Raw genomic sequence first — 144179 nt, forward strand, 5'->3', positions numbered from 1 at the left:
TCAAATGCAACCTCTGAAGCACTAACGGGATTATTAATGGATGTAGATTCTATACGACATGCTACTTTGCAAAATAGAGCAGCGATAGATTTTTTGCTTTTAGCGCAAGGCCATGGGTGTGAAGAGTTGGAGGGAATGTGTTGTATGAACCTATCTGATCATTCGGAATCAATTCACCGCAGCATTCAGATGTTGAAGGAAGGAGTACAGAAGCTAAGAGTGGAAGACCCCTGGGACTGGTTGGATAAATTATTCGGGAAATGGGGTCTAAGCGGCTGGTTAAAAGGACTAGCCAAGCTAGGAGGGCTATGCTTAGTAATGTTCCTTTGCATCCTGGTTTGTGTGCCGCGTCTGTTACAAGGTATGCGAAAAATGATTGAAAGATCTGTTTCAGCAGTGTTTTTAGTAAAACAAAAAGGGGGAGATGTGGGGATGGGAATCTCACTAACGGACATTCCTGAGTTTGATTTTAATGAGCAAACACTGTACCACCTGGCATGACAAGGCACTTAAGCAGAAAACAACGGAGAAAGGAATGTGCAGCTGGAAGGAGAAAAACAAGATAAAGACCATGAAGGCATTTCGCATGATCAGGAAGAACGGGCCGATCTGCTAGAGTATAGATGCGCGTGAACACAAGGCTATAACCTATCTGCAAGCTGCAGGTAGCGCGTGTACACTTCTGCTTGCTATAAAAGATGCTAACAAAAACCAATAAAGGTCTTTGGTTGCCGTGTCTGCCGGAGTCCGTGCCGCTTTTCACCCCCACAGTGGATAATGTCCTGGTTTCGGCAGGGATAGAGTTAATTTTCTTCCTAATAGCTGGTACAGTGCTGTGTTTTGGATTTAGGATGAGAATAATGGTGATAACACACCGATGTTTTAGTTGTTGCTAAGTAGTGCTTACACTAGTCAAGGACTTTTCAGCTTCTCACGCCCTGCCAGCGAGAAGCCAGGAGGGGGCACAGCCAGGGCAGCTGACCCAAACTGGCCAAAGGGGTATTCCATACCATATGACATCATGCTGAACAAAAAACTGGGGAGGTTGGCCGGGGAGGCACGGCCGCTGCTCGGGAACTGGCTGGGCATCGATCAGCAGGTGGTGAGCAATTGCATTGTGCATCACTTGTTTTGTATATTCTTTTACCATTATTATTTTCCCTTCCTTTTCTGTCCTATTAAATTGTCTTTATCTCAACCCATGAGTTTTATCTTTTTTCTGATTCTCTCCCCCCTCCCACTGGGGGTGGGGAGGAGTGAGTGAACTGCTGTGTGGTGTTTAGCTGCCTGCTGGGTTACACCATGACAAGGACTCTGCCAGTTCCTTGGTGTGACTGAGATTTTTGTACCAATAAATTTATGGCTAAAAAATTTGTACTATTACATAAGCTGAATTATATTTTTTAATCCTTAAAATCACATGCTTATGTCTAGATGATATAGACAAGAAAGAATGAGTTAATAATTGTTTTTCAGTCATAAGTTGGAATGGCTGAGTCCTGGTGGTTTATGTCACATCTTTAATTTCACCTAAAGACATTTTTAATGACATTTTAATGTTGTGTTTTCCACAACAGGAAAAATCAAATATCTTAAATGCATGACTGCTGTCATAACAGGCAGTAGCCCATCCTACGGAAGCCAGGATATTGCATGCAGATCTGCATTCCTGAGAAGCCCAGTGATTAGAGCTAGACAACTCTTAGGCTGATGTCTTAGCAAACCCAAGAGAAGTAGTAGGCTGCTATTAACAGCCGTCTGCTGCAGGGCACTTCATGACATCAGGTTTGGTAGGCTATCTCAGCCAACGTGCTTTGGAGTGAATAGATGTATATTGTATAAATATTTTTAAATTATTTTTGTCTGTCTGACATATCTTTGTATTTTTAAATTTACTTCAGGATTTTTTTTTAAAGTAGCTAATATAATCTTATAGACTATAAAACTATATCTGAAGAATTTCTGATGCATGTATTATGGGAAGTTCTGCAGCCTAGAAACCAAGGACCATTGTGTGTTAGGTGAACATTAAAGATTTCATTTGGCTTTTCTTGTATAAAAAATAGTGGATCACTGCGCTAATTGTGCAGTGTGTCATCTGCTTGTAGTCTTTCAGCTCTGCAAAGAGATATTTCCTTGTTTGTGCCTGTGACTGATTGTGTTTAAATCTGGTTAATACTACATATATATATTTGAAATAATAAAGAAAATTCAGTGAAAATTAATTGGCTACAATGAATTTGAAATTTCAAATTTCCTAAATATGATGAATGTAAATGATAGTACCATTTTGACTTAATAGGAAGTAAAAGGATTTTTATACGCACCCCCCCACTAAAACTTTTTTTAGCACACCTTTCATTTTATTGCAAACGTTTTCTGTAGTTATCACGGAAAGTATTAAAAAAAGGATTGTACTGGGTCTGGCTGGGATGAAGTTAATTTTCTTCATAGCAGCCCTTAGGGTGCTGTGTTTTAGATTGGTGACCAAAACAGTGTTGATAACGCACCAGCATTTTAACTGTTGCTGAACAGTGCTTGCACAGCATCAAGGCCTTCTCTTTCTTACTCTGTCCCTCCAGGGAGTAGGCTGGGGGTGGGCAAGAAGTTGGGAGGGGACACAGCTGGGACAGCTGACCCCAACTTACCAAAGGGATATTCCATACCATATGACATCATGCTCAGCAATAAAACTGTGTGGGGGGAGCATTTTTCCAAGGTAGCTGTTGCTTGGGGACTGGCTGGGCTTGTTTTTTTTCTTTTTTTCCCCCTTCACTTATTAAATTGCCTTTATCTTGATCCATGAGTTTTCTTGATTTTCCCCTTCCGATTCTCTCCCTCATCCTGCTGTGGGGGAGTGAGCGAGCAGCTGGTTGGGGGCTTACCTGCCAGCCAGGGTCAACCCACCACCAGGATATTTTCTCAGTTATGCATTCTGCACTGTTGAATTTGCTCCATTTTAAAAAGAGGGTAAAAATCCTTATTTCTTATGCCTTTTTAAAAAGTAACTAACTACAGGGGAAAAAAATAGACTAGACAGTCAACAATAATCCTGAGTTAGCAGAGAGATGACCTCACTATTTAAGTCTTTCCTACAGTTCACTGACTTTTCTGCATATGATACCTAAAGTAGGAACCTGTATGGGACTCTGAAGGAAGAATGTAGGTGGAAAAGAAACAAATTTTGAAAGAGAGACGAATTCACTTCTTGCACCTGCCTTGGTTTCTAGCTTCAGGTGAAACATTCTTGACTCTTTATGAGAATAAGTTTTTACAGTTTTATTTTAGAAACATTGCCTCCTGATTTTATTTTGCCCACCCTGCAGTACAAGGAACATACAGACCCTCAGAATTGTTTGGGGTTTTTTTCTTGAATAAGAAATACTCAGTCAAGAGCAATATTCAAACAATTGAGTTGTTAATACATTAGACTGTGGTTTGATCTACCTTCTTTAGATAATCTGAGAAAAAGAATCAACCAATTAATATGTTAAGCCTACAAAAGCAGAACCTAATTTCAAATGCATAATATACGTACTCTTGTAAACATCTTATTACAATACTATCAAGGTCTGCTTTAAATAGTTGAAGACTCCAACTCAGGAAAACAACCCTGTTTCAGGAAAAGTACTTGCCTAACTTGAAAAAAGTGCTTAAGCACCTGGAGAGTCAGTGGGATTAAGCAGATACTTCATAGAATCATAGAATCATAGAATATCTCAAGTTGGAAGGGACCCATAAGGATCATCAAGTCTAACTCCCTGCTCCTTGCAGGACTACCTAAAACTAAATCATATGACTAAGAGGGTCATCCAGACGCTCCTTGAATTGTGACAGGGTTGGTGCCGTGAACACTTCCCTGGGAGCCTGTTCCAGTGACCGACCACCCTCTCAGTGAAGAAAAGTTACTTCAAGTAATGCATGTGGGCAAGATCTCTAGGTCTTGGCTGTGCTCCGCTCAGGCACTGCCTCCAAGACATTCAGAGCTGAGGGCTCTCAGTGAATTTGGTGGGAGCTGGAGGGAGATGGACCTGAGCTGCTAGGCAGATACCCAAAGAGGCTTGGCTATCACCATGACAAGATTTGTCATTCTCAACTCCAATACAGTTGGCCCCACTGCCCTGATTTTGGGGACAATGTGGGGCACTTCAGAACTGGATTCTCAGAAGCCAGCACATTTTGTGGGGAATGTGTTTAAGCTATCAGTTAAAAATAGCACTAATTGGTGGGGTTGTCCCTCTCTCACAACCTTGAGATGAGAGATACATATAATATGAGACACGTTTAGTATAATATGTGATACATTTTTATGTATTTAATATAATGAGATATATTTAATGCGTGGTGGGTTAACCTTGGCTGGACACCAGGTGCCCACCAAACCGCTCTATCACTCCCCCTCCTCAACAGGACAGGGGAGAGAAAGTATAACGAAAGGCTCATGGGTCGAGATAAGGACAGGGAGATCACTCAGCAATCACCGTCATGGGCAAAACAGACTCAACTTGGGGAAATTAATTTAATTTATTACCAATCAAATCAGAGTAGGATAATGAGAAATAAGAACAAATCTAAAAACACCTTCCCCCCACCCCTCCCTTCTTCCCGGGCTCAACTTCACTCCTGAATTCTCTAACTCTTCGCCCCATGCAGCGCAGGGGGACGGGGAATGGGCATTGTGGTCAGTTCATCACACGCTGTCTCTGCCGCTCCTTCCTCCTCACACTCTCTTCCCCTGCTCCAGCATGGGGTCCCACCCACAGGAGACAGTCCTCCACAAATTTCTCCAATGTGGGTCCTTCCCACGGGCTACAGTTCTTCAAGAACTGTTCCAGTGTGGGTCCTTTCCATGGGGTGCAGTCCTTCAGGAACAGACTGCTCCAGCGTGGGTCCCCCACAGGGCCACAGGTCCTGCCAGGAGCCTGCTCCAGCGTGGGGTCTCCACAGGGTCACAGTCTCCTTCAGGCGCATCCACCTGCTCCGGCCTGGGGTCCTCTATGGGCTGCATTGTGGATATCTGCTCCACCATTAACCTCCATGGGCTGCAGGGGGACAGCCTGCCTCACCATGGTCTTCACCACGGGCTGCAGGGGAATCTCTGCTCTGGCGCCTGGAGCACCTCCTCCCCCTCCTTCTTCACTGACCTTAGTGTCTGCAGAGTTGTTTCTCTCACATATGCTCACTCATCTCTCTTCCGGCTGCTGTGGTCTCCGCAAGTTTTTTTTCCCCTTCTTAAATATGTTATCACAGAGGTGCTACCACCATCGCTGATTGGCTCAGCTTTGGCCAGCAGTGGGTCTGTTTTGGAGCCAGGTGGCATTAGCTCTCTCGGACATATGGGAAGCTTCTAGCAGCTTCTCACAGAAGCCACCCCTGTAGCCCCCCCCGCTACCAAAACCTTGCCACACAAACCCAATACATAATGAAATACAGGAGTTAACAGATAAACAGATAAAATATATAAACAATCCTGAAGCAACAATTTAACGCGTCCCTTTGATCATCTAACCTTCCTGCTACCTATTGATCCATCTCCTTGAGGTTTTGTTAAAAAAAATAAAACTCCCACCATTTAAATCAAATACCATAAAATGATTCCCTTTCCCCCAGATGTGAATAGCATCTAGATATTTCAACTGAATATGCCCCAAAACCAGAGAAGAAATTTCATCTGTGGCTTGTAAATTTTCTATATACCCAAATATATAATGATTTTAGTATCTGCCACCTTAATGCTGAGAGGCTGAAAAAAGGAGTTTTATGTCTGTTTAAAAAGGAGTTCCCTAAATGGATCCATCACATGCTTCTAGCTCTGAAAAAGCCTATGTTAAGACTTCCCAGGCATCAAATATTTGTATCCAGAGAAGTTATATTTGGTACTTTTTGAGGTTTTCATTGCTTTTTCTAACCCTGCGGCTTCCATGGCAGCCCTGCACTATCCATCTCATCTGCTGGAGGGCTGGATATGACCTTGCTAGTAAAAGGGCTTCATAACATGCCTGAGGGATGCTCTGTCTTATTCTCCAGAAACAGACTGTCCTCTTTGGGAAAGTGTTTGTACAGCATAAAAAAGTGAGAATAACAATCCCTGCCAGTGCTGTGATTCCTATAAATGAAAATTAGTATAATGTTTTGTGTGACTCTGTGGGTAGATGTATGTTTCTTATTGTGAATAAGTGTGTTTCAATATAGATATATAATGGTTGTCTATCTGCCTATCACTGTTTCAGTGGCTCTATTTCTCTCTTTCTCTGCTGGAGTGTAATTTCACTTCTCTGCTTATACTATTACAGTCTCAATTTTATGTCTGTTTTCTAAAAGTGCTTGAATTAGACTATTTGACATTTCCTTGTGCTAATGTGCTCTCATCCAGAGAGAATCCTGTTTGGAAAGAACATTAATATTTTATGAAGTAGAAGAACAGAACAGGTGTGACAGGCAAATACAGTAAATAGCAAGCAGCATTCTGCAGGATAAGCTTTAATCTGGCTATGACACTAGTCTTCCATGATGTGTGAATAAACAGGGTATTCATGATTAATGGTAATTAATTGTACTGTTGTTATTGCTTATGTTTTATGTTGCCCTAGGCTCTGTGAAAGATGTCACGTGAAGATGTTACACCTATCCAAGAAGCTTACAGGCTACAATGGACTTACTTTGGATTTACAGCATTTGGCCTAATGCAGATACATCCAGGAAGTACAGTTTCAGCCATGTCTGCCATCCTCCTCAGAAATAAAATAGACCTTTGAGATGACTCTAGAATAATCCAAAAAGGAGATGCAGCAACACACTGTAAGCATAGCAGAAAAACCCCATGGTGTAGAGGTGTGATATTGGTAAATGAAACTACAGTATTTTAAGACTGTTACCTGCACACCTTCCTTCCCCTTTGCCTGGTGTTATCACATCATGTGGTACATACTGGTTTAAATTAACTTGTAAACCCTGCAGAGACAGGGGATCTCTCTGCCTTTGTGCTTGTGCTGCATGTAGCATCAGGGAGACCCAGTCCTTCTAAGACTCTCAAAGCATCAAGTGTAATATAATGAGGGCTTCCTGCATGTAACTGAGAGTGGGATTGTGTTCAACTGTGACTCTATTGTTCACAAATTTAGAGTTCCTAGAAAGGGAATTGTATTGATTTAAAAAGGCAAATTCTAGTAATGGATCACACTTATGGAATACACAATATGTACAGAAATCAGAGCTACTGTCATACAGTGTTGTGGTTTAACCCTGGCCAGCACATAAGCCCCACACATCCTCTCGCTCACTCCCCCGCAGTGGGATGGGGGAGAGAATCGGAAGGGTAAAAGTGAGAAAACTCATGGGTTGAGATAAAGACAGTTTAATAGGTAAAGCAGAAGCCGTGCACGCAAGCAAAGCAAAACAAGGAATTCCTTCACTACTTCCCATCGGCAGGCAGGTGTTCAGCCATCTCCAGGAAAGCAGGGCTCCATCACACGTAATGGTTACTTGGGAAGACAAACGCCATAACTCCGAATGTCCCCCCTTCCTCCTTCTTCCCCCAGCTTTTATTGCTGAGCGTGACATCATATGGTATGGAATATCCCTTTGGTCAGTTGGGGTCACCTGTCCCGGCTGTGTTCCCTCCCAACTTCTTGCGCACTCCCAGCCTAGTCACTGGCGGGGCAGTGTGAGAAGCAGAAAAGGCCTTGACTCTGTTTAAACACTGCTCAGCAATAACGAAAAACATCCCTGCATTATCAACACTGTTTTAATCACAAATCCAAAACATAGCACCATATGAGCTACTATGAAGAAAATATTAACTCAATCCCAGCCAAAACCAGTACATACAGGAAACAAGGATGGTATGTTCTTGCACAGTTTTAATTAATGTTGGATTTTTTTTTTTTTTTTAAATTATAGTTGGGATAATTTCTTTTGAGCTCCTTCTCATGTTTGTGGAGCACAATAGAAAGGTGACTAGATGAAACCTTTGAGGAATGTTTACCATTTGAGATCTAGGTTAAGTTAAAAAAATGGAAATGACATGACTTAGAGCAGTTTTGATTTATTTTATAGCAGGTCTGAAATTGGTTTGAACTTGTCATTGCTTTGGTAGGGAAAGTAAACATTAAGTAGAAGCAAAGCCAGTCACATTTCAGCATTTGCATTTTTTATCATTGAATGTGTTTACCTGAATTATCATCTTGTAGCAGACATCTCTGTTTTGCTTTGATCTTGCACTACCAAAGGTATTTTACAAGAAGCCATCATTAAAAAATCCCCACACAATTATGACAATTTCTGTAAAGCTCACCAAGAAATATAAAGTGCAAGGCTTTTCATTTTAATTTTAATGTGCTGTAGTATAGGCTTAAAAAGTAATGAAGCATTTTAAAGAATCCTTAGATGTTACTTCCCTATAGTAGAGCAGCAGATGGGTGCTTAATGTGAAAAATGATGGCAAAATGTACTAGATTTCCTATCTAGCAGGAAGATTTATAGGATGGGTAAGATACCAACTGACAAAACAATTATGCAGTTGAGTTAATAGGAATAAAATATTCTGTGAAGCTTGTGAGCTATTATTACAAATGCTTGTGTAAATATGGTTTAGTTCATTGTTACCTCTTCAAATTATGTTTATGTACAGCTCCAAAGTACAGACTCTGCTTGCTTGTTTGAAATGCCATTGACTGAACCAGCTTTTTCATTTATATAAACGGATTTCCTGTGTTGTAAGAGAACAGGGGAAAACGAGTCTCTCATGTGAAACACATGGGCCAGAGAAAGGAGTTCCATTAGCAAAACAAAACAAAAGTCTACAATCATGAACAAAACAAAGTTTGCAATTAATTAATTAATTGCCCAGTTTTGAATACTTAGCTGTTTTTTCAGAATTATTATAAAACTGAAGAGCAGTGTATGAATATTTATGAATTAAGAGGTAACCCACACACATTATCCTTTCCCATTATGAAATATTATAGTGTAGTATAAAAGCAAGAGATACATGAAATTGTTAGTTACATGCTCATAGTAACAAGTGTATATATAAAAAGTATTTAATGTGCATTAGTAACAAAGATACTCCCATTCTTCATTATAAATGCCATGAGAGTATTTGCCTAACGCTATTGTGAAAGTTGCTCTCTCTAGCATTTTTAAACGCATTCAAGCACTGGATTTCTTTAGGGAAGAAGAGCCCAGTTTGCAATGCAATAGCTCCACTGGAATCTATGGATAAATTACCAAGATCAGAGCCTGAACCATAAGTTGCATGTAACTTATAATCCTTAAAGTATAAAACATTTAATCATATTGGAAAATGTGGGACTTCATACATGACTTTTAAATTTACAACCCATCAGGTGTTACCTTGACCAAAGGGAAATCAGAGGTGGGGATCTGTTGTGGTTTAACCCGGCAGGCAGCTAAACACCACACAGCCATTCGCTCACTCCTCCCCCCCGGTGGGATGGGGGAGAGAATCGGGGGAAAAAAAAGAGTAAAATTCGTGGCTTGAGGTAAAGACAGTTTAATAGGACAGAAAAGGAAGGGAAAATAATAATAATAATAATGATAAAAGAATATACAAAACAAGTGATGCACAATGCAATTGCTCACCACTCGCCGACCGATGCCCAGCCAGTTCCCGAGCAGCGGTCATCCCTCCCCCATCTAACTCCCCCCAGTTTATGTACTGAGCATGACATCACATGGTATGGAATGTCCCTTTGGCCAGTTTGGGTCAGCTGTTCTGGCTGTGCCCCCCTCCCAGCTTCTTGTGCACCTGCAGCCTTTTCAGTCGGTAGAGCATGGGAAGCTGAAAAGCCCTTGACTAGTGTAAGCACTACCTAGCAACAACTAAAACATCAGTGTGTTATCAACATTTTTCTCATACTAAATCCAAAACACAGCACTATACCAGCTACTAGGAATAAAATTAACTCTATCCCAGCCGAAACCAGGACACCAAACATAGACATAATTTTAGGCAATAATTCTTCTCATGCTAAGGTAGGCATCTGAAAAAGGCTGTTTGAATCATGCTCTGAAAGTGCCTGTTAATGATGAGGACAGCCTGGGGTGACTAGCTCCACCTACTTTGCAGATGTCTGGCTCTGCCAGAGGAAGCTTGTCTTGAATGAGACGGTAACTGACCTTGTAGCACAGTCACAAATGGGTCCAAAGTGGGATTCATCTCCCTAAACTCCAGCTATCTGGAGCAGAGGACTTCTAATAGTCCATGGAAGGAAAGAAGAACTGCCAGACTGCAATTCGCTGTCTCCAAAACTGTTTCAGACAGGATCTGGATGTGCCTCTCTCCCACTGTTGTAAATAGTTGTAAGATAAAATGCTGAACTAATCAAGCGTGCGTCAAACATACAAGGCCAAAGCTAACGAGTACATCACATACAAGGCCACAGCTAACGAGCACATCATGAGAGACAGATAAGCACTAGCAGAAACTGGACGAGGACAACCAAAACTGTGGCAAATGGCAGTGATGAGCCAATTTGTGACCATATAAGGAGAAGGGCCCAAAGGTTCAAGAAAAGTTCACCTCCTGCAAAGACCACAAGAGACCACGAGAGACCTCCAGAGACCACCTAAGACACCTGAAGATGCTCCTAAGGACTCATAACGCATGCGTGAAGGACTATGCAGATATTATAATTAGTTCCTAGAAATATAATGAATATGCATGATTTTTCCAAGAAATTATTATGAATATGTATATCGCAGAACCATATAAGGGACAGTTGATGCAACATACAGTGTGCATGCTAGGAGGAGAGATCCCCCATGCACCCGGCCGAATAAAGTAATGCCTGCTCTTTAATACATCCAGTGTTAAGGAGTTTCATTCCTGATTTTTGGTGACAATTTGGCGACCCAGATGGGACACCGCATCTGACGCTCGACGGATTCTCGGGATCGAAAGGACTCCGGCGCCACCAAAGTTTTTTTTCGGGGAGATCCTCCGATCCCCTGATCTGGTGAGTTCAATGCAAAATCCCCTGGGATTATAAGGCATTACTTCTAAGGGAACCAGTCCGTAAGGGACTAAAAGGGAAACCGGATAAAGGGGAGGTTTGTTTGCACGTAAGTGCCAGCCGTGTAAGGGGAGGCTTGCTTGCACGTAAGTGCCAGCCGTGGAAAAGTGTGAGTGTTGTGAGTATATCCGCGGAAGCGTGTGTTGTTGTGAGTGTGTGAACGTGTCTGATATTGTTAATTGTCGGTAATTGTTGACTGTAATCGTTGTATCATGGGTTCTGGACAATCCTTAGAAGGGGGAATTTTGAAAAAGTCACCTCTGGGATGTTTATTAAAACACTGGAAGGATGTTGAGAGTGACACCCTCACAAGAAAGCAATTGATTGAATATTGTAATCATTGGTGGCCACTGTATATTTTGGAAGATCAAGAAAAATGGCCAAAGGATGGGACTTTGTGGTGAATGGAGTTACATCCAGTTGGCGGCCGGTCACGAGCGGTGTTCCCCAGGGCTCAGTACTGGGGCCGGTCTTGTTTAATATCTTTATTGATGATCTGGATGAGGGGATTGAGTGCACCCTCAGTAAGTTTGCAGATGACACCAAGTTGGGCGGGAGTGTTGATCTGCTCGAGGGTAGGAAGGCTCTGCAGAGGGACCTGGACAGGCTGGATCGATGGGCCGAGGCCAACTGTATGAGGTTCAACAAGGACAAGTGCCGGGTCCTGCACTTGGGCCACAACAACCCCATGCAGCGCTACAGGCTTGGGGAAGAGTGGCTGGAAAGCTGCCCAGCAGAGAAGGACCTGGGGTGCTGGTTGACAGCCGGCTGAACATGAGCCGGCAGTGTGCCCAGGCGGCCAAGAAGGCCAATGGCATCCTGGCCTGTATCAGAAATAGTGTGGCCAGCAGGAGTAGGGAAGTGATCGTGCCCCTGTACTCGGCACTGGTGAGGCCGCACCTCGAATACTGTGTTCAGTTTTGGGCCCCTCACTACAAGAAGGACGTTGAGGTGCTGGAGCGTGTCCAGAGAAGGGCAACGAGGCTGGTGAGGGGTCTGGAGAACAAGTCTTATGAGGAGCGGCTGAGGGAACTGGGACTGTTTAGCCTGGAGAAAAGGAGGCTCAGGGGAGACCTCATCGCTCTCTACAACTACCTGAAAGGAGGTTGTAGCGAGGTGGGTGTCGGTCTCTTCTCCGAAGTAACAAGTGATAGGACGAGAGGAAATGGCCTCAAGTTGTGCCAGGGGAGGTTTAGATTGGATGTAAGGAAAAATTTCTTTACTGAAAGAGTGGTGAAACATTGGAACAGGCTGCCCAGGGAAGTGGTTGAGTCCCCATCCCTGGAGGTATTTAAAAGACGTGTAGATGAGGCACTTAGGGACATGGTTTAGTGGGCATGGTGGTGTTGGGTTGACGGTTGGACTCGATGATCTTAGAGGTCTTTTCCAACCTCAATGATTCTATGATTCTATGATTCTATGACTTTGAAGTATAATACTATATTACAATTAATGTTGTTTTGCCGCCGTGAAGGGAAATGGAATGAAGTGCCCTATGTTGATTTGTTCTTTACATTGCGAAATCGATCGGAATGGCAGAAAGATTGTTGTTTAGTGCCAAACGACCCTATGGTTCTGACTTTAGGGAAGGATCAAGGAAAGAAACCAAAGAGATGTTGTTCTGCTTGTAGTATTGGAAAGCATTGTGTTAAGTATGGAAAATCGGAGGAAGAGGATGTAGATTTACTGGTGGCCCCAGGGCAAAGGAGGCAGGAGTCGCAAAGGCAGGAGAGATCAGGGATGAGGCAGGGAGATGAGTCGAGTACAGACAAAGAAAGGGTTTTTAGCCCCATAGCCGGGAGAACTAGGAGGGGAATGGAACATCGTGATGTGGAAAGGGGGGAGGCACTTCAAGCACCTCTCGGGCAAGCAGTTGGAACTAACGGGCCGGTTACTGTTAAAGTTCCATTTTCAGTAATTGATTTAAGGTCCTGGAAGGAATTGGCAGGGACATACAGAGAAGATCCAGAGAAGGTGACAAAAATATTTGAGACCATAGTTCGAACCCAGGATCCAGATTGGACTGATATACAGGTGGTGTTGGATACTCTGTTAACTCTAGATGAGAGAATTATGGTATTAGCTAAAGCTAAAGAAGAGGCAGAAAGGATACACGCTCAGAGTGCCCAACCAGGAACTATGAATGACCATTTTCCACCCGCGGATCCCGGGTGGGATCCTAATAACCCGGCTCAACGTGAACTATTGACTAGATACCAGAGATTGATAGTGCTTGGTATGAGGCACACTATTCCGAAAGCTATTAATCTGTCCAAATTGTACCAGGTAATACAAAGGAGGGAAGAATCTCCCTCTGACTTTCACGAACGATTAATGTCTGCAGCTCGGAAGTACACAAACTTAGATCCTGAAAAGGAAGGGGATGCTTTGCAATTGGTATCTTTGTTTGTAGGACAGTCTGCACCAGATATCAGGAAGAAGCTTCAGAAATTAGAGGGAGAAGATTCCAGGAATCTTAACAAATTGTTAGAGGCTGCTTGGAAGGTGTATAACAACAGGGAGGTCGTTGAGAGGAATTGGGAAAGGAAGCTGATTGCTGCACTAGCAGAACAAGGATTGCGAGAAGTAAGGTATCAGGGAGGCGATGGAGGAAACGGACTTCAGAGCCATCCTCTGGATAGGGATCAATGTGCTATTTGCAGGGAAAAGGGACATTGGAAACGAAATTGTCCGCGAAGGAGGAGAGTTAATGGGATTACCCCTGATCAGGCTGTAAAACTGTTGACTCTAGATGAGGCATGAGAAGGACTGGGGGAGTCATCCCCAGATGAGCCCCTGGTTACCCTGACGCTGGGGAATGAGAGGACGGATTTTTTAGTAGACACTGGAGCAGCATACTCTGTTTTAAATACTTGTAAAGGGAGTTTTAGTCAAGATACCGTAAATGTAGTTGGTGCCACAGGAAAAGGGGAAAACAGGCCATTTTTCCAGCCATTAAAATTTAAAATAGGCAAGCGATGGTTGATGTATCAATTCTTATACATGCCTGAATGCCCAATGCCATTGTTAGGAAGGGATATCCTGAGTAAACTGAATGCACAAATAACTTTTGAAAATGGGCGAGTACAAGTCCATATTCCAGAAAGTAAAGCCCTGGAAGCCCAGGTTTTTATGTTACAGCAACCCAAGGCGGAAGAAGGGATTCCGGAGGAGGTAGAGAATGCCGTTACTCCACTGGTTTGGGCCACTGAAATCCCAGGGAAATCACGAGCAGCAGAACCAGTAAGAATACAACTAAAACCTAACGCCAGACCGGTAAGACAAAAACAATATCCTTTAAAATTGGAAGTAAGAAGGGGATTGGAAAAATTGATTAATAACTTTATACAATATGGATTACTAGTAGAATGTCAATCAGCCTATAATACCCCTATTTTGCCAGTAAAGAAACCTCATTCAGACGAATATAGGCTGGTACAAGATCTTAGGGCTATCAGTCGAATAGTGCAGGATATACACCCTGTTGTAGCCAACCCATATACATTCCTGAATACGATCAAGGAGAATGATAAGTGGTTCACAGTCTTAGATTTAAAGGATGCTTTCTTCTGCATACCTCTAGAGGCAGGAAATCAAGCGTTGTTTGCATTTGAATGGGAAAGTCCGAGTACAGGCTGAAAAACACAACTTACTTGGACTGTGTTGCCCCAAGGTTTTAAAAATAGTCCTACATTGTTCGGAAATCAATTAGCGAAAGAATTAGAAGCATGGAAGAAGGAAAATGAAGATCTAACTCTCCTCTCTTATGTGGACGATATTCTGATCGCCGCATCCACACGGGAGGAATGTATCCGTTTGACAATCAGTTTATTAAATTTCCTAGGGCAAGCTGGCTACCGAGCGTCAAGGAAGAAGGCGCAAATAGCAAAAGCTCAAGTCTTATACTTGGGATTCACCATATCGCAAGGAGAACGGAGCTTAGGAACAGAAAGAAAAGAAGCAATCTGTCAGACACCAGAGCCAAGATCTGTGCGAGAACTGCGTGCCTTCCTAGGAATGGCTGGATGGTGTCAGTTGTGGATCCCTAATTACAGGCTGCTTGTGAGGCCCCTATATGAAACTTTAAATGAATCTAAGGAAGTATTGTATTGGACTCCTGAATGTAGAACAGCCTTCCAGTCTCTTAAGAAGGCTTTGATGACAGCCCCTGCTTTAGGTTTACCAGACCTGACTAAACCTTTTGAACTTTTTGTATATGAACGCCTTCATTTGGCATTGGGAGTATTAACTCAAAGATTAGGCTCTTGGAAAAGAGCTGTAGGGTATTTCTCCAAACAGCTGGACAACGTAAGTAAGGGATGGCCGGCCTGTCTCAGAGCAGTAGCGGCCACGGTATTACTAATCCAAGAAGCCCGAAAACTAACTATGGGACAAAGAATGACTGTTTACGTACCCCACATGGTTATAGCTGTTCTAGAACAAAAAGGAAGTCACTGGCTGTCTCCAAGTAGGATGCTGAAATACCAGGTGGTGCTCTTGGAGCAAGAAGACGTTGAATTGAAAACGACAACTGCTCTCAACCCTGCTATGTTTCTTGAGCCATCAGTAGAAGGAGAAATATTACACGACTGTCTCCAAACCATTGAGCAAGTTTATTCAAGCAGGGAAGATTTGAATGGCACCCCAATAGAGAATCCCGACTGGGAACTGTTCACAGATGGAAGCAGTTTCATGTGCAAAGGGAAAAGAGTGGCTGGTTATGCAGTCGTAACTCAGACTGAAGTTGTGGAAGCTCGTCCACTACCTGGGAACACATCTGCTCAAAAGGCAGAATTAGTGGCACTCCAAAGAGCCTTAGAACTATCTAAGGATAAAAGAGTCAACATATGGACTGATTCCAAATATGCATTTGGGGTAGTACACGCTCATGGAGCTATATGGAAAGAGAGAGGACTGCTATCTGCACAGGGATCTCCTGTCCTGGTTTCGGCAGGGATAGAGTTAATTTCCTTCCTAGTAGCTGGTACAGTGCTGTTTTGGATTTAGGGTGAGAACAATGTTGATAACACACCGATGTTTTAGTTGTTGCTAGACAGTGTTTACACTAGTCAAGGACTTTTCAGCTTCCCATGCTCTACCAACTGAGAAGGCTGCAGGTGCACAAGAAGCTGGGAGGGGGCACAGCCAGGACAGCTGACCCAAACTGGCCAAAGGGACATTCCATACCATGTGACGTCATGCTCAGTATATAAAGCTGGGGGAAGAAGAAGGAAGGGGGAGACATTTGGAGTGATGGCGTTTGTCTTCCCAAGTAACCGTTACGTGTGATGGAGCCCTGCTTTCCTGGAGATGGCTGAACACCTGCCTGCCGATGGGAAGTAGTGAATGAATGCCTTGTTTTGCTTTGCTTGCGTGCACGGCTTTTGCTTTACCTATTAAACTGTCTTTATCTCAACCCATGAGTTTTCTCACTTTTACCCTTCCGATTCTCTCCCCCATCCCACTGTGGGGGGAGTGAGCGAGCGGCTGTGTGGTGCTTAGTTGCCGGCTGAGGTTAAACCACGACAGGGATATAATTAAACAACTGTTAGACAGTGTTCAACTACCAATAGAAGTAGCCATAATGCATTGCAAAGCTCATCAATCTGGACAAACATCAACCAATATAGGGAATCGATTAGCAGATAAAATAGCAAAAGAGATAGCAGAGGAAAGCATCCTGATTGTTGCTCCACTGAGGTATGTGAACCTCCCAAATGTAACCCCGGAATATCAGAACCAAGATAACCAATTGGCCGAACTATTAAAAGCCCACCTAAACCCTGAAGGGTGGTGGATAACACCAGATAGACAAGTAATAGTACCCCAGGCAGTAATGAGGCAGTTGGCAGAAGACAAACATAAAGCAACACATTGGGGTGCAGAAGCCATTGTAAATGCCTTGAAAGATCAGGTACTTAGCGTAAGGATGACAGGAATCATTGAGAGTGTAGTGGGTAAGTGTGAAATCTGCTTACAAAATAATCCACATTCCTATAAAAGACCCCCCCTAGGAGTTATCAAAAAGGGAAATAGTCCTGGAGACTACTGGCAGATAGATTTTGCTGAGCTACCTCGACAAGAAGGATACCGGTATTTGCTGGTCCTAATTGATACATTTTCTGGATGGCCTGAAGCATTTCCCTGTCGCACCAACAAAGCTAGGGAAGTTACTAAGGTATTATTAAAAGAAATAATACCCCGATTTGGGGTTCCCTTTGGAATGTCATCAGATAGAGGACCACATTTTATAGCAGAAATTGTACAGAACTTGTCTAAAATGTTGGGAATCAGATGGGATTTACATACTCCATGGAGGCCACAATCCAGTGGGAAAGTTGAGAGAATGAATCAGTCTAAAAAGACAGATGAGTAAAATTTGTCAGGAAGCATCACCTAAATGGCCGCAGGCTCTTCCCCTAGCTTTATTGAGAGTCAGAATTCAGCCAAATTCCAAGGAAAAGGTGAGCCCGTACGAGATCCTCTATGGGAGACCTTATCAAGTTACCATCATTCCAGGGGAAAGCCAAATAAAAGGAAATCATGATTTAAAGGAGTATGTAATATCTCTGGGGAGAATACTTTCATCTTTACATCGATTTATTGTTTTAGCTTCTCCAATAACTTTGGATGTCCAGGTACATCCCTATCATCCAGGAGATTGGGTATACGTCCGAACCTGGGGAGATGAACCACTTAAAGAGAAATGGAAAGGACCTTTGCAAGTTCTTCTGACTACCCACACAGCAGTAAAGGTAGACCAAATAAATTCATGGGTGCATTTCACTCGGATAAAACCGGCTCCAGAACCTAGTGAACCTCAGTGGAAAATAAAATCGACAGAAGGTTTGCGGGTAAAACTGACAAAGGGACAATGATACTTTTTCTGTTGTACATTCTAGAGTTGAGTGTATTAAAAGGGGACGCTATTATCGATGGGGTTGGACATGAAAATACTTATGAGAATTTAAAGATAAGCTTTGCAAAAGCGGTGAATATGACTGATTTGTTGGATTTGTTCACAAATCATGACAGGAGGGACAGGATTTCCTTGGAAAGTTATCCCTTTAAGTTGGCTTGAGATGTGTTCTTTTTGGTTAACAAAACAGAACATGTATTACTATGAACATGAGTTGTGAGACTCCCAAGAAAAGAATCTTGGAAGTCTCAAAGGGGGGAATTGTTGTAAATAGTTGTAAGATAAAATGCTGAACTAATCAAGTGTACGTCAAACATACAAGGCCAAAGCTAACGAGTACATCGCATACAAGGCCACAGCTAACGAGCACATCATGAGAGACAGATAAGCACTAGCAGAAACTGGACGAGGACAACCAAAACTGTGGCAAATGGCAGTGATGAGCCAATTTGTGACCATATAAGGAGAAGGGCCCAAAGGTTCAAGAAAAGTTCACCTCCTGCAAAGACCACAAGAGACCACGAGAGACCTCCAGAGACCACCTAAGACACCTGAAGATGCTCCTAAGGACTCATAACGCATGCGTGAAGGACTATGCAGATATTATAATTAGTTCCTAGAAATATAATGAATATGCATGATTTTTCCAAGAAATTATTATGAATATGTATATCGCAGAACCATATAAGGGACAGTTGATGCAACATACAGTGTGCATGCTAGGAGGAGAGATCCCCCATGCACCCGGCCGAATAAAGTAATGCCTGCTCTTTAATACATCCAGTGTTAAGGAGTTTTATTCCCGATTTTCGGTGACACCACCACTGTGCCTGGACAAGCAGCCCTGGAAAGACATCTGTCCTTGAATGTTTGCAACAACACAGTGTGTTGAGAGGGGTTTTTTGTTTTTTTTGAAGTTGAACATTTTAATTATTTCTATATCTGATGCATGTTTTTAATATATTAAGGCGTGTTAGCAATACTGCTTGTTTAAAATAAGAATATTTCAATATTTTGTAAATAAAGTACTTCTTGGTGGAGGAAAATATTCTACAATGTTTTAACAGCTCCACACTTTTTCTAGTTCCTCCATAAACTCTAGCAGTTTATAGATGCCAAACAGCAATGGGCACATTTTAACAATTCCAGTGATTTGTGCTGGTTAGTGTTTTAATGTTTACTCTGTTTATTTTGTCCTGGCTCTGAAGAAGTCAAGCAAAGTCCAAGCTTGCAGAGCAATAGAGTTCATCTCAAGCAATTACCTTCTATTGTACCTTTGGCCCAAACCACTGTTTATAGCCATGATTAATCATATTGACTGGATTTATTTGACCCACCCCTCATGGGAAGGATCTGCCATATATTTTGTGTTAATAAGGTTGAAAGAACTTTGTAGTCAACTATTGCCATCACACAGGTTTGAGCACTGTGTTTTCCAAAAAAGTTATGGTACACAAATACGTTCAGAGTTCTCAAAGTCATTTATATGAATGCAACAATGAAAATGTTTAGGTTATATACTGTATAGTCTTGAATGTTTAAAAAATATTTACAACTATGCAGTGCTGTTCTATTTTTAATTCTTTTTCAATTCTTTCATCACTACGGGATTGTGCTGCACAGAGCCTTAGTCTATGCTCATCACCATAATACCCAGATTAAAATAGAACAAGATCAAAAGAGGAACCTTTTCATCAACTGAACTTCTTGAGAAGCCTAGAAATAGGAATTTAAAAGACTTTAAAGATTTTAAATAGGTGTGGTGGGTTGACCTTGGCTGGATGCCAGGTGCCCACCAAGCCACTCTATCACTCCCCCTCCTCAACAGGACAGGGGAGAGAAAATATAATGAAAGGCTTGTGGGTCGAGATAAGGACAGGGAGATTACTCAACAATTACCATCATGGGCAAAACAGACTTGACTCGGGGAAATTAATTTAATTTATTGCCAATCAAATCAGAGTAGGATAATGAGAAATAAGAACAAATCTAAAAACACCTTCCCCCCACCCCTCCCTTCTTCCCAGGCTCAGCTTCACTCCCAATTTTCTCTACCTCCCCCCCTCTAGTGGCGCAGGGGGATGGGGAATGGGGATTGCAGTCAGTTCATCACACATTGTCTATGCTGCTCCTTCCTCCTCACGCTCTTCATCTGCTCCAGCGTGGGGTCCCTCCCATGGGAGACAGTCCTCCATGAACTTCTCCAATGTGGATCCTTCCCATGGGCTGCAGTTCTTCATGAACTGCTCTAGCATGGGTCCTTTCCGCAGGGTGCAGTCCTTCAGGAACAGACTGCTCCAGTGCGGGCTCTCCACAGGGTTACAGCCTCCTTCGGGCACATCCACCTGCTCCAGCATGGGGTCCTCCATGGGCTGCAGGTGGACATCTGCTCCACCATTAACCTCCATGGGCTGCAGGGGCACAACCTGCCTCACCATGGTCTTCACCACGGGCTGCAGGGGAATCTCTGCTCTGGCGCCTGGAGCACCTCCTCCCCCTCCTTCTTCACTGACCTTGGTGTCTGCAGAGTTGTTTCTCTCACATATTCTCACTCATCTCTCTTCCGGCTGCAGTTGCGCAGCAGTTTTTTCCCCCCTTCTTAAATATGTTGTCACAGAGGCGCTACCACCGTCGCTGATTGGCTCAGCTTTGGCCAGCGGTGGGTCCATCTTGGAGCGGGTTGGCATTGGCTCTATCGGACGTAGGGGAAGCTTCTAGCAGCTTCTCACAGAAGCCACCCCTGTAGCCCCCCCGCTACCAAAACCTTGCCACGCAGACATTAGGAATCCAAACAAAGACATGCATTTTATCAATATTAGGTGTTTATTTTATTATAAAATTGGGAAAGACACATACATTAATTATATCACAAGTTAAATTGTATTGGTGGAAAAAGTATTCTGAATAGCCAGCAGGGCACGATATGAAAGATGGTATAGGGCTCTGTTACATACACACATACACACACAGAGCTAATCTCACAGCTCAGTTTTATTATCATTGTTTTAGCAATTTTGACAAACATTTTATCTGCAAATATTGCTAAACTCCATTTTTATAAAATTAAGCTAAAGTAGTGATGAAAATTACAGTTCTGCTGAAAATGCTTTAAATTATTTTTTCCATTTAATTTTATTTTTTCTTTAAAGTACAGCTATAATGTTATTGCTGAGCATAAGAAACAAGAGCATAAAATAAAAAAAAAATTAAAAACAGTACTTCCACAGAAAGGGCAAATATAGGTAATTCTCTAAGAAACCTTTAAAGAATGAAATATACATTACCATACTTCATAGAAGCATACTGTTTTTTAATTTAAAATATGATTTATAAATATTATAAAATAGAAAAAGCATTGTTTCAGTACTGATCTGTTAAATTTCATATCTTTTCCCTGTTGATTTCCATCTCAAAATTATGACTGGCTGTAAATCAATCTGCTTCTGAAGTTTATATATGTTTAGGATGAAACAACATCCTTATATATTTGCCCATGTTGTGGGTTGAACCCAGCCAGCAGCTAAGTACCCACACAGCTGCTTGCTCACACTGCGAACAATGGGACAGGGGAAAAGAGAACAGGAAGAGCAAAAGGGAGAAAACTCGTGGATCAAGATAAAGGCAGTTTAATACGTAAAGGAAAGCTGTAAAGCAAAATAAGGAATTCATTCACTACTTTCCATCGGCAGGCAGATGTTTAACTACTTCCTGGAAAGTAGGGCCTCAGTATGCATAATGGTTACTTGGGAAGACAAATGCCATAGCCACAAATGTCCCCCCTTCCTCCTTTCCCTGAGCTTTTATTGCTGAGCATGATGTCATATGGTATGGAATATCCCTTTGGTCAGTTTGGATCAGCTGTCCTGGCTGTGTCCCCTCCCAGCCTTTTGCCCACCCCCAGCCTACTCCCTGGGGGGCAGAGTGGGAAAAAGAGACAGCCTTGATGCTGTGCAAGCACTGATCAGTAGTAGCCAAAACATTGGTGTGTTATCAACACTGTTTTATCCACAAATGCAAAGCACAGCACCATACAGGCTGCTATGAAGAAAATATTAACTCCATCCCAGCCAGACCCAGTATAGTCCATTAGGCCTATGGTGTTGAAAGCAAGTGAGCAGGTAAACAAACAAGAATTTAATAGAAGAGCTGCATTTTCAATCCACAGTACAATAGGTAAACAATGAAAGGGTCCTGTTCTGCAGCAGGGCGGGGGGGGTGCACAGTGCTGGGCGGTGTGAGAGAGAGAGAGAGTGCAGAGTTCTTTCTAGAGCTCAATAAGAAAGGCCCAACAACAAACGGCTTAATAAAATAGCTCATTTAATAAGATAGACTAAAAAGAGGAATACATGCAGAATAGCATGGGAAAATCCATTTGGGGTCCATCTGATGCTGCATGAACACGGGGTTCTGAGCATCTGAAGGGATGTCAGATTTACTTGCTATCTATACTCCTCTTTTTATTCTATCTTATTAAAAGAGCTATTTTATTAAGCCATTTGTTGTCAGGTCTTTCTTACTGAAAGTAGTCAATAGGATGGAGGGGGAGTGATAGAGCGGCTTGGTGGGCTCCTGTTGGCCAGTCAAGGTCAACCCACCTCACCATGGTCTTCTCCACGGGCTGCAGGGGAATCTCTGCTCCAGCACTTGGAGCACCTCCTCCCCCTCTTTCTTCACTGGCCTTGGTGTCTGCAGAGTTGTTTCTCTCACATTATTCTCATTCCTCTCTCTCACAGCTGCTGTGCAGTGCTTTTTTATCCTTTCTTAAATATGTTATCACAGAGGCACTACCAATGTTGCTGGCTCAGCTTTGGCCAGCAGCGGGTCTGACTTGGAGCCTGCTGGCATTGGCTCTATCGGACATAGGGGAAGCTTCTAGCAGCTTCTCACAGAAGCCACCACTGCAGCCCCGCTGCTACCAAAACCTTGCCATGTAATCTGAATACATTCTACCCCTCACCTCTGTGAATCACATATTTAAGAATTGTCATTAAAATACACATTCATCACACAATCTACAATCTTCACAAACTTCACTTACATCAACAAAAGAATTCCTCACACCAAAATCAAAATCACATCATCACAACACCGACAAAGGTAAACAATTTACACACACTCCACCCCTCATCCCTTTGGTCAGTTTGGGTCAGCTGTCATGGCTATGTCCCCTCCCAACCTCTTGCCCACCCCTAGTCTACCGGCCTTTGGGGCTGGGGTGGGGGGGGGTTGGAGAGACAGCCTTGATGCTGTGCCAGCACTGCCCAGCAGTAGCCAACACATTGGTGTGTTGTCAACAACGTTCTAGCTAGAAATACAGAGCACAGCACTATGAGAGCTGTTATGGGGAAAGTTAACTCCATCCCAACCAGACCCAACACACATGGTGAAGCAGGTTGTCCCCCTGCAGCCCATGGAGGACCACATTGGAGAAGATATATGCAGTACAGCCCGTGGAGGACCCCCCGCTGGAGCAGGCTCCTGGCAGGACCTGTGGCCCTGTGGGGGACCCACCCTGGAGCAGTCTGTTCCTGAAGGACTGCACCCCATGAAAAGGACCCATGCTGGAGCAGTTCGTGAAGAACTGCAGCCCATGGGAAGGACCCATGTTGGAGAAGTTCATGGAGGACTGTCTCCCGTGGGTGGGACCCCACACTGGAGCAGGGGAAGAGTGTGAGGAGGAAGGAACGGCATAGACAATGTGTGATGAACTGACCGCAATGCCCATTCCCCTTCCCCCTGTGCCACTCGGGGTGGGGGAAGGTGGTAGAAGAGTCAGGAGTGAAGCTGAGCCTGGGAAGAAGGGAGGGGTGGGGGGAAGGTGTTTTTAGTTTTGTTTTTGTTTCTCACTATCCTACTCTATTTTTAATTGGCAATAAATTAAATTAATTTCCCCAAGCTGTGTCTGTTTTCCCCGTGACAGTAATTGTTGAGTAATCTCCCTGTCCTTATCTCGACCCATGAGCTTTTTGTCATATTTTCTGTCCTGTTGAGGATGGGGAGCGATAGAGTGGCTTGGTGGGCACCTGGTGGCCAGCCAATGTCAACCCATCACAGAAGCTTTTTATTTTAAAAAAAGAAAGGAGCAGAATTCAGAATGCTAAACTTTGACCCTGATGTCACATATTAAAATCTCCAATTATTTTTTTATTCAGAAATTCATTTAATTCAAATATATTTCAGCAATGGGAAATGTTTAAGTGAAATGATATAATAGCTTTTGTAGAACTAATGGCCTCTTTTACAGTGATGCTGGAACATCATTCAATTTTCAGCATAGATCAAGTGCTAATTCTATTTGAGTTTTCTTAGTACCTATTTAGCAGAATGTAGCCAGTGGCCAGGAGTACAGCCAGCCAACAGATGCCTCAAAGCTTTGTGTGGGTACTTTGTTTTGAAAGCTGCTCCATTTAGCTAATACTTCAGTATTATTGGTACCTTCCTAATGATATTTCTGACACTGTCCAGTGAAGATTCAAGGGGACAATCAGTTCCTTTCAAGTCTAGTTAAAATTTGGTTCTTCTGGGAACTGCACTGAGCATATTCAGACTTCTTAATATGGGGACTGGTCTTTCCTAGCTGCCTAACATTTTACAACATACCCATCAATCAGACATAAAAAGATGAAGTGAGATGAGCATTCCTCTAATCCAGATAGCGAAACTAAAATAAGGACTTGTTTTCTCTCAGAATTTCATCTACTAATAACATTGGATAGTCCCATAATTTACTGGTTTTTGTAACTCCCTACCCCAGTAGGCAGCTAAGCCCCACACAGCCGCTCACTCACTTCCCCCACAGTGGGATGGGGGAGAGAATCGGAAGGGCAAACAAGCAAGAGCTTTTATTGCTGAACATGACATCATATGGTGTGGAATATCCCTTTGGTCAGTTAGGGTCAGCTGTCCCGGCTGTGTCCCCTCCCAACTTCTTGTGCACCCCCAGCCTACTCACTGGTGGGGCAGTGTGAGAAGCAGAAAAGGCCTTGACTCTGTGTAAGCCCTGCTCAGCAATAATGAAAACATCCCTGTGTTATCAACACTGTTTTCAGCACAAATCCAAAACATAGCCCCATACTAGCTACTATGAAGAAAATTAACTCTATCCCAGCCGAAACCAGCACACACATCTATAGCCTGTTGGGCTTTCTCACCTTTGCCCATCTGTCCAGATCTTCAAGAAAACACCTGTTGGACTGGACATGACAAAAAACAGTGTTGGAGTCCGTGATACCTCCTACCTTTTATTACTTTTATTCCTTTATTATTTTATTTATTTATTATGTATATATATTTATTTATTTATGCTTTTATTTTTTATGCTTGCTTTGATAACTCATAAAGAGTATAGGAAACACATGCTTACATCCCACCTTCACTTCATTGAATTTAATCCATATCTTTAACCTCTCAAGAGATGGCCTGTCAGAGTACTCCAGGGCAGGAGATCCTCTCATTCCATTGTGTCTGAGCTGTTGTATTCTGCATAAAATAATTAGATTCACAGGGGCAGGGAGGAAAAGGCAGGCAGTGGGTAGGGCAGTTGATGAGGAACAGGGGCTCAGGCAATATATATGTTGGATGTGAGGTCAAGCCTCAGCTTCTGTGATTCCTTAATATGAAATACCTAAACATAATGAGAGAAGAAGAGGGAAGAGGAGAGGGTAGTGCAGGGTCTGGCTTTCTGTGGCTCCATGCATGGTATAGGAAGACTATTTGTATAGCTCAGTGTTATGGATTCTTCCAGACATGACTGAAGGTAAAGCTATGTACTTTGGGACCCAAAAGCACTTTTCAGGTCTATATTCATATGATGACTACATCACAGATCATGTTAGAATGAGAGCTGCTATCTATTGCTTTCTTTTTCCCCACTGCCCTCACTGCCCTGGAAGGAACCTACATTGAAGAGAAATGTGGCACGATCTAGGGGCTGCAACTCTAATGCCATTGCAGCACACAGCTGCCTAAGTCTAGACAGGTCCTGAGAGAGTCATGAAAATGCTACATACATCTGACTCCTTTTATATCCAGTTTGAACATTTTCTGCAGTTCTCAGTCTTCCGTTAGATGATTTTCTTTTCCATAGGTTTGGATAAATATGGTTTTACTCCAATTCATGAACCTAAAGATGAATCATGGCATGAATCAATCATTGTCTATCCATTGCGTGAATGAAAAAAAAAACAAAACAACAAAACACCACAAAGGAAATAGTAGAAAAATGCAGAGATGGGCTCTTGAACTAGTGACAGTAGAGAGTGTATACTTTTATTACACTGTGTCTTCTGCCACTAGTCTTGCTCAAGATTTTGGCTGCCATGATGTGGACAAAAATTAGCATTTCCATCCAAGCTGTGATGGATAGTCCTAGTTGGAGGGAGCTACCGTTGCTATAATGTATTATAAAATAATTTTTAATTTATTAGAAGAGGAAAAGATCAAGGATTGTTTCCACTAACCTTAACCACTTTATTGGTATTAAATCATATTAAGTTGCTGTTATTTTCTCATATTTGGCTTTTTCTTTTGGTTGTTTATTCTGATTTGCCTTGGCCTCCTGCCAAATGTGCATCAAGTATCAAGAGTCAGTTCTAAACTCCATTTTTCCTATAAAAAATGGAGACAAATAATTGCATTTAAGAGCACTGTATAAAAAAAAAGTGGTGGTAATTTGCTTCTATGGCTAGGTATAGAGCAAAACAATAGTTTTAAATAGATATATTGTGTGATCTGCTTGGATAGACCATATATACATATCACTTTCATACAGCTTAAAAAAAAAGCCACTGAATGCGTGGATTACTGAAGCATGCAGTGTCTTACAATAAAGCATTTTGAATCTGATGCTGCAAAAGACAATGTGCCCAATGTGAGAAGTGAATTTCCTTCTACCCTCCTGTGAAGACAGTCCAGGGAACTCAGTACCCTGTAGGCTTTGAATCTGAGACGAATTTTTATACATTTGTTTAGTATAATATCTATATTCAGATTAGTGCAAATAACATTTTCATGTCACATAACTATGAAACCTAGTGTCACATGGGGGTAAATCAAGAATAACTCCACTAAACTTAGACTGTGTGATAAGTGTAAGAACAGGAGTGTGTGTATGTATTTATATAGCCCAATATCATTAATTACTTAATTGAGCTTATTCTAGGGATGAAGTTGGTGCTTACAGTTCCCATGTGATGTATTGACTCTTCAGAAGTTAATCAGTGAATGGAATATATTCTGCAAGCTTTATACTTCAGTGTCTTCAGACCTACTATTGTAAAATATGTAAGATTTGGGCTAATATACAGAATACTTTCAGAATACATGCAGATAAAGCAATTAGCCACTTCAGAGTTTTCTTATTGGTGATAGTATCCATACTAATTAAACTGATTAAGAACACATGCGATCTCATAAGAGGGCCAGGTCAGGACTAAATTTTTCTTATGAAAATACAGTAAATATGTTATACAGTTAAACAACACCAATACTAATTGATTAATATATTCTAAATATCCAGTGGAAATTAGGGGAATTTACTGATTTTAAAATTAGACTGGTTATAAATGGTCTGATATGGTTTTAGTGCCTAATTTTAGTGGTTTATGGTGCCTAATTTTAGGCAACTAAGTATGAACACTTTGGACTATTGTTTTTAAGTAATATAGTTAATGGGTGCAAATTAGCTAAAATAACCTATACCCTAGTTGTCTGAGGCATGTCCTTATCCTCTTGCAATCAATTCATCTATAAATATCATGAAGTCAAATTAAAAATATAACAAAGCACCTAGAAATTTTTCCTACAATCATAAGTCTCTATGAAATGTAACTTTGCTATAATAGACCTATACATGGAAAAAGGAAAAAATTGCTTATGAAATTAAAAATTACTTTTCTTACAGAAATTCTGTGTATTCCACAATCAAAAAGATAGAATGAACACTGGAAATTTTGGGAAAAAATATGTAAGAAAGAAAAAAGTTTTAATGTAAAGCAAAATTGCACATGGCTTACTATTTAAGCATTTGAAAGTTAAAAGATAGCATTTTACCAGCAGCAATCTGAACTTAAATACAGGTATATTGAGTCCTTATGAAACTTCTTGAAAGACTGAAAACTGGCTTTTGGTTTCTTTTTGTATCAAAGTTACTTGAATATCCTGTATTATCAAAATTTGTAGGATGCTATTTTATTTACAGTAAAACTGAGTTTGGCTATGCATACTTTGGAATACTAAGACCATTAGAAGATATTTGAAATGTGTCTCTAGCATGTACTATCATCTCCTAAACAAGATATATTAACGGTATAATGTCACTAAATGTAAGAATGTAAGATTGTAACTTCTATTAAATTAAGTGGTAGTGGAGGATTTGTAGTGTCTTTCAGAATTGGACCACTGAAAAAAAAACCCCAGCAACCTAATGAACACATTTTTGAAGAAGATATTCTGTCTTGATCTATTTTGAGTAAGGATAGGCTGAAATATTGTTTGCAGCTGTGATTTGTTTTTTTCTTTTCTAATGCACGTTGAGTCAATAGGGACAACCCACATTTGTTGCTTTACAGTTTTGCCTATGTGCATCCTCTGAAATAATTAAACATGTATCACATTAACACTGTGAAAAGCACATATAATGACACTATATTATCAGTACCTTTACATCATGGATATACTTTGGCCAAGAATATTAGAAGCCTTAATAGTGAAAACAACTGCTTCAATCAACCTTTTGTTGTTTTTATATGCCCTGGAAACCTCTGTCAACCTCTACAGGTCCACACATCAGCTAAAATACATTTGCCTCTTTTAATGAGTTCATCCCAATGTCCCTAGATGTCCCCAGTCCCTAAATATTTTTGGATGCTTATATAAATCAAATAGAATCTATAATTCTTTTTACAATTTACCTATTGCTAGCTGTCTAGTTTGTGCCCAGAGCTAATAATGGCAACTCAGTTTATGGTAGCATCTTGTGACTTATATGTTTCTAATCAATGATGTCAACAGAAGAACCATGTTCAAACAAAGCTTCTTCAGTCTGCTTCCAGTTTTGCAATGGGATCACTGACTGTCTAGCAGATTCAGCAACATCATTCCACAAAGAAAACCACAGAATTGCAGAACGGTTGAGGTTGGAAGGGACCTCTGGAGCTCATCTGGTCCAACACCCCTGCTCAAGCAGGACCACCTAGAGCCAGTTGCCCAGGACCATGTCCAGACAGCTTTTGAGTATCTCCAAGGAGGGAGACTCCACAACCGCTCTGGGCAACCTGTGCCAGTGCTCAGTCACCCTCACAGTAAAAAAGTGTTTCCTGATGTTCAGAGGGAACCTCCTGTGTTTCACTTTGTGCCCGTTGCTTCTTGTCCTGTCACTGGGCATCAATGAAAAGAGCCTGGCTCCATCTTCTTTGCACCTTCCCTTCAGGTATTTGTATACATTAATGAGATCCCCCTGAGCCTTCTCTCCTCTTGGCTAAACAGTCCCAGCTCTCTCAGCCTTTCCTCATAGGAGAGATGCTCCAGTCCCTTCATCATCTTCGTGGCCCTTTGCTGGACTCTCTCCAGTATGTCCAGGCCTCTCTTGTACTGGGGAGCCCAGAACTGGATACAGGACTCCAGGTGTGGCCTCACCAGTGCTGAGCAGAGGGGAAGGATCACCTCCCTTGACCTGCTGGCAATACTTTATTTAATGCAGCCCAGGATACCATTAGCCTTCTTTGCGGCAAGGGCACATTGCTGGTTCATGTTCAACTTGTGTACTGGTTTTGGCTGGGATAGAGTTAAATTTCTTCAGAGTAGCTTGAGTGGGGCTATGTTTTGGATTTGTGCTGAAAACAGTGTTGATAACACACTGATATTTTAGCTATTGCTGAACAGTGCTTACACAGCATCAATGCCTTTTCTGTTTCTCACACTGCCCCACGAGCCAGTAGGCTGGGGGTGAGCAAGAAGCTGGGAGGGGACACAGCTGGAACAGCTAACCCCCAACTGACCAAAGGGATATTCCACACCATATGACATCATGCTCAGCAATAAAATCTGGGGGGGAGAAGGAGGAAAGGGGGACGTTCGGAGTTATGGCATTTGTCTTCCCAAGTAACCATTATGCATGATGGAGCCCTGCTTTCCTGGAAATGGTTAAACACCTGCCTGCCGATGGGAAGTGGTGAATGAATTCCTTATTTTGCTTTGCTTGTGTGCACGGCTTTTGCTTTACCTATTAAACTGTCTTTATCTCAGCCCACGAGTTTTCTCACTTGTACCCTTCCGATTCTCTCCCCTATTCCACTGTGGGGGGGAATGAGTGAGCAGCTGTGTGGGGTTTAGCTGCCTACTGAGGTTAAACTACAACAACTTGGTGTCCACCTGGACCCCCAGGTCCTTTTCTGCCAAGCTGCTTTCCAGCTGGGCGGCCCCCCAGCATATACTGATGCATGGGGTTGTTCCTCCCCTGGTGCAGGACTTAGTGTCTGCCCTTGTTGAACTGCATGAGGTTCCTGTCAGCCCATTTCTCCAGCCTGTTGAGGCCCCTCTGGATGGCAGCATGACCCTCTGGCATATCAGCCACTCCTCCCAGTTTGGTGTCATCTGCAAATGGCTGGGGGTACACTGTGCCCCGTCATCCAGATCATTAATGAAGATGTTGAACAGGACTGGATCCAGTATTGACCCCTGGGGTACGCCACTAGTTACTGCCTGTACTGGGAGACTTGTGGAAGACATTGTATTCAAGGAGTTCATGATCTTGAATAGGCCATGTCTGCTCTATTGGGCCTTGTACTTAGGGCTTGAGAAGCCCATATTTTATTAATATAATCTCTAATTTATAATATCTTTGAGAAAGGTAAACTGTACATGGATCAAGGGGTGGAATGTAGTGGTCCTGACTGGGTGACCATTGTACATGGAGGAGTCAGTGATCAACATAACAGTTAACCTGAGTAGGCCCAGGTCTGTGCTGCGCTGCACGTACAACTTGGCCTTCAGGCCTTTGTTGTGCTGCACAAATTCCTTGGCAGCAGGATAACCTCATGCAGCTCACTGTAACAGAGGAGCCTGCAGGCAGCTCCCACTTTATTCTGGTGATTACACCACCTGCATGGCATCACCTTTATCTAAAAGTACATCAAGAAGTTCTCATGTGAACATCCTTTAGGAATAGAGTTGTTTTCTTGTAAGAAAATTATATAATAGTTCAAACAACCAAAAAGGAGGTGCTTCTCTCTATAGACAGAATCTGATCAGCATGCCGTGGGAAAATCCATCCGGGCTCCATCTGACACTGCATGAATGCAGGTTGCCCAGCATCTGAAGGGATGTAAGATTTACTCGCTATCTATATTCTTCTTATTACTATTAAAACAGTTATCTTATTAAGCCATTTGTTGTCATGCCTTTCTTATTGAGATCCAGAAAGAACCCTGTACTGTCTCTCTCTCTCTCTCACCACCCTCTCCCCTGCTGGTACCGAAAACTGGTCTCCAACTAGACTTCATGCCACTGATCACCACCCTCTAGGCCTGGCCATTCAGTCAGTTTTCAGTCCACCTCACTGTCTACTCATCCAGCCCATACTTCATCGTCTTCTCTATGAGGCTCTTATGGGAGACGGTGTCGAAAGCCTTACTCAAGTCAAGGTAGCCAGACTGTATTGGGGTTTGCGTGGCAAGGTTTGGGGGAGGGGTGCAGGGGTGGCTTCTGTGAGAAGATGCCAGAAGCTGTCCCCATGTCGGGGACAGCCAGTTCCAGCTAGCTCCAAGACAGACAGCATCAAGGCCACCTCTGTTTCTCACTCTGCCCCCCCAGTGAATAGAGTAGGGGGTGGGCAATAGGCTGGGAGGGGACACAACCGAGCAGATGACCCGAACTAACCAAAGAGGTATTCCATACCATATAACGTCATGCTCAGCAATAAAAGGGAAAAGAGGGGGTTTTAGGGAGGTTAGCCATCTTTTGCTCGGGAACTGGCTGAGCATCAGTCTACCCACAGGAGGTGGTGAGTGATTGCCTTTGCGTCACTTGTTTTGTTTTGTTCCGTTCCATTTATCTTTTGCTTATTAAACAATTGTTTGTTTGTTTGTTTGTTTGTTTTATCTTGACCCCCAAGTTTTCTTGTTTTCATTCTTCCTTTTCCCCCATCCCACTGGGGGTGGGAGGGAAGTGAGCGAGCGACTGTGTGGTGCTTATCTGCCAACTGGGGTTAACCCACAACAAATCCCTAAAACTGCTCAGTATTTATTTGTGCCTATATGTAGCAATATGTTGCAAGTAAGGGTGTCATTTATTCTTTAAGGTATTTGTTTTTAATGTAATGCCATTATATTATTTCAATAAAATATTTTCCTTTTTATTGATAATAAAATTCAATTTACAGTAGAATGTCTGCTGGACAGTTGATCATTATAACTGCTCTGAGGCCAGCAGCTCTGTACTGTTTGACTGTTGTAGCACCCTGAAAAATAAAGTTGTCCAACTCAGGCAAGGTATGCCCAGTTGCCAAGCATTTCAATCTACTATAATTTACAAATGTTCACAGACTATTGTTTACTATTGTTGTGCAAACACATTAAAGGATATTTGATTTCAGGATGAATAAATATAACTGATAAGATTAACTCTGCAGTTAAACTTGCTAAGCAATTAAGTATTGTTTGATAAACATTGCTGAAAATAAAATAATATATATCTATACAGTGCACAAAAGAATTCTGGGCAATTTATCCATTCCATAAAAGCTTTAAAAATATCCCAGCTCAGCTATAGAAAAGAAACAATACTCCAAAATGCTAATCCATTGGAATTCCACACTGTACTGAATAACAAAATCTACATGTGCCTGTTAAAGTGAAAACAAAACTAAGCAAGCAGATTCCATCATAGCCACTTGCTAGAAAGTTGCTGCCAGTTTAGTTAGCAACCTCTGCCTATTTCAGCTGTCTTTTCTCAAACCTGATGGCATTCTAAAATGTGTGAGCTTCATATTCTTGTTTAACCAGAATCGCTCCCAAATCCATCAGAGCCCAAAGATATATTTTCTTAGACTAGATCAAAAGAACCGGGAAGCAAACCCTCCAAGGGTTGATGATCACCCTGGTTAATCTACTTCTGACCATTTCTGAATGTTTAAATAATATCTACATTCAGAGCCAGCAAATCCAAAATGACACTTGTACTCAGAGGAACAATCTGCATTTTACACAGACTGAACAAATTCTAATAAGGGACCTTACTGAAGTGGCAAGTAAAACGAATTATTATTGTCTCTAGTTAGAACACTCACAGGTTGTAATATTCCTTATCTGCCTCTAAGTGGCAACAGGTGTAGCGTTCTTCTCTGTAGTCCCCCAAAAAAGAAACACTGTAAAAATCAAACACTAACTGTAAAAATCAAAGAAATTGCTCTCAGTCTCTTTCATGTAACTAAATTCTGGTCAATCAGCATAAATGAGGGAAATATCACAACAGTATTATCAGGTTGGTCTTATGGCAAATAAGATTTGATCATCAGAGATAAATGGTGAAAATACTAGTCTGTGAAACCAATGCTTTTGTATGAAATATTTACATTCTGATGTATGTCAGCTAGACCAATGGGACCAAAACTGTCATAAGTAGGTAAATCCCATTCTTATGTTCTTGTGTTATGGGGAAGATAGAGAGCTCTGCTTTGACTGGGTTTTTATTTTCGGTTTATTTTAGGAGTTTTCTCTGACATTTCTGTACAACAGCTTTATAGAAATATTTTGAGGAAAGCAGAACAGTGATGGCCTATGAAGCCTGACCTAAAAAAGGAGAAAGATTGCTCAAAGTAGAATTCTTGCACCATCATTTGGATGGACGTTAGACACCAGTATCAAGGCTGGAATCCTGAAAAATATTGTTCATCTAACACCTGTACTCCATAGATGCCACACAGTTAAGTTAGCCTTACATTCTGTTTAAGTGCCTCAGTCCTGTCAGATCTGGGAAGATCACCATGTATCTCACATGTGCCTGCCTGACATCCATGGACTTGGCACTTCTCTGCCTAAGGAAGTTGGTCTGCTACGTATTCCCAAAGCATCGCCAACTTAACCCAACAGTCTTGCATCCTACAAAATGAAGTGAAAGCTGCCACTTTCTTTTAAACCAATAATTGTTGGACTAGAGTCCCCTTCTTTTTAGTGAACTATTTGAAAATAACATTTATCCAGACTGAGAGACTCATCTTACATTCCTTTCTCTGCTGAAAGTGCAAATTATCATCACTTAGATGAATGCCTTTAGCACAACCCTCCACCTGACTTCACAAACTAAACAAATGTTAACCAAGAAAGCAATGAGAACAATTATATTTCACCCCCCCAAATTCCCAGCTCTCTTTATGTGTATACGTAGACACACACCTGAACAAAATGCATGTAAACAATCCTTTTCCACTCTAAAGTATGATGATCAAAATAAGTCAACAACAGGACACCCAAACCTGTGTTTCTATTCAAACTGAAAAACGCATATCTGCAGAAGCAGCTGATCAACATACAACTGTTGTTTTGTTTGTGTAGAGGTGACCAATTTATAGTGTGTTGAGAAAGGGATAGAAAATGAGAGAAAATCCACAGAGATCATTTATTTATTCTTATTATCCCTATTTTTGCATTTTATTTTGCTGTTATTCTGAAACCAAATAAGAAAGTACTCCAAGGCTGTTATCTGTATAATTTCCATAGCTGCCACATCCTGATACTCATTTTGTAAGGTACAATGAAGGGTTGGTCTCAGCTAAGGCTTACTGATTGTTTCAGGACCTCTTCATCTCTAATTTTAGTGAATCAACTGACAGTTTCCAGTAAGAGACTTCATGTTAAAATAGAAAACTAACTTTATCCTATATTAACTTCGTACTTCAGACATTAGCTTAAATACTAACATATCTGGAAAATACAGTACACTTGGAAGAAATGTGATGTATTAAATCAAAATCTTTCCTCATTTAAATCTATGAATGCTAAGAAACCTATGCTAGAATTTGGCCGTGTTATTTATTAAAATGTTAGAGGAAGATAAATATTGTTCTTGAGCCTATCTCTAGCTAAGAATCTCTTCCTTTATTGCATTGATTTGCTTCTGCAGAATTAATTTGCTTTAATTTTTCAAGGTGCTTTTCTAAATCTTAAAACCCCACAACCTTTGTCAAAGCAATGGTAATGTAATGTCTAGATTCCACCACATACATATAATTTGCATCTCAAGCATATCAATCTAACATATCAATAGCATAGCAAACAAATGTGCTGAGAGAATGCATGGATTTATAAATATAAATAGCAATTACATTGCTAATCCGTTGGATCATATAACATTTTTAATCAAAGTATTTGGCATGAGAATGAAAAATACTGAAGAACCTGAAGCATCTTTTAAGAAAAGATAAAAATTACAGTATGATCCAACTTAATACTCTTTAAAACTGATATTCCTAACAATTCAGGCTTGACACTGTTGAATCCCTTTCCTGTATTATGAAGAACTCCAGGAGGAAATGCAAAGTTTTATGTTTCCTGGTAAGTTCACCATTCAGTACTATTTACAATCAATGGATGAACCTAACTAAAGCACTGAAATAGCACAAATGTATTACCATGAACAACTATTGTATGCTCCCATAAACTTCATGTTTTATCTTTTGAAAAGCTGCTGCTATTTAATAAGATTCAGCCTCTTTTAATCTCATTGCAGTTGCAAGAAAAGACCTGGTCCTGCTCTGACATGTTACAGTGTTGTCATGGATACACAGGTATCATACATTACTTCCATCAGTAAATAAACAAGATTCTTAAAGAGTGCTTGGTAGGATTTACTAGCCCTGTAGTATTGTTAGCTGCATAGAGCTTTAAATAAGCAAATGGTTTGTAGTTTTAGAATAATATCCAGAGTTGCACTGGAGCACATTATATATCTATCTTTAAAAAATGAAAAGGTAAATGTTATACCATGTAACTTTACTGTCCTTACTTTTTAATTCAATTTATCTTTACCTCTTATTTTTTAGAAAATATTTGTACATTATATGAAGGATCATTTTCTAATATGGTAGACAATTTGAGGTAGTCACCTACTAATTGCTTAAACAAATGTTTTATATCTTTACACATATGAATAATAAAATATAGATTGTTCATTTTTATGGGAAAAAAAGTAATTTTAACTCGACAACACAGCGTTCAATGGTATTTTAGTTGTCTTTTCTAAAACAAAGTCCTCTCCATTCACAGACTATAAAGATGAAATTCAAGCAGTCTTGCTAGCATATATGTCAACAGCTACAACAGGCTTGACTTGAATCTAAGAAATCAGCATCTTATGTTGATGAAGGGATATAAATACCCTAAGCTTAAGTTTCAAGAAGGAAAAGCACAGATTGTTAAGTGCTATGTTTAGTTCAGTATATTAAGCTTAGCAATAGTAAAAGTTTTACTCTTGGCTAGAGACTCCAATTTATCAGAGAAATGAAAACAGAAATATCAAATTAAATTGGGTAAAAATCTCAGGTTTAAAAGCTTTAAAACTATAAACCTTTTATGTTTTTGAAACAAAACACTGAAAAATAACATAATTGTGTTTTATACAGAATTTATGAAAGTATATACATCTTTCTTTTCTTGTTCAAAAAGCCTGTATTGTATGATGATGTATTCAGGCACACATACAGTATGTATATGACTGGGATGTTCTGTTGGGTTTAATTGTTGGCATATCTTTGTTGATTAGCCTGAGTAAACCTAATTTAAGCAAATAATTCATGATTAATAACTTATTTGATAAATTTAGTCATTTTTTTCATCTCTTGTCATATCTATGAGCAGATTGCAGGGTAGCTTTTTTCCCTACTGTATGACTTTATTACTGATATTCAAAATCTGCATTGTACTCATCAGTTGTGATTGGCTGGAGAAGTCATATGTTGTTGTACCTGTTCTTTTATTTTTGGAGCTAAGGCTGCAAAGTTTTGAGTGATCATTCTGGTTTCTGTCCAACATAGCATCTGTCTTCAAAGGTGACTGATGGGGACCAACCCTTGAGGATCTGAGCTAAAGCACCTTACTTTCAAGCATGCATATGTTCCTGCTGAGCTCAAGAGTGTCCAGCATCTCCAAAGAATTAACCAAGAGCACTAAAAGTTTCTAGCAAACAGACTTCTTTCCAGGATATAAAATTTGCTTTCCACAAATATTTTGCCATTGACAATCAACTGCTAAAATATTTACCAAAAGCGAGTACAGGAAGGGCATGAACTCAGCAAAAGCAGATTAATTTAGTGAATGAATGTTTGTGATTTTGGGTGTTTTTTTTCATTGTTTGCCCCTTGCCACTTAAGATACTGCATAATAAAGTCATATGGATTGCTTTTAAAATATATTCGCACAGCTGTGTGAGCTCCTTGGGGCAAAAACATCTTTTCTCTGTTTAGAAAGTGCATAGCACACTGGGGTGCTCAAGGAAACAAATAATAAATAATAATAATTAGTGCAATCCAGACATCATTTATCTCAGTAATTCTTGAACGTAAAAGAAGTCACATTGCAGTTATATCTATAAGGATTATCAGTGCAAATAAAAGCTACAGGATCAAACCTAACAGTTGTAGGTCATGTGGGGCTGAAAAATATAAATATCTTATGAGTCTCTAATTTGTATGTAACCTCATAAAACTAAAATATTTGGTGAAAGCAGCTGTGGCGTGCTTGCAGAAAAACAGCAGCAAATATTGATTTATTAATTTATTTCCAAATTAAAGCTGAAATTGTGATTTCTTTTTTAAAGGGAAAGGAAAGAACGGGAGAAGAAAAAGAACACTGTGGTTCCTAAGAGAGAACAAGGCATCAAGATATCCTTCAGAAATTAATCTTTCTAGATTATTGCTCTACAGGCCTAAATATGGGTAAGATTTCTGTCTTTTGTGAAATAATGTTGTTGTCAGTTAGCAGGCACAATTTTTCCTTCCTTAGACAGTAAGTACTGTTTGAAAAGCTGTGCTTTAAACTGTGAGTTCAGTGCTGAGAGAGTTAATTTAAATTTGATAACAAATGGCTCTGCTTTTGAAATGAATGTAGCCTGGCAACTTCAACTGAGACCCCTTCATAGGGCCTCAATTATGTATGCAGCTTCTTTGAGAAATAGTTTCACACATCTGACCCAAGGCCCACTATGTTGTTGCCATGAAATAAAACTGTATGTAGGCAATGTTTCATTTCTGTATAATCTTCACATTGGCAAACTTCGCCCCCTCCCCCCACCTTGGGCACACACGCAAATACATTCAAAATCTCTTATTCTGAACCTGTTTCTTATATTGTCTCTATTGCTACTGGCTGAATAAAAATATAATACATATAATCTTTGTTCCAGTATTTAACCTGTGTGCTTATTTTTAAAGAATTTCAAGTCACACTCCCAGGCTACCCTAATCAAAGCAGTAGTGTGAAAACAGAGAGACAGACAATGGGTTAAACACCCACACCATTTCTTTTTTTCTTTTTTTCAAAATGGCTGCTTTGTCTGTGTGCATACACCAATAGCAAATGTCCTTCTGTTATCGTACAGCCAATTTGATGTGTGAAGTATTCATATGCTGTGGTACAGTTTCTTACTTTTTCACAGATAAATTGTAAAATTGTTACAGACAGTGAATCACAAGAATAAACAGCTTTTATTTCATAAGCGATAAATTACTTTCCATTCAAATAACATGCAACACATGCTACTGACCATCATTGTTTCTATTCATTGTGAGTTTGCCTTCTGTTTTTCTTTTTTAGAACAGTTAGAAAATATTTAGCAGATATAGCCAGAGTTGATACAAATGATTGAATTTCCTTAATTTGCTTTGCAGTTTCATGATGTGAAGTTATTTTTTACTCAGTTTTCACAGGCAATGAAAGCTTTGTAATGGGTACAGACATTGTTCTCCTATATGGAGTGGTCATATTTTTTAAAGCGTGATTTGAGGACTGGGATATTTCCTCTTTCATGTTAACAAAATATGACATAGTATACTATGCCCAGAATCACATTACTTAAGAATGTTACTGGCAAAGGATTCCTTAAATATAACATAAAGCAGAAGCAAAACAAAATAATAGCCAACATCTTTTTTTTGTTGTTGAAAAATCAACATTTATTCAAAATCTGAAAAGACTAGAAATTATAAATGATCGTTTGTATTTTTTATCTGAAGTAAAATAGGAGTGTTTTCATAGTCCATATTTTATAAATTAAAAAAGACAAAGGTACTTAAATAATCAGTATGACCAGATATTTGGCACTGATAAAATAAACTTGCTTATTAACCAAAGACAGTTTTTTTTACAACATAAAAATGGGTATGCTTTTCCACTGATTAAAAATGTGTGGGGTTATATAATGTAGTCAAGTATTATATTTGTGTCCTCCATTCAGACACAAAAATGCATGTATATAACTGTATTGTTCCAAATTCAATCCATAAATGTAAAGAAATCTAGAGATAAACCTATAATTCCAGATACACACTGTTAATTTAAATAACCACTGGCAACTATCTCTGCCACTCCACTGAAGTCAGTTGGGCCTCCACTTAAAGTCACTGCATCATGCCCTAGTCTAGGGAGGAGGGTGAGGTCAGTTACAAATAAATATCATACCTGGGAATTGTGTATGTTAAAACTTTTCCTTGCCTTTGTAGAGGTAGAATTTAAAACTTGAATACTAGCTAAATGAAAGCAACATCAGGTCATTGCAGACATACAGTAGCAAGAAGTTAGGCAGTGCAAAATGTAAGGCCCTCACTGTAACATTAGCTGATCTATAATGTGCTGCCCTGTATATTTATGATGTATATTTAACAAAAAGAGCAACTCTACATTGAATGATTTCTTTGAATTACAAAACAGCGTAAAATCCTACTGATACATAACACATTCAAGCAACTGTTTGCTGGAGGTTGGGGCAGCAAAGCTTGATGTAAAAACAATGTGAGCTTTCTTATTATAACTGTGCCTCATTAAGGTTGCATTAATCTTGGGGATCTGTTATTTAATGAGGGAATTTACAGGTTAGGGAAGGAGTTGATTCAGGTGATGTTTGAAGAGGGATGTTCATTTCATACTTTAAGTAAAAGTGTTAAATTGAAGGTCATGAAAACTGCAAAAGCAACAAGAGAAGTGGGGACCAAAGCCTTTGCTGACCAGCTGGCACACCAGCCACCACTGTTCTACTCCATAACAAAATAAAACATCATCCTCACAGAACATCAGCACCCAGTAACTATCCTTGACAAAAAATATGTGCTTCTGGAAAGATACTCCCACACACACATTCAACTCTCCTAAAGTGCAAGCTCTTAGAGTTAGCTTTCCTGCTGTATGTGCCTACACTGTGCATTTTTGAAATGCTACTAGTGTTGCTGATGTCCTCCCAGTTTTGCCTGGGAGAAGAGTCATTTTTTGCAAGTTTCTTTTACAAAGTGATTGTGCCATTGCACTAGGATCTCTAACAGAAAAATGAACTAACCAGACTTCCCAGAATCTCCTCTGAGAATTTCTACAGGTATTTGAAACAACTATGCTTGGAATATGAAAGAAATGCCACAATGTGAGGGGCCTATTTTTTCTGAGAGAAAGAGGAGGAACCTCCCTCCATTACTTCTCAGGGGATATTCACATAGTTTGACATTAGGCATTTAATTGACATGCTTTAAATCAACCCCAGAGACATGTAGCTCTTTCCATTGACTACAGATCCAAAATATTCTGGTAGTTGTTGCATTGATTGACACCTGAGTCAGATGCCTCATGCAACCTTTTCTCCAGCATCCACCAAGAATCAGCCCCAAAACCTCTGCCTCTTTTTCTCATGACACCTGAATTCCTCTTAAAGTCCCATTAGTGTGTGTGCGCGCATGTGCGCACACGCACACTGCTTGGTCTGAGTCTATATGACTCATTTGTTATTATCAGCTCCTGATTTTATTGTAATTGCTGCACTTTTGGGGGGAGGGGGAGATGAGGAGATCTTCATGTTCAGGAAAAAAAAATAGGTTCTAGTCAGAAACTAGAATAAACTCATTGAGTTCACCCCCTAGGGCTCAGAAATCAGAAGAAAAAGAACCCATTTATAATTTTTTTTTAATTTAAATCTGTTGCTGTTATTATAATGCTGGGGGAATGAGGCTGTTCATACAGCTACTGTATGAGCACTGAATCAATCTATAGTAGTAACTGAATTCTTCCTGTGTCATTTGTTTTCAGATGGGCAGTCTAGAGCATGGCACCAAGGCCGTGTGGCACCTTTCTGAAGTATGGACCTCATGGCTGTGATGTCTCTGGCTTTAGTTATGAAGGTGACCAGTCTCAGCAGACAGTGCCTCACATCACAAGCGTTGTCCAGCTCAAAGTAAAAGCTGGCTCCTGACTGGATGGGGAGACTTAGCCTAAGGAGTAGATCTAGCCCACCAGAACAATTGAGGTCAATTAATTGCTGACTTCGGGACTGATCCCATGTCCCTACAATAGCCTGTAGTGGCTTCTGATGATTCTCTGTATTGGGTTTACATGGTAAGGTTTTGGTAGCGGGGGGGGGCTACAGGGGTGGTGTCTGTGAGAAGATGCCAGAAGCTGTCCCCATGTTGGACACAGCCAGTTCCAGCTGGCTCCAAGATGGACCTGCCGCTGGCCAAAGCGACGGTGGTAGCGCCTCTGTGATAACATATTTAAGAAGGGGAAAAAAACTTGCGGAGACCACAGCAGCCAGAGAGATGAGTGAGAATATGTGAGAGAAACAACTCTGCAGACACCAAGGTCAGTGAAGAAGGATAGGGAGGAGGTGCTCCAGGCGCCGGAGCAGAGATTCCCCTGCAGCCCGTGGTGAAGACCATGGTGACGCAGGCTGTCCCCCTGCAGCCCATGGAGGTTAATGGTGGAGCAGATGTCCATCTGCAGCCCGTGGAGGACCCCACGTCAGAGCAGGTGGATGTGCCCTGAAGGAAGCTGTGACCCTGTGGAGAGCCCGCGCTGGAGCAGGCTCCTGGCAGGAACTGCGGCCCCATGGAGAGGATCCCACACAGGAGCAGGTTTTCTGGCAGGATCTGTGACCCTGTGGGGGACCCAACCTGGAGCAGTCCGTTCCTGAAGGATTGTACCCCATGGAAAGGACCCATGCTGCAGCAATTCGTGAAGAACTGCAGCCCATGGGAAGTACCCATGTTGGAGAAGTTCATGAAGGACTGTCCACTGTGGGTGGGACCCCACGCTGGAGCAGGGGAAGAGAGTGAGGAGGAAGGAGCGGCAGAGACAACATGTGATGAACTGACCGCATCCCCCATTCCCTGTCCCCCTGTGCCGCTCGGGGGGAGGAGGTAGAGAATTCGGGAGTGAAGCTGAGTCCGGGAAGAAGGAAGGGGTGGGGGGAAGGTGTTTTAAGATGTGTTCTTATTTCTCATTATCATACTCTGTTTAATTGGCAATAAATTCAATTAATTTCCCTAAGTCGAGTCTGTTTTGCCCGTGATGGTAATTGCTGAGTGATCTCCCTGTCCTTACTCGACCCATGAGCCGTTCATTGTGTTTTTCTCCCCCTGTCCTGTTGAGGAGGGGGAGTGAGAGAGTGGCTTGGTGGGCACCTGGCGGCTAGCCAAGATCAACCCACCACATTCTCCCAGCTTCAATGTCACATAGCTGTGGGTCTCACCCTGGGAGGAAGCAGACAGACTCTGCAATGTGTAATTAATAGTTTTGACATGAAAAAGGCCATAATTAAGCATCAAAGTTAGCATTCCATTACAGTTATTGTAGAACTTCACACCTTTTATGGTGTGATAATCTCAGTATAGCAAATAGATTCAACATAATATCAGTATTTCAGTTTACATTATGAAGACTAATTTTGAGAAAAAAACCCAAAACATTTTCCCCCCAGTTTTCTCTTTCTGGAGCTCAAGTTTATGATATTTCCTGCATTCTCTTCATATCTTAATTTCATTATTTCTGTTTAATAAATAATATAGATGCAATCCTCTGTCCTTGTTCGTGGGTGGTGATGGAAAGGCAGAAGAGTGGATTATACACCATTAACCTATTAATATAGCCATCTCTTTTCCCATTGCTTGCATGTGGAGACTTTAACAAGCTGTAATGCAAACTAAACTTCATGAGCCCAATTGTCCCAGTTAAAGAGCACACAGAGGTGGTTTAAATCTAATCTAATGTAAGATAAACCAGTCTACATAGTTTTATTCAGTCTCTATTGGCATAAAGTCTGGGTGCACACAAGCAGAGCCAATCTATAACAAACTGTAAAAACATGCTGTAAGAATAATTAGTATAATGAAATCTGTAAGTGTGATACAGTACCTATAGATATTCAAATATTTATGAACTGGAGGTCATTGCTTATCTTCCTATAATTTTCTTATTCAAATTACTTCTAGATATTGGAGTGCTGTGGAACAAAGGGGAGAAGGGAAAGAAGGGAAAATAATGTAATTTTGTTCTGTTTGTCTTGATCTGCTCTTATTTTTCCCATATGTACAGTGTGTATACTTTTCTCATCATAGAATATACAAATCAATTTCAAATTCTGTATATAAAAATGATTTCTTATTCATATTTAACTGCATTTCTTAGTCCCTATATAATGGCACCTCAAAGGAATTTGAGGTGGAAAAAATAAATGAATATGAAAAATGGTGGAAGACTTCAGAAATCTACAACTTGATTAACTTTATCAGGTTTCATTAGAGATTTCAGCTTTTCAACAGTGGTGTCAAAAATATCTGCCACAGATTGTGAACCTTTTAGGATACTGTGGTGGGTTGACCTTGGCTGGCTGGCTGGCTGCCAGGCGCCTACCAAGCCGCTCTCTCTATATATGAAGAATAGGAGCAATGCAGGGAAATCACATCAAACTCATGCAGAAAAATCAAGAGGAGCTTCCCATCTCCTTCACCCTTTTTATTATCCACCTCAGTGATAATGGAATCAAGAGAAGCTAGCAAGAAAAATGACCAAAGGAAAAAAGGGAATTAAGATATTTCAATGAGACTATGTGTATCTTTTCAGTCTTACTTCTTACGAAGCCACCGAGGCGAAGAGCTCCGGAGCGGAGGATCGCGCCGGCGGACTCTTCCTAAAGCGGCAAAACCACGAACAAAAACCGCGAAGGCAAAAGTGCAGGGAGTGAGAGGGTGCCCCAGCCCCCCCCACTCCCTGAGCCAGAGGAGGGAGCTCCTGACGAGCGGCAGCTCTGACTCAGCGTGGGCAGGGACAGGTGGGACGGCGGCCAAACCCCCTCACATACAAGAGCAGCCCCCAAAGAACCCGAGCGACCCGGAGCGCAGCAAACAGGGCGGGCAAACGGGACGTGGCGCGTCAGAAGGGCGCGGCAGTTCGCGCAGCAGTTCACGCGTGCAGGGAAGGCGAGCAGGCAGGGCGCAGACCCCTCCTGGCTCTAGAGGCCAACTCAACTAGTAGTCATCGCCCTCCCAGAAGAGGACCCAGCTATGGTTTCCACTCGGCCGAAAGCCATCGCCAGAAGGAATGTGGCGACCCAGACGGAGCCCTCACGCAAGCATACAGCTGTCCAGGTCTCTGGCTGCAGGGAGTGCCTGAGCCTGTCACTTGTACTGGAGGGCAGCAGAGACAACACCTGTGTGCGGTGTGACCAGGTGGATGACCTGCTCAGCCTGGTGGCAGAGCTGAAGGAGGAAGTGGAAAGGTTAAGGAGTATCAGGGAGTGTGAGAGGGAGATAGATTGGTGGAGCTGCACCCTACCATCCCTGAGGCAAAGGCAGCAGATGGAGGCTCCACAAGAAGCAGAGGATCCCCTGCCCTCCTGCCACCAGGCAGAAGGAGGGGACCTAAGTGACAGGGGGGGAATGGAAACAGGTCCCTGCTCGGGGTGCCAGGCGATGCCCCACCCGGCCTCCCTCACCTTCCCAGTTGCCCTTACAGAACAGATATGGGGCCCTGGAACTTGAGGGCCAGGCAAATGAGGATGTAGATGAAGGTCCATCCAGGGGGTTGCCTAGGGTGAGGCAGTCAGCCCCATGCATTATGACTGCCGCTGCTAAGAAAAAAAGGAAGGTAATTGTCGTACGCAATTCCCTTCTGAGGGGAACAGAGGGCCCTATAGGCCGACCGTACCCGTCCCACAGGGAAGTCTGCTGCCTCCCTGAGGCCCGGGTCAGAGACATCACTAGGAAGCTCCCTGGTCTGGTACGGCCTTCTGATTACTACCCGCTGTTGGTTATACAGGCTGGCAGTGATGAGGTTGCAGAGAGAAGTCCTGAAGCGATCAAAAGGGACTTCAGGGCACTGGGGCGACTGGTTGAAGGATCGGGAGCACAGGTAGTGTTTTCCTCAATCCCTACAGTGGCAGGGAAGAATACTGAAAGGAACAGGAAAACACACCTGATCAACACGTGGCTCAGGGGCTGGTGCCATCAGAGGAATTTTGGCTTTTTTGACCATGGGGAGGTTTACACGGCACCGGGCCTGCTGGCGACAGATGGAGTCCAGCTGTCTCACAGGGGGAAAAGGATCATTGCTCATGAATTGGTGGGGCTCATTGAGAGGGCTTTAAACTAGGTTTGAAGGGGGAAGGGGATAAAACCAGGCTCACTAGAGATGAGCCTAGGGGTGGCATGCCAATGCTGGGGGCAAAATCGATAGCCCAGCTCAAGTGCATCTACACCAATGCACGCAGCATGGGTGGCAAACAGGAGGAGCTGGAAGCCATTGTGCAGCGGGATAGCTATGACTTAGTCGCCATCACAGAAACATGGTGGGGTGACTCCCACGATTGGGGTGCTGCAATGGATGGCTATAAACTCTTCAGAAGGGACAGGCGAGGAAGGAGAGGTGGTGGGGTGGCCCTGTATGTTAGGGAGTGTTTCGATTGTCTAGAGCTCAACGATTGTGATGATGATACGGTCGAGTGTTTATGGGTAAGGATGAGGGGGAAGGCCAACGAGGCAGATATCGTGCTGGGAGTCTGTTATAGACCACCCAACCAGGATGAAGGGGCGGATGAAGCGTTCTACAAGCGGCTGGCAGAAGTCTCTCAATCGCTAGCCCTTGTTCTCGTGGGAGACTTCAACTTCCCGGACGTCTGCTGGAAATACAACACGGCAGAGAGGAAGCAGTCTAGGAGGTTCCTGGAGTGTGTGGAAGACAACTTCCTGACGCAGCTGGTAAGTGAGCCTACCAGGGGAGGTGCCTCGCTCGACCTGCTGTTTACAAACAGAGAAGGACTGGTGGGAGATGTGGTGGTCGGAGGCCGTCTTGGGCTTAGCGACCATGAAATGGTAGAATTCTCGATTCTTGGTGAAGTAAGGAGGGGGGCCAGCAAAACCGCAACCATGGACTTCCGGAGGGCGGACTTTGGCCTGTTCAGGACGCTGGTTGAGAGAGTCCCCTGGGAGACAGTCCTGAAGGGCAAAGGGGTCCAGGAAGGCTGGACGTTCTTCAAGAAGGAAGTCTTAAAGGCGCAGGAGCAGGCTGTCCCCATGTACCGTAAGAAGAACGGGCGGGGAAGACGACCGGCCTGGCTGAACAGGGAGCTCTTGCTGGGACTCAGGAAAAAAAGGAGAGTTTACCGCTTGTGGAAGAAGGGGCAGGCAACTCAAGAAGATGTCCTGGTTTCGACAGGGATAGAATTAATTTCCTTCCTAGTAGCTGGTACAATGCTTTGTTTTGGATTTAGGATGAGAACAAAGTTGATAACACACCCATGTTTTAGTTGTTGCTAGGTAATGCTTACACTAGCCAAGGACTTTTTAGTTTCCCATGCTCTACCGACTGAGAAGGCTGGAGGTGCACAAGAAGCTGGGAGGGAGGCACAGCCAAACTGGCCAAAGGGACATTCCATACCATGTGACGTCATGCTCAGTACATAAACTGGGGAAAGCTGGCCTGGGGGGGCCGCTGCTCGGGGACTGGCTGGGCATCGGTCGGCGGGTGGTGAGCAATTGTACTGTGCATCACTTGCTTTGTGTATTATTATTATTATTATCATATTATTATTATTATCATTTTATTTCAATTATTAAACTGTTTTTATCTCAACCCACGAGTTTTTCTCACTTGTGCCCTTCCGATTCTCTCCCCCATCCCACCGGGGGTTGGGGGGACTGAGCGAGCGGCTGTGTGGTGCTCAGTTGCCGACTGAGGTTAAACCACGACAGAAGAGTACAGGGATTTGTTAGGTCATGCAGAGGGGAAATTAGAAAGGCAAAAGCCCAGCTAGAACGCAATCTGGCCACTGTCATTAGAGACAACAAAAAATGTTTTTACAAATATATTAATGACAAGAAGAGAGCCAAGGAAAATCTCCATCCTTTATTGGATGGGGGGGGGAACATTGTCACCGAGGATGAGGAAAAGGCTGAGGTACTTAATGCTTTCTTTGCCTCAGTCTTTAACAGGCAGACCAGTTATCCTCAGGGTATTCAGCCCCCTGAGCTGGAAGACAGGGACGGCAAGCAGGATGAACACCCCATAATCCAAGAGGAAGCAGTCAATGACCTGCTACGCCACCTGGATTCTCACAAGTCTATGGGGCCGGATGGGATCCACCCGAGAGTGCTGAGGGAGCTGGCGGAGGAGCTCGCCAAGCCACTCTCCATCATCTATCAGCAGTCCTGGTTAACGGGGGAGGTTCCGGACAACTGGAGGCTTGCCAATGTGACGCCCATCTACAAGAAGGACCGGAAGGAGGATCCGGGGAACTACAGGCCTATCAGCCTGACCTCGGTGCCGGGGAAGATTATGGAGCGGTTCATCTTGAGGGCGCTCACAAGGCATGTGCGGGACAACCAGGGCATCCGGCCCAGCCAGCACGGGTTCATGAGAGGCAGGTCCTGCTTGACCAACCTGATCTCCTTCTATGACCAGGTGACCCGCCTAGTGGATGAGGGAAAGGCTGTGGATGTGGTCTACCTGGACTTCAGTAAGGCCTTTGACACCGTCTCCCACAGCATTCTCCTAGAGAAGCTGGCGGCTCACGGCTTAGACAGGTGTACTCTGCGCTGGGTCAAAAACTGGCTGGACGGCCGGGTCCAGAGAGTTGTGGTGAATGGAGTTAAATCCAGTTGGCGGCCGGTCACGAGCGGTGTTCCCCAGGGCTCAGTTTTGGGGCCGGTCTTGTTCAATATCTTTATCAATGATCTGGATGAGGGGATCGAGTGCACCCTCAGTAAGTTTGCAGGCGACACCAAGTTGGGTGGGAGTGTTGATCTGCTCGAGGGTAGGAAGGCTCTGCAGAGGGACCTGGACAGGCTGGATCGATGGGCCCAGACGAATTGTATGAGGTTCAACAAGGCCAAGTGCCAGGTCCTGCATTTCGGCCACAACAACCCCATGCAGCGCTACAGGCTTGGGGAAGAGTGGCTGGAAAGCTGCCTGTCGGAAAAGGACCTGGGGGTGCTGGTCGACAGCCAGCTGAATGTGAGCTGGCAGTGTGCCCAGGCGGCCAAGAAGGCCAATGGCATCCTGGCCTGTATCAGAAATAGTGTGGCCAGCAGGAGTAGGGAAGTGATCGTGCCCCTGTACTCGGCACTGGTGAGGCCGCACCTCGAATACTGTGTTCAGTTTTGGGCCCCTCACTAGAAGAAGGACGTTGAGGTGCTGGAGCGTGTCCAGAGAAGGGCAACGAGGCTGGTGAGGGGTCTGGAGAACAAGTCTTAGGAGGAGTGGCTGAGGGAACTGGGACTGTTTAGTCTGGAGAAAAGGAGGCTGAGGGGAGACCTCATCGCCCTCTACAACCACCTGAAAGGAGGTTGTAGCGAGGTGGGTGTCGGTCTCTTCTCCCAAGTAACTAGCGATAGGACGAGAGGAAATGGCCTCAAGTTGCGCCAGGGCAGGTTTAGATTGGACATGAGGAAAAATTTCTTTACTGAAAGAGTGGTTAAACATTGGAACAGGCTGCCCAGGGGAGTGGTTGAGTCACCATCCCTGGAAGTATTTAAAAGACGTGTAGATGAGGCACTTAGGGACATGGTTTAGTGGGCATGGTGGTGTTGGGTTGACGGACTCGATGATCTTAGAGGTCTCTTCCAACCTTAATGATTCTGTGATTCTTTAGCGTTTTAAAGTGTTGTCCGAAAAAACATATAATTTTAATTCGTCATGTATTTATAAAATTATATGTTTTTCTTTAAAAAAAACCTGAAATTTAATCTTTTCAGTGAAAATTTCAGTTCAACTACTCACTCTCCCATAGTAATGATTAACTGACATGGAACTATCTGGAAAAACTGAGTGGTTCTTCTACTGTCAGCAGCTTTTTCAACTTGAGCACATGCTTGCTATAAACAATCTAGTTTTTGTCTTTCTGAAAAAGTCAGAGTTTTCTGCTTTTGACAATATAAAAATGGAGCTGCTGAGTCTATCCTGGCAATAGGCCTGTATAGTATAGATGCAGGTCAGTGTTCTAGTGCTCTAAACTTCTGTTCTCTGTAGTTACATTTTATGTGCTTTTGAATTACTTTTCTTATACAGCTGGTGAATATATGACATCAAATTAATATTGCAAATTATCTTGCTAGCTCTGCTGTTTTTTACTTAGGCCAAATAAGCCTCTTATCGCAAACCTAACAAAAGACTTAAAAAACTGTAGTTCTCTAGGAGAGCCTAGCTGACCCTTGGAATTTTGTGGGGATGCATTACTCCCTTCAATTGGTATCAGTTCCCAGACAAAAGACTTAAAAATATATTTTATGTATTTGTAGAGAAAAGGAGATAATTATTTCCTTCCTAGAAAATCTGTAATTTCAAATTTTATCTGTTGCATATTTTATTTTTCTCCCTGTTGTCTGGGCAAAATAACCCTTATTTCATTGGGTTGTATTTCAGAGAATTTTTTTTTTGTCCCTATCTTGTTATATTATTTTGCTGCAGGCGTTCAATGGGAATGGAAATTCTGCTTCCTGAAGTCAGTGAAGAGATTCAGGAATGCTGGGGATGGAGATGACAAATTCTCCAGAACTTTTGGACTGCATTTAGAGCTAAATGTGCCTTATTGTTTTCTTCTTTGTGTCCAATTTATATCAACAGCCTAGAGTAATCTGATACTACTGTAAGTGCAATTATCCCACAGTGTAGAACTAATATATGAGCTTTTACATTCTCCCCATGAAGCAGAGAAAAGGGACAAAGGAACTGAATGAAGCAGACACTATGACAGACCTTTTGACCCCTTAATAGCACTGAAGAATGGCAAGTTGTAGGCTGCTACAGCCAGGTTGGAGGGGACCGGGTCTGTATGTGGTTAGGGAATGCAAGGCTATCTTTGTGCAGCACTTGATCTGTTCTCTGTGGTTTAGCGATAGGCTGTAATGTGTAATTTCTCCATATTGACTATATCCATATAGATTTTGACTATAACCTAGTTTGTGATGTGATAATGTGGCTAACTCCCATGAATTAACTCCAGTTGAACAATATTTCATGACTTATTGAGAGAAGTGTGTTCTTGGAAAATAAGTGTTTATGTGAAAACAAGAATTTTGGAAACAAACAGAAAAGACATTTCTATTTTTTAAATTTGAGATTTTCTAGCCTTTATTGTTGCAACAAAAAGCTGGATTATGTGATCTAGATGCATTCTAATGGCTTAAACATTAGACAGAAAATAAATGGAACTCCACATTTATCATTCTAAAAAAATCTCAAAAAAATCTTATCTCATTGGATTCAGAAGGAGCTGATTCTTATTTTTTAAAGATATCCACAACCAGTGTTGAAATATTTTCTCCTCTCCACAGTTTCCCAGAGTCTAAAAGAGGATTTTCACATTCTGCTAAAGGAATGACTGTCATCAAAAGACAGAGATATCTTTATAGCCTCTGAGGATAGGATGGTAATGACTTTTCCTTAAAAACTAAACACAAAAACCCACAGGACCAGACCTCCTCTGCCCAGTCACCTGGCCCGACGCACTCACTTAAGAGACTCTGGCTGTGACAGTGCTGTAAATAAAGAGAACTAGCCAGTATTGTCCATGAGCAGTCTGTGACTATCTTCCCCATACAAAATCAGGTCCAGGTTTCTCAGCCATGTAGGAAAAACTGAACTTTGTCACCCAGTAACAGTGGCCTGTAACAGATCAAAGGAAAATATGCAGTTAGGGTATAGCTCATAAGGGAGCCCTGAAGAGCTAAGATTGCTGTTCCTCCTGCCACAAAGAAGGTAAGAGGGACTGTGATTTTTGTTTCTTCAGCTCCACTACTGACAGTCCTCAAGAACCAGGCCCTTTATCACACAAGCAGCAGACAGCCTGGCTTTCCAGGGTTCAGGCACAGGCAAAGCAGGCAGGAATGACTGCTGTTTGCCACTCCAGCAGCCTCCTGTCCTATTTCTCCTATAATAAGAGCTGACTGATTGCATCCATGCTGTCTTCAGAGATCTTCTGGAGACTTTCAGAAGCTTCAGAGTAGCACAAAATTGAGCCAAACATGGGTAGACAATCTGAAACTTTTCAGGTTTTCATGTCCAGAAGCAACATGACCTTATAGGAAAGAAATATCTCCTGCCTGCAGTCAGCATTCTGGCTGGTTACTGCACAAGGATAAGTGTTCTTGTGAATATTTCCATTCCAGTGTTGATGGCAGATCTTATTTGAAGGTTTAGATTGACAGTCTATGGGTCAAAGGAGGCTGACCATTCTGCTGCTCTGCCGCACAACCTGTGGAGCTTATGCAAGCAGAATAGCAAAGACTTTAAGATGCCAAGTAAGAAAAAAATGAAAACAGAAAAACTAAATGCACTGTTGGTGAAGGAAGACATTCTGCTTATATTGCCCTAGATAGGTTCTTCATAGATCTCACCAAAAACCTAATGAAATCAGTGAAAATCTTTTCAGAGATTTTGGTGTGATTTGGACCATGGCCAAATGGATTAAGACAAGTTGGACAGATAATGACGGTTTAATAGGGAAAGCAAAAGCTGCGTGTGCAAGCAAAAAAACCTAAGGAATTCATTCACTACTTCCCATCAGCAGGCAGATCTGGTTAGCCACTTCCTTGAAAGCAGGGCCTCAGTGCATGTGTAATGGTTGCTTAGGATGACAAACACCATAACCCTTCCTCCTCCTTCCCCTGAGCTTTTATTGCTGAGCACAACATCATATGGTATGAATATCTCTTTGGTCAGTTGGGGTAAGCTGTCCCGGCAGCATCCCCTCCCAGCCTCTTGCCCATCCTCAACCTCCTCTCTGGTTAATTTCCTTCCTAGTAGCTGGTACAGTGCTGTGTTTTGGATTTAGGATGAGAATAACGTTGATAACACACCGATGTTTTAGTTGTTGCTAAGTAGTGCTTATACTAGTCAAGGACTTTTCAGCTTCTCATGCCCTGCCAGCGAGAAGCTGGGAGGGGGCACAGCCAGGACAGCTGACCCAAACTGGCCAAAGGGGTATTCTATACCATATGACATCATGCTCAGTATATAAACTGGGGGGAGTTGGCCGGGGGGCGGTGACTGCTGCTCGGGAACTGGCTGGGCATCAGTCGGCAGGTGGTGAGCAACTGCATTGTGCATCACTTATTTTGTATATTCTTTTATCATTATTATTATTATTATTATTATTATTATTATTATTATTATTTTCCCTTCCTTTTCTGTCCTATTAAACTGTCTTTATCTCAACCCACGAATTTTACTCTTTTTTTTTTTTTCCCCAATTCTCTCCCCCATCCTACTGGTGCGGGGAGGGAGTGAGCGAACGGCTGTGTGGTGTTTAGCTGCCTGCCAGGTTAAACCACAACAATGGAGAAAGAAGGGAAATTAAAAATAATTTTTTCTACATTACTTGAAGAGATATTGCAAGATAAATATTATTTTTATTGCCAGTTAAATATTATTTGAAGAAAGTATATTATCAAAAGAATGAAAAATGTTTCAAGATTTTTTTGGTTTTTTTCTGTACTGGTTTTGTCTGGGATAGAGTTAATATTCTTCATAGTAGCTTGTATGGGGCTATGTTTTGGATTTGTCATGAAAACAGTGTTGATAATACACGGATGTTTTCGTTATTACTGAGAAGTGCTTCAAGGCCTTTTCTGCTTCTCACACCACCCCACCAGTGAGAAGGCTGGGGGTGCACAAGAGGTTGGGAACTGACACAGCCAAGACAGCTGACCCCAACTGACCAAAGGGATATCCCATACCACATGACGCCGTGCTCAGCAATAAAAGCTGAGGGAAGAAGGAGGAAGGGGGGGCATTTGGAGTTATGGCGTTTGTCTTCCCAAGTAACCATTACGCGTGATGGAGCCCTGCTTTCCTGGAGATGGCTGAACACCTGCCTGCCAATGGGAAGAAGTGAATAAATTCCTTGTTTTGCTTTGCTTGCATGCACGGCTTCTGCTTTACCTCTTAAACTGTCTGTATCTCAACCCATGAGTTTTCTCACTTTTACCCTTCCGATTCTCTCCCCCATCCCGCTGTGGGGGAAGTGAGTGAGCGGCTGTGTGGGGCTTAGCTGCTGGCTGAGGTTAAACCACGGCAGTCCTTTCTGGCATCCAATGTGGGGCTTGAAGGGTTTGAGATAACGACAGATTTGATTGGACTGTGCTAGACCAAATTTATACCTGTTTAGCTATTGGCAGGCTCCTGTGCTTACCATGGGGCTTGCTTGCCTTACTGTATATTAGAGTCTAGTGCTCATTAGTGGCTGCTTTTTGCTTTCGCTGCTTGCTGTACTGCTTATCATCTTACTCTACTGTGCCTGGGGACATTTTGATAACAGCAATGGCCATGCGCCTGGGCTGGCAGATGGCCAGGGCATCACTGCTGTTTCTGTGCTGCTGTACCGGACAGGCTGGAACTCCAGTGTGAACTTGAGTCAAAGGGACTGTGACCTGTGGATAAGTCCACGTGAGAGCAGGTACACCTCGAAGTGTCTGTGGCTGTGGATAAGTCCACACCACAGCAGGTACACCCCTGAAGGGACTGTGGCACAAGGATAAGTCCACGTGGGAGAAAGTACACCTCGAAGTGTCTGTGACCACAGATAAGTCCATGCCGCAGCAGGTACACCTTGAAGCATTAGTGGCTGTGCACAAGGCCATGCTGGAACGCCTCGAAGCATCTGTGGCCGTTGATAAGTCCACGACACAGCAGGTACAACCCTGAAGGGACTGTGGCCCATGGATAAGGCCATGTTGGAGCTGGTTCACTCCTGAAAGGACTGTGGCCGTGGGTAAAGCCACACCGGAACAGGTACACCTCCAAGCGACTGTGGCTGTGGATATGACCATGCCGGAGCAGGTACACCCCTAAGGGACTATTGTACATGGATAGGTCCTCGCTGGAACAGGGGCAAAGGAAGGAGTTCATTGCAATATTAAACCCTATGGCCTGGTCCAAAGGGACCAGAGGCGGAGATTGTGATGGATATACCTTTAAACTGTTGTAACCCATGATTTGAGTTGCATGTTATGGGAATTACTATATCAGGAACCACCTGAACCAATGGAGGACAAGCCTTACAAGAAGCACAGCAAGCGCAGCAGTGACCTGACCTGAGCTGGCTTTGGTGCCCAATAACTCCACGGGTCTATGCAACACACCACCTCTCCTGTCCTGACTGACCACCATAAGAGATGGAGCCCAAAGTCATAGACTAAATGAACTCAGTGGACATTTCATGGACATTTTATCAGCATTTTATGGACATTTTACAAGGATAACCCATAGACTAAGGGAATGATATCTGTGTATTATATCAAAGGATGGGAAGGGTGGTAGTGGTTAATGAGGATGTATTTGGATAGTGTGCAACTTGAGCATGACGTAAATGGTATGGAATAAGTGGTGGAGAATGCATTGGTTTTGGCTGGGATAGAGTTAATTTTCTTCATAGTAGGTCATATGTTGATATATTTTGGATTTGTGATGAAAGCAGTGTTGATAACACGGGGATGTTTTAGTTATTGCTGAGCAGGGCTTACACAGTGCCAAGGTCTTTTCTGCCTCTCACACCAGAGAGTAGGCTGGGGGAGCACAAGAAGCTGGGAGGGGACACAGCTGGGACAGCTGACCCCAACTGATCAAAGGGATATTCCATACCATATGACGTCACGCTCAGCAATAAAAACTGGGGGAAGGAGGAAGGGGGGGCGTTAGGAGTTATGGCATTTGTCTTCCTTTCTGAGTCTTTGTCCTCCCCATCACAATATAAACAGGTTTCCTGCCACAATAATTCCCCTCAGTTTTCACTCACATCTTCTAAATAACTCCTCTACAGTATCCTCAGCTCCCTTTCACATTCTTTACAAAGCTTTGTTTTGCATTATGTTCAGGCACGAGGCAACATATGCTGACTCTGTCCATAAATGATGAAAGATTGGCTTCCATATTTCCTAAAGGATACAAAGTGCTCCTTTTCTTTGCAGACGACTGTTTGCTTTAAGAGTTTGAAGGAATAAGATGCATCATACTTAGGAGGAGATTCTATTCTCAGATAGTCCTTTATTGGATGAGTATACAATGGCTGGTGATGCATGATCATATGAGAGTCAGAAAGTAAAAGGTTAAAGATTGCAACGGACGCCGGAGCAGTATGAGGAGCACCGGCAGCGGCGCCAGCAAGCAACGGCGAGAGACACGAGGACGAGGAGAGACTACGGCTGAACAGGGGGCGTTCCCCGAGCGACTGAGCCCCGACCCGCTGATTGGATGAGCCAACAAGGGGCGGAGCCTGCACCCGGCAGCGCGGGTGATTTAAACAGGCTAAAACAATCAGCCCACCTGATTGCAAAGGACGCATATATATTTCCAGTGGGCAGGTGTATGGCAGTATGGTCACCACCCAGGAAAAAAAAAAAAAAAGCACAGCTTTGTCCTCTGCTTCTCCTGAGGTTCTAGCACCCAGTAGAACCAATACAGCCACACAGACAGAGCTCCTGTCAGAGCACGTGACCACACAGGCTTCAGACTGCAGGGTGTGCGCGAGGATATTCCTGCAGATGGAGGGTGATAGCAAGCATGCCTGTGGGAGGTGTGACCAGGTCGATGAACTGCTCTGCCTCGTGGCCGAGCTTCAGGAGGAGGTGGGCAGACTGAGGAGCATCCGACAATCTGAGAAGGAGACAGACCAATGGAACTGTGCTCTGCCATCTCTGGTATGCACAAGCCAACTCAGCGTGGCCACTACTGAGGTAGGTCCTGGATCTGTTCTGTGCCAGGAGGAAGGCAGCGTTACAAGGGATAGGGAGAGGTGGAAGCAGGTTACTGTATGGAGCTATAGGAGGAACCCCTCCTTACCCTCTCAGCTACCTTTACAGAATAGGTGTGAGGCTCTGGGTATGGTAGACAAAGCGCATGATGAGACAGATGAGGAGGAACCTATGCAAGTACTCTCACCAAGGTCAGACCAACCAACCCCTTGCACCAAGACCTGCATTAAGACCAGCGCTGAGAAGAAACAATGGTGAGTTATGGTCATTGGTGACTCCCTCCTGAGCGGAACAGAGGCACCCATTTGCAGAGTGGGCCCTCTTTTCAAGGGAGTTTGCTGCCTCTCTGGGGCCCAAATCAGGGATGTCACCAGATGACTGATGAGCTTAAAAGAGCCTTTGGACTATTACCCACTCCTGCTCTTTCACGTGGGTATTAATGATGTTGCAACAAGAAGTCCAAGGTCAATCAAAAGAGATTTCAGGGCCCTGGGAAGAATGCTAAAAGATTCAGGAGCACAGGTAGTGTTTTCCTCAACCCTCCCAGTAATGGGGAGAGGCTTTGGAAGAAACAGGTGTGCCCAAGACATCAATACCTGGCTCCAGGACTGGTGCCTCCACCAGAACTTTGGTTTTTATAACCATGGAAGAGTCTTTGAGACGCAAAGTATGCTGGGGCCTGACAGGATCCACCTGTCCCGATGGGGGAAACACTTCTTTGCTCATAAGCTGGTGGGACTGATCGAGAGAGCTTTAAACTAGAATCGATGGGGGAAGGGGATACCAACAGGAGAGCTGAAGGTAAGCCAAGGGGTGGCATGGCATTGCCTGAGGGTGGCAATGCTAGTGGGAACATTTATGCTGCTCCAGGGAGCACGGAGGGCTCAGGAGCACATCTGAGATGATTGTACACCAACGCACGCAGTATGAGAAACAAACAGGATGAACTGGAAGCGTTGGTCAGCTCCCAGAGCTACGATGTCATTGGTATTAGTGAGACTTGGTGGAATGAGTCCCACGCCTGGAGTGCTGGGATGGAGGGCTACAGGCTGTTCAGGAGGGATAGGCAGGGCAGGCGAGGTGGAGGAGTGGCACCGTATGTAAAGGAGAGGTGTGACTGTACAGCCCTTACAGTTAGGGATGATGTGGTTGAGAGCCTCTGGGTGAGGATTAGGGGGATGGGAAACAAAGGAGATGTCGTAGTGGGTGTCTGCTATCAATTGCCCAGCCAGTTCAATAGCACTGATGAGTTATTCTATAGGCAATTAGGAGAAATCTCTGGATCCGTAGCCCTTGTCCTTATGGGAGATTTCAACTTCCCAGGCATCAACTGGGAATACCATACTGCTGTGATGAGCAGGTCTGGGAAATTCCTGAAGTTTGTGGAAGATAACTTCTTGTCACAAGTACTCAGTGAGCCAACTAGGAAAGATGCCCTCCTAGACTTGTTGTTTGTGAATAGAGAAGGACTCGTGGGGGATGTGATGGTAGGTGGCTGTCTTGGCCACAGTGATCACGAAATGGTTGAGTTGAAAATTTTCGGTGTAATGAGAAAAAAGGTCAGCAGAGTTGCTACCCTGGATTTCAAGAGAGCAAACTTTAAGCTATTCAGGGAGGTATTAGCAGTGTCCCCTGGGAATCTGCTTTTGAGGGCTTAGGGGTCCATGAGAGCTGGTCACTGTTTAAGAACCACCTTTTAGAAGCACAGGAGCAGGCAATCCCATTGTGCTGCAAGTCAAGCAAGTGGGGCAGACGACCAGCTTTTTTAAGCACGTTAATAGCAAGAGGAGGTCTAAAGAAAACATTGGACCGATACTTGTTGAAGATGGTCACCTGACAAATAGGGATGAAGAAAAAGCAGAGATATTCAATGCTTTTTTTGCCTCAGTCTTTAATAATCCTGATAGACCTTGGGCTGCCCGGTCCCCTGAGTTGGAGGACTATGAGTGTGGGAACAGTGCCTTTCCATTTGTGGACACTGGAATTGTAAGGGACCAGCTGTATCAGCTGAATGTTCACAAGTCCATGGGGCCTGTTGGGATTCATCCCAGAGTACTGAAGGAGCTAGCGGATGTTACAGCAGGACCCCTCTCGATCATCTTCCAAAGGTCTTGGGAGCCTGGGGAGGTCCCCGCTGACTGGAAGCTAGACAATGTTATTCCAATCTTCAAAAAGGGCGTGCGGGAAGACCCAGGAAACTACAGACCTGTTAGTCTAACCTCAGTTCCTGGAAAAATTATTGGGAAGATCATACTGGGTGCTACTGAAAGGCATTTAAAGGACAATGCAATCTTCGGGCACAGTCAACATGGGTTCACAACAGGGAAATTCCTGTTTAACTAATCTGATATCCTTCTACGGTAAGGTCACCCGCCTGGTGGATGAAGGGAAGGCAGTGGATGTAGTTTTTCTGGATTTTAGTAAGGCTTTTGATACTGTCCCTCACAGCATCCTTCTGGACAAGTTGTCCAACTGTGGGATGAGCGGGTTCACAGTGTGCTGGGTGAAGAACTGGCTGAAGGGCAGAGCTCAAAGGGTTGTAGTGAATGGGGCTACATCTGGCTGGCGACCAGCGGTGTTCCTCAGGGCTCAATCCTAGGGCCGTTTCTGTTCAATATATTTATCAATGATCTGGATGCAGGAGTTGAATGCACCATTAGCAAGTTTGCTGAGGATACCAAACTGGGAGGTGCTGTTGACTCTCTTGAGGGATAAGAGGCCTTGCAGAGGGATCTGGATAGATTGGAGCATTGGGCAATCATCAATGGCATGAAATTTAACAAGAACAAATGCTGGATTCTGCACCTGGGATGGAGTAACGCTGGACACAAGTATAAATTGGGAGAGGAGTGGCTGGAGAGCAGCCCTGCAGAAAGGGATCTGGGGGTGCTGGTCGACAGTAGGCTCAATAGGAGTCAGCAGTGTGCCCTGGCAGCCAAGAGGGCAAACCGCATTCTGGGGTGCATCAAACACAGCATAACCAGCCGGTCAAAAGAGGTGATTATCCTGCTGTATTTAGCGTTGGTGCAGCCTCACCTTGAGTATTGTGTGCAGTTCTGGTCCCCACAATTTAAGAAGGATGTGAAGGTCCTGGAATGCATCCAGAGCAGGGCAACAAAGGTGGTGAAGAGGCTGGAAGGCATGTCCTATGAGGAGCAGCTAAGGACTCTGGGTTTGTCTAGTTTGAAGAAAAGGAGGCTGAGGGGCGACCTCATTGCTCTCTACAGCTTCCTGAGGAGGGGAAGTGGAGAGGGAGGTGCTGATCTCTTCTCCCTGGTATCCAGTGACAGGACACGTGGGAATGGTTCAAAGCTGCGTCAGGGGAGGTTTAGACTTGACATTAGGAAGCATTTCTTTACCGAGAGGGTGGTCAAGCACTGGAACAGGCTTCCCAGAGAGGTGGTCGATGCCCCAAGCCTGTCAGTGTTTAAGAGGCATTTGGACAATGCCCTTAATATCACGCTTTAACTTTTGGTCAGCCCTGAAGTGGTCAGGCAGTTGGACTAGATGATTGTTGTAGGTCCCTTCCAATTGAACTGTTCTATTCTAAATTTGAGAGTGAGAGAAAATAGGTATAGTTGAATTCTAGATAGAAAGCGCTGACTCCCTACAGAGCAATTAAGAGAAATTGTCAGCAAGGGACCAAAAGGAGTAATTAAAAAAACATGATGTCACAGGTATCTGTGTCTGTGATATTAATGATACTTATGATTTATTGCACTTTCTGATGACCTAAGCATTATGCAGCAATCCAGGGCAAAAATAAGAATCAGAAAATGGCAGATGGGGGCTTATTCTAGGGTAATCTTCAGCATGACATTTTTATCTGTCATAACTCTTAGAGAGCTGCAATTTAGAACTAAAAACCTGTTCTCTGCATACTTTGGTATACTTTGAACTGAAATGGGTTTTCTTCATAGCATTTGGCTGCTTTGTTCAACAGAGGCTGTTGCAGCTGAAACGAAGCACAAAATGTAATGCCAACACTTTCACAGTGGTCTTTCCTAAGACAATTAAATGTATTTGTTCACCAGCTTTGGCAGAATTTTAATCCAGATATTTAAGCTAGGTTCATCAGAAGGTTGACAGCCCACAGATGAAACAAGTAGTGATCTGTAACTGGATAATAAAACAGAATACCTTGGAAATGTGTGAATGTGTACATCTGGAATGAGAAAATTTAGCTTAAGATAAAAAGAACTAAAGGACTACAGAGACACACTTCTTCCTTATTAAAGTGAGTCTTTACAGGCAGGATTACACCACTTCAAGGAGGCACATCAAGTTTGAGAACTTGGATGCACAGAGAGTGTGGGACTGCTACATATCATTGTAACCTTAAAGAGATTATAAAAGCTGCTGAAAATGGAGGACATGTGGGCCTATATGTCATCACCAAGCTCAAAAAGAGGAAATGAATTGGAAGTCTGCTCTAAAGAACCAAAGCAAAAAAGGGACTGAGTCATGACTCGCCAAAGGCATGGAACTCAAATGAAGAAAGGTTTCAAGGAGTATGGAAAAAGACAACCCAGGAGCACAGGTGGCAATACACAGGGAACAATAAAGAGGTTTTTCTGGATTCCAGGAAAAATATACTTGTAGGAAAGAGAAATCATGTGAAAAAACAGGTTTCAGGGAAGAAGAATAGGTAGTGGAAAGAGGCAAGGAATACATTTTTGAAGTGAAAATGAGAGTTAGTGGAAATGGTACAATGTGATCACTTTTTTGTCTCCTAAAAGAAGAAAGAACTAGATTCTGACTCTTACTCCGGATGAATGGTAACTTACACAAGCAGCATTTCCATTAAAATCTTGAGCTAAGTTTCTACTCAACATGAGTAAACATGGCAGAATTAGACCTTTTTTTCCCACTAAAAGCAAGTAAAATTGCTTCAGTATTTTCCTAATTTAATCTGTATATATGCAACTACTGTACTGGTCAAAGAATCACAGAATGGTTCATGTTGGAAGGGACCTCTGGAGGTCATCTCGTCCAATCCCCCTAGCTCAAGCAGGGCCACCTAGAGCCAGTTGCCCAGGACCGTGTCCAGACAGTTTTGAATATCTCCATGGACGGAGACTCTACAACCTCTCTGGGAAACCTGCTCCAGTGCTCAGTCACCCTCACAGTAAAAAAGTGTTTCCTGATGTTCAGAGGGAACCTCCTGTGTTTCACTTTGTGCCCGTTGCTTCTTGTCCTGTCACTGGGCATCAATGAAAAGAGCCTGGCTCCATCTTCTTTGCACCTTCCCTTCAGGTATTTGTATACATTAATGAGATCCCCCTGAGCCTTCTCTCCTCTTGGCTAAACAGTCCCAGCTCTCTCAGCCTTTCCTCATAGGAGAGATGCTCCAGTCCCTTCATCATCTTCGTGGCCCTTTGCTGGACTCTCTCCAGTATGTCCAGGCCTCTCTTGTACTGGGGAGCCCAGAACTGGATACAGGACTCCAGGTGTGGCCTCACCAGTGCTGAGCAGAGGGGAAGGATCACCTCCCTTGACCTGCTGGCAATACTTTATTTAATGCAGCCCAGGATACCATTAGCCTTCTTTGCAGCAAGGGCAGATTGCTGACTCATGGTCAACTTGGTGTCCACCAGGCCCCCCAGGTCATTTTCTGCAAAGCCGCTTTCAGCTGGGTGGCCCCCAGCATATATTGGTGCCTGGGGTTGTTCCTCCCTTGGTGCAGGACTTGGCACTTCCCCTTCTTGAACTTCATGAGGTTCCTGTCAGCCCATTTCTCCAGCCTGTTGAGGCCCCTCTGGATGGCAGCATGACCCCCTGGTGTATCAGCCACTTCTCCTGGTCTGATGTCATCAGCAAACTGGCTGGGGGTACACTCTGCCCCATCATCCAGATCATTAACGAAGATGTTGAACAGGACTGGACCCAGTATTGACCCCTGGGGTACACTGCTAGTGACTGACCTCCAACTGGATTTTGTGCCACTGATCACCACCCTCTGGGCCCAGCTGTTCAGCCAGTTTTCAATCCACCTCACTGTCTGCTCATCCTGCCCATATGTTAACAGCTTCTCTATGAGGATCTTATGGGAGACAGGGTCAAAGGCCTTCCTGAAGGCAATATTCACTGCTCTCTCCTCATCTACCAAGCCAGGCATTTCATCTTAGAAGATTATCAAGTTGGTCAAGCATGAAAAGTATGTGTTGTTTGATTATGAATAGGGCTGTGCTGGGGAAACTATGAAAAAAGTTGGTGCATAATAAAATCTCTCAAGATTGCTTGTGGAAGGTGAATGAACATTCTTCAAAGTGAGGAAAGGTAGCTGAATCAAAACTGTGGCTCAGAAATTCACAATATAGCAGAAGATATATGATATGGTACACTAGAGATACGAGCCTGAGATTCAGAGCTAAGGTCTACACATTCTGGTCTGGACTTCTACAAGGATCAAGAATGTTTGGTCATGCTCTTTGGTCAGATCCATCTAATATTTTCAGCAAATTATGTAATATGATCTGTCCCCAGAAATCACTTGAGACTATTGGTGAAAGGAGTTTTCTGATCTAAAATTCCAGTTACATAAAGCTCAGCTCTGTGAAACCTGTACATACACAGAACTGAAAAGTGGAACAAATATGCTTTCACAAGCCTCCTAACTGCAAAACCCTAACTATGCTGTGATTCTGCTATCCTCAGAAAGGTACATTAGGATGCATAAACATGTTGACATGTTGAATGTGCTCATACTGACACATCCTGAAAAGGGTATGTCATTTGAGATTTTAACCCCTCATGCCAGTTATTTACATACTGCTGTCTGAGAGTATCAAGAGTGTGTATGTATTCTATGTATTTAATGAAATTAAAAAAAAAACATAAGACTTTTCAGATGCATAGTCAAAAAGGAGTTCCCTGACGACATAAGATTTTACATGTTTTGAAGTTAACTCAGAGTTCAAAATACAAAATGCAGCACTCAGGGACACCAGTTAGATTTGTGACTCTAAGGAATTTGGGGTCCATAAACCAATGAATGGATCATCTTCATCCATATGCACTTTCGGCTTTCTACTTTTCCAGGAATATTTTCAATTATAGTCTCTTTTTAATAACTAATTGTGGTGGGTTGACCTTGGCTGGATGACAGGTGCCTACCAAGCCACTCTATCATTCCCCTTCCTCAACAGGTGTCCTGGTTTCAGCAGGGATAGAGTTAATTTCCTTCCTAGTAGCTGGTACAGTGCTGTGTTTTGGATTTAGGGTGAGAACAATGTTGATAACACACTGATGTTTTAGTTGTTGCTAGGCAGCGTTTACACTAGTCAAGGACTTTTCAGCTTCCCATGCTCTACCAACTGAGAAGGCTGGAGGTGCACAAGAAGCTGGGAGGGGGCACAGCCAGGACAGCTGACCCAAACTGGCCAAAGGGATATTCCATACCATGTGACGTCATGCTCAGTATATAAAGCTGGGGGAAGAAGAAGGAAGGGGGGGACGTTTGGAGTGATGGCATTTGTCTTCCCAAGTAACCATTATGCGTGATGGAGCCCTGCTTTCCTGGAGATGGCTGAACACCTGCCTGCCGATGGGAAGTAGTGAATGAATTCCTTGCTTTGCTTTGCTTGCATGCGTGGCTTTTGCTTTACCTATTAAACTGTCTTTATCTCAACCCATGAGTTTTCTCACTTTTACCCTTCCGATTCTCTCCCCCATCCCACTGTGGGGGGAGTGAGCGAGCGGCTGCGTGGTGCTTAGTTGCCGACTGAGATTAAACCACGACAACAGGAAAGGGGGAGAAAATACAACGAAAGTCTCGTGGGTCGAGATAAAGATAGGGAGATCACTCAGCAATTACCGTCACGGGCAAAACAGACTCTACTCCAGGAAATTAATTTAATTTATTGCCAATTAATAACGGAGTAGAATAGTGAGAAATAAGAACAAATCTCAAAATACCTTCCCCCTACCCCCTGCTTCTTCCCAGGCTCAACTTCACTCCTGAATCTTCTCTCTCCTTCCCCCTGAGCAGCGCAGGGGGATGGGGAATGGGGGTTGTGGTCAGTTCATAACAATTCACCTCTGCTTCTCCTTCCTCCTCACGCTCTTCCCCTGCTCCAGCGTGGGGTCCCTCCCACGGGAGACAGTCCTTCACAAACTTCTCCAACATGAGTCCTTCCCACGGGCTGCAGTTCTTCACGAACTGCTCCAGCCTGGGTCCTTTCCACAGGTTACAGTCCTTCAGGATTGGATTACTCCAGCATGGGTCCCTCATGGGCCACAGGTCCTGCCAGAAAACCTGTTCCAGCGTGGACTCCTCTCCATGGGGCTGCAGCTCCTGCCAGGAGCCTGCTCCAGCACAGGCTCTCCAGGGGGTCACAACTTCCTTCAGGGCATGTCCACCTGCTCAGGCATGGGGTCCTCCACTGCATCCCAGTGTGGATATCTGCTCCACTGTGGTCCTCCATGGTCTTCACCACAGGCTGCAGGGGAATCTCTGCTCTGGCACCTGGAGCACCTCCTCCCCCTTCTTCTTCACTGACCTTGGTGTCTGTGTAGTTGTTTCTCTCACGTATTCTCACTCCTCTCTTCCGGCTGCTGTGGCGCAGCAGTTTTTAACCCTTTCTTTAATATGTTATCACAGAGGTGCTACCACTGTCGCTGATTGGCTCAGCTTTGTCCAGCAGTGGGTCTGTCTTGGAGCCAGATGAATGTCAGGCATGGGGGAAGCTTCTGGCATCTTCTCACAGAAGCCACCCCTGCACCACCCCGCTACCAAAACCTTGCCACATAAACCCAATACAGTAATACAAATATTATTTAATGCAAGTTACTGATATATATTTAAATTTGCATTATATTAACCTATTTCAATTAAATGTCAAAACAAAGTGAAGTTGCTTGTAGAAAACAATGTAAGGTTTTATTGAATGTAGTATATCTTTCAATTAAATGAAAGGAATGTCAGATACTGATACAGCAAAAGAATCCCAGCTTTTTAATCCAACTTTTACTTCACTGAACATTAATATAATAATGCTTAACAAAAATTCTATTAGCCTGATTCAAGTTTTGGGTAATTTGTATTAAATTATATGTAATTCTGCTAAATTACATGAAGGTAAAAAATCTCTGAGACATACAAAAGGAGCAAACCTGCTTGCAAAACGCTGCAACACAGAGATATTGAGCAGAAATTTGATCTCTTGAGAGAATTTGATATGCAATTGTATTTCCTAGCTAATCTTAAGAAATTTTTAATGAAAATCTTAAACTGAATCTGTGAAACTGTTTGTCTAAGTAAAAGTTTTGGTTTCTGAAACAAAATGAGCTGAATGAAAATTTTCCACGAATGAAAATTTTCCACAAATGAAAAAGAAGTGAAAACATTCAAAGATATTTCTATTTTCTCAAAAGAATATTTTGGGAGCAAAATTAAGGTGAAAATTTTAGCTTTTTCTAGAAAATAAACTTGAATTTATGGGCAACTTGACTAGTGTTTTCTTAAAGAATATGAAAAAGTAGATTGATGATAAATATATTTATTTCTTCATCTCACAAATTGTATGAAGTGATTTCAGCAAATGTTATTTATTCCTAGATAGTACGCTGATTTCAGAAACAATTCTTGTTTACATTATATCCAGTATGCAAATGGCTAGGAAATACTTTCCTGGATTGGATAGATCAAATGTAGTATACAGCAGTTCATGAGTGGAACACCAATCATGTGCAAAGTGTATCAATTAAACATTAAGTGTGTATGTGATGCATATATAGAACTAAAAATCATAATCATAGAATCATAGAATGGCTTGGGTTGGAAGGGACCTTTAAAGATCATCTAGTTCCAACCCCCCTGCCATGGGCAGGGACATCTTCAACTAGATCAGGTTGCTCAAAGCCCCGTCCAACCTGACCTTGAACACTTCCAATGATGGAGCATCCACAACTTCTCTGGGCAACCTGTTCCAGTGTCTCACCACCCTCATCGTAAAAAAATTCTTCCTTATATCCAATCTACATCTACCCTCTTTCAGTTTAAAACTGTTGCCCCTTGTCCTGTCGCTACAGGCCCTGGTAAAAGGTCTTTCTCCATCTTTCTTATAAGCCCCCTTTAAGTACTGATAGGCTGCAATAAGGTCTCCCCGAAGCCTTCTCTTCTCCAGGCTGAACAACCCCAACTCCCTCAGGCTTTCTTCATAGGAGAGGTGTTCCAGCCCTCTGATCATCTCTGTGGCCCTCCTCTGGACCCGCTCTAACAGGTCCGTGTCTTTCTTGTACTGGGGACCCCAGAGCTGGATGCAGTACTCCAGGTGGGGTCTCACCAGAGCAGAGTAGAGGGGCAGAATCACCTCCCTCGACCTGCTGGCCACGCTTCTTTTGATGCAGCCCAGGATATGGTTGGCTTTCTGGGCTGCAAGCGCACATTGCTGGCTCATGTCCAGCTTTTCATTCACCAGTACCCCCAAGTCCTTCTCAGCAGGGCTGCTCTCAATCCCTTCATCCCCCCAGCCTGTATTGATACTGGGGATTGCCCCAACGCAGGTGCAGGACCATGCACTTGGCCTTGTTGAACCTCATGAGGTTCACATGGGCCCACTCCTCAAGCCTGTCCAGGTCCCTCTGGATGGCATCCCTTCCCTCCAGTGAATCAACTGCACCACTCAGCTTGGTGTCATCTGCAAACTTGCTGAGGGTGCACTCAAACTCTTTTATGGGAGTAGCAAAATAGACTGATATTCATTGTAAATTTTAGTTATCTAATATTTCTTTGAAAATTTCTTTTGTCTTTAAAAGTGTTTTCCCAAATGAAAAAATGAATCCTGTTGACGTGGCTTATGCTCATTCTGGTGTAAATCAAGCATAATTTCCACAAAGTGTAGTTATACCATAGTGAAACTGATGAAAGGAAGACTGAATCAGTGCTCGAAGTATTTTTTTTCTTTCTATATGTGGAAAGGACATTTGTGGAAAACCAATAACTTCACATCAGTGAACCTTAAAAGAAAAATAAAATATTTCCAAATGGGCTGTCTTTACAGTAATTCTGCACAGAAAACATAATCCATTCCAGTTTCAGTTGTAAGTTTCTCATGGGAATGAGAATTAATACAATAAATAAAAGCAGCTTATTGTTGTTGCTCTCCAGTCTTTAACTTACTTTAGTAAAGTTGCTTCTCTGAGCTCATCCCTCAGTGCTATTGGTTAATAATCTTACAAGAGAAAGAATGTTAAGGCTTCTTTTTCAGTTTTGTATTTCTTTTTTTTTAATGTGCATAGTTCAAATTCTTGAGAAATAATTTGAAAAATATTTTGGAGGGAAAAACAAAACAAAACAAACTATTGCTGAAATTATTTCCTCCCTCCTCCCCCCAAAAAAACCCTCAGGTTCAATGAAAGACTAAAAAAATGCACATGGATCAAATTTAAAAAAAAAAAAAGAACGTTTCTTTGAATGAGGAAAAGCTGACTGGAATTAAGATAGGCTTTGTTCATATCTGCAAGATACAAGGAGGGGACTTTTAAGTGGAACAGAAAAGGGGGATTTGGGAGTGTTTGGCTGCTTAATGCTATAGTGCTTCAGAGCCCATGTGAGAATTTGCTGCTAGCTATTAATCATCATTGTGCCCCTGCAAAGCTGTTACAATGATGACTATATATCATTATATTCCCACTGTAAGTAACGAATCAGAGAGCTGGGAAAGTTGGATAAGAGTGGCTGGCAAACTTTTAAGTGGTGGAATCTATTTAAATAAATTTACATCACATTTGCTACTTTCTCTCATATGGGAATCATACTTTAAAATGAAACAATATGCTGTGTTCGTGGGCCCTGGTCTTTTATTCTCTTGTCTCTAAGCTTGCTTTCCAGGTCAGCCTTTGCCAACACTGACAACACGCTTTTCTCATAGCCTCTTCTTCTCATAGCCTTTGGTTGCTTTCAAGTTCAATTTAGCACAATGAAGTTGTTACGCATGACAGTTTGGAGAGCAGAATAGGTGCTGTCTGAGCCCGCTGTGCTGCTACAAAGTGGATCCATTCTCTGCAGACTGGCTCAGTTACTGAAGTCTTGCTGGTGGGACACTGCAGTGGACATCCAGATGTTCCCATCCCAACGAAAACAATTAGCTTCAAACTGCAAGAAGCCATGGGGTCACCCTCTCTTTCAGTGAGACTGCACCATTTAATATGCTGCAATGGATTTCAAATTGTCCTGGTTTCGGCAGGGATAGAGGTCATTTCTGCTTCCAGCAAGGAAAGATTGCTGGGACTCTTAATCCCAGGGTCATGGGTTGAGATAAAAACAGTTTAATAATTGAAATAAAATGATAATAATAATAATATGATAATAATAATAATAATACACGAAGAAAGTGATGCACAGTACAATTGCTCACCACCTGCCGACCGATGCCCAGCCAGTCCCCGAGCAGCGGCCCCCCCAGCCGGCTTTCCCCAGTTTATGTACTGAGCATGACGTCACATGGTATGGAATATCCCTTTGACCAGTTTGGCTGTGCCCCCTCCCAGCTTCTTGTGCACCTCCAGCCTTCTCAGTCGGTAGAGCATGGGAAGCTGAAAAGTCCTTGGCTAGTGTAAGCATTACCTAGCAACAACTAAAACATCGGTGTGTTATCAACTTTGTTCTCATCCTAAATCCAAAACAAAGCACTGTACCAGCTACTAGGAAGGAAATTAACTCTATCCCTGCCGAAACCAGGACAATATCCACCCCTTATTCTATACCATCTACGTCATGCTCAAGTCTCATATTTTCCAGTACATTATCATTAATCACCACCCCCCTTTTTTTTAATATATATACACACACACACGCACACAGAGATATCATTCCCTTCGTCTGCGGGCCATCCCTCTAAAACGTTCGGTAAGTTCATTTAGTCCATGACTTCGGGCTCCATCTGTCATAATAATCTTTCAGGGCAGGAAAAATGGAGATGGTATGTAGTGTTGGATTGTTTCATGTTGAAGTCAGTTCTGGTACCATCATCACTGTGCTTTGCTTGGTTTCACTGAAGTTATTCTTCATTAGTCTGGGTGATTCTTATTGTAATAACATTAGTATGGCATATAATATTATTAGTATTGTTAGCATATCTGTGTATTATTAGCATAACTATTATAACTATAATTAGTACTTAACATCACATAATTCAGATCATTGGCTATTCTCACCCAAAATCAAATCTCCTTGAGGTACACATCGGACTTCCCCATCCTTCCGCATTATCCACCAAGGGCACCCAGGTCCTTGAGCAAAAGCAATCCCACGGATGGGCTTGCCTTTGCCCGAGGCAGGAATAACCCAAACTGTTTTCCCCAACATATTTCTTATGTGCACTACAGGGACTTTATTCCCATCTACAGTACGTAAAAGTTCTGACTGGGCAGGGCCTGCTCGATTGGCAGATCCCCGAGTGTTGACTAACCAGGTGGCCTTTGCTAAATGCGTATCCCAATGTTTGAATGTCCCGCCACCCATTGCTCTCAGTGTAGTCTTTAACAGTCCATTGTATCGTTCAATTTTCCCAGAGGCTGGTGCATGATAGGGGATGTGATACACCCACTCAATGCCGTGCTCCTTGGCCCAGGTGTCTATGAGGTTGTTTCGGAAATGAGTCCCGTTGTCTGACTCAATTCTTTCTGGGGTGCCATGTTGCCATAGGACTTGCTTTTCAAGGCCCAGGAGAGTGTTCCGGGCGGTGGCATGGGGCACGGGATATGTTTCCAGCCATCCGGTGGTTGCCTCCACCATTGTAAGCATGTGGCGCTTGCCTTGGCGGGTTTGTGGGAGTGTGATATAATTGATCTGCCAGGCCTCCCCATATTTATATTTCAGCCATCGTCCTCCATACCAAAGAGGCTTTAACCGCTTGGCTTGCTTGATTGCAGCGCATGTTTCGCATTCATGGATAACCTGCGCAATAGTGTCCATGGTCAAGTCCACCCCTCAATCACGAGCCCATCTGTATGTTGCATCTCTTCCTTGGTGACCTGAGGTGTCATGGGCCCACCGAGCTAGAAATAACTCATCCTTATGTTGCCAGTCCAGATCCACCTGAGCCACTTCAATCTTAGCAGCCTGATCCACCTGCTGGTTTTTTTGATGTTCTTCAGTGGCCCGACTCTTGGGTATGTGAGCATCTACGTGACGGACTTTTACAACCAGGTTCTCCACCCGGGCAGCAATATCTTGCCACAATGCGGCAGCCCAGATGGGTTTGCCTCTGCGCTGCCAGTTGCTCTGCTTCCATTGCTGCAACCACCCCCACAGGGCATTTGCCACCATCCATGAGTCAGTACAGAGATAGAGCACTGGCCACTTTTCTCGGTCAGCAATGTCTAAAGCCAGCTGGATGGCCTTTACTTCTGCAAATTGGCTCGATTCACCTTCTCCTTCAGCAGTTTCTGCGACTTGTCGCATAGGACTCCATGCAGCAGCTGTCCACATCCGATGCTTTCCCACAAGACGACAGGACCCATCAGTGAACAGGGCATATTGCTTCTCATTTTCCGGTAGTTCGTTATACATTGGGGCCTCCTCAGCACGCGTCACCTCCTCCTGTGGCAATATTCCAAAATCTTTGCCCTCTGGCCAATCCATGATCACTTCCAGGATTCCTGGGCGACTGGGGTTTCCTATTCGAGCCCGTTGTGTGATCAGTGCGACCCACTTACTCCACGTAGCATGAGTTGCATGATGTGTACAGGGGACCCTCCCTCTGAACATCCAGCCTAGCACCGGCAGTCGGGGTGCCAGGAGGAGCTGTGCTTCAGTGCTGATCACTTCCGAAGCAGCTCAAACCCCTTCATATGCTGCTAATATCTCTTTTTCAGTTGGAGTATAGCAGGCCTCAGATCCTCTGTATCCCCGACTCCAAAACCCTAGGGGTCGACCTCGAGTCTCCCCTGGTGCTTTCTGCCAGAGGCTCCAGGTAGGGCCATTCTCCCCGGCTGCGGTGTAGAGCACATTTTTTACATCTTGTCCTGCCCGGACTGGCCCCAGGGCTACTGCGTGAACTATCTCCTCTTTAATTTGTTCAAAAGCTTGTCGTTGCTCAGGGCCCCATTTGAAATCGTTCTTCTTTCGGGTCACTTGATAGAGAGGGTTTACAATCAGACTGCAATTTGGAATGTGCATTCTCCAAAACCCCACGACGCCTAAGAAAGCTTGTGTTTCCTTTTTGCTAGTTGGTGGAGACATGGCTGTTATTTTGTTGATCACATCCATTGGGATCTGACGACGTCCATCTTAGAATCATAGAATCATAGAATCATTGAGGTTGGAAAAGACCTCTAAGATCATCGAGTCCAACCGTCAACCCAACACCACCAGGCCCACTAAACCATGTCCCTAAGCGCCTCATCTACACGTCTTTTAAATACCTCCAGGGATGGGGACTCCACCACTTCCCTGGGCAGCCTGTTCCAATGTTTCACCACTCTTTCAGTAAAGAAATTTTTCCTTACATCCAATCTAAACCTCCCCTGCCGCAACTTGAGGCCATTTCCTCTCGTCCTATCGCTTGTTACTTCGGAGAAAAGACCAACACCCACCTCGCTACAACCTCCTTTCAGGTAGTTGTAGAGAGCGATGAGGTCTCCCCTCAGCCTCCTTTTCTCCAGGCTGAACAGTCCCAGTTCCCTCAGCCGCTCCTCATAAGACTTGTGCTCCAGACCCCTCACCAGCCTCGTTGCCCTTCTCTGGACACGCTCCAGCACCTCAACGTCCTTCTTGTAGTGAGGGGCCCAAAACTGAACACAGTATTCGAGGTGCGGCCTCACCAGGGCCGAGTACAGGGGCATGATCACTTCCCTACTCCTACTGGCCACACTATTTCTGATACAGGCCAGGATGCCATTGGCCTTCTTGGCCGCCTGGGCACACTGCCGGCTCATGTTCAGCCGGCTGTCTTGCCATTTTATTCCTAAAAACTGGATCTCCTGTGCAGGTCCCTTGACCTTACTTTGTTTTATGGCAAAACCGGCCTTCAGCAGGATTTGGACTATTTCCTTCCCTTTTTCAAAAGCTTCTCCTGCTGTGTTGCCCCACACGATGATGTCATCAATGTATTGCAGGTGTTCCGGAGCCTCACCCTTTTCCAGCGCATTCTGGATCAGTCCATGGCAAACGGTGGGGCTGTGTTTCCACCCCTGGGGCAGTCGATTCCAGGTGTACTGGACGCCCCTCCAAGTGAAAGCAAACTGTGGCCTGCACTCTGCTGCCAAAGGGATTGAGAAAAATGCATTAGCGATATCAGTTGTGGCATACCACTTGGCTGCCTTTGACTCCAGTTCGTATTGAAGTTCTAGCATGTCTGGCACAGCAGCACTCAGCGGTGGCGTGACTCATTTAGGCCATGACAGTCTACTGCTAGTCTCCACTCTCCATTAGACTTCCGCACTGGCCATATGGGACTGTTAAAGGGTGAACGAGTCTTGCTGATCACTCCTTGGCTCTCCAGTCGACGAATCAGCTCATGGATGGGAATCAGGGAGTCTCGGTTGGTGCGATATTGCCGCCGGTGCACTGTGGTGGTAGCGATTGGCACCTGTTGGTCTTTGACCTTCAGCAACCCCACAACAGAGGGGTCCTCCGAGAGACCAGGCAAGGTGGACAGCTGTTTAATTTCCTCCGTCTCCAAGGCAGCTATACCAAAAGCCCACCGGTACCCTTTTAGGTCCTTGAAATACCCTCTCCTGAGGTAGTCTATGCCAAGGATGCACGGAGCATCTGGGCCAGTCACAATGGGGTGCTTCTGCCACCCATTCCCAGTTAGACTCACTTCGGCTTCCAATACAGTTAGCTGTTGGGATCCCCCCGTCACCCCAGAAATACAGATGGGTTCTGCCCCTTTATAGCTTGATGGCATTAGGGTACACTGTGCAGCGGTGTCTACTAGAGCCTTATACTTCTGTGGGTCTGATGTGCCAGGCCACCGAATCCACACAGTCCAGTAAACCCGGTTGTCCCTTTCCTCCCCCTGGCTGGAGGCAGGGCCCCTCTAATCCTCATCACAGTACTCATTTCTCATTTCTTGTACATACGAGTCAGAAGTTTCTTCATTAACATCAGGAGTAAGATCAGCCCTTCTACTCTGTCTGGGGAACTGCCCGCTGGAAACTGGAGCAGCAATTTTCCTGGAAGAACCTCTTTCTGTGATTGTTTTCCCTTGCAATTCACGTACCCGTGCCCCTAGGGCTGCAGTAGGTTTCCCATCCCACTTCCTCATGTCCTCTCCATGGTCACGCAGATAAAACCATAGGCTGCCCCGTGGTGTGTACCCTTTATATTCTCTCTCTTGAGCAAAAGAACGCTTACTTCTAATAGCCGAGATACTGGTCCGTACAGGTGAGGAGTAGGACCTATCCTCTCTGAGTTGCTGGATCTCCCCGGACAGTTTCTCCACAGCTGAGACAAGGGAGGAAGAAAGACTTTCCTCATATTGTCGGAGTTGACTAGCCAATTCATCCACTGTTTGTTCCTCTCCATCTTTCCAGGTCATCACTGCCAATGAATTGGCGTATGACGATGGTGAGCTCCTTATAAACTTCCGCCACATGGGTCGTGTGCACTTGACTTCATCTGGATCTTTGGATAGTTGTTCATTGTTCAGGTCATCATAAATCACCTCCAGCACAGCTAATTCTCTCAGAAACTGGATACCCTTCTCCATGGTGGCCCACTTGCTTGGGCGACATATGACATCTTCCTTGAAGGGATACCTTTCCTTCACGCTTGACAAGAGTCGCCTCCAAAGGCTGAGGACTCGTGTCCCTTTTCCAGTCGCTTTGTCAATGCCCCCTTCCCTAGAAAGGGATCCCAGCTGCTTGGCTTCCCTACCCTCTAATTCCAGGCTACTGGCCCCATTATCCCAGCATCGGAGCAGCCAGGTGACAATGTGCTCGCCTGGACGACGGCTGAAATCTTTTTGTATATCTCGCAGCTCACTCAGGGATAGAGATCGGGTGGTCACTGCCTCGTTTATGAGTTCTTCCTCGTCTTCCTCCCCACTTTAGAGAAAACCGAAACAATATTCCCAAGAAGTACCAATAGAAGTATCTTAACTGCCCATGGCTGTTCAAGATACTGAAAAGTTACTGTAATGAAGGAGGAAACATCATAGAAGAAGGTAGTGACACTGCCATTCTGTATTTCCTCCGTAAAAATCTCTCAGAAAAGTCACTGTAATTGCTAGTTGTCTCCATGAAATGGTATCCGTGGTACAGTAACGGCTTCATTGCGAAACTTACATACCACACTAACGTCAAGGTCAATGTTCTAAAAACAAACCTCACAAGTGAGACATCACTAATCACTGCAGACCACAGCAAACTGCAAAAACCAACACCAATCTTTAAGATGTACAGCAGGAAAAAGAGCACGATGCAGATTAGACAAATCAATATCGAGAACAGAGAAACCAACATTGTGACCCACAACTATTAACAGATATAAGTTCCTTAATACACTCCGGTTAATCTGTTATTATCTCAAACCCTTCGTGCCCCACGTTGGGCGCCAAAAAGGACTGTCGTGGTTTAACCTCAGTCGGCAACTAAGCACCACGCAGCCGCTCGCTCACTCTCCCCAACCCCCGGTGGGATGGGGGAGAGAATTGGAAGAGCACAAATGAGAAAAACTCGTGGGTTGAGATAAAAACAGTTTAATAATTGAAATAAAATGATAATAATAATAATATGATAATAATAATAATACACAAAGCAAGTGATGCACAGTGCAATTGCTCACCACCCGCCGACCGATGCCCAGCCAGTCCCCGAGCAGCAGCCCCCCCAGCCGGCTTTCCCCAGTTTATGTACTGAGCATGACGTCACATGGTATGGAATGTTTCTTTGGCCAGTTTGGCTGTGCCCCCTCCCAGCTTCTTGTGCACCTCCAGCCTTCTCAGTCGGTAGAGCATGGAAAACTAAAATGTCCTTGGCTAGTGTAAGCATTACCTAGCAACAACTAAAACATCGGTGCGTTATCAACTTTGTTCTCATCCTAAATCCAAAACACTGTACCAGCTACTAGAAAGGAAATTAACTCTGTCCCTGCCGAAACCAGGACAGCAGTCAGTTTTTGATGCATTGTGGCAATACTGTCTTCATTTGGTCCCATCCTTTACATATGGCAGACAGTAACTGGAGCCAGTTTTTGGCATAAATGAACACAACTTAAAATGAATTATAGGTCATGATCAATTTCTTGTTCGGACCAGGTCTTCCATAAATTAGGAACTAATTGGAAATTTTTTGCTGAATGTTACAGAGAGAAATCCAACCTCTTGTTTGGCCCTGGAATAGCAGTAGACAGAAAGAAAATGATATATTTCAGTGAAGTGCCAAAGCCAAAATCAAAAACGTTTTCCATTTTAGAAGTCTATTTCTGGCTACAGTTTTTGCATTAAAAATGAAAAACCTGACTTTGTTAACAGACATTGTCTGTCTTCATTCTCAGTTATACATTATGGAAAAATGGATTAATGCTTTTCTAAATATTTTGAATTTTAAAATGCTGTTAGTGTTTGAAAAAATATTTTAACAGATTATTATAAACTATATAATATTTATTATTTAAAATATAAAAGAACAAAAATTTTTCATTTATAGGATGAAATAAGTACCTTAAATTCTGATCTTTCATGATCATAAACAACACTAGCTGGTTTACTTGCTGTTTTAATGCTAAGTGCTACAATAGTATGGTAGTTTAAAAAATGAGTATTTGTTAAAAAATTATGTCATAAACGGATTGATCAGAGTGTACTTTAAGGAAAGGAATTCAAGAATATTGTAGAACAAGCAAATCAGTGCAATAACTTCATACTGAGATGTAGATGACAAATATTTAGTCATACTGAAATCAAAATATAAAGAGACGTTGCTTTTCTAAGTCCATGGAGTAACAAGCCAGCCTGGTGCTTTTCTCCCTTATATAAACAACAAAATGAGTATAACTAGGATGGTAGCAAGTGAAACCAGAAGAATTCCCCTAAAAGTCATGTAAGCAGCCTCCATAAAATGATAACAAGAAAAGTTTGAAGCTAGGAATTCATATTAGTCTTCATAGCATACTTTCCTTGAAGATTTCCACAGAATTCTGCAAAGAATTGCCAATTTATCAGCATTAAGTTACATCCTCAGTTTCTGTATTGTTTTCCAAATGGGCTTGTGCACTGTTTATCACAACATTAGGAAAGGTTTTGCCAGCATGACTTCTAAGTCAGTTGTATTATTGTACTTGTATAAAATTCTACAGCCAGTGCATTTATTTCAGCACCTTTTCTCTTTCACCTGTTTGAAGGATCTGCTGAATTCATAGGCCTCATCCCATTCCCTCTGCATGGGGCTACAGTTCCTTCCCTTAGTGGAAAATTTCAGAGAAAATTCTGTGGAGAATCTTATGGCATTTTCTTTTTTTTTTTTTTCCATCTTAAGTATATTTCTTTGTGAATGGAATGCCTTAGTTTTATATTTTTACCCAATAATAATTGCACTTTCAGTGTTAACACAAAAGTGAAATGAATAAAGCAAAATCAGTAAATTGTTTTATCATCTAGAGAGAAAGAAAAGATTTCAATTAGCTTTATCTACTAATCGGAAGTTCCAGAAAATAATAAAGAAGGTTATTTGTAGCATACCAGATATGGGTAAGAGCACTTCTCAACTCCCTAACACAAATGTCTTGTATCTCTTTTGCAGGTGCAGCAGGTACAGAGTGAGCTAAGCATAGGGAATGGACAAGGCCTCATCAACATACCTGAGCTTTCTAGCAGGCACAGTGATGCAGGGGTAAGGGATAATTTACTATTGGAAGAGGTCACCTACAGATTACTGTTCTCTGGAGGAAGGGGTAGACAAAAAAAAAATCGTGACTTTCTAGAAGTCTCTCTGAAATGAATCGGTACACATTACTGCTTAGACAGAGCTGGTTGTATAAGTAGTCTAACTCTAAAAGAAGAGCACTCAATTAAAAGAAAATCACAAATGCTTTCCTTTCTAATATAAATAATTCAGTGAGCTATTTAGTGGCTTTACCTGCACTGATACTTTAGCAGGATCTTTATTCTTTTTAAAGGGCGCTAGTGCTTTTTGTAAGAGAGACATAACATTATTAGAATACAATAATGTGAACACTTAAGAATATAAGTAACTTCGATCACATAAGTAGTCCCACAGAAGTCAAAAGTGCTTTGAGTGTATCCCTGTTTGCAATTCTGGGCACTTGGTGCTATTTCTTTTATTTTGGATCATTGAGCTTTATGTGAATTATGTTCACTCCAGAAATATATTATCTAAAGATTTTTTATATTTATATTGACACTTAGAATATACAGTTATGATACAAATTTTATGAATGCCAGAGAGTAAAGTACCTTTTCCAAATATACCAACATTCATCATGAACTGACATCTCTGCAAATTGCTTCTGTTTCTGTCACGTTCACAGTTATTGTATCTGGGCTTATTCCTGCAAACAATTAGAATCACAGAATCATAGATTCATAGAATCATTTAGGTTGGAAAAGACCTTTAAGATCATCAAGTCCAACTGTTGACCTAACACTACCAAGTCCACCACTAAACCATGTTCCTAAGTGCCTGTCATGGTTTAACCAGCCAAAACCAGGACAGTGCCACATCTACACGTCTTTTAAATACCTCCAGGGATGGTCACTCAACCACTTCCCTGGGCAGCCTGTTCCAATGCTTGACAACCCTTTTGGTGAAGAAATTTTTCCTAATATCCAATCTAAACCTCCCCTGGCACAACTTGAGGCCGTTTCCTCTTGTCCTATCACTTGTTACTTGGGAAAAGAGATCGACACCCACCTTGCTACAACCTCCTTTCAGGTAGTTGTAGAGAGTGATGAGGTCTCCCCTCAGCCTCCTTTTCTCCAGGCTAAACAACCCCAGTTCCCTCAGCCGCTCCTCATAAGACTTGTTCTCCAGACCCTTCACCAGCCTCGTTGCCCTTCTCTGGACATGCTCCAGCACCTCAACGTCCTTCTTGTAGTGAGGGGCCCAAAACTGAACACAGTATTTGAGGTGCGGCCTCACCAGTGCTGAGTACAGGGGCACAATCACTTCCCTACTCCTGCTGGCCACACTATTTCTGATACAGGCCAGGATGCTGTTGGCCTTCTTGGCCGCCTGGGCACACTGCCAGCTCACATTCAGCTGGCTGTCGACCAACACCCCCAGGTCCTTTTCCGACAGGCAGCTTTCCAGCCACTCTTCCCCAAGCCTGTAGCGTTGCATGGGGTTGTTGTGGCCGAAGTGCAGGACCCGGCACTTGGCCTTGCTGAATCTCATACAATTGGCCTCGGCCCATCGATCCAGCCTGTCCAGGTCCCTCTGCAGAGCCTTCCTACCCTCGAGCAGGTCAACACTCCCGCCCAACTTGGTGTCATCTGCAAACTTGATCCTCTCGTCCAGATCATTGATAAAGATAATAAACAGAACTGGCCCCAGTACTGAGCCCTGGGGAACACCACCTGTGACTAGCCGCCAACTGGATTTAACTCCGTTCACCACAACTCTTTGGGCCCAGCCATCCAGCCAGTTTTTTACCCAGCGAAGAGTACTCCCATCCAGGCCATGAGCAGCCAGTTTCTCCAGGAGAATGCTGTGGGAAATGGTGTCAAAGGCTTTACTAAAGTCCAGGTAGACAACATCCACAGCCTTTCCCTCATCCACTGAGTGGGTCACCTTGTCATAGAAGGAGATCAGGTTAGTCAAGCAGGACCTGCCTTTCATAAACCCATGCTGACTGGGCCTGATCACCTGGTTGTCCTGTACGTGCCATGTGATGGCACTCAAGATGATCTGCTCCATAACCTTCCCCAGCACCGAGGTCAGGCTGACAGGCCTGTAGTTCCCTGGACCCTCCTTCCGGCCTTTCTTGTAGATGGGCGTCACATTTGCTAACCTCCAGTCGACCGGGACCTCCCCAGTTAGCCAAGACTGCTGATAAATGATTGGAAGTGGCTTGGTGAGCACTTCTGCCAGTTCCCTCAGTACCCTTCGGTGGATCCTATCCAGCCCCATGGACTTGTGTGTGTCTCAGTGGTGTAGCAGGTCGCTAACCATTTCCCCTTGGATTATGGGGGCTTCATTCTGCTCCCCGTCTTCCAGCCTAGGGGGCTGGGTACCCCGAGAACAACTGGTCTTACTATTAAAGACTGAGGCAAAGGCGGCATTAAGTGCCTGTCCTGGTTTCGGCAGGGATAGAGTTAATTTCCTTCCTAGTAGCTGGTACAATGCTGTGTTTTGGATTTAGGATGAGAACAAAGTTGATAACGCACCGATGTTTTAGTTGTTGCTAGGTAATGCTTACACTAGCCAAGGACTTTTCAGCTTCCCATGCTCTACCGACTGAGAAGGCTGCAGGTGCACAAGAAGCTGGGAGGGGGGCACAGCCAAACTAGCCAAAGGGACATTCCATACCATGTGACGTCATGCTCAGTACATAAATTGGGGAAAGCCGGCTAGGGGGGCCGCTGCTCGGGGACTGGCTGGGCATCGGTCGGCAGGTGGTGAGCAATTGTACTGTGCATCACTTGCTTTGTGTATTATTATTATTATTATCATATTATTGTTATTATCATTTTATTTCAATTATTAAACTGTTTTTATCTCAACCCACGAGTTTTTCTCATTTGTGCTCTTCCAATTCTCTCCCCCATCCCACCGGGGGTTGGGGGGATTGAGCGAGCGGCTGCGTGGTGCTTAGTTGCCGACTGAGGTTAAACCACGACAGTCCTTTTTGGCGCCCAACGTGGGGCACGAAGGGTTTGAGATAATAACAGATTAACCGGAGTGTATTAAGGAACTTATATCTGTTAATAGTTGTGGGTCACAATGTTGGTTTCTCTGTTCTCGATATTGATTTGTCTAATCTGCATCGTGCTCTTTTTCCTGCTGTACATCTTAAAGATTGGTGTTGGTTTTTGCAGTTTGCTGTGGTCTGCAGTGATTAGTGATGTCTCACTTGTGAGGTTTGTTTTTAGAACATTGACCTTGACGTTAGTGTGGTATGTAAGTTTCGCAATGAAGCCGTTACTGTACCACGGATACCATTTCATGGAGACAACTAGCAATTACAGTGACTTTTCTGAGAGATTTTTACGGAGGAAATACAGAATGGCAGTGTCACTACCTTCTTCTATGATGTTTCCTCCTTCATTACAGTAACTTTTCAGTATCTTGAACAGCCATGGGCAGTTAAGATACTTCTATTGGTACTTCTTGGGAATACTGTTTAGGTTTTGTCTAAAGTTGGTAAGCAATTTAAGAATATCATCCAGAGATCTGCCCAAGGCTGAATAGTTATGACTGGCAGGGTGTGTGGGACAAGATGGGCAAGTACCTAGGCCAATGGGCACCCCCAGTGTTTTGGAACTTCACCCCTGAGCAAGTGCAGAATCCTGAAAAGTTAGTAGAATATTTGGACAAAGTATGCTGTCACCCTGGCAACTCCAGAGAGATGCAGATCATTGCAACGTGCTGGGGCCTGGCCCATGCCTACCGAGCCCTGTTCAACACCATTCAGTACCCTCAAAGGGAAGAGAAGGTCTCTGGATCTGACAGTAAAACGACACGCACTGCGGCCACTCAGACCCCAGCGACACGCCCTGCGGCCACTCCAACCCCGGCGACAGGCCCTGCGGCCACTCAGACTCCGGTGACATGCACTGCGGCCACTCAGACCCCAGCGACACGCCCTGTGGCTGAACCAAAGAACCAGCCTGTGCCGGTATCAGTCGCCCCTGTACACAAGAAGAAATCTTGGAAGCGGAAGTCGGCTCGTTTAGTAAGGGATGAAGAAGCTTCTTCTAAAAGGGGGCTGGAGGAAGAAGTGTACGAGACAGGCTACGCTGGAGAAGGGCCATCACGAGAACAGGAGGAGGAGAGCCGGCCGCTGCTCGGAGAGGAGGAAGAGGAAGAACTCATAAACGAGGCAGTGACCACCCGATCTCTATCCCTGAGTGAGCTGCGAGATATACAAAAAGATTTCAGCCGTCGTCCAGGCGAGCACATTGTCACCTGGCTGCTCCGATGCTGGGATAATGGGGCCAGTAGCCTGGAATTAGAGGTTAGGGAAGCCAAGCAGCTGGGAAAACTACTGCAGCCCTAGGGGCACAGGTACATGAATTGCAAGGGAAAACAATCACAGAAAGAGGCTCTTCCAGGAAAATTGCTGCTCCAGTTTCCAGCGGGCAGTTCCCCAGACAGAGTAGAAGGGCCGATCTTACTCCTGATGTTAATGAAGAAACTTCTGACTCGTATGTACAAGAAATGAGAAACGAATACTATGACCAGGATTACAGGGGCCCTGCCTCCAGCCAGGGGGAGGAAAGGGACAACCGAGTTTACTGGACTGTGTGGATTTGGTGGCCTGGCACATCAGACCCACAGAAGTATAAGGCTCTAGTAGACACCGCTGCACAGTGTCCCCTAATGCCATCAAGCTATAAAGGGGCAGAACCCATCTGTATTTCTGGGGTGACGGGGGGATCCCAACAGCTAACTGTATTGGAAGCCGAAGTGAGCCTAACTGGGAATGAGTGGCAGAAGCACCCCATTGTGACTGGCCCAGATGCTCCGTGCATCCTTGGCATAGACTACCTCAGGAGAGGGTATTTCAAGGACCCAAAAGGGTACCGGTGGGCTTTTGGTATAGCTGCCTTGGAGACGGAGGAAATTAAACAGCCGTCCACCTTGCCTGGTCTCTCGGAGGACCCCTCTGTTGTGGGGTTGCTGAAGGTCAAAGACCAACAGGTGCCAATCGCTACCACCACAGTGCACCGGCGGCAATATCGCACCAACCGAGACTCCCTGATTCCCATTCATGAGCTAATTTGTCGACTGGAGAGCCAAGGAGTGATCAGCAAGACCCGCTCACCCTTTAACAGTCCCATATGGCCAGTGCGGAAGTCCAATGGAGAGTGGAGACTGACAGTAGACTATCGTGGCCTAAATGAAGTCACGCCACCGCTGAGTGCTGCTGTGCCAGACATGCTAGAACTTCAATACGAATTGGAGTCAAAGGCAGCCAAGTGGTATGCCACAATTGATATCGCTAATGCGTTCTTCTCAATCCCTTTGGCAGCAGAGTGCAGGCCACAGTTTGCTTTCACGTGGAGGGGCGTCCAGTACACCTGGAACCGACTGCCCCAGGGGTGGAAACACAGCCCCACCGTTTGCCATGGACTGATCCAGAATGCGCTGGAAAAGGGTGAGGCTCCGGAACACCTGCAATACATTGATGACATCATCGTGTGGGGCAACACAGCAGGAGAAGCTTTTGAAAAAGGGAAGGAAATAGTCCAAATCCTGCTGAAGGCCGGTTTTGCCATAAAACAAAGTAAGGTCAAGGGACCTGCACAGGAGATCCAGTTTTTAGGAATAAAATGGCAAGATGGACGTCGTCAGATCCCAATGGATGTGATCAACAAAATAACAGCCATGTCTCCACCAACTAGCAAAAAGGAAACACAAGCTTTCTTAGGCGTCGTGGGGTTTTGGAGAATGCACATTCCAAATTGCAGTCTGATTGTAAACCCTCTCTATCAAGTGACCCGAAAGAAGAACGATTTCAAATGGGGCCCTGAGCAACGACAAGCTTTTGAACAAATTAAAGAGGAGATAGTTCACGCAGTAGCCCTGGGGCCAGTCCGGGCAGGACAAGATGTAAAAAATGTGCTCTACACCGCAGCCGGGGAGAATGGCCCTACCTGGAGCCTCTGGCAGAAAGCACCAGGGGAGACTCGAGGTCGACCCCTAGGGTTTTGGAGTCGGGGATACAGAGGATCTGAGGCCTGCTATACTCCAACTGAAAAAGAGATATTAGCAGCATATGAAGGGGTTCGAGCTGCTTCGGAAGTGATCAGCACTGAAGCACAGCTCCTCCTGGCACCCTGACTGCCGGTGCTAGGCTGGATGTTCAGAGGGAGGGTCCCCTGTACACATCATGCAACTCATGCTACGTGGAGTAAGTGGGTCGCACTGATCACACAACGGGCTCGAATAGGAAACCCCAGTCGCCCAGGAATCCTGGAAGTGATCATGGATTGGCCAGAGGGCAAAGATTTTGGAATATCGCCAGAGGAGGAGGTAACGCGTGCTGAGGAGGCCCCAATGTATAACGAACTACCAGAAAATGAGAAGCAATATGCCCTGTTCACTGATGGGTCCTGTCGTCTTGTGGGAAAGCATTGGAGGTGGAAGGCTGCTGTATGGAGTCCTATGCGACAGGATATAGAAACTGCTGAAGGAGAAGGTGAATCGAGCCAATTTGCAGAAGTAAAGGCCATCCAGCTGGCTTTAGACATTGCTGACCGAGAAAAGTGGCCAGTGCTCTATCTCTGTACTGACTCATGGATGGTGGCAAATGCCCTGTGGGGGTGGTTGCAGCAATGGAAGCAGAGCAACTGGCAGCGCAGAGGCAAACCCATCTGGGCTGCCGCATTGTGGCAAGATATTGCTGCCCGGGTGGAGAACCTGGTTGTAAAAGTCCGTCACGTAGATGCTCACATACCCAAGAGTCGGGCCACTGAAGAACATCAAAACAACCAGCAGGTGGATCAGGCTGCTAAGATTGAAGTGGCTCAGGTGGATCTGGACTGGCAACATAAGGATGAGTTATTTCTAGCTCAGTGGGCCCATGACACCTCAGGTCACCAAGGAAGAGATGCAACATACAGATGGGCTCGTGATCGAGGGGTGGACTTGGCCATGGACACTATTGTGCAGGTTATCCATGAATGCGAAACATGCGCTGCAATCAAGCAAGCCAAGCGGTTAAAGCCTCTCTGGTATGGAGGACGATGGCTGAAATATAAATATGGGGAGGCCTGGCAGATCAATTATTTCACACTCCCACGAACCCGTCAAGGCAAGCGCCACGTGCTTACAATGGTGGAGGCAACCACCGGATGGCTGGAAACATATCCCGTGCCCCATGCCACTGCCCGGAACACTATCCTGGGCCTTGAAAAGCAAGTCCTGTGGCGACATGGCACCCCAGAAAGAATTGAGTCAGACAACGGGACTCATTTCCGAAACAACCTCATAGACACCTGGGCCAAAGAGCACGGCATTGAGTGGGTGTATCACATCCCCTATCATGCACCAGCCTCCGGGAAAATTGAATGATACAATGGACTGTTAAAGACTACACTGAGAGCAATGGGTGGTGGGACAGTCAAACATTGGGATACGCATTTAGCAAAGGCCACCTGGTTAGTCAACACTCGGGGATCTGCCAATCGAGCAGGCCCTGCCCAGTCAGAACTTTTACGTACTGTAGATGGGAATAAAGTCCCTGTAGTGCACATAAGAAATATGTTGGGGAAAACAGTTTGGGTTATTCCTGCCTCGGGCAAAGGCAAGCCCATCCGTGGGATTGCTTTTGCTCAAGGACCTGGGTGCCCTTGGTGGATAATGCGGAAGGATGGGGAAGTCCGATGTGTACCTCAAGGAGATTTGATTTTGGGTGAGAATAGCCAATGATCTGAATTATGTGATGTTAAGTACTAATTATAGTTATAATAGTTATGCTAATAATACACAGATACACTAATAATACTAATAATATTATATGCCATACTAATGTTATTACAATAAGAATCACCCAGACTAATGAAGAATAACTTCAGTGAAACCAAGCAAAGCACAGCGATGATGGTACCAGAACTGACTTCAACATGAAACAATCCAACACCACATACCATCTCCATCTTTCCTGCCCTGAAAGATTATTATGACAGATGGAGCCCGAAGACATGGACTAAATGAACTCACTGAACGTTTTAGAGGGATGGCCCACAGACGAAGGGAATGATATCTCTGTGTGTGTGTGTGTGTGTGTATTTAAAAAAAAAACGAAAGGGGGTGGTGATTAATGAAAATGTACTGGAAAGTGTGAGACTTGAGCATGACGTAGATGGTATAGAATAAGGGGTGGATATTGTCCTGGTTTCGGCAGGGATAGAGTTAATTTCCTTTCTAGTAGCTGGTACAGTGTTTTGGATTTAGGATGAGAACAAAGTTGATAACACACCGATGTTTTAGTTGTTGCTAGGTAATGCTTACACTAGTCAAGGACTTTTCAGCTTCCCATGCTCTACCGACTGAGAAGGCTGGAGGTGCACAAGAAGCTGGGAGGGGGCACAGCCAAACTGGCCAAAGGGATATTCCATACCATGTGATGTCATGCTCAGTACATAAACTGGGGAAAGCTGGCCGGGGGGGCCGCTGCTCGGGGACTGGCTGGGCATCGGTTGGCGGGTGGTGAGCAATTGTACTGTGCATCACTTTCTTTGTGTATTATTATTATTATTATTATCATATTATTATTATTATTATTATTTTATTTCGATTATTAAACTGTTTTTATCTCAACCCACGAGTTTTTCTCGCTTGTCCTCTTCCAATTCTCTCCCCCATCCCACCGGGGGTTGGGGGAGTGAGCTAGCGGCTGCGTGGTGCTTAGTTGCCGACTGAGGTTAAACCACGACAGTACCTCAGCCTTTTCCTCATCCTTTGTCACTATGTTTCCCCCCGCATCCAATAAAGGATGGAGTTTGTCCTTAGCCCTCCTTTGTTGCTAATGTATTTATAGAAACATTTTTATTGTCTTTTATGGCAGTAGCCAGATTAAGTTCTAGTTGGGCTTTGGCCCTTCTAATTTCCTCCCTGCATAGCCTCACAACATCCTTGTAGTCCTCCTGAGTTGCCTGCCCCTTCTTCCAAAGTTCATAAACTCTCTTTTTTCCCCCCAAGTTCCAGCCAAAGCTCTCTGTTCAGCCAGGCCCGTTTTCTTCCCCGCCGGCTTGTCTTTTGGCGCATGGGGACGGCCTGCTCCTGCGCCTTTAAGATTTCCTTCTTGAAGAATGTCCAGCCTTCCTGGACCCCTTTGCCCCTCAGGACTGCCTCCCAAGGGACTCTGTCAACCAGGCTCCTAAACAGGCCAAAGTCTGCCCTCCGGAAGTCCAAGGCGGCAGTTATGCTAACCCCCCTCCTTACTTCCCTGAGAATCGAAAACTCTATCATTTCATGATGGCTATGTTCAAGATGGCCTCCAGCCATCACGTCACCCACAAGTCCTTCTCTGTTCATAAACAACAGGTCCAGTGGGGCGCCTTCCCTAGTTGGCTCACTCACCAGCTGTGTCAGGAAGTTATCTTCCACACACTCCAGGAACCTCCTAGACTGTTTCCTCTCCGCCGTGTTGTATTTCCAGCAGACGTCCGGGAAGTTGAAGTCCCCCATGAGAACAAGGGCTAGTGATTGTGAGACTTCTCCCAGCTGCTTATAGAATATTTCATCTGTCTCTTCATCCTGGTTGGGTGGTCTATAACAGACTCCCACCATGATATCTGCCTTGTTGGCCTTTCCCCTGATTCTTACCCATAAACACTTGACCCTACCGTCACCATCATCAAGCTCTAGACAGTCAAAACACTCTCTAACATACAGGGCTACCCCAGCACCTCTCCTTCCTTGCCTATCCCTTCTGAAGAGTTTATAGCCATCCATTGCAGCACTCCAGTTGTGCGAGTCATCCCACCATGTTTCTGTGATGGCAACTATATCATAGTTTTCCAGCTGCACAACGGCTTCCAACTCCTCCTGTTTGTTGCCCATGCTGTGTGCATTGGTGTAGATGCACTTCAGTTGGGCTATTGATCCTGCCACCTTTTTTTGGGGAGAAGCCCTAATTTCTACGTGATTGTTCTCAGGCGCTTCCGTGGTTTCTAACACATCAATAACCCTTGTGTCTTTGCTGCCGCATGGATCTCCATCCCCTACCTCCACTAAGATGGCAGACCGAAGGACCTCACTAGCACACCGTCCCTCAAACATTGGTGTGCCGCCCCCAGGCTTATCTCTAGCAAGCCTGGTTTTATCCCTTTCCCCCTTCAAATCTAGTTTAAAGCTCTTTCAATGAGCCCTGCTAACTCCTGCACAAAGATCCTTTTCCCCCTTTGAGACAGGCGTACCCCATCTGTCACCAGCAGGCCTGGTGTCGTGTAGACCAACCCATGATCAAAAAACCTAAAATTTTGCCGGTGACACCAGGCTTGGAACCAGGTATTGATCTGCTAGCTCCTCCTGTTTCTTTCCTCATCATTCCCTGCAACTGGAAGGATAGAGGAGAACACTACTTGTGCTCCTGATCCCTTAACCAGTCGTCCTAAGGCCCTGAAGTCTCTCTTGATTGCCCTCGGGCTTCTTGTTGCAACTTCATCACTGCCTACCTGAAAAATCAATAATGGATAATAATCTGAGGGCCGTACCTTTCTTTTTTTTTTTTTTTCTCTTCACATCTTTAACCCGGGCCCCAGGGAGGCAGCAGACTTCCCTAAGAAGCGGGTCCGGTCTGCATATTGGGCCTTCTGTTCCCCTCAGGAGAGAGTCTCCTATGACAGTGACCTGTCTTCTTTTCTTTATGGAAGTGGTTTTGACTTAACCTCGGCAACACCTCCAAGCTAGATGAACCATTGTCCTCGTTATTGTTCGGTTCCACTTGCAGAGCCTCGTACCTATTATGCAAGGGCACCTGGGAAGGTGGGGTAGTCACAGAGTAGACACGCCTGCTGCGCCGGGCAGGAACTTGTTGCCATCGCCCCCTATCCCTTAAGTCACCATGTTCAGCCAGGTGGAGAGAGGATAGGGAATCCTCCATATCATGCATCCTGTCTGCCTGTCGGGCCCGTCCCAGGTAAGGTAGGATGATAAGAGGAGAGGAGAGGAGAGGAGAGGAGAGGAGAGGAGAGGAGAGGAGAGGAGAGGAGAGGAGAGGAGAGGAGAGGAGAGGAGAGGAGAGGAGAGGAGAGGAGAGGAGAGGAGAAAAGGAAAGGCAAAGAAAAGAAAAGAAAAGGAAAGGAAAGGAAAAGAAAGGAAAGGAAAGGAAAGGAAAGGAAAGGAAAGGAAAGGAAAGGAAAGGAAAGGAAAGGAAAGGAAAGGAAAGGAAAGGAAAGGAAAGGAAAGGAAAGGAAAGGAAAGGAAAGGAAAGGAAAGGAAAGGAAAGGAAAGGAAAGGAAAGGAAAGGAAAGGAAAAGAAAAGAAAAGAAAAGAAAAGAAAAGAAAAGAAAAGAAAAGAAAAGAAAAGAAAAGAAAAGAAAAGAAAAGAAAAGAAAAGAAAAGAAAAGAAAAGAAAAGAAAAGAAAAGAAAAGAAAAGAAAAGAAAAGAAAAGAAAAGAAAAGAAAAGAAAAGAAAAGAAAAGAAAAGAAAAGAAAAGAAAAGAAAAGAAAAGAAAAGAAAAGAAAAGAAAAGAAAAGAAAAGAAAAGGAGAAGAACAGACTATTAAACTAGAATCGATGGGGGAAGGGGATACCAACAGGAGAGCTGAAGGTAAGCCAAGGGGTGGCATGGCATTGCCTGAGGGTGGCAATGCTAGTGGGAACATTTATGCTGCTCCAGGGAGCACGGAGGGCTCAGGAGCACATCTGAGATGATTGTACACCAACGCACGCAGTATGAGAAACAAACAGGATGAACTGGAAGCGTTGGTCAGCTCCCAGAGCTACGATGTCATTGGTATTAGTGAGACTTGGTGGAATGAGTCCCACGCCTGGAGTGCTGGGATGGAGGGCTACAGGCTGTTCAGGAGGGATAGGCAGGGCAGGCGAGGTGGAGGAGTGGCACCGTATGTAAAGGAGAGGTGTGACTGTACAGCCCTTACAGTTAGGGATGATGTGGTTGAGAGCCTCTGGGTGAGGATTAGGGGGATGGGAAACAAAGGAGATGTCGTAGTGGGTGTCTGCTATCAATTGCCCAGCCAGTTCAATAGCACTGATGAGTTATTCTATAGGCAATTAGGAGAAATCTCTGGATCCGTAGCCCTTGTCCTTATGGGAGATTTCAACTTCCCAGGCATCAACTGGGAATACCATACTGCTGTGATGAGCAGGTCTGGGAAATTCCTGAAGTTTGTGGAAGATAACTTCTTGTCACAAGTACTCAGTGAGCCAACTAGGAAAGATGCCCTCCTAGACTTGTTGTTTGTGAATAGAGAAGGACTCGTGGGGGATGTGATGGTAGGTGGCTGTCTTGGCCACAGTGATCACGAAATGGTTGAGTTGAAAATTTTCGGTGTAATGAGAAAAAAGGTCAGCAGAGTTGCTACCCTGGATTTCAAGAGAGCAAACTTTAAGCTATTCAGGGAGGTATTAGCAGTGTCCCCTGGGAATCTGCTTTTGAGGGCTTAGGGGTCCATGAGAGCTGGTCACTGTTTAAGAACCACCTTTTAGAAGCACAGGAGCAGGCAATCCCATTGTGCTGCAAGTCAAGCAAGTGGGGCAGACGACCAGCTTTTTTAAGCACGTTAATAGCAAGAGGAGGTCTAAAGAAAACATTGGACCGATACTTGTTGAAGATGGTCACCTGACAAATAGGGATGAAGAAAAAGCAGAGATATTCAATGCTTTTTTTGCCTCAGTCTTTAATAATCCTGATAGACCTTGGGCTGCCCGGTCCCCTGAGTTGGAGGACTATGAGTGTGGGAACAGTGCCTTTCCATTTGTGGACACTGGAATTGTAAGGGACCAGCTGTATCAGCTGAATGTTCACAAGTCCATGGGGCCTGTTGGGATTCATCCCAGAGTACTGAAGGAGCTAGCGGATGTTACAGCAGGACCCCTCTCGATCATCTTCCAAAGGTCTTGGGAGCCTGGGGAGGTCCCCGCTGACTGGAAGCTAGACAATGTTATTCCAATCTTCAAAAAGGGCGTGCGGGAAGACCCAGGAAACTACAGACCTGTTAGTCTAACCTCAGTTCCTGGAAAAATTATTGGGAAGATCATACTGGGTGCTACTGAAAGGCATTTAAAGGACAATGCAATCTTCGGGCACAGTCAACATGGGTTCACAACAGGGAAATTCCTGTTTAACTAATCTGATATCCTTCTACGGTAAGGTCACCCGCCTGGTGGATGAAGGGAAGGCAGTGGATGTAGTTTTTCTGGATTTTAGTAAGGCTTTTGATACTGTCCCTCACAGCATCCTTCTGGACAAGTTGTCCAACTGTGGGATGAGCGGGTTCACAGTGTGCTGGGTGAAGAACTGGCTGAAGGGCAGAGCTCAAAGGGTTGTAGTGAATGGGGCTACATCTGGCTGGCGACCAGTGGTGTTCCTCAGGGCTCAATCCTAGGGCCGTTTCTGTTCAATATATTTATCAATGATCTGGATGCAGGAGTTGAATGCACCATTAGCAAGTTGGCTGAGGATACCAAACTGGGAGGTGCTGTTGACTCTCTTGAGGGACAAGAGGCCTTGCAGAGGGATCTGGATAGATTGGAGCATTGGGCAATCATCAGTGGCATGAAATTTAACAAGAACAAATGCTGGATTCTGCACCTGGGATGGAGTAACACCGGACACAAGTATAAATTGGGAGAGGAGTGGCTGGAGAGCAGCCCTGCAGAAAGGGATCTGGGGGTGCTGGTCGACAGTAGGCTCAATAGGAGTCAGCAGTGTGCCCTGGCAGCCAAGAGGGCAAACCACATCCTGGGGTGCATCAAACACAGCATAACCAGCCGGTCAAAAGAGGTGGTTATCCCGCTGTATTTAGCGTTGGTGCAGCCTCACCTTGAGTATTGTGTGCAGTTCTGGTCCCCACAATTTAAGAAGGATGTGAAGGTCCTGGAATGCATCCAGAGCAGGGCAACAAAGGTGGTGAAGAGGCTGGAAGGCATGTCCTATGAGGAGCGGCTAAGGACTCTGGGTTTGTCTAGTTTGAAGAAAAGGAGGCTGAGGGGCGACCTCATTGCTCTCTACAGCTTCCTGAGGAGGGGAAGTGGAGAGGGAGGTGCTGATCTCTTCTCCCTGGTATCCAGTGACAGGACGCATGGGGATGGTTCAAAGCTGCACCAGGTGAGGTTTAGACTGGACATTAGGAAATGTTTCTTTACCGAGAGGGTGGTCAAGCACTGGAACAGGCTTCCTAGAGAGGTGGTCGATGCCCCATGCCTGTCAGTGTTTAAGAGGCATTTGGACAATGCCCTTAATATCACGCTTTAACTTTTGGTCAGCCCTGAAGTGGTCAGGCAGTTGGACTAGATGATTGTTTTAGGTCCCTTCCAATTGAAAATATTCTATTCTATTCTGTTCTGTTCTATTCTATTCTATTTTCTTCTATGTCTGGTAATGGTACTAAAAATTGGAAAATTAAAATGGAACATACATTCACAGAGATCCCGGGGGCAGAGTCCTTTTAAAGTAGGTCTTATTTTTGCAGTTCAAATACATCATAAACACTTTTTACTCTTCTTGCCACCTAAGCAGGGGTGTGTCAGTATATGGAAATAAATATACTGAGATCCAAGTTTTGGTAAATATAAGATAAAAATAGTATTGTAGCCTGTTAGGGACATGTTATTTTTTACATACTAGCATTCATAAAACTGTATATTATTATACACTTTAAATGTTTGTGCATTTTGTTTCTATAGCAGAATACACTTGAAAATAAGCTGAACATCACAATCAGTTCTCAAGTCATCTTTGCACAAAAATTAACAGACCGAAGCAGAAAATATAAACAAATTTTGCAAAATTCCCATTTAAAAATCAGATATTTCTCTGCACAAAATACAGTGTATATTGTTGTCTTCTAGCAATAGGTTACCTTCATCTACCTTCATCAAACATGCATCTAAGGTTTTAAAGATGCTACTTTATTATGGTTCTTTCATGTACAGGTTCTACACACACTTTGCAACATGGTAAACAGATCATTCAGTTAAGGTTCTCTTGTTTTCTTTAGAGTATTAACATTTAAAATATACTCTACCAGTATCCTATGGTTGACAGATAGCTAAATGTAGCATAAACGAAGACAAGCTTTATATTAGATCTACATACAACACACCTTTTCTACAGCAATGAAAATAATTGTAGCATTATGACTGTCAAAGTTCCTGGCTACTCTCTGGTAAATATGTACATATGTCTGTGCAAGAAAGACTTGAGAATTGATTCTGATGTTTCACTTCTTTTCATGTATACTTAGCTATGAAAACAAATAAAATACCCCGACATTTAAATAGAAATCTTTCTATGTACACATATATCTATCTATATGTACATACAAGTATGCACATACACAGATTTATGAATATAAACATTTAAATAATCTCAAGTCTCCAAATTATTTATTGATATAAATTTAACAAAAATATTTTTATGTATATTTTTCCCTGATTCATTGTTTCAGTGATATACTTTCAAACAAGCAAGCTTATGTCAGGTTTAAGCATGTCTTTATATTAAACATGTTAATGCAGGGCCAAATCCTGAATTCTTACTGAGGACATAGTTCTATAAGATACTTTCAACAGATTTTCATCTTTTAATGGCCCTGTTCAGGCTGATCTTCCACTGCAGACAGTGTAGTTTACAGGCTTAAAGACTGGGGCCTTAATTCTTCAAATTCTCCAATCACAAAATTCCCATTGGCTTCAATAGAAATTTGATATGCAAAAGCTTTTTAGGTTTGGACCCTGATTAAGGTCATCTTGCTTCAAATCCACAAGGGTAAAAAAGAATTAGAGGACCAGCTTGTGAGCCCCATGCTCACACAGAGTAGCATTTTACCCCACAAGAAGCACTGCTGAAACCAATAGAACTACTCATGATGGAAAGTATTATTCAGGGAGAAGAGCTCATAGTTTGATCTTAGAGTAATTTAGAACCATCAAATGTCAATGTTTGTCCTGAAGAACAAATTAACTTCAATAACAATGCATAAAGTTCCACATTATTATTTTCCAAAAGCATGCAGTAAAGTATGTAAGTAAACACTTCAGATGGAGGAGGTACAAAATTATTAATATCAACATTTTTGAAGTATATGTTTATGGACTGACAGCTGTCATTAACAGAATTGTTAGAAACGGAATTTTTGACAAAACAATTTGCTGGGTTATAGTTATGTGGTCATGGCAAGATGTATAAAAAACATTTATAAAAACACCACCTCATCAATATAATTCTCTCCTTATAAAAAAATTATGTAAAGCAGTCCCTTCATTGCAGGTTTTTTATAGGGATAAATTAATGCAAGTGTTAACAAGGCCTAATCTTCTCCTTTGTATTTGTTTCTTCATTAAGCTCTAACTATGCTTTTGCCTTTGCATTGAAGATTTGATGAGAAGATGGTATGACAGGCTTGGCTTCTCCCAGTGCAGCTGGCACTGCTGAGGCCAAAAGCCTGAGTCTGTTGTAGTGGGATCATGAGAGATTCGTTCAGAGCAGTTTGCCTGTCAGTTTCCCATCCACCTCAGAGCACTCAGCTCCATCCCTGAATCCCTTTAATGAGAAGTGGAGGACAATACCAGTATTGTTTCTATTTGGGATTTTGTGGAAAGAATAATTGCTGTTTACCCAAGCATTTGTATTACCCAAACTCTGTCGATAATTACTTCTAAAGCCTTTGATTAACTCTGCTCTCTGCTTTAGCACAAATAGCTATTGAGCTAGACAGAGGACAACTTTTCTCTCTCTCATAGACTTTTAGTTTACTGAAGTCTCATAGTTTACTGAATATTGCTTAGGCATGATATTTGGCACAGAAACAACAATGCACCTTAATTCATACTCATCTATATCATGTGAACAAATGAGAAATTTGTGCTTTGGTCTGATGCTGGAAATGCAACAAAAAAAGGCAGTTCTGAAAAGTACTCTGATTTCTCATTCCTGGTTTTATTTACAACTGTTGGTAATAAAAAGAACCTTCTAATTAGCACTGGCATTTCTTAGCAATTTATCCTTATTAAATTTTTATGGCTAAATATATAGCACAAAAATACTAATGAATTGTAAGCATCATAAGGATAATGCTACGGACTTTGTTTTGTTTTTGTAATCCAAGCAAACTGAAACTGTTGCTGAGTCTATTTCTAGGATGCTGGTAATAATTTTAGTCTGTCAAATCATTTGGTCTTTCCTCACCCTCCTCCCTTCATATCCCCCCATGCAGCCTGCTGCTAGCACTATGCAAAACACCATCATGAATATGCATATTTATGGAGATTCATTGTAATTTTTCAGGGTTATCTGATGTGACATTTATAGGACAGCAGCATACATTAATTTAAACGAGAGTGACAAATATCTTATCCTTTTTATTTCTATTGTATTTTTAATATTTCCTTGGTCTCTCCTGCGAGCAGTGTAAACTGGTAGGAATTTGAATAAAATATTTTAAAAATCAATTACTTTACTAGCATACTACTTTTTAAAGCTTCAGGTTTTTTATATACGTGATATGTGTGCATGCATATAAGATAGTCTGTCTTACCTTAAGATGAATTATTTACATGAAATAAATAAAAGTCTTTTTGTAGATATTTTACATATTATTATGTTACCTACAGATAACAATGGAGGGTAAAATGTCTCTTATATTGGACTGATTTCTGAAAATGAGTTTGATCTAATTACTTCAATAATCTGATCACCCACCCGATAGAATGATTTAGCAAGCTTCTCTTCTCATTTTTATTGTAAGTGCAGACTTTTGAAACAATGACACTAAATTGTCTCTTTGCAACTATGACATACTGGAATTATGTTCTAGATCTGTTGCACATCCTAGAGATTTGGATATGATTTTTATTAAAGAAATTAATTGGGACCTAGCCTAAGAATTTCCTATTTGTAATTATTACTATTAATGAATATTAAATATGATCATTTTTGTTCTGTATATTTTAAGCAGCTAGCGCATCAGCTAGACCTTCAAATTCATGACATGATTTCATTTGAAATCAGTAAAGTTACTTGCAGATGAAGGTATAATGCATTGTAAGACCTCAAAATATCAGTAGATATTCACCATATATTAGTATGCAACAGTAAGATTGAGAAGTCGAGCTTTTTATAAAAAACAAATAAAATTGCCTGTTATACTGCAAATACAGTATTACTGGATACTGTTATAGAGTTAATTAATTTGCAAAAACATGTGTTATTTAGGCTGCTGCATGCCTCAAAATATTCACAAAACAATGCATGCAATATCAGTCCTATATGAATCCTTCAGTCTTAACAGAAATTATTCTATGGATATATACCTAAACTTAAAAAATATTGCAGGCCAAATTAAAGAGAAAGCACGATTTTAATTGTATATGTTCTTAGTCGAACTTACTGACTGTTCATAAAATTTAAGAGTATACTTCATTGTGTCATAAACACATAAATACATCACTGCATTTGCACTTATGAAAGAAGCCATAATTTTTGTTTTATTCATTAATATTTTACTGATATAGAATTTTTTTAACAGACATAAGCCCAGTCCTGTCCTTCATGTGTAACAATGTAGTGGAAGAGAAGCTCACTGAAAGTCCTGTCTTTCGTTATTATATGACATCTCAAATTTATTTGGAGAAATTAGCCAGAAAGTAATGAAACAATGGAATAAGTGGGAAACCTTTGCTTTATATAACATAGGAGTGTTAAATCTAGCATTTTACATTTATTTGTTTCAAGTGACTGTATGTACATACAGTATAAACTTGACTGCGACACTACAAAAATAACTTACAACTGTGTTATTACATATGAAGGAATAAAAAATACTATACATACCCAAATGAATGGGTATGCATGTGTGTGAATGTGTGTGTGTATGCATGTGCATCACACCTGAACAAAACGATATGGCTCCCAAGTATTATATTTTAAATGATAAAATTTATAATCTATCAGAACATCCATGAAGACCAAATGAATGTCTTTACATGTTTTTTTTTCCAGAAAACATGGATATCCAAATACATAAATGTAGGAATTTTATCTGTTTACTTTGAATATGTATTTTGTATTGAGAAGTCATAGAAGGAGTGTTAACATTTATCCTGTTCTGCTCTGTGTTCATAAAGGGTCCAAACCTGAACATCACTGAACACAAACTCTCATTGTGGTTTCGCACTAGTGAACTGAGGGCTGTCCCCCTGAAGATGCTCAGTGCCTTACAGACATCAGACCAAAACAAACATTAGGACACAGTTCTTGGGCACATGTAAATTGTCACAACCCATCTGAATGAAATATACTAGGAAAATTTACATCAGCTAGGGATTTGTCCCTATATATTTTCAGTACATTTTTTAATGACAGTATATCCTAATTCTTGAAGAATCAGCCATTAAACTGAGCCTGCATTTGTTCTCTGTTTTCAGTTTTCAGACTAAGCTAAGTTTTAAAAGCTGTTCAGCAAAGACTAGAGATTTTGAAGTAATGTTTAAGTGGATATACTTACTAAGGCCCTGACCCTGCAAGACACTAAGCAGCTCACAGAAGGTACTGACATCCTGTAAAAATCATTGGAAGAGCTATCTGGAGAGCAGCACCTTGAAAATTTGTAATATATTCCTTTAAATTAGTGACAAGTCAAAGCATTGTACTAGCTCTCATTAAAAGAGAAGGCTTGGTTTATTTAAATTTTTATTATATTAGATTATGATTTTTTATCAGTACCAGCTATCAAGACTTGAATGCTAAGCATCACCAAAATATTTTATGAACCTATTAGATGATGAAAATGAACTAGTGCTATGTTATAAATTCACTACGTGCAAACTCACATGTAACAGTTGCTTATATTTTTCATACTGCTTGAAAAATACTGGATACATACAGTAGGTAGAAAAATACATCTGTCTACATAAAGATAGAAAGGTATAAGAATCTTTCTTATATATTTATTTATAGCTTTTTCCAAAAGATTATTTTAATTTGTTTTAAAAAACATGATCTATAATTTTATTTATGGAAAGCAAACTTCTGGAATTAAATTGACACATTTTACAAATGCCACATAGTAAGTGTGATAGATATTTTTCTTTTGAATTGTTGAGGAGCAAAATATAATAATTTGGTGGCAAACATCTGTTTAGTAATCATATAAGATAAATTCATAAGAAATACAGGAAAGAGATTTATTTACTGTTAATGCTAAGCCAGCCTTTATTTATCTTAGAAGATTTTTCATCTATGAATGGAAAATAAACTTTCCTTCAAGAAGTCTGTGAACTGAATAATAAATGTCAGGTCTAAATCCTGTATGAAAATCAGTTTGGTTTAATCCTGGATATTCTTCAGCATGCAAATGGATACTGGAGGTTTCTCCTGGCCTGCTGTCATATGCCAATTTACAGACACTGGCACACTATATGTGTATATGTTCTCCTCCTGCCCCTCCCCCTCCATCTGAAGACTTGATCTCAGCTGCCTGCCTTTCACAGAAAACCACAAACCAAGGAAACATATCAGTAATAGTGCCCTGTAAATTAACTTGACATATTTGATGCAGAAAAAACCCTAAAAGCTTACAAAACACATTGAAAACAAAAGCAACTCAGGACCTGCACTACATATATTGTGGATTTAAGAGATGTGGAAGGTGGTTTTTCTATTGTAAGCAACACACAGCCTTCATCTTTGTTAAGACAATTCAGTCATTCTTTGTTAAAGCTGCAGTATTCGTCAAATAAAAAAAAAAAGTATTTCCATAAAATAACAACCATAAAGCCAATTAACATCAAAAAAGGACATTGCTAGTTATGGGCTTGGCTTTATTTTGCATCTTTAAAATTGTAATATTTTTAAATATGCTATTATTAAAAGATAAGTTGGAACTATTAATATTAATTTACCAATAATAAGGTGCACTATGTAACTCAAATATAAATAATTTAATGTTACCATTTTATGATTGGCACTTACCATGTTAAGCATGAGTTATGCAAACACTGTTGTATCTTGAAAATATTGTTAAACATTTAATTTTTCCCTTTACTTGAAAGCTACAAATCTTTTTTTCCTCTTTTTTTTGTAAAAAGTACTTAAATCAAATATGAACTATTGATGAAATATTAACCAATTCTTTGAATCTACTTGCAATATAGACAGCAATAGGATACAGAAAGACATAGCATACTTAAGCTATTAGACATGCAGAAATGTTATTATGCTTTATTGTGTCTGCCTGTCCCCACCTCTCTTCCTCTCCCCCTTGCACCTCTCCCTTCCTCCTCCCTCCCTCCTTTGCTCTCTTTCACACACAGACATGCATACACATGCACATGGGCACACACAAACACTCTTTCTCTCTCTCCCCTTCTCTGCAGAGCTGCCAATACTGCATCTGACCAATATCTTCCCTTATGGTTTACAAGCATAGAAGTGTACTGGTAAAATGCATAATCTTAACATTTCTGTTTCTTGATATCCATGGATTTATTTACAAGTCCTTGCGTTCTACTTTTTTCCTGTTTCTATGGTTTATATTGCTGGCATGCCTATCTTCTTGTGGGCTTTTCAAATAAGAATCAAGATATAACTGGCAAATATTCAAATAATGCAGTGTGAATTTCCATAATTTAGCTGTTTTTTTAAAAGAGACAATTTAAAAAAGTTTATGGACTTATGGATATATGAAGAGTATTTTGATTGGGTTTTTTATTACTTCAACTACTTAAGGTTCTGTTTGTGTAAAATGGCTGTAACAAAAAGAATTTACGTACACATACATGCTGGTGTGCATATAAATGCATTTGGAATGAAAAAGTTCATAAATCCTTGTCAATCGTGCTAATTAAGCCCCATACTCTGACATTGGCAGTGTTAAGATTTTACAGAAAGAGTTAAAATGCTGAAGAAAGTTATTAATTTTAGTTTTTCTTTGGTAGCAACTAAAGAATGGATTTAACTAATTCAAAGGAAGTCATTCATACTTAGCTAATTTTCACTTTTTTAAGAAAGCATTTCTGTAGCACATTTTGCAGTTTCCAAATGGACGTTTTCATCTTATAAACGGAAAGATATAGCATATTTCAGCAATGATTTTCTCGTGGTTTAACCTCAGTTGGCAACTGAGCACCACACAGCTGCTCGCTCACTCCCCCCGCCCCGGTGGGATGGGGGGAGAGAATCGGAAGAGTAGAAGTGAGAAAACTCGTGGGTTGAGATAAAAACAGTTTAATATTTGAAATAAAATAATAATAACAACAATAATAATGTAATAATAATAATAATAATAATAATACATAAAGCAAGTGATGCACAGTGCAATTGCTCACCACCCGCCGACCAGCCAGCACCCGAGCAGCGGCCCGCCCTGGCCAGCTTTCCCCAGTTTCTGAGCATGACGTCACATGGTATGGAATGTTTCTTTGGCCAGTTTGGCTGTGCCCCCCTCCCAGCTTCTTGTGCACCTCCAGCCTTCTCAGTCGGTAGAGCATGGGAAGCTGAAAAGTCCTTGGCTAGTGTAAGCATTACCTAGCAACAACTAAAACATCGGTGCGTTATCAACTTTGTTCTCCTCCTAAATCCAAAACACAGCATTGTACCAGCTACTAGGAAGGAAATTAACTCTATCCCTGCCGAAACCAGGACAATATCCACCCCTTATTCTATACCATCTACGTCATGCTCAAGTCTCATATTTTCCAGTACATTTCCATTAATCACCACCCCTTTTCCTGGGTTTTTTTTTTGTTTTTTTTTTATATATATATATACACACAGATATCATTCCCTTAGTCTGTGGGCCATCCCTCTAAAATGTTCGGTGAGTTCATTTAGTCCATGTCTTCGGGCTCCATCTGTCATAATAATCTTTCAGGGCAGGTGTCGTGGTTTAACTTCAGTCGGCAACTAAGCACCACGCAGCCGCTCGCTCACTCCCCCCACCCCCGGTGGGATGGGGGAGAGAATTGGAAGAGCACAAGTTAGAAAAACTCGTGGGTTGAGATAAAAACAGTTTAATAATTGAAATAAAATGATAATAATAATAATATGATAATAATAATAATAATAATAATACACAAAGCAAGTGATGCACAGTACAATTGCTCACCACCCGCCGACCGATGCCCAGCCAGTCCCCGAGCAGCGGCCCCCCAGGCCAGCTTTCCCCAGTTTATGTACTGAGCATGACGTCACATGGTATGGAATGTCCCTTTGGCCAGTTTGGCTGTGCCCCCTCCCAGCTTCTTGTGCACCTTCAGCCTTCTCAGTCGGTAGAACATGGGAAGCTGAAAAGTCCTTGGCTAGTGTAAGCATTACCTAGCAACAACTAAAACATCGGTGCGTTATCAACTTTGTTCTCATCCTAAATCCAAAACACTGTACCAGCTACTAGAAAAGAAATTAACTCTATCCCTGCCGAAACCAGGACAATATCCACCCCTTATTCTATACCATCTGCGTCATGCTCAAGTCTCATATTTTCCAGTACATTTTCATTAATCACCACCCCTTTATATATATATATATATATATATATACACACACACACAGAGATATCATTCCCTTCGTCTGTGGGCCATCCCTCTAAAATGTTCAGTGAGTTCATTTAGTCCATAACTTCGGGCTCCATCTGTCATAATAATCTTTCAGGGCAGGAAAAATGGAGATGGTATGTGGTGTTGGATTGTTCCATGTTGAAGTCAGTTCTGGTACCATCATCACTGTGCTTTGCTTGGTTTCACTGAAGTTATTCTTCATTAGTCTGGGTGATTCTTATTGTAATAACATTAGTATGGCATATAATATTATTAGTATTATTAGTATATCTGTGTATTATTAGTATAACTATTATAACTATAATTAGTACTTAACATCACATAATTCAGATCATTGGCTATTCTCACCCAAAATCAAATCCCCTTGAGGTACACATCGGACTTCCCCATCCTCCCGCATTATCCACCAAGTGCACCCAGGTCCTTGAGCAAAAGCAATCCCATGGATGGGTTTGCCTCTGCCTGAGGCAGGAATAACCCAGACTGTCTTCCCCAGCATATTTTTTATGTGCACTACAGGGACTTTATTCCCATCTACAGTACGTAAAAGTTCTGACTGGGCAGGGCCTGCTCGATTGGCAGATCCCCGAGTGTTGACTAACCAGGTGGCCTTTGCTAAATGTGTATCCCAATGTTTGAACGTCCCGCCACCCATTGCTCTCAGTGTAGTCTTTAACAGTCCATTGTATCGTTCAATTTTCCCAGAGGCTGGTGCATGATAGGGGATGTGATACACCCACTCAATGCCGTGCTCTTTGGCCCAGGTGTCTATGAGGTTGTTTCGGAAATGAGTCCCGTTGTCTGACTCAATTCTTTCTGGGGTGCCATGTCGCCATAGGACTTGCTTTTCAAGGCCCAGGAGAGTGTTCCGGGCGGTGGCATGGGGCACGGGATATGTTTCCAGCCATCCGATGGTTGCCTCCACCATTGTAAGCACGTGGCGCTTGCCTTGGCGGGATTATGGGAGTGTGATATAATCGATCTGCCAGGCCTCCCCATATTTATATTTCAACCATCGTCCTCCATACCAAAAAGGCTTTAACCGCTTGGCTTGTTTGATTGCAGCACATGTTTCGCATTCATGGATAACCTGGGCTATAGTGTCCATGGTCAAGTCCACCCCTCGATCACGAGCCCATCTATATGTTGCATCTCTTCCTTGGTGGCCTGAGGTGTCATGGGCCCACTGAGCTAGAAATAACTCACCCTTATGTTGCCAGTCCAGATCCACCTGAGCCACTTCAATCTTAGCAGCCCGATCCACCTGCTGGTTGTTTTGATGTTCTTCAGTGGCCCGACTCTTGGGTACGTGAGCATCTACGTGACGGACTTTTACAACCAGGTTCTCCACCCGGGCAGCAATATCTTGCCACAATGCGGCAGCCCAGATGGGTTTGCCTCTGCGCTGCCAGTTGCTCTGCTTCCATTGCTGCAACCACCCCCACAGGGCATTTGCCACCATCCATGAGTCAGTATAGAGACAGAGCACTGGCCACTTTTCTCGGTCAGCAATGTCTAAAGCCAGCTGGATGGCCTTTACTTCTGCAAATTGGCTCGATTCATCTTCTCCTCCAGCAGTTTCTACAACTTGTCGCATAGGACTCCATACAGCAGCCTTCCACCTCCGATGTTTTCCCACAAGACGACAGGACCCATCAGTGAACAGGGCATATTGCTTCTCATTTTCTGGTAGTTCATTATACATTGGGGCCTCTTCAGCACGCGTTACCTCCTCCTCTGGCAATATTCCAAAATCTTTGCCCTCTGGCCAATCCCTGATCACTTCCAGGATTCCTGGGCGACTGGGGTTTCCTATTCGAGCCCGTTGTGTGATCAGTGCGACCCACTTACTCCATGTAGCATCAGTTGCATGATGTGTACAGGGGACCCTCCCTCTGAACATCCAGCCTAGCACCGGCAGTCGGGGTGCCAGGAGGAGCTGTGCTTCAGTGCCGATCACTTCTGAAGCAGCTCGAACCCCTTCATATGCTGCTAATATCTCTTTTTCAGTTGGAGTATAGCGGGCCTCGGATCCTCTGTATCCCCGACTCCAAAACCCTAGGGGTCGACCTCGAGTCTCCCCTGGTGCTTTCTGCCAGAGGCTCCAGGTAGGGCCGTTCTCCCCGGCTGCGGTATAGAGCACATTTTTTACATCTTGCCCTGCCCGGACTGGCCCCAGGGCTACTGCGTGAACTATCTCCCGTTTAATTTGTTCAAAAGCTTGTCGTTGCTCAGGGCCCCATTTGAAATCGTTCTTCTTCCGGGTCACTTGATAGAGAGGGTTTACAATCAGACTGCAATTTGGAATGTGCATTCTCCAAAAACCCACGACGCCTAAGAAAGCTTGTGTTTCCTTTTTGCTAGTTGGTGGAGACATGGCTGTTATTTTGTTGATCACATCCATTGGGATCTGACGACGTCCATCTTGCCTTTTTATTCCTAAAAACTGGATCTCCTGTGCAGGTCCCTTGACCTTACTTTGTTTTATGGCAAAACCCGCCTTCAGCAGAATTTGGACTATTTCCTTCCCTTTTTCAAAAGCTTCTCCTGCTGTGTTGCCCCACACGATGATATCATCAATGTATTGCAGGTGTTCTGGAGCTCCACCCTGTTCTAGTGCAGTCTGGATTAGTCCATGGCAAATGGTAGGGCTGTGTTTCCACCCCTGGGGCAGTCGGTTCCAGGTGTACTGAACACCCCTCCAAGTGAAAGCAAACTGTGGCCTGCACTCCGCTGCCAAAGGGATTGAGAAAAACGCATTAGCAATATCAACTGTGGCATACCACTTGGCTGCCTTTGACTCCAGTTCGTATTGAAGTTCTAGCATGTCTGGCACAGCAGCACTCAGCGGTGGCGTGACTTCATTTAGGCCACGATAGTCTACTGTTAGTCTCCACTCTCCATTAGACTTCCGCACTGGCCATATGGGACTGTTAAAGGGTGAGCGGGTCTTGCTGATCACTCCTTGGCTCTCCAGTCGACGAATCAGCTTATGGATGGGAATCAGGGAGTCTCGGTTGGTGCGATATTGCCGCCGGTGCACTGTGGTGGTAGCAATTGGCACTTGTTGGTCTTCGACCTTCAGCAACCCCACAACAGAGGGGTCCTCCGAAAGACCAGGCAAGGTGGACAGCTGTTTAATTTCCTCCATCTCCAAGGCAGCTATACCAAAAGCCCACCGGTACCCTTTTGGGTCCTTGAAATACCCTCTCCTGAGGTAGTCTATGCCAAGGATGCACGGAGCATCTGGGCCAGTCACAATGGGGTGCTTCTGCCACCCATTCCCAGTTAGGCTCACTTCGGCTTCCAATACAGTTAGCTGTTGGGATCCCCCCATCACCCCAGAAATACAGATGGGTTCTGCCCCTTTATAGCTTGATGGCATTAGGGTACACTGTGCACCGGTGTCTACCAGAGCCTTATACTTCTGTGGGTCTGACGTGCCAGGCCACCGAATCCACACAGTCCAGTAAACCCGGTTGTCCCTTTCCTCCCCCTGGCTGGAGGCAGGGCCCCTCTAATCCTCATCACAGTACTCATTTCTCATTTCTTGTACATACGAATCAGAAGTTTCTTCATTAAGATCAAGAGTAAGATCAGCCCTTCTACTCTCTCTGGGGAACTGCCCGCTGGAAACTGGAGCAGCAATTTTCCTGGAAGAACCTCTTTCTGTGATTGTTTTCCCTTGCAATTCGCGTACCCGTGCCCCTAGGGCTGCGGTAGGTTTTCCACCCCACTTCCTCATGTCCTCTCCGTGGTCACGCAGGTAAAACCATAGGGTGCCCCGTGGTGTGTACCCTTTATATTCTCTCTCTTGAGCAAAAGAACGCTTACTTCTAATAGCCGAGATACTGGTCCGTACAGGTGAGGAGTAGGACCTATCCTCTCTGAGTTGCTGGATCTCCCGGGACAGTTTTTCGGACAGTTTCTCCACAGCCGAGACGATGGAGGAAGAAAGACTTTCCTCGTATTGCCAGAGTTGACTAGCCAATTCATCCACTGTTTGTTCCTCTCCATCTTTCCAGGTCATCACTGCCAATGAATTGGCGTATGACGATGGTGAGCTCCTTATAAACTTCCGCCACATGGGTCGCGTGCACTTGACTTCGTCTGGATCTTTGGATAGTTGTTTATTGTTCAGGTCACCATAAATCACCTCCAGCACAGCTAATTCTCTCAGAAACTGGATACCCTTCTCCATGGTGGCCCCCTTGCTTGGGCGACATATGACATCTTCCTTAAAGGGATACCTTTCCTTCACGCTTGACAAGAGTCGCCTCCAAAGGCTGAGGATACGTGTCCCTTTTCCAATTGCTTTATCAATGCCCCCTTCCCTAGAAAGGGATCCCAGCTGCTTGGCTTCCCTACCCTCTAATTCCAGGCTACTGGCCCCATTATCCCAGCATCGGAGCAGCCAGGTGACAATATGCTCGCCTGGACGACGGCTGAAATCTTTTCGTATATCTCGCAGCTCACTCAGGGATAGAGATCGGGTGGTCACTGCCTCGTTTATGAGTTCTTCCTCTTCCTCCTCCCCGATCAGCGGCCGGCTCTCCTCCTCCCGTTCTCGTGATGGCCCTTCTCCAGGGTACTCGTACAGTTCTTCCTCCGGTTCCCTTTTAGAAGAAGCTTCTTCCTCCCTTACTAAACGAGCCGACTTCCGCTTCCAAAATTTCTTCTTGTGTACAGGGGCGACTGATACCGGCACAGGCTGGTTCTTTGGTTCAGCCACAGGGCCTGTTGCCGGGGTTGGAGTGGTCGCAGTGCATGTCGCCGGGGTTGGAGTGGCCGCAGTGCATGTCGCCGGGGTCTGAGTGGCTGCAGTGCATGTCGCTGGGGTTGGAGTGGCCGTAGTGCGTGTTGCCCGGGTTTGAGTGGACGCAGGGCCTGTTGCTGGGGTCTGAGTGGCTGCACGGCCTGTCGCTGGGGTCGGAGTGGCCGCAGGGCGCGTTGCCCGGGTCTGAGTGGCCGCAGTGCGTGTCGTTTTACTGTCAGAGCCAGAGACCTTCCCTTCCCTTTGAGGGCACTGAATGGTGTTGAACAGGGCTCGGTAGGCATGGGCCAGGCCCCAGCACGTTGCAATGATCTGCATCTCTCTGGAGTTGCCAGGGTGACAGCATACTTTTTCCAAATATTCTACTAACTTTTCAGGATTCTGCACTTGCTCAGGGGTGAAGTTCCAAAACACTGGGGGTGCCCATTGGCCTAGGTACTTGCCCATCTTGTCCCACACACCCTGCCACTCATAATTATTCAGCCTTGGGGCAGATCTCTGGATGATATTCTTAAATTGCTTACCAACTTTAGACAAAACCGAAACAGTATTCCCAAGAAGTATTAATAGAAGTATCTTAACTGCCCAAGGATGTTCAAAATACTGAAAAATTACTGTAATGAAGGAGGAAACATTATAGAAGAAGGTAGTGACCCTGCCATTCTGTATTTCCTCCGTAAAAAAACTCTCAGAAAAGTTACTGCAATTGCTAGTTGTCTCCACGAAATGATCTCCGTGGTACAGTAACGGCTTCATTGCGAAGTTTACATACCACACTAACGTCAAGGTCAATGTTCTAAAAACAAACCTCACAAGCGAGACATTACTATTCACTGCAGACCACAGCAAACTGCAAAACCCAACACCAATCTTTAACATGTACAGCAGGAAAAAGAGCGCGATGCAGATTATACAAATCAATATCGAGAACAGAGAAACCAACATTGTGACCCACAACTACTAACAGATATAAATTCCTTAATACACTCCGGTTAACCTGTTATTATCTCAAACCCTTCGAGCCCCACGTTGGGCGCCAAAAAGGACTGTCGTGGTTTAACATCAGTCGGCAACTAAGCACCACGCAGCCGCTCGCTCACTCCCCCCCCACCCGGTGGGATGGGGGAGAGAATTGGAAGAGCACAAATGAGAAAAACTCGTGGGTTGAGATAAAAACAGTTTAATAATTGAAATAAAATGATAATAATAATAATATGATAATAATAATAATAATAATAATACACAAAGCAAGTGATGCACAGTACAATTGCTCACCACCCGCCGACCGATGCCCAGCCAGTCCCCGAGCAGCGGCCCCCCCCGGCCAGCTTTCCCCAGTTTATGTACTGCGCATGACGTCACATGGTATGGAATGTCCCTTTGGCCAGTTTGGCTGTGCCCCCTCCCAGCTTCTTGTGCACCTCCAGCCTTCTCAGTCGGTAGAGCATGGGAAGCTGAAAAGTCCTTGGCTAGTGTAAGCATTACCTAGCAACAACTAAAACATCGGTGCGTTATCAACTTTGTTCTCATCCTAAATCCAAAACACTGTACCAGCTACTAGAAAAGAAATTAACTCTATCCCTGCCGAAACCAGGACAGCAGGAAAGATGGAGATGGTATGTGGTGTTGGATTGTTTCATGTTGAAGTCAGTTCTGGTACCATCATCACTGTGCTTTGCTTGGTTTCATCGAAGTTCATTCTTCATTAATCTGAGTGATTCTTATTGTAATATCATTGGTATGGCATATAATATTATGTAGCACTTAACATCACATAATTCAGATCATTGGCTATCCTCACCCAAAATCAAATCCCCTTGAGGCACACATCGAACTTCCCTATCCTTCAGCATTATCCACCAAGGGCACCCAGGTCCTTGAGCAAAAGCAATCCCACGGATGGGCTTGCCTTTGCCCGAGGCAGGAATAACCCAGACTGTCTTCCCCAGCATATTTTTTATGTGCACTACAGGGACTTTATTCCCATCTACAGTACGTAAAAGTTCTGACTGGGCAGGGCCTGCTCGATTGGCATATCCCCTCGTGTTGACTAACCAGGTGGTCTTTGCTAAATGCGTATCCCAAAGTTTGAATGTCCCGCCACCCATTGCTCTCAGTGTAGTCTTTAACAGTCCATTGTATCGTTCAGTTTTCCCGGAGGCTGGTGCATGATAGGGGATGTGATATACCCACTCAATGCCGTGCTCTTTGGCCCAGGTGTCTATGAGGTTGTTTCGGAAATGAGTCCCGTTGTCTGACTCAATTCTTTCTGGGGTGCCATGTCGCCACAGGACTTGCTTTTCAAGGCCCAGGATAGTGTTCCGGGCAGTGGCATGGGGCACGGGATATGTTTCCAGCCATCCGGTGGTTGCCTCCACCATTGTAAGCACGTGGCGCTTGCCTTGGCGGGATTATGGGAGTGTGATATAATCGATCTGCCAGGCCTCCCCATATTTATATTTCAGCCATCATCCTCCATACCAAAGAGGCTTTAACCGCTTGGCTTGCTTGATTGCAGCGCATGTTTCACATTCATGGACAACCTGCGCAATAGTGTCCATGATCAAGTCCACCCCTCGATCACGAGCCCATCTGTATGTTGCATCTCTTCCTTGGTGACCTGAGGTGTCATGGGCCCACCGAGCTAGAAATAATTCACCCTTATGCTGCCAGTCCAGATCCACCTGAGCCACTTCAATCTTAGCAGCCTGATCCACCTGCTGGTTGTTTTGATGTTCTTCAGTGGCCCGACTCTTGGGTACGTGAGCATCTACGTGACGGACTTTTACAACCAGGTTCTCCACCCGGGCAGCAATATCTTGCCACAATGCAGCAGCCCAGATGGGTTTGCCTCTGCGCTGCCAGTTGCTCTGCTTCCATTGCTGCAACCACCCCCACAGGGCATTTGCCACCATCCATGAGTCAGTACAGAGATAGAGCACTGGCCACTTTTCTCGGTCAGCAATGTCTAAAGCCAGCTGGATGGCCTTTACTTCTGCAAATTGGCTCGATTCACCTTCTCCTTCAGCAGTTTCTGCGACTTGTCGCATAGGACTCCATGCAGCAGCTTTCCACCTCCGATGCTTTCCCACAAGACGACAGGACCCATCAGTGAACAGGGCATATTGCTTCTCATTTTCCGGTAGTTCATTATACATTGGGGCCTCCTCAGCACGCGTCACCTCCTCCTCTGGCGATATTCCAAAATCTTTGCCCTCTGGCCAATCCATGATCACTTCCAGGATTCCTGGGCGACTGGGGTTTCCTATTCGAGCCCGTTGTGTGATCAGTGCGACCCACTTACTCCACGTAGCATGAGTTGCATGATGTGTACAGGGGACCCTCCCTCTGAACATCCAGCCTAGCACCGGCAGTCGGGGTGCCAGGAGGAGCTGTGCTTCAGTGCTGATCACTTCCGAAGCAGCTCGAACCCCTTCATATGCTGCTAATATCTCTTTTTCAGTTGGAGTATAGCAGGCCTCAGATCCTCTGTATCCCCGACTCCAAAACCCTAGGGGTCGACCTCGAGTCTCCCCTGGTGCTTTCTGCCAGAGGCTCCAGGTAGGGCCATTCTCCCCGGCTGCGGTGTAGAGCACATTTTTTACATCTTGTCCTGCCCGGACTGGCCCCAGGGCTACTGCGTGAACTATCTCCTCTTTAATTTGTTCAAAAGCTTGTCGTTGCTCAGGGCCCCATTTGAAATCGTTCTTCTTTCGGGTCACTTGATAGAGAGGGTTTACAATCAGACTGCAATTTGGAATGTGCATTCTCCAAAACCCCACGACGCCTAAGAAAGCTTGTGTTTCCTTTTTGCTAGTTGGTGGAGACATGGCTGTTATTTTGTTGATCACATCCATTGGGATCTGACGACGTCCATCTTGCCATTTTATTCCTAAAAACTGGATCTCCTGTGCAGGTCCCTTGACCTTACTTTGTTTTATGGCAAAACCGGCCTTCAGCAGGATTTGGACTATTTCCTTCCCTTTTTCAAAAACTTCTCCTGCTGTGTTGCCCCACACGATGATTTCATCAATGGATTGCAGGTGTTCCAGAGCCTCACCCTGTTCCAGCGCAGTCTGGATCGGTCCATGGCAAACGGTGGGGCTGTGTTTCCACCCCTGGGGCAGTCAGTTCCAGGTGTACTGGACACCCCTCCACGTGAAAGCAAACTGTGGCCTGCACTCTGCTGCCAAAGGGATTGAGAAAAACACATTAGCGATATCAATTGTGGCATACCACTTGGCTGCCTTTGACTCCACTTCATATTGAAGTTCTAGCATGTCCGGCACGGCAGCACTCAGCGGTGGCGTGACTTCGTTCAGGCCACGATAGTCTACTGTCAGTCTCCACTCTCCATTGGACTTCCGCACTGGCCATATGGGACTGTTAAAGGGTGAGCGAGTCTTGCTGATCGCTCCTTGGCTCTCCAGTCAACGAATCAGCTCATGGATGGGAATCAAGGAGTCTTGGTTGGTGCGATATTGCTGCCGGTGCACCGTGGTGGTAGCAATTGGCACTTGTTGGTCTTCGACCTTCAGCAACCCCACAACAGAGGGGTCCTCCGAGAGACCAGCCAAGGTGGACAGCTGTTTAATTTCCTCCGTCTCCAAGGCAGCTATACCAAAAGCCCACCGGTACCCTTTTGGGTCCTTGAAATACCCTCTCCTGTTGTTGTGTGCCATCGGCAGAATTTTGGCTTTTTTGATCACGGGGAGGTTTACATGGCACCGGGCCTGCTGGTGACAGACGGAGTTCAGCTGTCTCACAGGGGAAAAAGGATCATGGCTCATGAATTGGCAGGGCTCATTGAGAGGGCTTTAAACTAGGTTCAAAGGGGGAAGGGGATAAAACTAGGCTCACTAGAGATGAGCCTAGGGGTGGCGTGCCGATGCTGGGGGCGAAATCGATAGCCCAGCTCAAGTGCATCTACACCAATGCACGCAGCATGGGCGGCAAGCAGGAGGAGCTGGAAGCCATTGTGCAGTGGGAGAGATATGACTTAGTCGCCATCACAGAAACATGGTGGGGTGACTCTCATGACTGGAGTGCTGCAATGGATGGCTATAAACTCTTCAGAAGGGACAGGCGAGGAAGGAGAGGCGGTGGGGTGGCCCTGTATGTTAGGGAGTGTTTCGATTGTCTAGAGCTCAACGATTGTGATGATGATACGGTCGAGTGTTTATGGGTAAGGATGAGGGGGAAAGCCAACGAGGCAGATATCGTGCTGGGAGTCTGTTATAGACCACCCAACCAGGATGAAGGGGCGGATGAAGCGTTCTACAAGCGGCTGGCACAAGTCTCTCAATCACTAGCCCTTGTTCTCGTGGGAGACTTCAACTTCCCAGATGTCTGCTGGAAATACAACATGGCAGAGAGGAAGCAGTCTAGGAAGTTCCTGGAGTGTGTGGAAGACAACTTCCTGACACAGCTGGTAAGTGAGCCTACCAGGGGAGGTGCCTCGCTCCACCTGCTGGTTACAAACAGAGAAGGACTGGTGGGAGATGTGGTGGTTGGAGGCTGTCTTGGGCTTAGCGACCATGAAATGGTAGAATTCTCGATTCTTGGTGAAGTAAGGAGGGGGGCCAGCAAAACCGCAACCATGGACTTCCGGAGGGCGGACTTTGGCCTGTTCAGGACGTTGGTTGAGAGAGTCCCGTGGGAGACGGTCCTGAAGGGCAAAGGGGTCCAGAAAGGCTGGACGATCTTCAAGAAGGAAGTCTTAAAGGCGCAGGAGCAGGCTGTCCCCATGTGCCGTGACAAGAACGGGCGGGGAAGACGACCGGCCTGGCTGAACGGGGAGCTCTTGCTGGGACTCAGGAAAAAAAGGAGAGTTTACCGCTTGTGGAAGAAGGGGCAGGCGACTCAAGAAGAGTACAGGGATCTCGTTAGGTCGTGCAGAGAGGAAATGAGAAAGGCAAAAGCCCAGCTAGAACGCAATCTGGCCGCTGTCATTAGAGACAACAAAAAAAGTTTTTACAAATATATTAATGACAAAAAGAGAGCCAAGGAGAATCTCCATCCTTTATTGGATGCGGGGGGGAACATTGTCACCGAGGATGAGGAAAAGGCTGAGGTACTCAATGCCTTCTTTGCCTCAGTCTTTAACAGGCAGACCAGTTATCCTCAGGGTACTCGGCCCCCCGAGCTGGAAGACAGGGACGGTGAGCAGGATGAACCCCCCATAATCCAAGAGGAAGCAGTCAACGACCTGCTGCGCCACCTGGACGCTCACAAGTCTATGGGGCCGGATGGGATCCACCCGAGAGTGCTGAGGGAGCTGGCAGAGGAGCTCGCCAAGCCGCTCTCCATCATCTATTAGCAGTCCTGGTTAACGGGGGAGGTCCCGGACGACTGGAGGCTTGCCAATCTGACGCCCATCTACAAGAAGGGCCGGAAGGAGGATCCGGGGAACTACAGGCCTGTCAGCCTGACCTCGGTGCCGGGGAAGATTATGGAGCGGTTCATCTTGAGGGCGCTCACAAGGCATGAGCGGGACAACCAGGGGATCAGGCCCAGCCAGCACGGGTTCATGAGAGGCAGGTCCTGCTTGACCAACCTTATCTCCTTCTATGACCAGGTGACCCACCTAGTGGATGAGGGAAAGGCTGTGGATGTTGTCTACCTGGACTTCAGTAAGGCCTTTGACACCGTCTCCCACAGCATTCTCCTCGAGAAGCTGGCGGCTCACGGCTTAGACAGGTGGACTCTGCGCTGGGTCAAAAACTGGCTGGACAGCCGGGCCCAGAGAGTTGTGGTGAATGGAGTTACATCCAGTTGGCGGCTGGTCACGAGCGGTGTTCCCCAGGGCTCAGTTTTGGGGCCGGTCTTGTTCAATATCTTTATCAATGCTCTGGATGAGGGGATTGAGCGCACCCTCAGTAAGTTTGCAGGCGACACCAAGTTGGGCGGGAGTGTTGATCTGCTCGAGGGTAGGAAGGCTCTGCAGAGGGACCTGGACAGGCTGGATCGATGGGCCCAGACCAATTGTATGAGGTTCAACAAGGCCAAGTGCCGGATCCTGCACTTCGGCCACAACAACCCCATGCAGCGCTACAGGCTTGGGGAAGAGTGGCTGGAAAGCTGCCTGTCGGAAAAGGACCTGGGGGTGCTGGTCGACAGCCAGCTGAATGTGAGCTGGCAGCGTGCCCAGGCGGCCAAGAAGGCCAATGGCATCCTGGCCTGTATCAGAAATAGTGTGGCCAGCAGGAGTAGGGAAGTGATTGTGCCCCTGTACTCGGCCCTGGTGAGGCCGCACCTCGAATACTGTGTTCAGTTTTGGGCCCCTCACTACAAGAAGGACGTCGAGGTGCTGGAGCGTGTCCAGAGAAGGGCAACGAGGCTGGTGAGGGGTCTGGAGAACAAGTCTTATGAGGAGCGGCTGAGGGAACTGGGGTTGTTTAGCCTGGAGAAGAGGAGGCTGAGGGGAGACCTCATCGCTCTCTACAACTACCTGAAAGGAGGTTGTAGCGGGGTGGGTGTTGGTCTCTTCTCCCAAGTAACTAGCGATAGGATGAGAGGAAATGGCCTCAAGTTGCGCCAGGGGAGGTTTAGATTGGATGTAAGGAAAAATTTCTTTACTGAAAGAGAGGTTAAACATTGGAACAGGCTGCCCAGGGAAGTGGTTGAGTCCCCATCCCTGGAGGTATTTAAAAGACGAGTAGATGAGGCGCTTAGGGACATGGTTTAGTGGGTGGTGGTGCCTGGTCGACGGTTGGACTCGATGATCTTAGAGGTCTTTTCCAACCTCAATGATTCTATGATTCTATGATTCTATGATTCCATGCCAAGGATGCACGGAGCCTCTGGGCCAGTCACAATGGGGTGCTTCTGCCACTCATTCCCAGTTAGGCTCACTTCGGCTTCCCATACAGTTAGCTGTTGGGATCCCCCCGTCACCCCAGAAATACAGATGGGTTCTGCCCCTTTATAGCTTGATGGCATTAGGGTACACCGTGCACCCGTGTCTACTAGAGCCTTATACTCCTGTGGGTCCGATGTGCCAGGCCACCGAATCCACACAGTCCAGTAAACCCGGTTGTCCCTTTCCTCCCCCTGGCTGGAGGCAGGGCCCCTCTAATCCTCATCACAGTACTCATTTCTCATTTCTTGTACATACGAGTCAGAAGTTTCTTCATTAACATCAGGAGTAAGATCGGCCCTTCTACTCTCTCTGGGGAACTGCCCGCTGGAAACTGGAGCAGCAATTTTCCTGGAAGAACCTCTTTCTGTGATTGTTTTCCCTTGCAATTCACGTACCTGTGCCCCTAGGGCTGAGGTAGGTTTTCCACCCCACTTCCTCATGTCCTCTCCGTGGTCACGCAGGTAAAACCATAGGGTGCCCCGTGGTGTGTACCCTTTATATTCTCTCTCTTGAGCAAAAGAACGCTTACTTCTAATAGCCGAGATACTGGTCCGTACAGGTGAGGAGTAGGACCTATCCTCTTCGAGTTGCTGGATCTCCCCGGACAGTTTCTCCACAGCCGAGACGAGGGAGGAAGAGAGACTTTCCTCATATTGTCGGAGTTGACCAGCCAATTCATCCACCATTTGTTCCTCTCCATCTTTCCAGGTCATCACTGCCAATGAGTTGGCATATGACGATGGTGAGCTCCTCATAAACTTCCGCCACATGGGTCGTGTGCACTTGACTTCATCTGGATCTTTGGATAGTTGTTCATTGCTCACGTCACCATAAATCACGTCCAGCACAGCTAATTCTCTCAGAAACTGGATACCCTTCTCCATGGTGGCCCACTTGCTTGGGTGACATATGACATCTTCCTTGAAGGGATACCTTTCCTTCTCGCTTGACAAGAGTCGCCTCCAAAGGCTGAGGACTCGTGTCCCTTTTCCAGTCGCTTTGTCAATGCCCCCTTCCCTAGAAAGGGATCCCAGCTGCTTGGCTTCCCTACCCTCTAATTCCAGGCTACTGGCCCCATTATCCCAGCATCGGAGCAGCCAGGTGACAATATGCTCGCCTGGACGACGGCTGAAATCTTTTCGTATATCTCGCAGCTCACTCAGGGATAGAGATCGGGTGGTCACTGCCTCGTTTATGAGTTCTTCCTCTTCTTCCTCCCCAGTCAGCGGCCGTCTCTCCTCCTCCTGTTCTCGTGATGGCCCTTCTCCAGCGTAGCCTGTCTCGTACACTTCTTCCTCCAGCCCCCTTTTAGAAGAAGCTTCTTCCTCCCTTACTAAACGAGCCGACTTCTGCTTCCAGGATTTCTTCTTGTGTACAGGGGCGACTGATACCGGCACAGGATGGTTCTTTGGTTCAGCCACAGGGCGTGTTGCCAGGGTCTGAGTGGCCGCAGGGCCTGTTGCCGGAGTCTCAGTTGCCGCAGTGCCTGTTGCCAGGGTCAGAGTGGCCGCAGTGCGTGTCGTTTTACCGTTAGAGCCAGAGACCTTCTCTTCCCTTTGAGGGTACTGAATGGTGTTGAACAGGTCTCGGTAGGCATGGGCCAGGCCCCAGCACGTTGCAATGATCTGCATCTCTCTGGAGTTGCCAGGGTGACAGCATACCTTGTCCAAATATTCTACTAACTTTTCAGGATTCTGCACTTGCTCAGGGGTGAAGTTCCAAAACACTGGGGGTGCCCATTGGCCTAAGTCCTTGCCCATCTTGTCCCACACACCCTGCCACTCATAACTATCCAGCCTTGGGGCACATCTTTGGGTGCTATTCTTAAACTGCTTACCAACTTTAGACAAAACCTAAACAATATTCCCAAGAAGTACCAATAGAAGTATCTTAACTGCCCAAGGATGTTCAAAATACTGAAAAGTTACTGTAATGAAGGAGGAAACATCATAGAAGAAGGTAGTGACACTGCCATTCTGCATTTCCTCCATAAAAAAACTCTCAGAAAAGTCACTGTAATTGCTAGCTTTCTCCACGAATTGGTATCCGTAGTACAGTAACGGCTTCATTGCGAAACTTACATACCAAATTAAGACCAAGGTCAATGTTTTAAAAAAAAAAGTCCCAAGCGGAACATCACTAATCACTGCAGACCACAGCAAAGTGCGAAAACCAACACCAATCTTTAACATGTACAGCAGGAAAAAGAGCACCACGCAGATTAGACAAATCAATATTGAGAACAGAGGAACCAACAAGTGTTAACAGATATAAGTTCCTTAATGCGCTCCGGTTAATCTGTTATTATCTCAAATCCTTCGAGCCCCATGTTGGGCGCCAAAAAGGACTGTCGTGTTTTAACCTCAGTTGGCAACTGAGCATCACACAGCCGCTCGCTCACTCCCCACACCCCCGGTGGGATGGGGGAGAGAATTGGAAGAGCACAAGTGAGAAAAACTCGTGGGTTGAGATAAAAACAGTTTAATAATTGAAATAAAATAATAATAACATTAATAATAATGTAATAATAATTATAGTAATAATGATACACAAAGCAAGTGATGCACAGTACAATTGCTCACCACCCACCGACCAATGCCCAGCCAGTCCCCGAGCAGCGGCCCCCCCGGCCAGCTTTCCCCAATTTATGTACTGAGCATGACGTCACATGGTATGGAATGTTTCTTTGGCCAGTTTGGCTGTGCCCCCTCCCAGCTTCTTGTGCACCTGCAGCCTTCTCAGTCGGTAGAGCATGGGAAACTAAAAGTCCTTGGCTAGTGTAAGCATTACCTAGCAACAACTAAAACATCGGTGTGTTATCAACATTGTTCCCATCCTAAATCCAAAACACAGCACTGTACCAGCTACTAGAAAGGAAATTAACTCTATCCCTGCTGAAACCAGGACAGATTTTCTAAATATTTACTGACAAGGGCTTGATTCTGCAAGTTCCGGCACACAAATAACTATCCTTACTTGAGTAAACCTCTTAATATCAAACAGGTTACTCATATGAGTAATTTCTTTTAAGTGAATTTACTGAATCAGGCTCTAAAATAAAAAAATAATTTCAATATGCATTCCATTTATTATTCCAGTGTATTTTTTCTTTTTTTCCTCAAGAGGTTCACTTGTGAACAGATATTTGACATTAATTCTTTTCCAAGAATTATTTATTTAGTTTTATCAGGCTACAACAATAAAAAACAACACTATATATTGATCATGTATAGTTCCTACATTTTTTTACTTTTTTATTTTAAGTAACAAGTTATTCCTCATAAATTCAGTATAAGTAAAATACTATTGTTCTTAACATAGGCATGCACTTCATATTATTAAATGAGACTAATAGCTTTTAAAAAGATAGTGAACTTGCAAACAGAAGCAAAACAATTCACATCAAAATTATTCTGTTTGAGGTTTGGATTTTTATTTTTTAAGTAAGTGTAGTGTTTTTGCAAAACTGCCTCAGTAGTAAAGCAATTTTGAGTGGAGGATATTTTTAGACTACATTCATTTCGGGGTGGGGTAGGGAGGCCATGCAGTAAGGTATACATGTATTTGTAATTCATATTGTTGCTGTGCTTCTATTGTACTCTAAGCTTCCATCATGGCTGATACATGGGGAGCTGGCATCCAGACAGCGCAGCAGGGCAAAAAGCCCACTCATTGAAAACACAGAAAATGGGGGTTCTCCCTCTCCTCCGTTATCCCCACTATTTATTACCATGCTGCTTTATTTTAAAAATAAAAGCAAACTGCTGTAGGCTAGAAATGTATATCTGGACAGTCTGTTAAAGAATGTTATTAAACCTTTTGGTCCAAAACAGAGATGATCTCATTCTGGTCTTTCAAGAGTCTCAGTCTACCCATTCAAAAAGATGACAGAAAAATTAACTTGAATGTGCAAGCATTAAACATTTAAATTCTCTACTCCTTGGTCATTATACTGATGGCCATATTTTACCCCCTCCTCCACTATACTTTTACTGATTTCACTTCATTTGCATGGCCTCATTATGCATATAGCCTTTGTTCTACTGATATAGAATACAGCACAGTGCAAAGCAAAACCTATATACAGAGATATTTTTTTCTCTTTAAAATTGTTCCAGCCATCTGATATTAGGATTTAATTTATCAATATAATTCAATCTTAAATCAAATATATGTTCTTGATTATGAAATAATAATGGATTCACAATTATTTATGAAAATGAAAAGCCAATGTCTAAACTGCCTCCAAAAATCTTTTGATTTAGTAACACATTGAGGGTTTTTTGTTGATATCTGTTTAAGCAAATATAGTAGCCATAGGTAACAGGTTAGAAGTACTATTATATTTATGACGAGTGAGTTATCTGCTATATACCTATCTATATGGATCTTGATAAAGTGATATTATAAAATATATTTTTGAATTGCACATGTAAGCTTCAATATGGACAGCTAACCTTCAATTTCAAGGGCTTCTGCTTTCCTTGGATCTTAAAACAAAGAGACTGTATCCTATTATTAATTTCAGGTTGTTCTTCTACTGCACCAAGTATATTTTGATGTTATGGAAATTTTAGGTTGATTCATCCAGCTTTATAACACTGATTTCAGTGGATCTGCTAACCAGAGGGACTGTTTCAGAATCAGGTCCTTGGTTTCTATTCAAAAGTCGGTGATAGAGGGTTTAATGTAGCCCACTCAAAAGGGAATGATAAACTCCCACTGACTGCAATGGGAACACAACTGGGTCCATGTTGACAGACGTATAATTTCACACAATAAAAACATTTTCTTTGCTTTCAGCATTTTTAGGATGCAAAAAGAAGGAAGAGTTTGGCTGCTTGAGCTTTATCTTTCATGATACTAAGTACCTTCAGTTCTATGGAATTCCTACATGGGACATTAACCATTTGTTTAATTTCTAACATCCTGTGGAAATATGGAATTAATCAAATACAACATCATTAAACTTCTTTCTAAACAAGAACGATTTTTAGTAGTGCTAAACTGACTGACCATGATCCAATACCACCATTATCACCTTCCTCCAAGAAACTAGAAGACAAAAACTTATTTACTTTCTGAAAGGAGGATATCTCTCAAGCTTATCTTAAAGAATACAATCATGCCCTCATCTCCTTGTTTCAGAGCATCTCCTAGCAAAATTGGTTTACAACTCATTGATATGATATCACATAGATAAAATAGCTCCATAATTTAGAGGAGGAAACATCTGCCTCCTTAAGATTACCTGTAAGAATTTGCCTGCACCTTCCCAGGAGCTGCCACAATCACTTGGTTCAAAGACAGCTATATTCAGTGCATACTTTTAAATAAAATAATGCACTGTGTGGTGCTTTTAATTGCTATGTTATTTTCTCTCTGTTTCAAATATTTCTTGCAATGATTAATTAGAACATCTTTCATACGTGAGATATAACAGCTGTTTTCATTCTCATTTATTTTGCATGGGGCATAGTCCATAAAAACTGGAAGATACAATCTAGGAATATGGATTATTGGACTCCGAGTCTTCAAAACAGCAAGCAAACTACTGAATCTTCAGTGAGCTCTATAAATCTGTACCAATCCCCCATGTGTAGTCTGTCCAGAACTAGAACCTTGTTCTCTGTGGCAATAGTTTCATACAGGTTGTAAATGATATTTAGAAAATTCAGGCCTAAAGGCTTTGTCTTGGCATGCATATTATTATATTAGTTTTTTAACAGCAATTTTTCTTTGCTGTAAGTGTGTGTGATTGACAGAATGGCAATCCACAGAAAACTCCACATTGAACAAGGAGCTGATAGACAGTCCTTCTCCACAGAACATAGGAGTTCCTGTTGGCTACCTCAAATGAATCCTTACCAAGCACAGGTGGAGGGCTGAGAGGTGACCTTCAAAATTACCTATTTCACTCTGTGTCTCTTTAGGAAGTCTAGGCACGTTTATCATCCTACTTTAAAATACTTTTTTTTGCACGTTACAAAGCTTTAGTTTGACGTGCCTAAGAAGCCCATCTAAATCTCACCCTAGAAATTTTTCCTATGTAAGGAAATTAAGATCAAATTCAAATATTATGGTCAGAATTTGTAAAAGTGTTTTCCATCTGAATAAAGTCAGCAATAGAGCAGAACCCAGCCTAGCAAGAGAGCAGAACCTAGCCTATGATACCTACGATAATTTAAATATCATGATACTTTTCCTGTTCAGCTTTGTCCAGTCAGGGATTGTAAAGGGTCTGGCTGGGATGGGGTTAACTTTATTCATAGCAGCCCATATGGTGCTGTGCTTTGCATTTGTGGATAAAAGTGTGTTGATAACACACCAATGTTTTGGTTATTGCTGAGCAGAGCTTGCACAGCATCAAGGCTTTCTCTCTTTCCCACTCTGCCCTGCCCCTCACCCCCACCCAGTGAGTAGGCTGCGGGTGGGCAAGAGGTTGGGAGGAGACACCGCTGGGACAGTTGACCCAAAATGAAATTATATTCCATACCATAGGACATCATGCTCAGCAATAAAAGCTCAGGAAAAGGAGGAGGAAGGGGAGACGTTCGTGGTTATGGCATTTGTGTTCCTAAGCAACTTTTATGCATGCTGAGGCCCTGCTTCCCAGGAAGTGGCTAAACATCTGCCTGCCAATGGGAAGTAGTGAATGAATTCCTCTTTTTGCTTTGCTTGCACACCCTCCCTATTAAATTGTCATTATCTCAATCCATGATTCTTCTCGTCTTCCTTCTATTTTCTCCCCATCCTGTGGGAGAGAGGAGTGAGTGAGCAGCTGTGTGGGTGTTTGGCTGTTGGCCAGGATCAACCCACCATAGTCCTTTTTGGTCCCCAATGTAGGGCTTAAGATAATGACAGGTTTGATCAGAGCGTATTAGACTGCATTTATAGTTGTTCAGTTGTTAATTGGCAGGCTCCTGTGTTGGTCACGGGGCTTGCTTACTTTCCTGTATAATAGAGTCCAGAGCTTGTTAGTGGCTGCTGTCAGCTTTTTCTGTTTGCTGTACCACTTATCACCGTACTCTGCTGTGACTGGGAACATTTTTTATAACAACAATGACCATGCACTTGGGCTGGCATATGGCCATGGCATTGCTGCCATTTCTGTGCTCCACGAGCTACCTTGCAGCTTTTTTTTACAGAATCAAAAATTTGTATTTAGTAATTATGGTGGGTTGACCTTGGCTGGCTGCCAGATGCCCACCCAGCTGCTCTCTCACTTCCCCTCCTCAACAGGACAGGGGGAGAAAATAAGATGGAAAAGCTCATGGGTTGAGATAAAGACAGGGAGATCACTTATCAATTACCATCACTGGCAAAACAGACTCGACTTGGGGAAAATTAATTTAATTTATTGCCAACTAAAAATAGATTCAAGTAGTGAGAAACAAAGACAAAACTAAAAAACACCTTCCCCCACCCTTCTTCCCAGGCTCAGCTCCACTCCTTCATTCCCAACTCTTCTACATCCTACCCACCCCGAGCAGCTCAGAGGGGATGAGGAATGGGGGTTGCGGTCAGTTCATAACACTTCATCTCTGCTGCTCCTTAATCCTCACACTTTCCTCCTGCTCATCATGGGGTCCTTCCCACAGGATACAGTCCTTCAGGGAAAGACTGCTCCAGCATGGGTCCCCCATGGGCCACAGTTCCTCCCAGAAAACCTGCTCCTGTGTGGGCTCCTCTCTATGAGCCGCAATTCCTGATACCAAAGCTTTGCCACTTAAACTCAATACATTAATGTTCAGCAATAAACTAGAGACTGATTTGACATCTGTAATTCATATGTAAATCCAAGGCAGCTACTCTGAAATTAGTGGGGTTTCTTCAGGTTGATATCACTGTTGCTAAAAATAGAATCTGATGGTCTATCTTTAGATTACACATCCCTTTTTCTCCTCCAGGATGAACGTGTTCAGCTTTGTTGCATGAGCTCCCGAGTTTCTTATACATCCTCATGTAAACTGTGTAATCATGTTATCCAGCATGGTTGGATTGTTGTTAGGTGTGTGGAACCTGACTTGGTCCTGGTGTACAAGTAAACAACTGGTTGGTGATGTGACAAAGAAATGTGCCCTGAGCTGTTTGATCCCTGGGTGACAGGGTGTGTGGAAGGATTTGGGCAGGTGCCTAGGACAATTATCATCTCCAATAGCCTGGGATTTTATGCCTGAACAGGCATGTAATCCCATTGAATTGGTGTGCCACTTGACAGAAGGGTGACTTGCTTACCCCTATGAGACCCAGCAACTCCTAGCATTGCTTTGGGGCTTGGCCTATGCCTATCAAGCCTCTGTCCAGCACCATCGGAGGAGCAGGGGAAGGAGGGCCTCTGCATCTGAGGACAGCATGGCTGAGACAGAGACCCAAACCCCAGCTACGGTAATTTCCCCAGTAGTCAAAACAAAACAATGGGAGTGGAGGTCGATGGGTCCATACAATCTGTTAGTAAGGGAAAAGGAACTCCAGGTGCACGCTGCATGGCACCCTATAGTTCCTCCCATGTGACCGGGGGAGGATATGTGGAAGTGGGATGGTGCGTCCACCTCAAAGCTATAAGCCTGCATATGTGAACTGCGGGGGAAGACATCTGCTAAGGCTGCCACTCCAGTTGCTACTGAGATATTGGAAGGCAAGCAGCAATCCCCCAGATGTAGAAGAAGGTCTGAGAATGCCTCTCCTCCTGATATTGGTGATGGGACTTCTGGTCTGATACTGCAGGATTCAGATAGTAAATACTCTGACCAGGAAGAAGGGAAAGGAACAATAGGATTTCCTGGACTCTCTGGATTCGATGGTCTGGCACATCAGATCCACAGGAGTATAAGGCTCTAGTATACCCTAATGCCATCAAGGTACAAGGGAGCAGAACCCATCTGGATTTCGGGAGTGACAGGGGGATCCCAGCAGTTGTCTCTGTTGGAGGCTGAGGTGAGCCTAACAGGTGACAAGTGGCAGAAGCATCCTAGTGTGACCAGCCCAGAGGCCCCGTGTATCCTTGGCATAGACTACCTCAGGAGAAGGTACTTCAAAGACCCAAAAGGGTACTGCTAGGCCTTTGGTATAGCCACCATGGATACAGAGAAGATTAAACAGCTGTCTACTTTGCCTGGCCTCTTGGGGGATCCCTCTGTTGTGGTGTTGCTGCACATCGAAGAACAGCAGGTGCCAATTGCTACCAAGACGGTGCAGCGGCAGCAAAATCGCACCAACCGAGACTCCCTGGTTCCCATCCATAAACTGATACATTGACTGGAGAGCCAAAGAGTGATCAGCAAGACTCACTAACCCTTTAGTAGTTCCATATGGCCAGTGTGAAAGTCTGATGGAAGGTGGAGGTCAACAGTGGACTACTGTGGTCTGAACAAAGTCACACTGCTGTGGAGTGCTGCCATACTGGACATGCTAAAACTCCAATATGAACTGGAGTCGAAGGTGGCTTTGCCATTAAAAAAAAAGCAAGGTCAAAGGACCTGCACAGGAGATCCAGTTCTTGGGAATAAAATGGCAAGAGGGATGTTCTCACATCCCTATGGATGTGATCAATAAGATAACAACTACGTCCCCACCAGCTAACAAAAAAGAAACACAAGCCTTCTTAAGCATTGTGGGTTTCTGGAGAATGCATATTCTGGGTTACAGTTGGTGTGTGAGCCCTCTCTATCAAGTGACCCGAAAGAAAAAATATTTCAACTGGGGCTCAAATTATCATCAAGCCTTTGAACATATCAAACAGGACACAGCTCATGCGGGAGCCTTTGGTCCAGTCCAGACAGGACCAGCTGTGAGAAACATGCTCTACACTGCAGCCAGAGACCATGGCCTCAGCTGGAGCCTCTGTGGGAACACACTCATAGAGACTCAAGGTCGACCTCTAGGGTTTTGGAGCTGGCGGTATCGAGGATCAGAAGTCCACTACACTCCAACTGAAAAAGAGATACTAGCAGCATATGAGGGGGTTCGAGTCACTTCAGAAGTTGTTGGTACAGAAGCACAGCTCCTCTTGGCACTGCAATTGCCTGTGCTGCACTGGATGTTCAAAGGAAACATCCCCTCTACACATCATGCAACCAACGTTACATGGAGTAAGTGGGTAGCACTGATCATGCAATGGGCTCGAATGGGGAACCCCAACCACCCAGGAATCCTGGAAGAGATCATGGACTGGCCAGAAGGCAGAGATTTTGGAGCATTGCCCAAGGAGGTGACTCACGCCCAAGGGGCGCCACCATATAATGAGTTCTCAAAAGATGAAAGGCATTATGCTCTGTTTACCAATGGATCCTGCAATGTTGTGGGAAACCATTTGTCCTGGTTTTGGCTGGGATAGAGTTAATTTTCTTCCTAGTAGCTGGTATAGTGCTGTGTTTTGGATTTAGGATGAGAATAATGTTGATAACACACTGATGTTTAAATTGTTGCTAAGTAGTGCTTACACTAGTCAAGGACTTTTCAGCTTCTCATGCCCTGCCAGCGAGAAGCTGGAAGGGGGCGCAGCCAAGACAGCTGACCCAAACTGGCCAAAGGGATATTCCATACCATGTGATGTCATGCTCAGTATATAAACTGGGGGGAGTTAGATGGGGGAGGGGTGACCACTGCTCGGGAACTGGCTGGGCATCGGTCAGGGGGTGGTGAGCAATTGCATTGTGCATCACTATCCCTTATTTTGTATATTCTTTTATCATCATTATTGTTGTTATTATTATTATTATTATTTTCCCTTCCTTTTCTGTCCTTCTAAACTGTCTTTATGTCAACCCATGAATTTTACTTTTTTTTTTCCCCAATTCTCTCCCCCATCCCACTGGTGGGGGGTGGAGTGAGCGAATGGCTGTGTGGTGTTTAGCTGCCTGCCGGGTTAAAGCACAACACCATTGGAAGGGGAAAGCTGCTGTGTGGAGTCCCACACAACAAGTCGTCAAAGCTGTTGAAGGAGAAGGTGAGTCGAGACAGTCTGCAGAAATGAAAGCCATGCAGCTGGCCCTAGAGATTGCCGAATGAGAGAAGTGGCCAGTATTCTATCTCTATACTGATTCATGGATGGTGGCAAATGCCCTATGGGGGTGGCTACAGTAGTGGAAGCAGAACAATTGGCAGTGCAGAAGTAAACCCATCTGGGCTGCTGCATTGTGGCAAGACATCGCTGCCCGAGTAGATAACGCTGCTGTTAAAGGTAAATGCTCACATGCCCAAGAGCCACACAGCCAAAGAACATCAAAACAACGAGCAGGTAGACCAGGCTGCCAGAACTGAAGTGGCTCAGGTGAACCTGGACTGGGAATGTAACGGTGAGCTATTTGTAGCTCAGTGGGCACGTGAAACATCAGGACATCTAGGGAGAGATGCAACATACAGATGGGCTCGTGATCGAGGGGTGAACCTGACCATGGAGGCCATCACACAGGTCACTCATGAATGTGAAACATGTGCCGCAATCAAGCAAGCCATGCAAGTAAAGTCTCCCTGGAATAGAGGGCGGTGGCTGGGATATCGATATGGTAAGGCCTGGCAGATTGCCTGTATTAGACCACTGCTGTGAACCCGCTAAGGCAAGCGCTATGTGCTCACCATGGTGGAAGTGACTACTGGGTTGCTAGAAACATACCCTGTAAACCATGCACCACTCAAAACACCATTTTGGGCCTTGAAAGGCAAGTTCTGTGGTGACACAGTAATTCAAAAAGAATTGAGTTAGACAATGTCACTCATTTCTAAAACAACCTCATAGACTCCTGGGCCAAGAAACATGGCATTAATTGGATGTATCGCATCCCCTATCATGCACCAGCCTCCAGAAAGATTGAGTTATATAATGGACTGTTAAAAACTATTCTGAGAACATTAGGGGCTGGGGAATGGAAGCACTGGGGTGCAAATTTAGCAGAAGCCACTTGGCTGATTAACACCAGAGGATCTGCTAACCGACCTGGTCTTGCCCAAAGAAAGTCCCTACATACTGTGGGAGGAGATGCTGGTAGAGAAGTGGCTGGGAAAGGCAGTCTGGATTGCTCTTCCCTTGGGAAAAGGCAAGCCCATTCGTGGGATTGTCTTCACTCAAGGACCTGGGTGCATTTGGTGGGTAATGCAGAAGGATGGGGAAATCCAGTGTGTACCTCAAGATTTAACCTTGGAGGAAAATAATCCAGGATTTAAGTTGTATGTTATAGAAAGTAATACATCAGGAATCACCTGAATCAACAGAGGATAAGCCTCATGAGGAACTAGGCGAGTGCAGTGGTGGCCCAACCCAAGCCAGTCTTGGCACCCAACAATCCAACATGCTGCTTCTCCTGCCCCAAGCGATCACCTTGACAGATGGGGCCCAAGTCATCAACTGTTCTTATGGACATTTGGTTGGGGGGGCCCATGGAATGGGGGAATAATATCTGTGTATATGTCAAGGGACAGGGGATGGTGGTTAATGAGGATGTATAAACCTGACTGTTGGATGTAAAGATGGTTTAAGCATGTAGTATAAGTTGTAAGTGTTGGTAAGAAGGAACTTTGGCAATGAGAGATAGAATGGAAAGAGAAAAAAGTATGGGACAGAAGGATCATATGTAATGCAGTGTGGGTTAGGTAAGAAAGTGGAAAGGTTTGACTAGGGTATAGAAATGAAACAATATATGAATGGGATGGTCAGAGGATACTTAGATGCATCAGATAATGTGGGACCTGAGCATGACGCAAATGGTATGGAATAAAAGGTGGAGATTGTACTGGATCTGGCTGGGATGGAGTTAACTTTCTTTTCACAAGTCTTTTCACCTTCCTTCTATTTTCTCCCTGTCCTGCTGGAGAGAGGGGAGTGAGTGAGTGGCTATGTGGGTGTGTGGCTGTTGGCTAAGGTCAACCACCACAGGGATACATGGACTATATCCTCAATTGACTTATGGAAAAACCTTGTTGCAAAAACACTGTCAAGTCATGAAGCAAAAGGTGCCTTGGCAGAACTCTAAGCCTATGGAGGGCTGAGAATTCCAGTCTGTAACATGAGCTTTCCACCAGTAAACATCCTGCTTCAAATTGTTGAGTCATGCTTCAGAATTTCAAAAGTAAACTCATATTCCATAGTGAAATGTTTAACAAATTGGGTAGTGCTACTACAAAACAAATAGTGAGTGTATTGTGTATATGTGGTAAGGTTTTGGTGGGGGGGCTCTGCAGGAGTGGCCTTTGTGAGAAGAGGTCAGGGGCTGCCCTGTGCCAGACACAGCCAGTTCCAGCTGACTTGGCAACAGACTCACTGCAGGACAAAGCTGAGCCAATCAGCAAAGTTTGTGGTGCCTCTGTGAAAATATATTTAAGAAAGGGCAAAAAATGACAGACAGAGAGAGGAGGAGGGAACAAAATGAGTGAGAAACAGCAGAGGGGAACACCAAGGTCAGAGAAGGAGGAAGAAGACATGCTCCATGGTGCCGGAGCAAATATTTCCTGCAACCTGTGGAGAACCCATGACCCATGAGCATATTTTCCTGACAGGAACTGTGGCCTGTGGAGAACCCACGTGTGCTGTTTTTGGCTGTGATAGAGTTAATTTTCTTCACAGTAGCTAGTATGTTTTGGATTTGTGCTGAAAACAGTGTTGATAATACAGGGAGGTTTTCGTTATTGGTGAGCAGTGCTTACACAGAGTCAAGGCCTTTTCTGCTTCTCACACTACCCCACCAGCAAGTAGGCTGGGGGGTGCACAAGAAGTTGGGAGGGGACACAGCTGGGACAGCTGACCCCAACTGACCAAAGGGATATTCCACACCATATGACATCATGCTCAGCATATATAAAGCTGGGGGAAGAAGAAAGAAGGGGGGAACGTTCGGAGTGATGGCGTTTGTCTTCCCAAGTAACCGTTACATGTGATGGAGCCCTGCTTTCCTGGAGATGGCTGAACACCTGCCTGCCAATGGGAAGTAGTGAAGGAATTCCTTGTTTTGCTTTGCTTGCGTGCGTGGCTTTTGCTTTACTTATTAAACTGTCTTTATCACAACCCACGAGTTTTCTCACTTTTACTCTTCCGATTCTCTCCCCGATCCTGCTGTGGGGGAGAGTGAGCGGGTGGCTGTGTGGGGCTTAGCTGCCTACCAGGGTTAAACCACGACACCATGCTGGCACAGATTTTTTTCCTGAAGGACTGCAGCCCCTGCTGGAGCAGAGGAAAAGTGTGAGAAGGAAGGAGCGGCAGAGAGAGAAAAACTGTTACGTACTGAATCGTAAACCTCCCTCCCCCAGTCTCCCCTGTGCTGCTCACAGGGGTAGAGGAGTCTGGAGTGAAGTTGAGCCTGGGAAAGGTGGGGGAAAGGAGTGGAGTTGAGCCTGGGAAAGGTGGAGGAAAGGTGTTGTTTTAATTTTTGTCTTTTTGTTTCTCACTACCCGAATCTATTTTAATTGACAATAAATTAAATTAATTTTACCCAAGTGGAGTCTGTTTTGCTTGCAACGGTAATTGGTAAGCAATTTCCCTGTCTTTTATTTCAACCTACGAGTTTTCTCATTCCTGGTTTTTTTTTTTTTCCTATTTTCTTCCCTGTCCCACTGAGGAGGGGCATGGAGTGAGCAGCTGGGTGGGAGTTTGGCTGTTAGCCAAGGTTAATCCACCACAAGCTATAAGCGATAAAGGGTTGTGCCCAAGGCTGTGTCATCTTTCCTTGCAGGAATTTGTAGGTGACTTAGCTAGAGTAGCTACTATATGTTATATGGCCCAGAGTACAAGGGTGTAGAGTAGAGAAGAGTATTAACAAGAAATGCTAAAATAATATGAATATATGTAAATATCTCTGCAAATTGATTTATGTTATCTTTGATATATTTGTTATTTATAGATACTTGATAAATAACTTCAATAATTATTTCTAAAATAATTCTTAATCTATAGCCTTATTTGTATATGTAAATAACATGGTATGTTTCTTGTCTCTGACTGAACTAATGCTACTGTTGGAATGAGGCTTTTAACACTGATGTTCATGAGTATGAATGAAATATTTTCTTTCCATGAGTATTTGGTAATATTTGTTTAAAATTTTCTGTTACAGTGACTGTTTCTTCCAGTGAACTACTTTCTTACAATATTCATGCACAAGAGTGGAGCAAATTACAGTGAATCACTTAAAAATATGAACAAATATTTATTGAAAATTATACAAGGTATTCCACCAGCTTCTAATGCAAAAAGTAGGTAACAGCTGTAGGTACTGGAAGTCACCTTTGAAGCTTTTGAAGTTCATAAACAGGGAGATAAATTTGGTTCATTTGGATTGGTTTCCACATCGGGTAGATGGATTTCAGACTGAGTGTACCAAATTTATGTTCTTCCTTAGTTGTTTATAAATCCTTAGGTGTTTGTTACTACTGCTGGAACATGCATTACTCCCAGCACTAGGGTATCCTGATACCCAGTATTTCACTGCTGTCTCTATTGTGTAACTCAGAGGCAAAGTATGTGTTATATATATCTCTGAGAGCTGTCCACATACAGAAAAGTATCTGACCTCAGTTATTGGTTACTCTGTTCACTCAAATGAAAGAAACCTGTGCTATGGCTTTGAAGATCTTACCTTTAAACTTTTTGCTGATGGAATATGTGAGAAAACGAGTATATGATCAAAGAAAGTATCATAAAGGTTACAAAGGAAGCTTTAATTCTTACATACAAGTCGCTGAGGGGAGCTGCTCCAGAGCTGGCCCAATCCGCAGTGGAGCAGCAGATCTTGGCGCACAGGGGGGTTTCCTGAGGCAGGGAAACGCCAGGGCAGCGGGGAGACCTGCCAGGAGCCGGCAGCTCTCTCTCAAGATGCTGACAAGGCCTGGGCGTTGCCAGAGCAACCGCGGCTACCCCCACACCTAGAAAAAGCAGCATAGGGAGCACTAGCGACCAGAGTGGGCAAACAGAGCAGGGCTCGTCAGCCAGGGCGTGGCACAGCAGTTTGCGCAGAAGGGCATGCAGGAAGGGCATCGTCACCCTACCACCTCAAGAGGTGAGTTCAGTTGGTGGTTATCACCCTCTCAGAAGGAGCTTAGCTATGGTATCCACCTGGCAGAAAGCTATGTCCTCTGTACTCACCAGAATGGATGTGGCAACCCAGACAGAGCTCCCACAAAAACATGCAGCCATCCAGGTCTCAGGCTGCAGGGAGTGCCAGAGCCTTTCACTGGTAACAGATGGCAGTAGTGAGAACAGCTGTATGAGGTGTGACCAAGTGGATGATCTGCTCAGCCTGGTGGCAGAGCTATGAGAGGAAGTAGAAAGGTTAAGGAGCATCAGGGAGTCTGAGAAAGAGAGAGACTGGTGGAACCAAGCTCTGCCCTCCCCGAGACAGAAACAGGAACAGCCACCAGAAAAAACCCAAGATCAAGGGGATCCTGTATCCTCCTCCTGCCAGGCTGAAGGCAGTAGCTTAAAGGAAAGGAGTGAATGGAGGCAAGTCCATGCTCGGGGTGGCAGGAAAACCCCCTCCTTGCCCACCTTGCCTTCTCAGGTGCCTCTGTACAACAGGTATGAGGCTCTGGATGTGGAAGGCCAGTCAATGGATGATGTGGATGATGGTCCATCTACACCAGAGGTGTTGCCAAGGTCAGAAAGGCCTACCCCCCGTATCACGACCACCTCCACGAGGAAGAAAAGACGGGTTATAGTTGTAGGCGACTCCCTTCTGAGGGGAACAGAGGGTCCAATGTGCCGGACCTGCTTAGGGAAGTCTGCTGCCTCCCTGGGGCCCAGGTAAAGGACATCGCTAGGAAACTTCCTAGCCTGGTACGGCCCTCATACTATTACTCATTACTGCTCTTCCATGTGGGTGGCGATGAAGCCGCAACGCATAGTCCAAGGGCAATCAAAAGAGACTTCAGGGCCTTGGGATGGTTGGTAAGGGAATCTGGAACACAGGTTATTTTTTCCTCTCTCCTTCCAGTTGCGGGCAGCGACATTGGAAGAAACAGATGGACCCAGTCTATTAATACATGGCTCTGTGGCTGGTGTCACTGCCACAATTTTGGGTTTTTTGATAATGGGATGGTCTACATGGCACCAGGCCCGCTGGCGTTGGATGGGATTCACCTTTCTCAAAGGGGGAAGAGGGTCTTTGCTCACGAGCTAGCGGGGCTCATTGACAGAGCTTTAAACTAGACTTGAAGGGGGAGGGGGATAATATCAGGCTCACCTGTGACAAGCCATGGGACAACATGCCAAGGTTAGAGGGACAGGGTGCTAGCGAGGGCCCTCAGCCTGTTGCTCTGAGACATGCTGAGTACACTGGAGCACACTTGAAGTCTTACAGAGAGGAGCCAGGGGCTCCTGAGGTAATAGGAGCCAACAGGGAAACACCAGTGAAATACCTCAAAGGAATTAAGGTGTGTTCCTCTAAGAAGGTGACATGGCCGACAGCCCAGCTGAAGTCCCTCTACACCAATGTACGCAGCATGGGCAACAAACAGGAGGAGTTCGAAGCCACCATGGTGCTAGAAAGCTACGACCTGGTTGCCATTATTGAAACTTGGTAGGACAAATCCCATGACTGGAGTGCAGCTATCGATGGCTACAGGCTGTTCAGAAGGGACAGGCGAGGAAGGAGGGGCGGAAGGGTTGCCTTCTACATCAAGAAATGGATAGATTGTGAAGAGCTGTCTCTGAAGAATAGCCATGAGCAGGTTGAAAGCTTATGGGTAAGAATTAGAGACTGAGTCAACAAAGGAACCTTGTGGTTGGTGTCTACCTCAGGCCGCCCGATCAAGGGGAGCCTATTGACGAAGTCTTCTTACTCCAGCTACAGGAGGCATCACACTTGCAGGCTCTCGTCCTGCTGGGGGACTTCAACCACCCGGACATCTGCTGGAAAAGCAGCACGGCGAACTGTAGGCAATCCAGGAGACTCCTGGAGTGTATTGAGGATAACTCCTTAAGCCAGGTAATAGACAGCCCTACCAGAGGGGATGCATTACTGGACCTGATGGTCACCAACGCAAGTGAGCTAATCGGTGATGTCAAGACTGGGGGCAGCCTGGGCTGCAGTGATCATGCACTGGTGGAGTTTGCAGTCCTGAGGGATATGGGTGAGGCGAAGAGTAGAGTCAGGACCCTGAATTTTAGGAAAGCAAACTTCCAGCTGTTCAAGGAGTTAGTCAATAGGACCCCCTGGGAAACTGCCCTCAGGGACAAGGGAGCAGAACAGAGCTGGCAGATCTTTAAGGACGCTTTCCATAGAGCGCAAGAGCTCTCGATCCCCATGTGTATGAAATCAGGGAAGGAAGGCAAGAGACCGGCATGGATGAGTCGAGACCTGCTGGTCAAACTAGAGGGCAAGAAGGAAATGCACAGGCAGTGGAAGCAGGGACAGGTATCCTGGGAAGAGTATAGGGATGTTGCCCAGTTGTGGATGGATGGACTGCAAGACGTGGACTGGGGGAGCAAAGTCCCTCCCACTGTAAGAGAAGATCAGGTTCGTGACCACCTGAGGAACCTGAATATACAGAAGTCCATGGGACCTGATGAGATGCACCCCAGGGTCCTGAGGGAACTGGCTGATGTAGTTGCCAAGCCACTCTCCATCATATTTGAAAAGTCATGGCAGTCAGGTGAAGTCCCCAGTGACTGGAAGAAGGGAAACATTGCACTCATTTTTAAAAAGGGTAGAAAAGAGGACCCTGGGAACTACCAACCTGTCAGCCTCACCTCTGTGCCTGGGAAGATCATGGAACAGATCCTCCTGGAAGCTATGCTAAGGCACATGGAGGACAGGGAGGTGATTCGAGACAGCCACAATGGCTTCACCAAGGGCAAGTCCTGCCTGACTAACCTAGTGACCTTCTATCATGGAGTGACTACATCAGTGGACATGGGAAGGGCTACAGATGTCGTCTATCTGGACCTCTGTAAGGCCTTTGACACGGTCCCCCACAACATCCTTCTCTCTAAACTGGAGAGGTATGGATTTGATGGGTGGACTGTCCGGTGGGTGAGGAACTGGTTAGATGGTCGCATCCAGAGGGTAGTGGTCAACGGCTCAATGTCCAGATGGAGATTGGTGACGAGTGGTGTCCCTCAGGGGTCTGTATTGGGACCGGTACTGTTTAATATCTTCATCAATGACATAGACAAGTGGGATTGAGTGCACCCTCAGCAAGTTTGCAGATGACCCCAAGCTGAGTGGTATGGCCGACACGCCAGAGGGACGGGATGCCATCCAGAGGGACCTGGACAAGCTCGAGAAGTGGGCCTGTGTGAACCTCATGAGGTTCAACAAGGCGAAGTGCATGGTCCTGCACCTGCGTCAGGGCAACCCCTGGTATCAATACAGGCTGGGGGATGAAGGGATTGAGAGCAACCCTGCTGAGAAGGACTTGGGGGTATTGGTGGATGAAAAGCTGGACATGAGCCAGCAATGTGCGCTCGCAGCCCAGAAAGCCAACCATATCCTGGGCTGCATCAAAAGAAGCGTGGCCAGCAGGTCGAGGGAGGTGATTCTGCCCCTCTACTCTGCTCTGGTGAGACCCCACCTGGAGTACTGCGTCCGGCTCTGGAGCCCTCAGCATAAGAAAGACACGGACCTGTTAGAGCGGGTCCAGAAGAGGGCCACGAAAATGATCAGGGGGATGGAACACCTCTCCTATGAAGAAAGGCTGAGAGAATTGGGGTTGTTCAGCCTGGAGAAGAGAAGGCTTCGGGGAGACCTTATTGCAGCCTATCAGTACTTAAAGGGGGCTTATAAAAAAGATGGCGGGCAGACTTTTTAATAGGGCCTGTTGCGACAGGACATGGGGTAATGGTTTTAAACTAAAAGAGGGTACATTTAGACTAGATATAAGGAAGAAATTTTTTATGCTGAGGGTGGTGAGACACTGGAACAGGTTGCCCAGAGAGGTGGTGGATGCCCCATCCCTGGAAACATTCAAGGTCAGGTTGGACGGGGCTCTGAGTAACCTGATCTAGTGGAAGATGTCCCTGCTCATTGCAGGGGGGTTGGACTAGATGACCTTTAGAGGTCCCTTCCAACCCAAACTATTCTATGATTCTATGATTTCTAACCTTTTAAAAGCTGGACTGTGCATGATTCTCTTTTAATGAAATTTTTCGTATATTGACTTACTACAAAACTTCCAAACTTACAATTTTCTAAGGTCTTCATGCAAGTAGAATGGCTTGTTTTTCTCTCTCTGCCATATATACTCCACAGTATACTCCACAGTAGCACACCACATTATTTCTGTAAAATGATAACAAAAGAAGTCCCTGTTCAAGTAACATGTAGACCTTGGAAGGATTATAACAGCAATTATAACTGATTGTACTGATTATAACTAATTAATTAAAATTGAAAAGTGTTTATGATGTGAAACAGTACATAAAGAAGTGATTTTGGGTTACTGCTGATATTTATTTTATTATTTGTTTTCATCTTGGTTTTCATCCCTTTCAGAACAGGAGAGCCATTTCATTATAGGGCTATTTCATTTCATAAATAAACTTAAAAGCAATAAGCAGTAGTTTGTATCTGTCAGAGAGAGTAGACTTCTACTCTACCCATGCAGCAGATCATTCTGTTTATGTAACCTCCAGAGAGGTCCGAACTTTGCTCAAGACCCTTACTTTCCAAGAAAGTAGCATTATTTGGGATGAGTTCAGTTGTTCTCTGTGTGCCTATATCACAAATTCACCACCAGTCTCTGACTTATTTGTCAGACTCAGAAGAGATGTCAGAATGAATGAGTTAGATTAAACTGGCCTGGATTCAGCCAGCCTAAATTTCACCTAAGTCCCTGTCCCTGTCATTGCCTGCCCATAGGTCTTTTCTCTGTAGGGAAAGTCAGAACCTGCCCTGCATACCAGGAATGGGCTATTCTTGGGTGAGGGCACTCTTCACTCCTGTTCAAGATGTGCCACTTTGCTAAGAAATATTCAAGATTCAGTAGTCCAGAGAGAAAAAAAAATTAGAAGAAACATCAGCAGATAAAATACCTATAGGTATTTTAACAAAAAATCTCTGTACTAGTGCTATCACACTTCTTCAGAAGATGAACAAATACCACAACAAATGTAGCTACCTTATTGATCCAAGTCAGCCCAACTGAACTGAGCACAAAATTTGTCCTATCCAAACTATTTTGCAGGGCTAAGGGAAATGATGCTGTTGATTAGCTTGTTGATTCTTATTGTATCCCCAAGAGTTAAGAGTGGACCACATTGGTATTTATATGAAAGTTCATCAAAACTTTCCTGAGGAGCAGTGGTATAGCACTACAAGGTAATTTGCACTCCTATATGTACTCTGTACTTAAATGAAGGTATTCACTACTCTCCAAGAAACTAAATTATTATAGGAGACTTACTTTTACCATGTTCTAGATATGTTTCAGTTTCCATTGCTTTTAGCTTGTACCATAAAAGATCAGTAATTGAGTTATGCATATTTAACAAAAAACTAAGATGAGTAATAGAATCAAAATCAGTTAGATCTCATTAATGCTTTCATGGAGTAAGAGTGGTGCTACAATTAAAAGTACTGAAGAGATTAAATATTTTGTTACATTTTAAATTAATAAAATATTGTTTAAATGAAGTACTCTCTTCGTAAGAGCTTGACAGGGCATTTGCACCTGAAAACAATGTAAACATTCAATTTACTTCTAGAATTAGAAACCACTAGAAATTAGAAAGGGATGTGCATACATATGTATATAAATATATATATCATTATGTGAGTAATTCCTCTTAAAGAATGAGAATTGTATATGTGTGTTGGGACATATTTTGACTTGGCAACAAGCATGCAATTGTGACAGCTATTAGAAAATGTGTGCATGTATGCTAAGGAAGCATTTGTCTTAAAGAGATGTTAATTCACCCATATATCTCACAAATGAGTTCTAGTACATAAGACATTTATCAACTTCATATTGACTTGCATATACATGAGGTTTTGATAGCTAAAAGAAATATCTGATAAAGTTGTACAAAACATCTTTGTTCAAGCTTTTTCTTAAAATGTGTTTGATTTTTTGTCATCTCTATTTTTGGAATCAGGATTTCTTTATTATTAAGAACCTAGATTTTCAGCCCCCTGTTTACGGAGCTCCCACTGAAATCAAGTCAAACCTTTGAAGAAAATGAGATTTCCGAACACAAAGGATTTGTGTATTGTTTGTGACGTGTTTTAGGATATTTTAATGTGTTATTTAATAATAATTTGAGTGCATTGATAGAAGTTTTCCAAGTTCTATAAATGGTAGAAAAATGTGAGGGTTATTTCCCCTAAAAAAGGGGGGGAGCATACCCATAAGATCATTAAAATCATACTGACTTTGTCTCTCTGAAATTATTAGCAGAAGCAGTATTTCATTTTGCACTACAGACATTTTAACAACCATTCATCATCCTTTACTATTGTCAACACAACCATTTTTTTAATACTCTAAAGGGAGAAACAATTAGTGAAAGTTATTACATGATAATTAATATCTTTCTGAGACCAGACTTAGCCAAAGTGAAGAGGGCATACATAATTTATGTAACTTCAAGGAAGCAGAATGAGACAGATATACTTCAGATCTCAGTGTATATTCTGTTGCTTTTTTGCTACAATCACTTAAAGAAAACATTTCAAAAGAATATTTTAAAGCAATCAAATTTGTTTTCATGCATATTGTTTGCCAAATCATACTTGCCTTACTTATGTGTGTAAGTCCCAGTAGGGTTGATTCTGCCCTCATTTTATATCAGGCTTACCCTGATACAAAATGATTGCATCTGAAACCTCTTCTGATGTACACCAGGTTAAGGGAAAGCAGAATCTGAGCATTTTCTCTAACAAGAAACATAGCCCTTGTAGCATCAGACTGTATGATTAACTGTCCACATTCTCATTTAAAATTGTCTGATTTTCCTTTAATGGGATCTCTGGGAGTTGTAAAGGCTTTACAAATTAACTGAAAACAACAATGCTCTTGTATTTGCCATTATGCTGTGTATTCTCAGGTAAATAACTAGTTATTTAATCTTCACAATAATTTAAGAAGGTGCTTCATTGTGGCAGAAGTCTGGACTATAATTGTTAGTAAAACCTGTCCATCACCTAGAGAAGTTTTTGGTTCTATTTACTAAATATCTCTCAGAAAGGAATTTATGTTTACCATGCCTCATAGAGTGATGATGCCCCCAGGTTTACCCATTTTCCTGGTTTTTTTTGGCTTCAGGCATGTAGAACTTTTGCCAGGCATGACATTGTCAATGCACAGTCAGCTGGACATACATCACTTTGGACTTCTTGCCTTTCAGCAGTATTACCTTAGATTGGCAGAGGAGACCTCATGTTGGTCTAATTCCAAGAATAATTCCAGACATCTCAGTCATTCTCCTCAAGGTAGATAAGTCACTAGCCATATACTGCTCTGAAACATAGAATTATTAAGTGCATTAAAGATGTTTGTTGTAAAGCATGCTCATTTTTATAGTTTAAATATAACTTTAAAGAACAAAATCTTCCCTCTTTCATTCTATGTGCAATACACTAATGCAGATGTGTGCTTATCTACCAAGAGAAAATTAATCATTCGTTTTCTAGATAGCAGGACACAAAAATAATTACATATTAATGGTTTGGATATTTACCTCTTTAACATTCTTGTCATAACAAATTCATTTATATTAGAGTAAAAGGATAAAGGAAGTAGGAATATCAAGTAGTCTATGAACAGCTCTGGAAAACCCCTAGTTTTAACCCTAGTTCTGATAATATCTTGTACTTGACCTCAAGTAAGCTTTTACCTCTGTGTATATCTCTATTCCTATGAAATGGGAATAAAAAGATAATTTACTTTCTGCCATAGTGACTGACTGAGGTTTATTACCTCAATGTAAGTATACCTGTTTTAAGGCATTATTTAATAGGCATTTTTATTAATGGAGGTTAATGCAAGAAATCTCTTTTAAAAATATATTTACTGGACACAAAATCAGATTAGAGCTTGAGTAAATTGTAAGAGGATTTTGCAGGAGTGAGCAGTATCTGTTTAGCTTAGTTTTTTTGTATAGTGCTTGCTACCATTTTACCAGTCGAAGCCCCAAACTACCTATTACCTAACCTAAGAAACTAGAATAAACTATTTTTTAAATGCATGGATAAAAGAAACCTAAATATTTTGGCTACACTGAAACTGTCCTGTTAACTTGAATCTTGAATTCATATTTGAGCTCTAACTTCCTTGATTATTTACATGGCCCAGGTGACAGTTTGCACCCTGATTCTGGTCTGAAATAATATTGTTCCATCATCAGAGAACTTCATACATAGGATGGTGGCTGACTTGCATTTGAGTTCTGTACTTTCAGGCAGCAAGGACAGAGAAACTTAAGCCACTAGCCTCTCAGAACTCCAGATTCTACTGTTCTGAGTAATTGTATTTAGGCACACAAATATCTAGTTCCAATTTCACTAGGATAAGCATCCAAAGATTCTCAAAAGGATTGTCTTCCTTTAGCACTAAATCTAAAGTACTAGTAGTCTTGCTGGCAGCCCATGCAGAATTGTGAAAAACGTATGGAGACTTTGGGACAGGTATGTAGGCACCAAACTTCCAATAGTGTGTCTATGTTGTCACCAAAACTCCTTTAAAAATCTGATTGCGTCCATTCCCCATACATGCAGTAGAATCACATCAAAGTCATACATCAAAGCACACCAAATAAATAAAAGAAGGAAGCAGACTACTGAAATACACCTGCAAAATAACTTTGGTGTTTCAATGCAAAATACATATGTATGATGCAAGTCTTTTATATAGGAAGCCATGAAATCTAGTAGCTATACTCTACTCCTAGACTCAAGTTTTGGTTCTCTATGGATAAGAGGTTTGAAGTAAGATTTTCAATGTAATTTGGCAGAAAAAAAAGGCTGTGTTATCTTTGGCTTCCTACAGAATGTCATCAAATCACAGACTTGAGAAGTACTATATCTTTTCTGTGTGGGATGGAAGATACTAAAGCTTTCATCAACTGTGTGTTCTCTACTGCAAAACTTTAGTAGCAAAATATTGTCAAGTTTCAAATAACATTAAAATAAAGCATTGGATGACAAAAGTTTATAATATACTTTGTAGCTTCTGTAAAAGCATGGATTGTACCAAAGAACCCAGTCTAAAAATTTTTAAATTGTAATCACTAGGCTAGGAAAGGAACTGTTCAGTGATACAAGAATGTACTTATCTATAGTCAAACAGAGCATTCATATTTCATAAACTAAGTAAAGTTGGGCCATGTCAGTGACTGAGATAAGAGATAGGTGATACCAGAAATTGTTTTTATGTATCAGTAGCTGGTGTGCTTCTGCATAAGTGAGTATAAAATTAAACATTCAAGTGAGCAGTCAGTTGCGTTATTTTGCCAAAAATATGCCTTGGCTGAGAAGAAAATATAGGTCCTATCACTATACTGGTTAAAAAACCCTTGATAATGAACTGCATAAGAGCAAAAATTCATCTCCCTGTATGAATTAACATAGTACTCTGAGTATTTCCTATTCATCCAGCATTTATGTGAATGATAAACTTAAAAGTAATACGTTTTGCGTTCATGTGAATACATTTCAACTCACACAAGTTTTTCAGTCACAGAGTTCATTACAAATGTTGACTATGATTTTTGCAATTGTTCACAGCATGCCACAATTGAAAAAACAATCCTTATTCTTATCTGCTTACTAGACCCAAACATCTTTGGGAGAAGAAACGATCAATGTTTAATCAGATAAAGTAAAACAATGGCCCTACCAGTGTTATAGGGACCACTGATAAAAAGTGACAGGTGCCCCACCCCCAGCTTCCAGCAGAAGTCCTGCCCCCTGCAGGCAGCCACATGTTCCATTCTCCCTGGAAGTCACTCCTATCTTCCGTTCACATGCTCTGTTGTGATTGGCTGGCAGGACCAGCCACCACTTCCAGTTTACCCAAAAGTACATCAGATCAGGAAGCCCCTTCCCCTACATAATAGGGGACCACCATTTTGTTTCAGCCACCATTTTATGGCAAGTAGGCACCATTTTCGACAATGTCATGCCCCATGTGTTTTCATACTGCCCTGTAATTGGCTACTAGGACTAGCTGCCCCTACCAGTGTACCCAGAAGCATGTCAGAAAAGGAAGCCCCTTCTCACTACATACAGGGAGACCACCGCTTTTGACAGTGTCATTCCTCATGTGTTTTCATACTGCTTTGTGATTGGCTGGTTGCCATTTTTTGACACTGTTGTACCCACAGGATCTCAGACCACCCTCTGACTGGCTGTCCATTTCATTTGGTCCAGGAAGCACACAGCTATAAAAAGATATATATTTATATACAATATCTACATAGAAATATATATATAAAGGAGTGTACAAATATGTATAAACAGATATTATGCATATATTAACATGTATCAGATCCTCAAACAAGGGGATGTCACTTAGCATGACACTCGGCATGGGGTGGCACAGGCCACCCCAGTTTGTCATGTAGCTCTTTTGCTCTGCTTAACAGTTCTGCATGTCAGGTCCCTCACTGCTATAAGTGCTGTGAGACTCCCAGCAAAACAGAGATTATTGTCACTGTTATTTAGATCAATTAAATAGCTCTGTTTTTTGTCTATAATTTTGAAATGGGGGATAGACTGTAGGGTTCTGCGAACCCCACCCCCAACAGCTTTTACAATAATGATAGCCAGGTGGAAAGTCTGATCAAAATACAGCTCTCTCACTTTGCAGGAGAGTACTGATTCAGTCTAAAATTCTCTCTGCATTCATATTGCTTAAATTAATAGTGGGAGAATATAAAGAGTCGTGCATGCTGACAGCTTCAAGACAGAGCTGAGCATAATCACCAGGTTCAAACAGCTGGTGTAAATGGTCAAAAGTTTGCTCTACACCTCAAACAAATGTTTCATAAGCTTCATGTAGTGAAGGGGGAGATTTTCTACCCTAGTGGGAGACATGTTCACTGGCCCATCAGGTTCAGAAAAGCAGTTTGCATTGAAGGGGTCTTATGGTCCCCGTAACCCCTTGCCAACATGACACTTGCAGCAACACAAAATTTGTTTAATTTTCCTAATTAGCACTTTCTTGTAACATTTTTTTCTGTTTTGCTAGCCTGTAAGCCAAGGCTCCAGAACTAATAGCCCCACCAGCCCTTTTATCACCACCATCCTGCCTGCCACTCCTCTGTGCCCAAAAGATAATCATGGTCTTTCAGCTCTGCAATACCCCCATTGCTCTTACTGATCTGCTTGTTCTTTCTGCAGTAGCTGTGGTCTCGAAGAGCATGGGGCTGCAGCCTGTGTCCCAAAGCCTGCGTCTTGCTGTTTTTGCAGTAATCATTGTCTAACAGGACAGTCTTGACTGCATGCTTGGTCCTCTGCCTCTTTGCAGCATTTCCCTAAGGATAAGGAAACACATACAGCACCAGCCTGCACCACACAATGGTCCTACAGGTTGTTGTGGTTTAACCTCAGCCGGCAACTAAGCACCACACAACCGCTCGCTCACTCCCCTCACAGTGGGATGGGGGAGAGAATCGGAAGGGTAAAAGTGAGAAAACTCGTGGGTTGAGATAAAGACAGTTTAATAGGTAAAGCAAAAGCCGTGCACGCAAGCAAAGCAAAACAAGGAATTCATTCACTCCTTCCCATCGGCAGGCAGGTGTTCAGCCATCTCCAGGAAAGCAGGGCTCCATCACATGTAACGGTTACTTGGGAAGACAAACGCCATCACTCCGAACGTCCGTCCCCCCACTCCTTCTTCTTCCCCCAGCTTTATATGCTGAGCATGACGTCACATGGTATGGAATATCCCTTTGGCCAGTTTGGGTCAGCTGTCCTGGCTGCGCCCCCCTCCCAGCTTCTTGTGCACCTCCAGCCTTCTCAGTCGGTAGAGCATGGGAAACTGAAAAGTCCTTGGCTAGTGTAAGCATTACCTAGCAACAACTAAAACATCAGTGTGTTATCAACATTGTTCTCACCCTAAATCCAAAACACAGCACTGTACCAGCTACTAGGAAGGAAATTAACTCTATCCCTGCTGAAACCAGGACACAGGTAGCTGTAAGATCCCGCACAACCATGGGCAAATATATATTTGCCCATATACATATATGAATATATATAAAAAACAGTGTATCTATGAATAAATAAATAATATATACATTTATACATATTTGTACACTCCTTTAAATATATCTTTCTATATATGTATATATTGTATATGTTGCATATAATTGTATATGGTTTTTTTATAGCTGTGCACTTCCTTTCTGGGAAATCAGCATGCTGGGGTGCCTCTCTCAAGTGCCTGTACACTAACACACACAGCATGGGGAATAAACATGAGGAATTAGAGATCTGTGTGCAACCGCACAGGGCTGTGATCTTGTTGGGATCACAGAGATGTGGTGGGGTGGCTTGCATGACTGGAGTGTTGCAATGGAGGGATACAGGCTCTTTAGGAAGGACCTGCTACGCCACCTGGACGCTCACAAGTCTATGGGGCCGGATGGGATCCACCCGAGAGTGCTGAGGGAGCTGGCGGAGGAGCTCGCCAAGCCACTCCCCATCATCTATCAGCGGTCCTGGTTAACGGGGGAGGTCCCGGACGACTGGAGGCTTGCCAATGTGACGCCCATCCACAAGAAGGGCCGGAAGGAGGATCCGGGGAACTACAGGCCTGTCAGCCTGACCTCGGTGCCGGGGAAGATTATGGAGCGGTTCATCTTGAGGGCGCTCACAAGGCATGAGCGGGACAACCAGGGGATCAGGCCCAGCCAGCACGGATTCATGAAAGGCAGGTCCTGCTTGACCAACTAGATCTCCTTCTGTGACCAGGTGACCGGCCTAGTGGATGAGGGAAAGGCTGTGGATGTGGTCTACCTGGACTTCAGTAAGGCCTTTGACACCGTCTCCCACAGCATTCTCCTAGAGAAGCTGGCGGCTCACGGCTTAGACAGGTGGACTCTGCGCTGGGTCAAAAACTGGCTGGATGGCCAGGCCCAAATAGTTGTGGTGAATGGAGTTCAATCCAGTTGGCGGCCGGTCACGAGCGGTGTTCCCCAGGGCTCAGTTTTGGGGCCGGTCTTGTTCAATATCTTTATCGATGATCTGGACGAGGGGATTGAGTGCACCCTCAGTAAGTTTGCAGACGACACCAAGTTGGGCGGGAGTGTTGATCTGCTCGAGGGTAGGAAGGCTCTGCAGAGGGACCTGGACAGGCTGGATTGATGGGCCCAGACCAATTGTATGAGGTTCAACAAGGCCAAGTGCCGGATCCTGCACTTCGGCCGCAACAACCCCATGCAGCGCTACAGGCTTGGGGAAGAGTGGCTGGAAAGCTGCCTGTCGGAAAAGGACCTGGGGGTGCTGGTCGACAGCCGGCTGAATGTGAGCTGGCAGCGTGCCCAGGCGGCCAAGAAGGCCAATGTCATCCTGGCCTGTATCAGAAATAGTGTGGCCAGCAGGAGTAGGGAAGTGATCGTGCCCCTGTACTCGGCACTGGTAAGGCCACACCTCAAATACTGTGTTCAGTTTTGGGCCCCTCACTACAAGAAGGACGTCGAGGTGCTGGAGCGTGTCCAGAGGAGGGCAACGAGGCTGGTGAGGGGTCTGGAGAACAAGTCTTATGAGGAGCGGCTGAGGGAACTGGGACTGTTTAGCCTGGAGAAAAGGAGGCTGAGGGGAGACCTCATCGCTCTCTACAACTACCTGAAAGGAGGTTGTAGCGAGGTGGGTGTTGGTCTCTTCTCCCAAGTAACTAGCGATAGGACGAGAGGAAACGGCCTCAAGTTGCGCCAGGGGAGGTTTAGATTGGATATAAGGAAAAATTTCTTTACTGAAAGAGAGGTTAAACATTGGAACAGGCTGCCCAGGGAAGTGGTTGAGTCCCTGGAGGTATTTAAAAGACGAGTAGATGAGGCACTTAGGGACATGGCTTAGTGGGTGGTGGTGTTGGGTCGACGGTTGGACTTGATGATCTTAGAGGTCTTTTCCAACCTCAATGATTCTATGATTCTATGATTCTATGACAGGCAGGGGAGACGAGGAGGTAGAATTGCCCTTTAAGTGAGAGAGCATCCAGAATGCATGGAGCTCTGCCTGGGGATGGATGAGGACCCTGTTGAGAGCTTATGGGTAAGGATTAAAAAGCAGACTTGTATGGGTGACATTGTAGTGGGTGTCTGCTATAGGCCGCCTGATCAGAAAGAACAAGTGAATGAGGCCTTCCAAAGACAGCTAGAATTAGTCTCACATTTGCAGGTCCTGGTCCTCCTGGGGGATTTCAACCACCCCGATATCTGCTGGAGGGACACCACAGCAGGGCATAAGCAATCCAGGAAGCATTGACGACAACTTCCTTATCCAAATGATAGAGGAGCCAACAAGGAGAGATGCTGTGCTAGACCTCATACAAACAGGGAAGGGCTCATTGGGGATGTGAAGGTCAAAGGCAGCCTTGGCTACAGGGACTATGAGATGGTGGAGTTCAGAATCCTGAGAGAAGGGAACAAGGCAAAAAGAAAGCTCACAACCCTGGACTTAAGAGAAGAACAGACATTGGCCTCTTCAAAAATCTGCTTGGAAGAGTCCCATAAGATAAGGCCCTACAGGGAAGAGGAGCCCAAGAAAGCTGGTTAATATTCAAGGATCACCTCCTCCACGCTCAAGAGCAGTCCATCCCAATGAACAAGAAGTCAGGCAAAAATGCCAGGAGGCCTGCATGGATGAACAAGGAGCTCCTAGCAAAGCTCAAACACAAAAAGGAAGTATACAGAAGGTGGAAGCAGGGACAGGTAACCTAGAAGGAATATAGAGGCACTCAGTCGCCGAGGCGAGCAGGTCCGGTGCTGGCATGATCCGCAGTGGAGCACTCTAGCGCACAGGGGGGTTTCCTGAACCGGGAAAGCATTAGGGAGAGCCGAGAGCGCCGCCAGGAGCCCGCAGCTCGCACGACAGCGGCTGACGAGACCTGGGTGGGGCCAGGAGCAACGGCGGCCAAGCCCCCCCATATAAAAAAAGCCCCTAGGGAGCGCTAGCGACCAGGGCGGGCAAACAGGGTGTGGCGCG

This window comes from Aptenodytes patagonicus, chromosome W (assembly GCF_965638725.1).
Source record: "Aptenodytes patagonicus chromosome W, bAptPat1.pri.cur, whole genome shotgun sequence".
NCBI lineage: Eukaryota > Metazoa > Chordata > Aves > Sphenisciformes > Spheniscidae > Aptenodytes > Aptenodytes patagonicus.